General features: G+C 44.1%; 7 protein-coding genes and 1 long non-coding RNA gene across 13 annotated transcripts; 4 read left to right on the forward strand and 4 right to left on the reverse strand.

Annotated features, from left to right (window-relative positions):
* Positions 1-1747: 1747 nt before the first annotated feature.
* On the reverse strand, positions 1748-41544 carry LOC115202583 (versican core protein). Its single transcript, XM_029766693.1, has 20 exons — positions 41307-41544; positions 36387-36458; positions 35244-35621; positions 33173-33347; positions 32871-32998; positions 32470-32763; positions 23236-24225; positions 17848-18026; positions 16284-17676; positions 15941-16054; positions 15150-15740; positions 14819-14932; positions 14096-14686; positions 13765-13878; positions 13488-13601; positions 10093-10251; positions 7943-8025; positions 4429-4573; positions 4022-4204; positions 1748-3906 (listed from the first exon to the last, which is right to left on the reverse strand). The coding sequence occupies exons 1-20, from the start codon at positions 41323-41325 to the stop codon at positions 3710-3712; spliced, it is 6033 nt and encodes a 2010-aa protein (XP_029622553.1). The 5' UTR covers positions 41326-41544; the 3' UTR covers positions 1748-3709.
* A 2660-nt stretch (positions 41545-44204) lies between these two features.
* xrcc4 (X-ray repair complementing defective repair in Chinese hamster cells 4) lies at positions 44205-70361 on the reverse strand. Its single transcript, XM_029768976.1, has 8 exons — positions 70204-70361; positions 68733-68881; positions 68426-68613; positions 60223-60389; positions 59423-59554; positions 58351-58481; positions 54167-54311; positions 44205-44765 (listed from the first exon to the last, which is right to left on the reverse strand). Exons 2-8 carry the CDS (start codon positions 68872-68874, stop codon positions 44660-44662), a joined length of 1011 nt encoding a protein of 336 aa, XP_029624836.1. The 5' UTR covers positions 68875-68881; positions 70204-70361; the 3' UTR covers positions 44205-44659.
* Positions 70305-79866, forward strand: LOC115203901 (protein kish-A). Its single transcript, XM_029768977.1, has 4 exons — positions 70305-70433; positions 71018-71127; positions 79038-79072; positions 79285-79866. Exons 1-4 carry the CDS (start codon positions 70431-70433, stop codon positions 79353-79355), a joined length of 219 nt encoding a protein of 72 aa, XP_029624837.1. The 5' UTR covers positions 70305-70430; the 3' UTR covers positions 79356-79866.
* A 10924-nt stretch (positions 79867-90790) lies between these two features.
* atg10 (ATG10 autophagy related 10 homolog (S. cerevisiae)) lies at positions 90791-94793 on the reverse strand. Of its 6 annotated transcripts, none has more exons than XM_029768981.1 (6): positions 94589-94793; positions 93833-93939; positions 92843-93104; positions 92581-92678; positions 92335-92432; positions 90791-92245 (listed from the first exon to the last, which is right to left on the reverse strand). In XM_029768981.1, exons 2-6 carry the CDS (start codon positions 93935-93937, stop codon positions 92032-92034), a joined length of 777 nt encoding a protein of 258 aa, XP_029624841.1. In that variant the 5' UTR covers positions 93938-93939; positions 94589-94793; the 3' UTR covers positions 90791-92031. The 6 variants fall into 6 exon arrangements, with proteins under 6 accessions (XP_029624841.1, XP_029624840.1, XP_029624842.1 ...); XM_029768980.1 differs by lacking the exon at positions 94589-94793 and adding an exon at positions 94479-94567; XM_029768982.1 differs by lacking the exon at positions 94589-94793 and adding an exon at positions 94408-94447.
* A 3664-nt stretch (positions 94794-98457) lies between these two features.
* Positions 98458-102305, forward strand: LOC115202584 (acetyl-coenzyme A thioesterase). The gene is given in 15 exon segments (XM_075074296.1): positions 98458-98797; positions 98971-99001; positions 99003-99032; positions 99118-99178; positions 99301-99544; positions 99897-100064; positions 100208-100214; positions 100266-100355; positions 100453-100468; positions 100470-100580; positions 100582-100638; positions 100640-100726; positions 101611-101690; positions 101805-101932; positions 102104-102305. Coding segments are annotated over 14 exon segments (1380 nt in total). The 3' UTR covers positions 101863-101932; positions 102104-102305.
* A 1165-nt stretch (positions 102306-103470) lies between these two features.
* Positions 103471-107434, reverse strand: zcchc9 (zinc finger, CCHC domain containing 9). The gene is made up of 6 exons (XM_029768984.1): positions 107347-107434; positions 106570-107006; positions 106274-106424; positions 104909-105001; positions 104751-104819; positions 103471-104113 (listed from the first exon to the last, which is right to left on the reverse strand). Exons 2-6 carry the CDS (start codon positions 106993-106995, stop codon positions 104001-104003), a joined length of 852 nt encoding a protein of 283 aa, XP_029624844.1. The 5' UTR covers positions 106996-107006; positions 107347-107434; the 3' UTR covers positions 103471-104000.
* Positions 107435-110469: 3035 nt separating this feature from the next.
* On the forward strand, positions 110470-111760 carry LOC115202736 (uncharacterized). The gene is made up of 4 exons (XR_003880036.1): positions 110470-110630; positions 110832-110914; positions 111220-111341; positions 111449-111760. It is a non-coding gene; the product is annotated as an uncharacterized LOC115202736 (long non-coding RNA).
* Positions 111761-138263: 26503 nt separating this feature from the next.
* LOC115203905 (alpha-2B adrenergic receptor) lies at positions 138264-141693 on the forward strand. Its single transcript, XM_029768985.1, has one exon. The coding sequence runs from the start codon at positions 139775-139777 to the stop codon at positions 141416-141418; it is 1644 nt and encodes a 547-aa protein (XP_029624845.1). The 5' UTR covers positions 138264-139774; the 3' UTR covers positions 141419-141693.
* The last annotated feature ends 2486 nt before the right edge of the window (positions 141694-144179 follow it).

Consider the following 144179-nt stretch of genomic DNA (forward strand, 5'->3'; position numbering starts at 1 on the left):
CATTCCATTAAGAATCAGCCGTTTCCAGCTACAATAGTCATTTACAACATGAACAATGTCTACACTGTATTTCTGATCAATTTGATGTTATTTTAATGGACAAAACATTTGCTTTTCTTTCAAAAACAAGGACATTTCTAAGTGACCCCAAACTTTTGAACGGTAGAGCATCTTACTTGTTTCCCCGGTCAGCAAAGCACAGTGATTAACACTTTTTAAACAGGAATCATGAGCCACAACAATGATTATGACAAACACAAGAAAGCTTCTGCCAGAGAACGTTACAAATCTGTCAGAAAGCATCACCAATGCTTTTCTTCAACTGTAGTAACATGCTCATTGTGAACCTTTACTAACAAAACCTTTTTGGCTGGTTCAAGAACTGCTACTTATTCTAAGAATGAACTATGTCATGTATCAATTCATTCAAAAGGTTAAGAAAAAACTACAACCAGGTGTAACGGGTGTCATATAGAGGAGACCAAGGTGCAGCGTGTTGAGTGCTCATCGTTATTTTTTAATGAAAACGAACACTAGACAAAATAAACAAAAATGACAGCCAACAGTTCTGTCAGGTTAAACAAACTAAACAGAAAGCAACGACCCACGAAAACCAATGGGGAAAAAAAGGCTGCCTAAGTATGGCTTCCAATCAGAGACAACGATAGACAGCTGCCTCTGATTGGAAACCATACCCGGCCAAAACATAGAAAACAAAACATAGAATGCCCACCCACCTATCACACCCTGACCTAACTAAACAGAGAAAACACAGCTCTCCTAGGTCAGAGTGTGACACCAGGCAATCATTTTTATCCCTACACTGTTTTGTGTACGTACAACATTACTCAGTTGCAGTACTGTGTAACTATGTTAGGAACTTTTTGGACCCAAAGTCAAGAGGAAAATAAAACAATTCAAATAAATACTCCTGACTTTGTTTCTTATTGTTCCCATGGAAACAACCAAAATACCTGGACTTGCAGCTTTGTGTGTATATCACTGCTGAGTGATGTAGGAATACGGGCTATAGTAAGAGTCATGGTACAGTATCTATTGGTAGAGGATAGGGGCTGGTTTGGGACTGAAGCACACTGTGACTGCCAGGTGTGAAGACATAGGCCTTCAGTAATTCATGCACACACACACACTCAGTAATGTACGTGTTTCCAAAGGGTGGGGACGTTTGCGTAAGGGTTTTCCTGCCAGTTTGGGGGGAATGACAGAAGTACACAGAGGCCTTTTCATGGTATGCCTGTTCTGTTCGTTGATCTTGTAACTGAAAAATGTCTGTCAAAGCAGCAGATTGTTTTAGGAGCTGGATGACAGCATGAGGTTGAGACGTTGGTTTGCTGGTAGTGGTTCATATATTCATGCTGGTTTCCAGAGGACAGCACTATTTTAGGATCCCCCCACCTAGCCTGCAAGCAGCTGTTGCCTGGAACCACAGCAGGGCCGCACTGACTGACAGACAGGAAAGATAGACTCATTTATTCAGTTCAATCCTTTCATTCATTCCTCCATCCATTCGTTTATTCACTGGGGGGAGAGTATGCGTCACCAGTCGTCACTCACACCGTTAAACTTTTGACTGCGTCACGACTCTCTAAGCTCCCTCTGTTGGCAGTCAGTACTTATGACAGGTAAAGAAACTGCTAGACTTTTTCAATAAACTCAAGTGGATTTATTGAATAATCTTCTGCACTGAGATACGAAGTGTGAGAATATTGATGCACACTGGATAAAATCCGTTTTCATATTTATTTTTTATTGCACAGTCAGCGGAAGGTGAGATGGAGCACAGGATGGTACAGTATTAGTGAGTTTTTGGTGACATACACAACAGATACAAGAACATAAAAACAGACAAAGTATTCACGTTCCCTCTGCCCCCCCCCCCCCCCGATACAGCATACCCCACGCTCTCTGGGGTAGAAACACACTTCATTTGGATGATAAAACACTATGATAGAACACATACATGGAGCGCAAACAGAAGGGATGAAAGCAGAAAACCAAGCAGACACATGTACCAGAATCCTAACTGAAGAACAGAGACACTAGGCTCCCAACTTTCAATGCTGTTTCTTCACCCAGTCAATTTTGTCCTCAGGGGAGAATCATTATGTGTAGCATTTCTGAATAAATGGTCATAGTTCAAGTGCCTCTGAATGCTTCTGAAAGTCGGTTCTTGTTGAGAGGCAGTTTGTGGTGACTCGCAGGTACAAGTCATCCCCCTGAACAGCGCCGTCACAGCTCAGATATCTGGATTGTAGAACTTTACTAAACAGAATATGTGAAGGCAACATAATGTAAGACAAGGTACTTTCTATGCAAGGCAGATTTCTGGAAACGGACAAATAAGTCACCCTTATAATAGCCACTTCAGTTCTAATGACCTTGAACAGTATCACAGGCCATGTATAGGTGTAACATATGCAATAAATTAAACGGCTACAGCTTCTTATATAACTTTTCCCACCTACAGGCCTGACATTCGTTACACTCTCTCTTCCCCCATGTATCATTGCATACATAACAATAACAAAACTGGTTAAGCGTAAGAAGCCCATTCCCTTTAAAAACCATTGCCTTGAAGAAGAAGACATCGCTGATGCGTTTGTATATGCTGGAGAGCCACTGAAGGAGGTGACCTATCACAGACACCGTCTGATACGGACCTCTCCTCATGTCCTCTCCTATAAGGAACTGATTGAGCTCTTTCCTGATTTGAGTTCTACTGTATGCACCGCATGGTAACAGTCAATAATAAGACAGATTTCACTTTATAGTGACTTCTGAATAAAGTGATTGACCGAAGATTGTGATAAACGAGTGACCCTTCGTCTCACATTCTGTGAGAAAGAAGGAAAAAAAACATTGCAAATATTGGAAACAATGTAATAATTCACGTTCATTTAAGTTAATGGGTTCTTTCATGGGAATAATGCAAACTTGTCACCAACAAACAACTGGGGTGGTAAGCCAAATATGTCTGTTATTTTTAGTGGATTTTTTCTATGGCGTAAAGAAACAGGGTAAAGGGGAGATGTTCAGAAGGCGCTGGATTGAGATGTGTCCATCTCTAGAGCAGGAGCGGTCAAGTTCTCCAGTTCTAGAGATGGACATTGGACACTGGACACTGTGTTAACCATTAAGGCACTGTGTGTCACGGTTTTAGGAAGAATCCGACGTGATCTGGGGTGGATTTCACTAAGCAAGATCAAAATCGAGTTAGCCGGCTCACTTCAATAAATATTCTGAAACTTAAATTTGTCCTTGTCGAATTTGAAATGGACTCAATCCTCTATGTAACCATGTTCATAACACCTGTTTATAATCTAGAAAATTGTTTTATCAGAGTTTATCAGAGTTAGCTTGCTGATTATGACTAAACCTTGTGAAATACCCCCATGCCCCTATTCAGATAAATTGACATACAAATGTACATACATACATACATATATATATACACACACATACATATACATATATATATATATATATGTGTGTGTGTGTGTGTGTGTGTGTGTGTGTGTGTGTGTGTGTATATCTATGGGTTCTAGCTAGTTGCTCTGGGATTAGGGATGCAGAATAACTGTACATTTTCTCAGAAATTCCCACATTTTCCAGAAATCCAGAAATTTGGGGAAAGTTCCTGGAATTTTGCAACCGTATCTGCGCTTTTAAGGACTGACCAGAGATCAGATTAGTGTTGATGTCTCCTCTCGCTCTGCTGTTTTTGCTTTTGGTTGTAGGTCTTCCGTTGGTCTTGATTGTTTTGGTTGTTGTATCGTTGGTTTTGATCGTTGAACTGGTTGTGATTATTGTGATTGTACTGATTCTGGTTATGATTGTGATTGTCGGTGTGTTTCCTAGAAGCGAAAGACCTCTGGTAGGTAGCGGCTGAAAAAAAAACAAAAAGAGAGATCGTTAATGTCGCTGGATCTAGGCCCTGATTAGTTGGATGGGGGGTAGTCAGTTCTGGTAGTCAGAGACAGAAGAAGTGGGCAGTACTCACGGCTCATGCAGGTGATCTTGGGGCTGTCCCATTGGCCGTTGTCACGGCAGCGGATGGTGGGGGGGTATCTCTGTATGAAGCCGTTTTTACAGTGGTAACGAATCAGAGTGTTGATCTCATAACGAGGCTTCATAGAACCAAACACACGAGCATCCTTCACTACTGGGGGCTGGCTGCAAGAGACTGGAGGGAGGAGAGAGGACAGGGGTTATGTATGTATGTATGTATGTATGTATGTATGTATGTATGTATGTATGTATGTATGTATGTGTGTGTGTGTGTGTGTGTGTGTGTGTGTGTGTGTGTGTGTGTGTGTGTGTGTGTGTGTGTGTGTGTGTGTGTGTGTGTGTGTGTGTGTGTGTGTGTGCGTGCGTGCATGCGTGTGTGTGTGTGCCTGCGTGCGTTACCTGTGCCCTTCTTGCAGGTGAAGGTGAGGTGGTAGTTGCAGGGTACGTCATTCCACTGTCCTCCCTCGTGCCAGATCATCACCACACAGTCCTCTCCAGACTGGAAGAAACTGTCTGGCTGGTTGGGACGCCAGTGCTCATATTGCTGCAAATACAATCACACACTGTCATCATCACCAAGGTTTAGGCCTTTTTACTTGCAGCCACATTCATTAGCACCTTTCCTGCATCCCAGTTACTCTGATAGCCCCCACAGCCCTCATACAGTATAGGATCCTCAGACTACACCTGACCTATAAGCTAGTCACCGCATAACACGGGAGGAATCTTAATGTAACTTCTTCGCAAATCTCATTAATCACTAGCTACTATAGGGACCAGATGACAATACCTTTTAACAAGTTTATTGGGACATTACACAGTTCCTTTTTGAACCCTGCTATTCATGTTTCACTATTATTATTTCATGACATTCACTGAGGAGGATGGATCTCTCCTTCCGCTGAGGAGGTGCCTCCACTGATGGAGACTCCTACTGCACTGGTTCCTTTTCTATTACTGTGCCACTAACTGAATTTTACTCTGCCCGGAGTACTCCTGAAGTGCCCCCTAATGTGCATTTTACCAGTAGGCTATGGTCTCATGAGTCTTCTTAAGTACCCGCTGTGGGTATGCCAAGTACACCCAGGGGTGCTAGTGATTGGGCCCTATAGATCCTCAAAAAGATCTACAGCTGCACCATTGAGAGCATCTTGACTGGCTGCATCACCGCTTGGTATGGCAGCTGCATGGCATCCGACCGCAAGGCGCAACAGAGGGTACGGCGTAGGGCCAAGTACATCACTGGGGCCAAGTTCCCTGCCATCCAGGACCTCTATACCAGGCGGTGTCAGAAGAAGGCCCCAAAAAATGGTCAAAGACCTTAGCCTTCCAAGTCAGAGACTGTTCTCTCTGCTACCGCATGGCAAGCAGTAACGATACACCAAGTCTGGAACCTACAGGACCCTGAACAGCTTCTACTCCCAAGCCATAAGACTGCTAAAAAGTGAGTTAAATGGTTAACCAAATAGTTACCGGGACTATCTGTATTAACCCTTTTTGAGCAAACTTTTTTTACTCAAAACATATGCTGTTGTTACTTACTACCTGTCACTTTATTCCAAGTTATATGTACAGTCCATTTGGAAAGTATTCAGACCCCTTGACTTTTTCCTTATTTTGTTACGTTACAGCCTTATTCTAAAATGTATTAAATCGTTTTTTCCACCTCATCAATCTACACACAATACCCCATAATGGCAAAGCAAAAACAGGTTTTTTGATTTTTTTGCAAATGTATTTAAAAAAAAAACGGAAATATCACATTTAAGTAAGACCCTTTACTCAGTACTTGTTCTGAAGCCACTACTGAGTTGTCTTTACTAAGTGCTTAGGTTCGTTGTCCTGTTGGAAGGTGAACCTGAGCACTTTGGAGCAGGTTTGGAGCACTTTGGAGCAGGTTTCCATCAAGGATCTCTCTGTACTTTGCTCTGTTCATGTTTTCTTCGATCCTGACTAGTCTCCCAGTCCCTGCTGCTGAAAAACATCCCGACAGCATGATGCTGCCGCCACCACCATGCTTCACCGCAGGGATGATACCAGGTTTCATCCAGACGTGACACTTGGCATTCAGGCCAAAGAGTTCAATCTTGGTTTCATCAGACCAGAGAATCTTGTTTCTCATGGTCTGAGAGTCCTTAAGGTGACTTTTCTCATGTGTTTTTTACTGAGGAGTGGCTTCCGTCTGGCCACTCTACCATAAAGGCCTGATTGGTGGAGTGCTGCAGAGATGGTTGTCCTTGTGGAAGGTTCTCTCATCTCCACAGAGGACCTCTGGAGGTCTGTCAGAGTGACCATCGGGTTCTTGGTCACCTCCCTGCTCCCCCGATTGCTCAGTTTGGTCCAGTGGCCAGCTCTAGGAAGAGTCTTGGTGGTTCTAAACTTCTTCCATTTAAGAATGATGGAGGCCATTGTATTCCTGAGGACCTTCAATGCTGCAGAAATGTTTTGGTAACCTTCCCCAAATCTGTGCCTTGAAACAATCCTGTCTCGGAGCTCTACGGAAAATTCCCTAGCGGCTTGGTTTTTGCTCTGACATGGCCGGTCAACTGTGGGACCTTATATAGACAGGTGTGTGCCTTTCTAGATCATGTCCAATCAATTGAATTTACCACAGGTGGACTCCAATCAAGTTGTAGAAACATCTGAAGGATGATTAATGGAAACAGGATGCACCTGAGCTCAATTTCGAGTCTCATAGAAAAGGGTCTGAATACTTATGTAAATAAGGTATTTTTGTTTTTTATTTTACTAAATTAGCAACATTTTCTAAAAACCTCTTTTCGCTCTGTCATTACGGGGTATTGTGTGTAGATTGATTAGCAAAAAATACAATTTAATCCATTTTAGAATAAGGCAGTAATGTAACAAAATGTGGAAAAAGCGAAGGAGTCTGAATACTTTCTGAATGCACTGTATCTACCTCAATTACCTCATACCCCTGCACATCGGCTCGGCAATGGTACCCCTTGTATATAGCCAAGTTATTGTTATTCATTGTGTATCTATTATTACTACATGTTCAAATGTTCTATTATTTCTCCATTATTCTCTTTCTCTCTGCATTGTTGGGAAGGGCCCGTAAGAAAGCATTTCACTGTTAGTCTACACCTGTTGTTTACCAAGCATGTGACAAATGAAATTGGATTGGATTTGAATCGTGCTAAGGTGGAGTAAAGGTGTCAGCATGCTTCAGTTCGGCTGGTCAAACGAGGGTTCTCGCAAACTCCCTGAAAATACAAAAAAGTGGCAATAGAACTGTTTGTCCATTTTGGGACGCCGTAGCCAGTATGCACTTCCTCAAAATAGTCAGAATTCATCTAAGATAATTTAAGAAATCTGTCATTCATTTTGATGTTTTTGCTGAATAGATCTTAGTCAGTGGCTGTAATATACAGAGAAGCCATAAGGGGGCGCTCCAGCTAAGTGAGCCAGCCGCATAATCTCTATCTGTAGCTGACCCAAACGTTTAGCCAATTTCCCCCACCACCACCAACAGGCAGATGGACATGGAGACAGTGAGAGTTCTCCCAATCTCTACCCGCCGATCACCTCTCTCTTCCCTGGGCTCTTTTTGTCACAGTGTCCCTGGTCCAAACGTCTTCAACAATGCAGTGATACATGTTAACTTGAACACACACCCAAATGCACCCTGGTACACCTAGAACTGAACAAGGGCATGTCTCGCAGTACTGAGAGATAACTCCACTAAAACAACATTGCTTCAACATTATCATCTGTGTCTCTCTCCTGTGGGCTGTGCGTGGACAGAAACACACACACACAAACACACAAACACACTGTCCTTCCTCCATATCTCAGTCCAGACGTCATACAGAGGTCATAAGAGATCAGACGTCATAAGTAACACCCATATCATATAATATCTTATCAGGGTGAATTTCTCCTGTCTTACCATGATGCTGCCGTCAGTCCAGCGGAAGTCTCTCTCAAACATCTTGTCGTTTAGACCGATCCACTGGTAGTCATGGCCCAGACCTGGGGGTTAGAAACAGCAGTTAGACCTGGTTCTCTTTAGCTCTACAACAGGAAACAACAAAGGCGTTTAAGACGTGTTAATAACGAGCTTCGTGTTCCCAAAGACTGCCTTCGTAGCCCAGAAACACTGCCATCCTCTCCCTCTTTCCCACTTTCCAGAACTCTGTACCTCCTTTCTCCCCTCCCTCTCTTCCCATCTTCCTCTGTCTAACCCAATAACGCTGGCATGTTTACAGAACAGATTACAGATTGCAGTGTGTGTGTGTGTGTGTGTGTGTGTGTGTGTGTGTGTGTGTGTGTGTGTCTTTTACAGTTTATTTTCTGAGTTTGTGTACAGACTCATAAAAACAGTTTCATATGGACAATAGAGTGCTACATGCGGCACACATTATCTCCATACCCCATACTCTCTACCCTCTTACCTCTCACCCTAACCTGGGCCTGTAACCTGTGAGTTATGAGAACCTACAGTGAGGGGAAAAAGTATTTGATCCCCTGCTGATTTTGTACGTTTGCCCACTGACAAAGAAATGATCAGTTTATAATTTTAATGGTAGGTTAATTTGAACAGTGAGAGACAGAATAACAAAAAAATCCAGAAAAATGCATGTCAAAAATATTATAAAATGATTTGCATTTTAATGAGGGAAATAAGTATTTGACCCCTCTGCAAAACATGACTTAGTACTTGGTGGCAAAACCCTTGTTGGCAATCACAGAGGTCAGACGTTTCTTGTAGTTGGCCACCAGGTTTGCACACATCTCAGGAGGGATTTTGTCCCACTCCTCTTTGCAGATCTTCTCGAAGTCATTAAGGTTTCGAGGCTGACATTTGGCAACTCGAACCTTGAGCTCCCTCCACAGATTTTCTATGGGATTAAGGCCTGGAGACTGGCTAGGCCCCTCCAGGACCTTAATGTGCTTCTTCTTGAGCCACTCCTTTGTTGCCTTGGCCGTGTGTTTTGGGTCATTGTCATGCTGGAATATCCATCCACGACCCATTTTCAATGCCCTGGCTGAGGGAAGGAGGTTCTCACCCAAGATTTGACGGTACATGGCCCCGTCCATTGTCCCTTTGATACGGTGAAGTTGTCCTGTCCCCTTAGCAGAAAAACACCCCCAAAGTATAATGTTTCCACCTCCATGTTTGATGGTGGGGATGGTGTTCTTGGGGTCATAGGCAGCATTCCTCCTCCTCCAAACACGGCGAATTGAGTTGATGCCAAAGAGCTCCATTTTGGTCTCATCTGACCACAACACTTTCACCCACTTGTCCTCTGAATCATTCAGATGTTCATTGGCAAGCTTCAGACGGGCATGTGTATGTGCTTTCTTGAGCAGGGGGACCTTGCGGGCGCTGCAGGATTTCAGTCCTTCACGACGTAGTGTGTTACCAATTGTTTTCTTGGTGACTATGGTCCCAGCTGCCTTGAGATCATTGACAAGATCCTCCCGTGTAGTTCTGGGCTGATTCCTCACCGTTCTCATGATCATTGCAACTCCACGAGGTGAGATCTTTCATGGAGCCCCAGGCCGAGGGAGATTGACAGTTTTTTGTGTTTCTTCCATTTGCGAATAATCGCACCAACTGTTGTCACCTTCTCACCAAGCTGCTTGGCGATGGTCTTGTAGCCCATTCCAGCCTTGTGTAGGTCTACAATCTTGTCCCTGACATCCTTGGAGAGCTCTTTGGTCTTGGCCATGGTGGAGAGTTTGGAATCTGATTGATTGATTGCTTCTGTGGACAGGTGTCTTTTATACAGGTAACAAGCTGAGATTAGGAGCACTCCCTTTAAGAGTGTGCTCCTAATGTCAGCTCGTTACCTGTATAAAAGACACCTGGGAGCCAGAAATCTTTCTGATTGAGAGGGGGTCAAATACTTATTTCCCTCATTAAAATGCAAATCAATTTATAACATTTTTGACATGCGTTTTTCTGTCTCTCACTGTTCAAATAAACCTACCATTAAAATTATAGACTGATCATTTCTTTGTCAGTGGGCAAACGTACAAAATCAGCAGGGGATTAAATGCTTTTCCCCCTCACTGTAAAGGAGGCGGACTTACCGTTGACATACAGCTGCTCCTCCTGTGACAGGACACTGACGAGGTGGGCTCCGTGGAGGCGACACTCCCTCTCGGCAGCGTCCCAGGTGCGACGGTGGGTGATGTGCTTATAACACTGGCTCTGGAACTTCTGCCAGCCATACTCACACACCTCCGTGTCTGCGGGGGGGGGGGGGGGGCGAGAGGAACCAATGACTAACAATATCTACAGAGATGACACAAATTTCACGAACTTGGAGGTGAAGAGAGAGAGAAAAACAGAGAGCGAAAGAGAGTAGTACAGAGTGAGAGAGTGAAAGGGAGAGAAACTAAAACAAAGGGTGGATTGTAAGAGCGAGAGAGAGAGAGAGAGAGAGCTCCAGCTGGCTGAATGAGCTCACAGACTCTTAGGCTCACAGTTGAAACTCATTAGCCTGTTTCGAAACACTCACAAGTACCTATTCTCTAGGCCAAACACGCAAGCTTACCTCGCTGTCATGGACGTACGCACATTGAACCCGCCTGTGTAAGGCCAGTCAATAGATGAGTACAGAAGGGAATGCTACTGCACAAAGGGACTGTAGTGCCATAGTGAACCGTCTTTGTTAATGTTGGACTTGGTTAGATTTGGTCATGGAATGCATGCCAGTGTGCCCACAATGCTACACTATATGGCCAAAAGTATGTGGACATCCCTTCAAATGAGTGGATTTGGCTATTTTAGTCACACCCGTTGCTGACAGGTGTATAAAATCGAGCACACATGCAATCTTCATAGACAAACACTGGCAGTAGAATGACCCATACTGAAGAGCTCAGTGACTTTCAACGTGGCACTGTCAATAGGATGCCACCTTTCCAACAAGTCAGTTCGTCAAATGTCTAAACTGCTAGAGCTGACCCTGGTCAACTGTAAGTGCTGTTATTGTGAAGTGGAAATGTCAAGGCCACACAAGCTCACAGAACGGGACCGACCGAGTGCTGAAGCGAGTAGCACGTAAAAGTTGTCTGTCCTCGGTTGCAACACTCACTACTGAGTTCCAAACTGCCTTTGGAAGCAATGTCAGCACAAGAACTGTTCGTTGGGAGCTTCATGAAATGGGTTTCCATGGCAGAGCAGCTGCACACAAGCCAAAGATCACCATGCACTATACCAAGCATCGGCTGGAGTGATGTAAAGCTCACAGCCATTGGATTCTGGAGCGTTCTCTGGAGTGATTTATCACGCTGGTATTCCGACGTCGATCTGGGTTTGGCGGATGCCAGGAGAATGGTACCTGCCCCAATGCATAGTGCCAACAATAAAGTTTGGTGGAGGAGGAATAATGGTCTGGGGCTGTTTTTCATGGTTCAGGCTAGGCCCCTTAGTTCCAGTGAAGGGAAATCTTAACGCTACATCATATAAAGACATTCTAGACAATTCTGGGCTTCCAACTTCGTGGCAACGGTTTGGGGAAGGCCCTTTCCTGTTTCCGCCTGACAATACCCCCGTGCACAAAGCTAGGTCCATACAGAAATGGTTAGTGGAGCTCGGTGTGGAAGAACTTGACTGGCCTGCACAGAGCCCTGACCTCAACCCAATCGAACACCTTTGGGATTAATTGGAACGGCGACTGCGAGCCAGGCCTAATCACCCAACATCAGTGCCCGACCTCACTAATGCTCTTGTGGCTCCATGGAAGCAAGTCCCTGCAGCAATGTTCCAACATCTAATGGAAAGCCTTCCCAGAAGAGTGGAGGCTGTTATAGCAGCAAAGGCGGGGACCAACTCCATATTAACGGCCATGATTTTGGAATGAGATGTTCGACGAGCAGGTGTCCACAAACTTTTGGCCATGTAGTGTATGTCAGAACAACATGATCCGGCGCACTGCTGGCTTGGATGAGGTGACCATTCACAACATGAATCCCTGGTGAGCTGTTCTTGTAGAACAAGAATTCTGAATAGTTGTTTGGAGTAGTTCCGTCATTCTAGAAGTTTCTTCTGTGTGTTCTACTCTGGAATGTTGAACGTTGAAGTTCAATAGGTTACGAATAATGTATAGATGAGACAATTGATACGGCGAATGCCAATCTGTTAAAAAACTATTTTCATTTCTCGAGTATGTTATGCTTGTTTCCCACAAGAATTGATGTTATATTCAGCGCTAGGGAATGACCAGACCCATTCATACCATACAGGCTGAATAAGCAGGTCTTTGTGATGTCATTGATTATAATAGGTTGGAATGACTAGAGAAACATACAACCCATATATTGTATTTAACCTTATAAATGGCTGAACCAAGACTGGTAGACAGAGAGAGACAGAGCGAGAGAGAGAGAGAGAGAGAGGGAGACAGAGACAGAAAGAGAGACAGAGAGAGAGAGAGAGACAGAGACAGAAAGAGAGACAGAGAGAGAGAGAGAGAGAGACAGAGAGAGACAGAGAGAGACAGAGAGCGAGAGAGAGAGAGAGAGAGAGAGAGAGACAGAGAGAGACGGAGAGAGAGAGAGACAGAGAGAGAGTCTGTCTGTCTGTCTGTCTGTCTGTCTGTCTGTCTGTCTGTCTGTCTGTCTGTCTGTCTGTCTGTCTGTCTGTCTGTCTGTCTGTCTGTCTGTCTGTCTGTCTGTCTGTCTGTCTGTCTGTCTGTCTGTCTGTGTGTGTGTGTGTGTGTGTCTGTCTGTGTGTGTGTCTGTCTGTCTGTGAATGTGTGTGTTAGGTGGGGGGTTATGAACTCTACCCAGGACCTCAGGCTGTCTATCAGCAGCAAACTTCAGATCAACTTTATTAACTTATCATACACTCTTCCCTCGCTAAGCCGACACACACACACACATTTTGTTTTGCATGACATTTGTGTATATGCACTGTGCAGACAGTAAGAGTGTGAATGTGCACAATGCATGTACAGTAAGTGTGTGTGCACGTGAGCCAATGTGTGTGTAGGTTAGCTGTTGAATAATAGTAGCAATACTGGCAGTGGACCTGGAACTAATCAAGTGTGGACTGTGGATCTAACGCCTAGTTTCAGGGGACATGCAGGGAGCAGAGACATGACTCACTGTGTGTGTGTGTGTGTGTGTGTGTGTGTGTGTGTGTGTGTGTGTGTGTGTGTGTGTGTGTGTGTGTGTGTGTTCCCATCAGACACAGCTGTAGTCACATTGGTTTCCCAGCCTGAACCAGAGAATGTATTCTGTCTACTGACTAAATATGACCAAGAACTGGCAGTTCCACTATTCAACAGAATTGCTTACCACATTTGGACAGAGTTGGCATGAAAGGCTGTCTCTTTTTTTGTAAAAGCCTTGATTAGGGTTTTAAAGCAGCTGTACAGGTGTGTGTGTGTGTGTGTGTGTGTGTGTGTGTGTGTGTGTGTGTGTGTGTGTGTGTGTGTGTGTGTGTGTGTGTGTGTGTGTGTGTGTGTGTGTGTTACCTTGTTCACAGAGCAGTCCTGTGTAGCTGGGTAGACACAAACAGGTGAAGGAGTTGACTCCGTCCATACAGGTGGCTCCATTATGACATGGGTTGGACTGGCACTCATCAACATCTACACAAATAACAGAGACAATATGATATCTGTGTGTGTGTGTGTGTGTGTGTGTCTGTGTCTGTGTCTGTGTCTGTGTGTGTGTGTGTGTGTGTGTGTGTGTGTGTGTGTGTGTGTGTGTGTGTGTGTGTGTGTGTGTGTGTGTGTGTGTGTGTGTGTGTACCTGTCTCGCAGTGCTGTCCAGTGTATCCAGGTGGACACACACAGATGCTGGCTCTGCCTCTCTGGTAGCAGGACGCTTTGTTCAAACACACATTCACTGTGCACTGCTGCAGTCCTGAGACACACACACATATCATCATCATCATCATCATAGCAAAGCTATCAACACCATGATCAACATCATCATCATCAACAACATCAGCATCATCATCATCAACAACATCAGCATCATCATCATCAACAACAACCATGAGAGCAGAGAAGACAGCGGCTGTGATGACATCACCAACCCATTGTTAAACCACTGAACAGACTCTGAGATTTACACCTACCTCTGACATCGACAGTCTGGTCCACGATGTAGTAGTCAGTTCCTGTTTCAGGCTGGTATGTGGACTGAGGTTCTTTAGGAGCATGGGGGCCGGCCTCCAGCAGAGGAGGACCAATCGCACGGTCATAATCCACAAACTCCTCCCCCTCTGGCAGGGGGGTCTGGGAGGTCAGGGTCCAGTCGGGGATGGGGCGGGAGGGAGGTGGAGTGGAGGGGTGTGCAGGGGGTGTGTGTGTTTGGTTCAGGTGCTGTGGGGTCTTCTGATCTGTGGTAGAGTGACTGGATTGGTCCTTAGTGTGGGTGGGGGGGAATCTAGGGGGAGAGGGTTGTTTGGTTTGGTCCTTAGTGTGGGTGGAGGGATCTCTATGGTATGTGGTTTGGTTCTTGGTGGGATCCCTATCGTGTGTTGGACGCTGGGTGGTTTGTGTAGGGAGGTACTTGGATTGCTCCTTAGTGTCTGTGGAGAGATTTTTGTCCTGTGTGGCAGGTTGGCGGGAGTGGTCTCTGTGCTGTGTAGAAGAGTCTGTGTGATGTCCAGTGTGGTCTTCTACAGTCACTCCTGCCTGGGTTGGCATGGTTCCTGGTCTTGTTCCTGGTTTGGGTGTAACAGTCAGGTTTGAAAGGCTGTCTCTTTTTTGTAAAAGTCTTGATTAGGGTTTAAAGCAGCTGCACAGGTGTGTGTGTGTGTGTGTGTGTGTGTGTGTGTGTGCGTGTGTGTGTGTACCTGTCTCACAGTGCTGTCCAGTGTATCCAGGTGGACACACACAGATGCTGGCTCTGCCTCTCTGGTAGCAGGACGCTTTGTTCAAACACACATTCACTGTGCACTGCTGCAGTCCTGAGACACACACACATATCATCATCATCATCATCATAGCAAAGCTATCAACACCATGATCAACATCATCATCATCAACAACATCAGCATCATCATCATCAACAACATCAGCATCATCATCATCAACAACAACCATGAGAGCAGAGAAGACAGCGGCTGTGATGACATCACCAACCCATTGTTAAACCACTGAACAGACTCTGAGATTTACACCTACCTCTGACATCGACAGTCTGGTCCACGATGTAGTAGTCAGTTCCTGTTTCAGGCTGGTATGTGGACTGAGGTTCTTTAGGAGCATGGGGGCCGGCCTCCAGCAGAGGAGGACCAATCGCACGGTCATAATCCACAAACTCCTCCCCCTCTGGCAGGGGGGTCTGGGAGGTCAGGGTCCAGTCGGGGATGGGGCGGGAGGGAGGTGGAGTGGAGGGGTGTGCAGGGGGTGTGTGTGTTTGGTTCAGGTGCTGTGGGGTCTTCTGATCTGTGGTAGAGTGACTGGATTGGTCCTTAGTGTGGGTGGGGGGGAATCTAGGGGGAGAGGGTTGTTTGGTTTGGTCCTTAGTGTGGGTGGAGGGATCTCTATGGTATGTGGTTTGGTTCTTGGTGGGATCCCTATCGTGTGTTGGACGCTGGGTGGTTTGTGTAGGGAGGTACTTGAATTGCTCCTTAGTGTCTGTGGAGAGATTTTTGTCCTGTGTGGCAGGTTGGCGGGAGTGGTCTCTGTGCTGTGTAGAAGAGTCTGTGTGATGTCCAGCGTGGTCTTCTACAGTCACTCCTGCCTGGGTTGGCATGGTTCCTGGTCTTGTTCCTGGTTTGGGTGTAACAGTCAGGTTTGAAAGGCTGTCTCTTTTTTGTAAAAGTCTTGATTAGGGTTTAAAGCAGCTGCACAGGTGTGTGTGTGTGTGTGTGTGTGTGTGTGTGTGTGTGTGTGTGTGTGTGTGTGTGTGTGTGTGTGTGTGTGTGTGTGTGTGTGTGTGTGTGTGTGTGTGTGTGTGTGTGTGTGTGTACCTGTCTCACAGTGCTGTCCAGTGTATCCAGGTGGACACACACAGATGCTGGCTCTGCCTCTCTGGTAGCAGGACGCTTTGTTCAAACACACATTCACTGTGCACTGCTGCAGTCCTGAGACACACACATATATCATCATCATCATCATCATCATCATCATAGCAAAGCTATCAACACCATGATCAACATCATCATCATCAACAACATCCGCATCATCATCATCAACAACATCAGCATCATCATCATCATCAACAACAACCATGAGAGCAGAGAAGACAGCGGCTGTGATGACATCACCAACCCATTGTTAAACCACTGAACAGACTCTGAGATTTACACCTACCTCTGACATCGACAGTCTGGTCCACGATGTAATAGTCAGTTCCTGTTTCAGGCTGGTATGTGGACTGAGGTTCTTTAGGAGCATGGGGGCCGGCCTCCAGCAGAGGAGGACCAATCGCACGGTCATAATCCACAAACTCCTCCCCCTCAGGCAGGGGGGTCTGGGAGGTCAGGGTCCAGTCGGGGATGGGGCGGGAGGGAGGTGGAGTGGAGGGGTGTGCAGGGGGTGTGTGTGTTTGGTTCAGGTGCTGTGGGGTCTTCTGATCTGTGGTAGAGTGACTGGTTTGGTCCTTAGTGTGGGTGGGGGGGAATCTAGGGTGAGAGGGTTGTTTGGTTTGGTCCTTAGTGTGGGTGGAGGGATCTCTATGGTATGTGGTTTGGTTCTTGGTGGGATCCCTATCGTGTGTTGGACGCTGGGTGGTTTGTGTAGGGAGGTACTTGGATTGATCCTTAGTGTCTGTGGAGAGATTTTTGTCCTGTGTGGCAGGTTGGCGGGAGTGGTCTCTGTGCTGTGTAGAAGAGTCTGTGTGATGTCCAGCGTGGTCTTCTACAGTCACTCCTGCCTGGGTTGGCATGGTTCCTGGTTTGGCTTCTGGTCTGGTTCCTGGTCTGGGTGTAACAGTCACCTGTCCCTCCACCCCAGGTCCCACCGGGGGAGCCTCGATGGCTCCAGGACTGCCGGGGCTAGTGTATCTGGGGTCTTCAGGCGGGTACACCTCCTGTGCCGAGCCTTCCTCTTCTGCCGATGAAGACCCCTCGAAGTCTCCTGCCTCTGTCTGTGATGTAGTGTGTGTGTTCTTGGTGTAAGTGTCAATAGTGTTTGTGTCCTTAGTGTGAGTAGAGTGTGCGTGTGATGAAGTGTGCCTGTCCTTGGTGTAAGTATCAATAGTGTTTGTGTCCTTAGTGTGAGCAGAGTGTGTGTGAGACGGGGCGTGTGAGACACTCTCCGCCCCTCCAATCTCCGTCTCGTCTGTGACCACGCCTGATTGGCTGTCTGAGGCGGGGGTGGGTCGGGTGTCTTCTGCTGAGCCCTCCTGGGTACGGCCGCCCGACCCCTCCGTGTCCTCATCAGGGGAGATGCCATCTGGGGAAGTATGGGGGGAACTAGGGGACGAGGCTGAGACTGGGGATGTGTGTTGGGAATTCGGGGTTGTTCCTTCGGAGCTCTCCGTCTTCCCTGTCCTGTCTCTGCCTGTGCCTCTGTCCGTGTCTTTAGCTGTGTGTCTGTTTGTATCTCTGTCTGTGTCTGTAGCAGTGGACTCGCTGGTCTCTCCAGTATGGATGGAGTCATAGTCAAAGGGAGTGGGGCTCTTCTCCTCCCCTTGCTCCATCTCTCCTCCCAGTTCACCATAGACTGGTGTGGCCATCTCAAACTGGTCTCCTCTAGCCTCCTGCTGAATGAATGGATGAATGAATGAATTAGTAAATTAATGAATTAATGAATATTTATTGTTGTGTCGTATCACTTTATGCAACACATCTCAATTATGATTTTCTACTTCCATTGTTCTTGAAAGAGAGGCAAAATATCTCTCACACATCCAGACAGGCACAGTAAATCTGACCTGGTGTTTCCCGTTGATGAAGCTGAGCGTTGGGGGAAAAGGGATGGGATGCATGCCGTCAGAGTCCTTACTGCCGTGAATGGCCTCGTTCTGGGTAACTGGGAAGGCTGGGATGAGAGGGGACTGGAAATCGCCATTACCCCCTAAAGGTTGTCCCAGAATCTGCAGGATGTGGTCCACTGGAAACACAGGAACAACCCAGGGAGAGTAGGGGGGTCAGAGAAAGAGTCAGGGTGTGCGTCTGTCTGTATGTGTGTCTGTGTGTGTGTGTGTGGACATGTTTAACTACTCTTGTGGGGACCAGAAGTACCCACAAGAATAGTAAACGGAAAAAAACTGGGGACATTATTTCCAGGGTGTTTGTGGTTAAGATTAGAATTTGTATTAGGGTTAGAATTACGTTTAAGGTTAGGGTTAGGAGTTAGGGTTAGTTTTAGGGTTAGGAGCTAGGGTTAAGTTTAGGGTTAGAGTTAAGGTTAGGTTTAAGGTTAGGGATTTTGAACGGGACTGAATTGTGTGTCCCCACAAGGTTAGCTGTACAAGACTGTGTGTGTGAACATTATGACCTGCAAATCCTACAGATTCAGGTCTACCAGAAACATACCACAGTGAAACCCTAATGCACATTGTTGATAAATGATAATTGTTTCAGCATTGCAATATGCCAATATGCTGTTATACTATCCACAAAGACTTAATAGTGTATGCTGTGTGTTGGCTCTGACTGGTTCAATGAGAGCCAGAAGTATTATTTGAACAATGCAGGTTTGTGTCTTCATTAGGTCTTTATGGTACACATGGAACCTATATCACGGGAACGGGTGCAAGGGGAAGCACATTTGGATGGGGTAGCACTAAACCTGAGGTTAGTTATGTCTCTGGGGACAAATAAAACCATGTGAGATGGTAGAAATAAAGACTTTTAATCTGCTGTTGAATGAGTGTGTGTGTGTGTGTGTGTGTGTGTGTGTGTGTGTGTGTGTGTGTGTGTGTGTGTGTGTGTGTGTGTGTGTGTGCGTGCATTCGTCATACTTAACCATGTTAATAAAACCCACTCCCAACCTAAAGAGGTGTCCGTCCCTTTGTGACCCTGAATCAGATACATCTACTATATGCAAAACAGGAAGATTTAACTATACAGATGTAGGATCTTAATTTGAGCTAGTTTGCTACAGCAGAAAAATAATCCTGCTGCAACAGGAAATGTGAATTATTATGTGATTTATAATTAATGGGCATTTTAGTAGGGGTTGATACATTTTTCGTTAGGGCAAATCAAGTCTGAAATGTCAAAGTCAAAATTACAACCTTTAGAAGACTTTAAAACTCCAATACACTACAAGTTCGCATTTCCTGCTGTGCAGGAAAATTCTCAGCAACAAAAGGGGGATGAAATTAAGATCCATCTTTAACACTCAATATTTCAACGTGTCAATTCCCTTTAGTTGTGTAGAAATTGTGGAACTATAACCCACTGAGGAACTGAACTCTTATTGAGTTACTGGTTGAAATATGACCTAATACAATATACAATATGTCCCTTTAATAATAAACAATAGCCATTCATAAACATTAAAAGAGAAAGGGGGAGAGGCATGGGGTGGGGTGTATGTTGGGAAGGAATGAAGGGAGAGATGGGAATGTTAGGGGCGGATGAAGGGAGCAGATTGAGGGAGTAATTAGTTGAGAGTGATTACAACGCTGATTGATCTGAAAGAGGCTCTGCCATTTGACCTCAGGGTCATGTGTGCCTCTCTTTCTCCCTCCCGCTCTCTCCGAAAAGTAACTGCCAAGCTAAAAACGAAAAAGGAGTTCATGTGTTTCCACATCTGTTTGTGCAGAATCTGCGGACGTGCTTACATGTAAACTGGTTGCAAATGGACAGAGATGATAACGATACAACTTCTCTATTAAACCAAGACAACAAACAGCTGGAAAGCATCCAGAGGTGATCCTCGTCAAGACATCACTGGAAGCACGCAAGCAGGCACACGTGCACACACACACCAGACCCGGAGGCAGATATAATCAGTTGGATGGGCCTTTTGATTTCCACGTCTTTTCACGGGACCTTATATGCTTTTTTTAATGGCTGTAATAGTAAAGACCATAGGCAGCTCGTGGGTTTCAAGTTTGGGGAAGCTCACAATTTATCCTAACATTTCTACCCATCTGCGTGCCAGTTAGGATTATTTTGACATGTGCATTTTATTGGAACAGTTGAATTTCAATAATAACGTTTTCGTTTCTCAAAATCATTGTCACGTGGTTAATCCTAAAAATCTGAAGTAAAATTCAACTTTGCCCAGAGCACTAGACTCTATCACATGGACCATTGATACACTGTGATCCATTGGCGGCTAAATAAATGAGAGCATATAACTCAGAGATGCAGCAGTAGGCATATAACTTCCATCGTCAATTAAGTAAAATACATAGGCCTAAAGCCGACAAATAAAAGCAGTAGAAAATATCCTGATGAAAATTCCGGTTCTTTAAATCACAATCTATCTACTGCGCCTGTCTGCATTCCTTTCAATCTTCTTTTTATTTTTTATTCCTTTCTATCTGTCTTAACTTGAGCTATTCCTAGTGACGTGGTACATTGTATGAAATCATCACTTGGTCTGGCTGGACGCTGTCCCTAGCACTAGAGGTTCTGGGGGGGCAGTGCCCCTGTGACAACAATTTTGGACCCCCTTGTGGCCCCCCTAAATGTGGAGTATGAAATAATTTTTACATAACAAATTTTTGCTATCATTCTTTGTTTTACATCCGTTATTAGACAGTGGCAACGATGATGATTATGAACATGGTCTTTCGCCTGCTAATGCCTGCAATGCAGTGAAGAAAACGATATGACAACAATAACGTCTAATGTAACTGGCCCCTCTAACAGTACAACTGGCCCCAGCTTGGCCCCCCCAGCTGAAATGGTGTAGAACCGCCACTGGTTCCTAGCGAACTTGCAACATTGTATCAACTAGCCTATTCCGGGCCAGTGGCTCCATACAAGAAATATGTTTTTTATGACGTTTCCACTGGATATGACATCATCACATCATGATACTGTATTTTGCCCTTTCGGTTTGGTGATTATCGAGGCCGGGAGTGTAGGAAAGATTTTTCAAATACTGAGGAAATATCATTCGCAATAGAAGTTTTAAAAAAACATGATTTGTGTGTGGCGAAGAAAAAAATGAGTGGTGAGTTTTAAGACGGTTAAGTCAATCAGAAATCAGACATTGCCAAATGGGCACTTTCCTACATATGCATGCATTATGAAGAGAGACGCACCATATCCCACCCCACCTCTAATTTTAAATTATATTCAAAACACATTATTTTCACACATATTTTGGACGCTTTTCACTGACAGCCACAACTCAATCAGCTAGACCTATTGCCACGCGCACTACCCAAATTGCGGGCTTCCCAAACACGCTCGTCATTTGAAACAATCCACAGCAATGGCGAAACATACATGTACTTTAGGGCAATCCAGCATCCTAACAATTTTCCTTTGGCTGAAACCAGAGATCCTGTATATAATGACGAGATGCTCATGTCTCCGCCCTAACAATGGGAGTCTTTGGTTCCAAAAAGCGGGAAGACAGGCGACAAGCTTAGGTCTGCATATTATTCCCATAGAAACGCATTCGGCTTTTACTGGACAGAATTTGGTGAAAGTGAGCCCTCTTGCTTCACCTCTTCCTCTCTGTTGAAACTAAGCATATCACTGGAGAAAGCATCCAAACAAGCGAAACAGCGCCCTTCTAATATGTAGCCCATGTATCTGATGCTGTCTGGCCAGAAATAGTATGACATGCCATACTGTTTTGGTGCAGACATTATCAGATACATGGTCTACACATACTGGGACAGAGGGGCGCTGTTTCACTCGCTCGCTCAGATGCTTTAATGAGATTGATGCATCTTTCTGTTGGCCGTGTGTTGGTCAAATAAGTTATAAATATATCAATATTTTATTTGGATGGGCAAGGAGGTATGCCGGCCCTCACACACACACACACACACACACACACACACACACACACACACACACACACACACACACACACACACACACAGCTAAATAAGATCATCCCTAAATCTAAAATGTTCCCACAGATCCTGAACTCCTACAGCAGCCAAGGCTGGAAATCTCTTTTAACGGAGATATGAATATATTATGGAGATGCGTCAGGTCAGTTTGAGGACACAGTTGTCCAGCAGTAGCCTAGTTAAAGAGTGGTCACTGTCTCCTTCCTGTCCATGCCACACCCACACTCTTGGTACTGTATACTCTCTTTCCATGCTACTATCTCTCTCTGACTGACCATTCTGTCTGCCTACACTGGACATCTGTCTAGATCCAACAGAGCGTCAATACAAGCAGCTCCCTCTGAAGCACAGAGAGTACAGAGTCCTTCAGCACACGCAGTCACCCACAGAGACTCATAATGTTAGAGTGTACTTAAGCAACAAGGCCCGAGGAGGTGTGGTATATGGCCAATATACCACAACTAAGGGCTGTTTTTATCCACGACGCAACGCGGAGTGCCTGGACACAGCCCTTAGCTGTGTTATATTGGCCATATATCACAAACCCCCGAGGTGCCTTATTGCTATTATAAACTGGTTACCAATGTAATTAGAGCAGTAAATATAAATGTTTTGTCATTCCCATGGTATATGGTCTGATATACCATGGCTGTCAGCCAATCAGTATTCAGGGCTCGAACCACCCAGTTTATAAAACAGGACTTACTACAGTCACTTCACAAGGTGGCTGAGACAGTTCATAGTTTCAAATCAAATCAAAGTTTATTTGTCACGTGCGCTGAATACAACAGGTGTAGACCTTACAGTGAAATGCTTACTTACAGGCTCTAACCGATAGTGCAAAAAAGGGTATTAGGTGAACAATAGGTAGGTAAAGAAATAAAAACAACAGTAAAAAGACAGGCTATATACAGTAGCGAGGCTATAAAAGTAGCGAGGCTACATACAGACACCGGTTAGTCAGGCTGATTGAGGTAGTATGTACATGTAGATATGGTTAAAATGACTATGCATATATGATGAACAGAGAGTAGCAATAGCGTAAGAGGGGTCGGCGGGTGGTGGGTGGGACACAATGCAGATAGCCCGGTTAGCCAGTGTGCGGGAGCACTGGTTGGTCGGCCCAATTGAGGTAGTATGTACATGAATGTATAGTTAAAGTGACTATGCATAGTTTGGTGATACAATCATGAGAACATACCTCGAAACAGAGGTGTTATGTCCACATACACAGAGTTATCAGTGTTGAGATACGAGTTTGTTTGGTTGTGTATTATTAAATGGAACATTACCTTGTCATCAGAGTCGACAGTAAACTCTCACCTGATTGGTTCTGGTCGTGCACGTTGACGAGGATGAGGTGGATTGGTGGTTTGGTGGGCGTGGCCTCCGTATGGATAGCCACCGATTTGTCCATGCTGTATGATTCCGTGGCTCCTGGTTGGCTGTGGGTTGTTGTTCTAGAGCTCTTGCCCTCCTCCTCCTTGTAGACCACAGCAGGCTGCTGTCCTGTCACTTTGTCCCCATCTGAGTGGCCATGCTCTGGGGTGACCGACCCTGGATACCCCCTTGGATGTCCTGGGTACCCTGGTTGTCCTGGGCGTGAGGGGTCTGACCCCAGTCCTGTGTCTGCCGTGAAGCCCTGTGTGAGAGTCATCACTCCCTGGTCCTCCCCCTCACTCTCCCCATCACTACTGCTCCCCTCCCCACTCCCACTGCTCTCCCCCCTGCCTGAGCCTGTCTGAACCTCCCCCTCTTCCTTGTCTCCCCCCTGGTTGATGTCTAGTTGGGGGCGGGTGGGCTGGGAGCGGATGGTGGGGAGAGGGGGCAGCTGCAGGGGGAGCAGGGGATCACCCATGGAGGGCAATGACTCTACCTTGGTTAGGTCTGGGACAAAGTCATCCCCATCGTACTCAGGGAACTGAGTGGTACCAACAGAGAAGTCTGTCTTTTTGTCTGTCGTTCTGTCTCCTATCTGGGCAGTTCGGTCTTTGTCTGTCGTCTTGTGGTCAGTGGTGGGATACTCGTCTTTGGCGGCGTGTGTTCCGTCAGAAGTAGTGTGAAGTCGGACTGTGCCTGTATAAGCTGTATCATGTGGTCCACCTGTATGCTGACTTCTGTCTTGGCCAGTTGTTTGGTGTGGTCTGTCTGCGTGGTGAGGTTTGTCTACAGCTGTGCGGTCAGTTCTGTCTGCGGGAGTTGTGCCTGTAAGGTATGTGTGGTAGGTAGTGTGAGGTACGTCTGTAGCCGTGTCTGTCCTGCGAGCATCCGTGGTCGTCACAGGTCCAGGAGGGGGGATCTCCGGTTCCTTACCTGCAGAGACAGAGAGGAGGGGTTTAGCTCTGGTGACATCCCAAAACGGTTCACGTTGCCGCTATGAGGTGGTCCCTCAGATTATATCACCTGAGATCACAGTCAAGGTACTTCAAGGCAAATAGAAAGACTAATGAGCATGCTGTGCCACAGTAGATAAAAGACAAACGAGAAACAGGATGCTGTCGGAGAACGCTCAACATGGTGTTGTCAGACTCAGAACGGTGTCAGCTCACAGCTGCAGGCTGTAAAAGGATATCAAACCCAGAGAGTTACATTTTTAAAGAGCGACGTCAGCCGTTAAGAATCAAAAAGGGTCGTCAGTGCCAGCGGGGGGGGGGGGTGGGGGGGGTGGGGGGGTCAGTCTGTCAGAATGTCTCTCTTTCTCTCTCTGCCAGGAGGTCTGTATTTTTAGACTGCGTGGCGTGTGAACTGTGTTAAGAATTGTTGTTTTAGGCCAACTGTAAACCTCCGACCTCCCTTTTCCCCTGGCATAAGCGTGTATGCATACACACAACCGCAAACACACACCTAGATGTATCGCTGAAGCATTTCTTTTGGCTACGCCCAACCTGCTATGTTCCAACACTGGCGCACATCTTTAGGCAACATGTCTCTTATTTTCCTCCTGTAGAAAATAGCAACATGTCTCTTATTTTCCTCCTGTAGAAAATAGCAACATGTCTCTTATTTTCCTCCTGTAGAAAATAGCAGCATGTCTCTCTTTTCCTCCTGTAGAAAATAGCAACATGTCTCTCTTTTCCTCCTGTAGAAAATAGCAACATGTCTCTCTTTTCCTCCTGTAGAAAATAGCAACATGTCTCTATTGTCCTCCTGTAGAAAATAGCAACATGTCTCTTTTTTCCTCCTGTAGAAAATAGCAACATGTCTCTTTTTTCCTCTAGTAACTCTTTACCATCAGAGGAAAATGGAAGGCCTACATACATGCAAAGTCATAACATCCCTCTCTGTGTTGCACACATCCACAATGCACCTGTGTAACGTGCCCGCTGCTTGTCTCATGGACAGCTGACGCATGCACGTTAACCTTACCGACATACTGTCATGTCATAATTATGTTTTAATGTATATATTCCATTTTAGCCCCCCTCTGAAAATGTTGGATGCATGTATAGAAGGAGGAGCTGGACCCCCCCCCACCCCTTCCGCTCTCCCACACTCCCTCTCTCTCTTTTCCTCCCTTTCTTTGGCCACTTCTCTTTCCCCCTCTCTCTCTCTGCTTCTCGTTCTCTCGCTCTCTCTTTCACTCCCACTCGCCACCTCTCACTCCATCCCCCTCTCTCTCTCTCTGTGTATTGGAGGTGTGTATTGCTGGCAGGACTCTGAGCAAGGACACTCAGGGAGAGTTCGCCTGCTCACACAAACTGTGAGGGGACGTGGACAGTCCAGCATCCAGCCCAGCCAAGCTAGCTCCATCTCCAGCCCAGGTCTGATGACACGTGTTTGGCTGGGCCAGGCCATCTGGCTGGCCTGCAGTCTGTCCCAAGTCCCTAAAGCCATGTCACTTCCACTATGCATTAGCTCGCATGCCCTGTAGGCTAAATGCAGGACCCAGCTAACATATACTTTCTGAGCTGTATGAATCAACTACACGCAGTCGGAGACGTTACCGTTTCATGTGCATTATGTTATGGATTTCATCAAATGGTCTTTTAGAAACCACTAGATTGCAACAGAATATTTAGTGTCTGCAAAAAGAGGGTTGCCAGTGTGTAAATCGATACTGATAATCTGATAATGATGAGCATGATGATAATGATACTCTTGGGCAAGTAAGACTTGCCCTCCCTCTTTCTCTCATGTTCCCCTCTCTCTCTGGGAAGGGGCCCGCTGTAATGCATTAGGGACCTGTCCTGTTTCTCTCTGTGCTTCTCGCCGTGTAGATAGCATGAGTTGGGTTTTCCCCTAATAAAAAAAAAAACACACACACACACACAGGCTCATAAATGGAAGGAACAGAAGAGAGAGGAGCGAGCGGGCGGGAGGCTATTCTTCAGCACGGTAGAGTTAAACAGAGCGCTGGTTCTCTGCAGAACTCATTCTCATTCCCCTTTGCAACCCCACACTATAAACTGCTTTGGGTTCCTAACTGTCACTGGGTCTCTGCTGTGACCCCCCCTAGAGATATCGTTGTCTAATGACCCACCAAATCAGAGCCATGTTTCGAGCCGGGATCCAGTCCTAAGCCCTGACCCTGAAAGAACGGGCCAACCATGACCCTGAAAGAATGGGCCAACCATGTGGAAGACATTGGGTTATGTCAGTCGTGAAGTTGGAAACCGGAAGGTTGAGAGAGGATAAAGAGGACGGAGAAGTTGCAGACTGCAGTAAGGTAGAGGGAGGAAGGAGAGGTTGCAGACTGCAGTAAGGTAGAGAGTAATGAGAGGTTGCAGACTGCAGTAAGGTCGAGGGAGGAAGGAGAGGTTGCAGACTGCAGTAAGGTCGAGGGAGGAAGGAGAGGTTGCAGACTGCAGTAAGGTAGAGGGAGGAAGGAGAGGTTGCAGACTGCAGTAAGGTAGAGGGAGGAAGGAGAGGTTGCAGACTGCAGTAAGGTAGAGGGAGGAAGGAGAGGTTGCAGACTGCAGTAAGGTAGAGGGAGGAAGGAGAGGTTGCAGACTGCAGTAAGGTAGAGGGAGGAAGGAGAGGTTGCAGACTGCAGTAAGGTAGAGGGAGGAAGGAGAGGTTGCAGACTGCAGTAAGGTAGAGGGAGGAAGGAGAGGTTGCAGACTGCAGTAAGGTCGAGGGAGGAAGGAGAGGTTGCAGACTGCAGTAAGGTAGAGGGAGGAAGGAGAGGTTGCAGACTGCAGTAAGGTAGAGAGTAATGAGAGGTTGCAGACTGCAGTAAGGTAGAGAGTAATGAGAGGTTGCAGACTGCAGTAAGGTAGAGGGAGGAAGGAGAGGTTGCAGATTGCAGTAAGTTAGAGGGAGGAAGGAGAGGTTGCAGACTGCAGTAAGGTAGAGGGAGGAAGGAGAGGTTGCAGACTGCAGTAAGGTAGAGGGAGGAAGGAGAGGTTGCAGATTGCAGTAAGGTCGAGGGAGGAAGGAGAGGTTGCAGACTGCAGTAAGGTCGAGGGAGGAAGGAGAGGTTGCAGACTGCAGTAAGGTCGAGGGACGAAGGAGAGGTTGCAGACTGCAGTAAGGTCGAGGGAGGAAGGAGAGGTTGCAGACTGCAGTAAGGTCGAGGGAGGAAGGAGAGGTTGCAGACTGCAGTAAGGTCGAGGGAGGAAGGAGAGGTTGCAGACTGCAGTAAGGTAGAGGGAGGAAGGAGAGGTTGCAGATTGCAGTAAGGTAGAGGGAGGAAGGAGAGGTTGCAGACTGCAGTAAGGTAGAGAGTAATGAGAGGTTGCAGATTGCAGTAAGGTAGAGGGAGGAAGGAGAGGTTGCAGACTGCAGTAAGGTAGAGGGAGGAAGGAGAGGTTGCAGACTGCAGTAAGGTCGAGGGAGGAAGGAGAGGTTGCAGACTGCAGTAAGGTAGAGGGAGGAAGGAGAGGTTGCAGACTGCAGTAAGGTAGAGAGTAATGAGAGGTTGCAGATTGCAGTAAGGTAGAGGGAGGAAGGAGAGGTTGCAGACTGCAGTAAGGTAGAGGGAGGAAGGAGAGGTTGCAGACTGCAGTAAGGTCGAGGGAGGAAGGAGAGGTTGCAGACTGCAGTAAGGTAGAGGGAGGAAGGAGAGGTTGCAGACTGCAGTAAGGTAGAGAGTAATGAGAGGTTGCAGACTGCAGTAAGGTAGAGAGTAATGAGAGGTTGCAGACTGCAGTAAGGTAGAGGGAGGAAGGAGAGGTTGCAGATTGCAGTAAGTTAGAGGGAGGAAGGAGAGGTTGCAGACTGCAGTAAGGTAGAGGGAGGAAGGAGAGGTTGCAGACTGCAGTAAGGTCGAGGGAGGAAGGAGAGGTTGCAGACTGCAGTAAGGTAGAGGGAGGAAGGAGAGGTTGCAGACTGCAGTAAGGTAGAGGGAGGAAGGAGAGGTTGCAGACTGCAGTAAGGTAGAGAGTAATGAGAGGTTGCAGACTGCAGTAAGGTATAGGGAGGAAGGAGAGGTTGCAGATTGCAGGAAGTTAGAGGGAGGAAGGAGAGGTTGCAGACTGCAGTAAGGTAGAGGGAGGAAGGAGAGGTTGCAGACTGCAGTAAGGTTAGAGGGAGGAAGGAGAGGTTGCAGATTGCAGTAAGGTCGAGGGAGGAAGGAGAGGTTGCAGACTGCAGTAAGGTCGAGGGAGGAAGGAGAGGTTGCAGACTGCAGTAAGGTCGAGGGAGGAAGGAGAGGTTGCAGACTGCAGTAAGGTCGAGGGAGGAAGGAGAGGTTGCAGACTGCAGTAAGGTCGAGGGAGGAAGGAGAGGTTGCAGACTGCAGTAAGGTCGAGGGAGGAAGGAGAGGTTGCAGACTGCAGTAAGGTAGAGGGAGGAAGGAGAGGTTGCAGATTGCAGTAAGGTAGAGGGAGGAAGGAGAGGTTGCAGACTGCAGTAAGGTAGAGGGAGGAAGGAGAGGTTGCAGACTGCAGTAAGGTAGAGAGTAATGAGAGGTTGCAGATTGCAGTAAGGTCGAGGGAGGAAGGAGAGGTTGCAGACTGCAGTAAGGTAGAGGGAGGAAGGAGAGGTTGCAGACTGCAGTAATGTAGAGGGAGGAAGGAGAGGTTGCAGATTGCAGTAAGGTAGAGGGAGGAATGAGAGGTTGCAGACTGCAGTAAGGTAGAGGGAGGAAGGAGAGGTTGCAGACTGCAGTAAGGTAGAGGGAGGAAGGAGAGGTTGCAGACTGCAGTAAGGTCGAGGGAGGAAGGAGAGGTTGCAGATTGCAGTAAGGTAGAGAGTAATGAGAGGTTGCAGATTGCAGTTAGGTAGAGGGAGGAAGGAGAGGTTGCAGACTGCAGTAAGGTAGAGAGTAATGAGAGGTTGCAGATTGCAGTTAGGTAGAGGGAGGAAGGAGAGGTTGCAGATTGCAGTAAGGTAGAGAGTAATGAGAGGTTGCAGATTGCAGTAAGGTAGAGGGAGGAAGGAGAGGTTGCAGACTGCAGTAAGGTAGAGGGAGGAAGGAGAGGTTGCAGACTGCAGTAAGGTCGAGGGAGGAAGGAGAGGTTGCAGACTGCAGTAAGGTAGAGAGTAATGAGAGGTTGCAGACTGCAGTAAGGTAGAGGGAGGAAGGAGAGGTTGCAGACTGCAGTAAGGTAGAGAGAGGAAGGAGAGATTGCAGACTGCAGTAAGGTAGAGAGAGGAAGGAGAGGTTGCAGACTGCAGTAAGGTCGAGGGAGGAAGGAGAGATTGCAGACTGCAGTAAGGTAGAGAATATTGAGAGGTTGCAGACTGCAGTAAGGTAGAGGGAGGAAGGAGAGGTTGCAGACTGCAGTAATGTAGAGGGAGGAAGGAGAGGTTGCAGATTGCAGTAAGGTAGAGGGAGGAAGGAGAGGTTGCAGACTGCAGTAAGGTAGAGGGAGGAAGGAGAGGTTGCAGACTGCAGTAAGGTAGAGGGAGGAAGGAGAGGTTGCAGACTGCAGTAAGGTCGAGGGAGGAAGGAGAGGTTGCAGATTGCAGTAAGGTAGAGAGTAATGAGAGGTTGCAGATTGCAGTTAGGTAGAGGGAGGAAGGAGAGGTTGCAGACTGCAGTAAGGTAGAGAGTAATGAGAGGTTGCAGATTGCAGTTAGGTAGAGGGAGGAAGGAGAGGTTGCAGATTGCAGTAAGGTAGAGAGTAATGAGAGGTTGCAGATTGCAGTAAGGTAGAGGGAGGAAGGAGAGGTTGCAGACTGCAGTAAGGTAGAGGGAGGAAGGAGAGGTTGCAGACTTTAGTAAGGTAGAGAGTAATGAGAGGTTGCAGACTGCAGTAAGGTAGAGGGAGGAAGGAGAGGTTGCAGACTGCAGTAAGGTAGAGGGAGGAAGGAGAGATTGCAGACTGCAGTAAGGTAGAGAGTAATGAGAGGTTGCAGACTGCAGTAAGGTAGAGAGTAATGAGAGGTTGCAGACTGCAGTAAGGTAGAGAGTAAGGAGAGGTTGCAGACTGCAGTAAGGTAGAGGGAGGAAGGAGAGGTTGCAGACTGCAGTAAGGTAGAGAGTAATGAGAGGTTGCAGACTGCAGTAAGGTAGAGGGAGGAAGGAGAGGTTGCAGACGTTGAGACTGCAGTAAGGTAGGGAGAAGTAAGGGGGTTGCACATTTGCAGACTGCAGTAAGGCAGGTAGAGGATGAGGAGGGAGGAGAGGTTGGAGACTGCAGTAAGGTAAAGAGGATGAAGAGGCTGGAGACTGCAGTAAGGTAGAGAGGAATGGGAGGTTGGTAGGTGGCAGACTGCAGTAAGGTAGAGAGGAATGGGAGGTTGGTAGGTGGCAGACTGCAGTAAGGTAGAGAGGAATGGTAGGTTGGAGATTGCAGTAAGGTTGAGAGGAATGGTAGGTTGGAGACTGCAGTAAGGTTGAGAGGAATGGTAGGTTGAGAGGTGGCAGACTGCAGCAAGGTTGAGAGGAATGGTAGGTGGCAGACTGCAGTAAGGTTGAGAGGAATGGTAGGTTGGAGACTGCAGTAAGGTAAAGAGGAATGGGAGGTTGGTAGGTGGCAGACTGCAGTAAGGTTGAGAGGAATGGGAGGTTTTAGACTGCAGTAAGGTTGAGAGGAATGGGAGGTTGTAGACTGCAGTAAGGCAGAGAGAGGAATGGGAGGTTGGAGACTGCAGTAAGGCAGAGAGAGGAATGGGAGGTTGTAGACTGCAGTAAGGTTGAGAGGAATGGGAGGTTGTAGACTGCAGTAAGGCCGAGAGGAAGGAAAAGTTGCAGACGTTGAGGCTGCAGTAAGGTAGGTAGAGGATGAGGAGGTAGGAGAGGTTGGAGACTGCAGTAAGATAGAGAGGATGAAGAGGCTGGAGACTGCAGTAAGATAGAGAGGATGAAGAGGCTGGAGACTGCAGTAAGATAGAGAGAGGAATGGGAGGTTGGTAGGTGGCAGACTGCAGTAAGGCAGAGAGAGGAATGGGAGGTTGGAGACTACAGTAAGGCAGAGAGAGGAATGGGAGGTTGGAGACTGCAGTAAGGCAGAGAGAGGAATGGGAGGTTGGAGACTGCAGTAAGGCAGAGAGAGGAATGGGAGGTTGGAGACTGCAGTAAGGCAGAGAGAGGAATGGGAGGTTGGAGACTGCAGTAAGGCAGAGAGAGGAATGGGAGGTTGGAGACTGCAGTAAGGCAGAGAGAGGAATGGGAGGTTGCACACTTGCAGACTGCAATAAGGCAGGTAGAGGTTGGGGATGTAGGACACTCAAAGACTGCAGTAAAGGAGAGGTGCAGGAGTTAGGGGAATGCAGTAATGCAGGGAGAGGAAGGGGACACTGCATACTGCAGTAATGTAGGGAAAGGAAGATGATGTATGGGTTAGAGATTGCAGTTAGGCATAAGGCAGGGAGTATGGGGTGATATAGTAAAGGAAGGAGCGGAAGGGAGTGGGCCATTGTCTTTCCAGATGTACAGTACATCTTTACTGTGCAAACAGATGTGTCCAACATGGTATCACAATAAAAGTCCTTTTAAAAGCTTTAAATGCTTGTTGGGCCAGAGCCTAACAAATGCCTGTAACTTGAACTACAATATAAATCATGTCAACTGAAAATGAACAGATAAAATGTAAAGTTTGTGTGTTGCTCAAGCAAGCATTCAGCCTTTTACTGTAACCTAACAGTTTCACGTTAACCAGCCTTCATCCTCTTCTCTCTATCTCTAATCCTCTCTCTCTCTCTCTAACTCCCTCCCCTCTCCCTCTTTCTGCCCCTCCACTCTATCTCTCTGCCCATCTCCCTCTCTCCATCTCCCCCTTCTCCCCTCACAACCCTTTCTGTGTCTCATAGATGTGCTCTGTCGCAACAGGCTCGGTCGTTTAAACAACCCTCAGCAGGAAGTGAAAACAAGGTGAGAGTTCATCCTCACACAGGACGGGCCATAACTCATTGAGCCTGAGAGAAACTACATAAATATCCCTGATGCTACTCCGGCCTGCCAAGTCTGAATGTCCGTCAGTACACTAGAGGAACAGCTCCTCTCTAGCCTGCTACCCGCCCCCCCTCTCTCCTTAAGAACATGTCTACTCTTTCCCCCCTTCTCACTACTTCTCAATCCCATATCTCAATGTCTGGCTCCTCCTCTCGCTCTTCTTCTTCCTCCCCATCTTCAATATCATCATTCTGATCATCATTGTCATCGCTGTCATGGTAGCAGTGACAGCAGCTTTAGCAACCGTGGTGGTAAAAGCATTGCACAAGTCTTACCCTTGAAGCAGAACGCTCCATGTCTGTCAATAGGTCTGGGGAAGCCAGTCTGGTCGGGGAATCGGTACAGAGTCCGGACCCCCAGCAGCCCTCCTCCACACTGGGGTCTGGGGATGGAGATGGGGTAGCGGGCGCTCCCGTCTGACAGCCAGCCGTAGTCACAGCGATCCAGGCCTCCCCGCCACGCGGCGAACAGGTTGCCAGGGGAGGCGAGCACCGCCCCTTGCGTCTCGCACGTACGCTTAGCCTGGCGAAGGGTCAGCTTGTAACGGATAGGAGCATAGAACACCTCACCTGCAGGGGGAGATGTATGCACACTTTACCCAATGAGACACACGCTTTAACTCACCATCAGGAAACGCCAAACACTAAAACTCACTCATGCACACACACTTACTCACCGCGTAGTTTGTCTGCGTAACAGTAGACGTCGTAGGTCTCTTTAGGGTCTCTGAGCCCATACGTCCTGATCCCTGGCCTGTGCATCATATCGCCCATGCAACCAGGACGGGGCTTCGTGATTGGGTATCTACAGGGAAGAGAGAGAGAGGGAGCATGGGAAATGTAGTTTACCATACATACTCTGTAAGGGGCCGGAGGTATCCTCGAGACGGGTACTAAACATATTTTGTTTCAGCACCTGGTCATCACCACCCACATCAGTTGAGAGCTGCGATGCTTTTTAAGTAACACGCAAACACACCTGACTGTCTGGTCGGCTATCCAGCCGGCATCACACTGGTCCAGTCCGTCCTCGAAGGCGGCAGTCAGCTGTTCGGCCGTAGCGATGGTTGCCCCGGCCGCGCGACACGCGTCAACGGCCCCAGGAAAGGAAAAGGTATAACGGCTAGAAGCAGACCTGTAGTGGAACACCACACCTGGAGAGACAGAGACAGGAGGTCAGTTTGTGTGGTGAGTGCCTGTGTTTAGTATCGAGAGGGTTACAGAAAGGACACAACCAGAGAGCCCACTTTTACAAGCAATTTAGAAAAAAAACTGTCGCCCAGATCCACTTACTGTACAATAAGTACATTCAAATAAGGAAACGGAGACAACCAAGTAACACGAGCATCATACTGCAGATAGGACAGAGAAGAAGACTGCGCTGCGATACTTTAGCTCTCTGACATCCTGGAACTACGCGAGGATGATCGTCTGGTCCAATCAGAACCCTGTTTTCCAAGTTCACAAGAGAGTTCATTGTTTCTCCCTCTAGGAAACTGGCTCCAGTTGTAGAGTTCACTGAATAGACTGACGAGCAGTAAAAAGAGTTGTTGGTCGGATAGAGCAGTCTCTGGTTGTATCCACACACAGAGACTGTACCAACAGACCGTTGCACCAACAGACCGTTGTTCATCTCTAATGCACACTATGTGATAATCTGGGCTATTCAGGGGCTTTCTCCTTATGAAAGATACCCAGCTTGAATGCCACACAGTAGTATACTGTGCATATCATTTGCAATTGTATGTTCAGTTAACCACACTACAGGCATAGAGCCAGGTCTTCCTCGGCATGCAAGCCAGAGAGACTCAAAGAGAGAGAGAGAGAGACCTGGAGACAACCGGTGGTTCTGTTTACTCCGGCACAGCTGTTGGTGACTAGACTGTCATGCTGTGACATATGGTGAAGTAACTAGCTAGTGTAGTTTCAGGTTTTATTAGTCGTGTGTACAGGATACACATGGTATACACACCATCCAGCCAAATGCTGACTTGTAGGTTTGCTGAACGGTGTATGCGTACCCTGTACATTACCCTGTGGAATCTACTGACGACTTTGTCAGATGAGGTCTACATTCCTCGGGTTCATCTCTCAGGAGTACTTCAAAAGTCTCTCCGAGTGTGCCTGGGCAGAGCGGAGGAAAGAGCAGTCCACCTCTACCTTATCCTCAGACGACACCAGCCCTGTAGGTCTGCGCCGGCTCAGCACGAGGTAGTGTGTTACAACCAGAGAAATACAGCACCTTCCAGGTAGTTATACTGAGTACTGTTTCTCCATCAGCTAGCTACATGTGCAGACCTGGTCAATAACAACAAAAAACGTTCCAGCCAGCCATCTGCTCTGCCTCACACGTCCCAGTCTCAGTCCCAGACTGAATCTCCTGCCGTCTGAGCAGGTAACGCCCCTGAAGGTAATGATATACGCGCAGGTGAGCCACTAACGTACGTCTCCAGGTCTCAAGATGTACAACACAGTCCTGCTCCTGGAGTCCTAACAACGCCACGGTCTGCCGGTTAGTGCCTCGATCTAGCGACGATGACACGGCCTGCGGCTCAGCTCTGCTCTCCAGGAAAGCGAACTGCACCGTTGCACCATTATAGCTATAAAGGTGCAGAACATAATTGCTAATCATTTGTAGAAGCCCAAACAGATCATATTTGACTAAGACACACGTAGGCATTTCAAACCTTGCTGACATTTGTGTAGGAACACGCGTCGCCCTATTACGCGTGGGAATAGTTGGAAACAGATTGAAATAACTCGCAGCTGATTTCTTAGTGGTTTTACAGTCTTTTGTGTCCAACAATGAATTTGCACAGAACATTTGGGGTGCCAGTTGGGGAATCGTGAGCTAAAGGCTCCCTATGGAATAGCATGTCTGAGTGGGAATGACACAAAACAGCTAGCATTAGAGACTTTTACATGATTTTTATTACCCAACAACTCCTGTAAGTGATGACAATAGCACATGGACCAATGGACACATTCCAATAGGCGAAATGTGTGCGTAGTGTGTGTGTGTGTCTACTACCATGTGTGTGTCCACTCACCGCTGACATTGAGATGAACAGTATCCTGGGTGTCCTCCATGTCATGCATGACCTCGCAGCGGTACAGCCCAGCATCGCTAGCCCTCAGGCGGGCAACGATCAGTGAGGCGTCGCCTAATGTTTGGGGGTGGTTGGGCACCGACACCCTGCCCTTGTACTCCTGCTCCACCTTGATCACTCCTCCCTGGGCCACCAGCACCACACGCTCCCCGTCTTCCTCCAGCTTTGTCCACTTGATCCTCAGCTGGTCCTCTGGGCCCTGTGTGCTAGGGGTGTGGGTGGTTGGGGTGATGGAGAAGTGGCATGGTAGCACCACCGTGCCAGCCAGAGAGCCACTAGCGGGGGCAGCCTTCTCTACCTTCATCCTCCATGATTGATCTAGAGAGATATAGAGGGTGTTACTATCTAGCCATATTGTAAGGACAAAAATGGCTATATTATCAAAAAGCAAGTACATGAGCTTTGGGGTCAGGGCTAGGGGTAAGGTTGAGTGAGGGTCAAGGTGAGGGGTTAATATATTCAACTACGGAGCGTGCGTGTCAAGTGAAATCAGAACAGAAGGCACAGAGGGTGGATGGGTTTAATTCAGGACACCAAATGAGAGAACAAACAGACAAACAGAGCATGGGTTTAGTTTGTGGATGGGTTTAGTGGAGGGCTGTACTGTATGTGATCCGGATAGCTTACAGTGTGATTAACTTGAACCCAGATGTAGGTAAGTGAATGTGTGTGTGTGTGTGTGTGTGTGTGTGTGTGTGTGTGTGTGTGTGTGCGCATGTCTAGAGCACGGCTTTCTCAAACTTGGTCCTGGGGCCTCCCAGGGGTGCACATTTCGTTTTTAGCCCTAGCACTACGCAGCTGACTCAAATTATTAAAGCTTGATGATGAGTTGATTATTTGAATAAGCTGTGTAGTGCTGGGGGGGAAAACAAAAGGCTCACTTATTGGAGGCCCCAGGCCCGAGTTTGAGAAACCCTTTTCCAGAGGATTGAGAGAAAATGAATGGAGCTGAGTGAATGCTTTGCTCTGTTTTCTGTGTGAAACTAATGACCTGTTTGCAGTTTGTTAGACTCTGATCCAGAGTGAAACGCACGCATACACACACACACACAAACACACACACACACACACAGCAAGACTCACCTTGTTCAGTGAAAGCACCACAGAGAAACATCAGCCAGAGCAGGTGCCTGAGATGCAACATCTCTACAAAACCTGTGGGAAAAAAAACACACTGAGTTGATCACATCCAAATGGTCATGAATTCTATACCGGTATATACAGTAATGTTACTTTAGCATGAACCATAAACGGTAGCGATTAATGGGAAGAAGCCAGAGTGAGCCCTGAACCAGCGACTCTGTGATCACAGGGACAATTTCAGCCTCAGGGAAGTGGAGGCACATTCCCTGAGAATAGAGAAAGCTCTATCTGTGCGTGTGCGCACGCACGCAAGCACACACACACACACACGAATAAAACCCTAATATGACTCCAGGAGCCTCACCTTGCATGGCCCTATTGGGGAAACTATGCAGTCAGTTTTTGCACGTATTGACCAAGTATGAGGAAGTGACATATTGTAGGCCTATGTAGTGTTGTGGAAAACTCGATCCAAAGACTAAGGCAGAGACTAATTGAATTGTAGAACAGTGAATCTTTTAATCAAGCAGCTGCAAAGTAGATCCCTCTCTGATTGCAGTCAGGGAAGGAGCTGCAAAAGTAAATGGTTCCATATCCCTTATATAGTGGGAGGTGATAATACAATCATATTGTCACACAACAGTTATTTTATACAAGCAACCGTTCCAGAACACAATGGCCTTGTGTTAGGGTGCAGACATAACAGGAGTCTATGAAAGGCCTTGACATCACAGATGAACAGAGCATAACCCTCGAGAAGTTACAACAGCTCACACCAAATTCTGCCACAACAGTAGACATGATTCTTGTTGTTTAGGCTTTCAGTGTTGAAATCCCTACATACTAAACTTGCTTCAACCTACCTCACTTCAATACGACAATGAAATGATTAAGTAAAACACAAACACAGAGCTAGGGAGCCATAGTCAGGGCAGGATCCAGGCATAAGCGACATAAGCATTTACTTCGGCCCCTGGCCGAAGTCAGAAGTTTACATACACCTTAGCCAAATACATTTAAACTCAGTTTTTCGCAATTCCTGACATTTAATCCTAGTAAAAATGCCCTGTCTTAAGATCACCAATTTATTTTAAGAATGTGAAATGTCAGAATAATAGTAGAGAGAATGGTTTATTTAATCTGTTATTTCTTTCATCACATTCCCAGTGGGTCAGAAGTTTACATACACTCAATTAGTATTTGGTAGCATTGCCTTTAAATTGTTTAACTTGGGTCAAACATTTCGGGTAGCCTTCCACAAGCTTCCCACAATAAGTTGGGTGAATTTTGACCCATTCCTCCTGACAGAGCTGGCGTAACCGAGTTAGGTTTGTAGGCCTCCTTGCTCACACACGCTTTTTCAGTTCTGCCCACAAATTTTCTACAGGATTGAGGTCAGGGCTTTGTGATGACCACTCCAATACCTTGACTTTGTTGTCCTTAAGCCATTTTGCCACAACTTTGGAAGTATGCTTGGGGGTCATCATAATTTTCCTTCCTCATGGTGCCATCTATTTTGTGAAGTGCACCAGTCCCTCCTGCAGCAAAGCACCCCCACAACATGATGCTGCCCCCCCCCGTCCTTCACAGTTGGGAAGGTGTTCTTCGGCTTGCAAGCCTCCCCCTTTTTCCTCCAAACATGACGATGGTCATTATGGCCAAACAGATCTATTTTTGTTTCATCAGACCAGAGGACATTTCTCCAAAAAGTACGATCTTTGTCCCCATGTGCAGTTGCAAACCGTAGTCTGACTTTTTTATGGCGGTTTTAGAGCAGTGGCTTCTTCCTTGCTGAGCGACCTTTCAGGTTATGTCAATATAGGACTAGTTTTACTGTGGATATAGATACTTTTGTACCTGTTTCCAACAGCATCTTCACAAGGTCCTTTGCTGTTGTTCTGGGATTGATTTGCACTTTTCGCACCAAAGTACATTCATCTCTAGGAGACAGAACGTGTCTCCTTCCTGAGCGTTATGACGGCTGCGTGCTCCCATGGTGTTTATACTTGCATACTATTGTCTATTCAGATGAACGTGGTACCTTCAGGCGTCTGGAAATTGCTCCCAAGGATGAACCAGACTTGTGGAGGTCTACAATAATTTTTCTGAGGTCTTGGCTGATTTCTTTTGATTTTCCCATGATGTCAAGCAAAGAAGCACTGAGTTTGAAGGTAAGCCTTGAAATACATCCACAGGTACACCTCCAATTGACTGAAATTATGTAAATTAGCATAACAGAAGCTTCTAAAGCTATGACATCATTTTCTGGAATTTTCCTAGCTGTTTAAAGGCACAGTCAACTTAGTGTTTGTAAACTTCTGACCGACTGGAATTGTGTTTCTAAGTGAAATAATCTGTCTGTAAACAATTGTTGGAAAAGGTACTTGTGTCATGCACAAAGTAGATGTCCTAACCGACTTGCCAAAACTATTGTTTGTTAACAATAAATTTCTGGAGTGGTTGAAAAACAAGTTGTAATGACTCCAACCTAAGTGTATGTAAACTTCTGACTTCAACTGTACATAATTTTTTTAAGGAACTCAGTCGGGATCTCAACTCACTGAGTTAGAATAGTAGAATACACATGGTGTAAGTTAAACATGTGGTTGTGCATCAGCAGTCTTTCTCTTGTGTTGTCAGTCACTGAGTTACTCAATTAGCCACGTCAGCTAACATTTTTTTCCTTGGTAAGTCAGTCTAGGCAGTTACTTAAACGTGTATTAATCATGGCCAAATATGGACTATGCAGGGCATGTGCCCAGGGGCCCTGACCTCCAGGGGGCCCCCATTGATTTTGTTAGTCACTCTCACTCAAATAACATTAACATGGCATAGGTCATGTGTAGAATTGCAGTTAAATAACTTTAAAACGGTAACAACAAAAAATGTCCATCCCATGGCAAAATGGGTAAAATTGCAGGAAATTTGCTTTATAAACGGCATCTGTGCCCTATGGCAAAATGTGTAGAATTCCATGAAATATGTTATAAAGAAAAAATGGTGGGGCGTCTTTGATTAAGAGAGTATTATTGGAACAATCAATGAAATGACACACTGTGACAACCGCTTCGACAAGCAGGGACAACATCAGTCCAGCAGCTCCGTGGACACGGGATTAAGACACACCTGGCTGAAACTGGGGACAACTTTACTACGGACTTTCCCGCGCGCAATTGGACAGCGTCCTGTGACGCGCGCGCCACTCGGAGGCGTCCCGGAAGTTGAACAGATAAACTCGCTCGTCTCGCGCTCAGCCTCAACAGCTGTGCTGACAGAAGACAGCTGATCACAGATAACCTTATCAGTGTGAGAACATAATTCAACCTGACCACCATAACACTGACATCTCCCTGGTGATAAATCACAGCAAGCAAAGCGTCCAACATGTCAATGAGCAGATATCGATGTGAAACTGCAAATCGACTCGTAGCCCTCTCTGATTGCAGTCAGGGAAGGAGCTGCAAAAGTAAATGGTTCCATATCCCTTATATAGTGGGAGGTGATAACACAATCATATTGTCACACAATAGTCATTTTATACAAGCAACCGTTCCAGAACACAATGGCCTCGTGTTAGGGTGCAGACATAACAGGAGTCTATGAAAGGCCTTGACATCACAGATGAACAGAGCATAACCCTCGAGAAGTTACAACAGCTCACACCAAATTCTGCCACAACAGTAGACATGATTCTTGTTGTTTAGGCTTTCAGTGTTGAAATCCCTACATGCTAAGCTTGCTTCAACCTACCTCACTTCAATAGACAATGAAATGATTAAGTAAAACACAAACACAGAGCTAGGGAGCCATAGTCAGGGCAGGTTCCAGGCATAAGCATTTGCTTCGGCCCCTGGCCGCGAGGGGGCCCCGACCCAAAACAAAATATATATATTCTTTTTTTAAGGAACTCAGTCGGGATCTCAACTCACTGTTGAGTTAGAATAGTAGAATACACAAGGTGTAAGTTAAACATGTGGTTGTGCATCAGCAGTCTTTCTCTTGTGTTGTCAGTCACTGAGTTACTCAATTAGCCACGTCAGCTAACATTTTTTTCCCTTGGTAAGTTAGTCTAGGCAGTTACTTAAACGTGTATTAATCATGGCCAAATATGGACTATGCAGGGCATGTGCCCAGGGGCCCTGACCTCCAGGGGGCCCCCATTGATTTTGTTAGTCACTCTCACTCAAATATCATTAACATGGCATAAATCATGTGTAGAATTGCAGGCAATTAACTTTAGAACTGTACAAATCTATCTCCACCTCATGGCAAAATGGGTATAATTGCAGGAAAATACCTTTTAACAGCATATCTGCCCTATGGCAAAATGAGTTAAAATTCCATGAAATATGTTATAAAGAAAAAATGACGGTGCGCGTCTTTGATTAAGAGAGTATTATTGGAACAATCAATGAAATGACACACTGTGACAACCGCTTCGACAAGCAGGGACAACATCAGTCCAGCAGCTCCGTGGACATGGGATTAAGACACCTGGATGAAACTAGGCACAACTTTACTACGGACGTTCCCGCGCGCAATTGGACAGCTGCCTGTGACGCGCGCCCCGAAATTGAACAGATAAACTCGCTCGCCTTGCGCTCAGCCTCAGCAGCTGTGCTGTTAAGGTTATTTGTGATCAGCTCATCTGTGATCAGCTGTCCTCTATCAGTGTGAGAACATCAATCAACCTGACCACCATAACACTGACATCTCCCTGGTGATAAATCACAGCAAGCAAAGCGTCAAACATGTCAATGAGCAGATATCGATGTGAAACTGCAAATCGTCTTGTAGGCTAAGCGACGGAGTAAAACCGCAGTTTGTTTGAAAGTTATAATAAGACAAACCTTAGTATACGATAAAATACAATATGCCTACATAAAAAAAGCAATTCAATTAACATTTATAATATCATACCTTGGGTCCTGATATCCATCAAGTAAGTATTCGATCTAGTTTCCAAAGAGCCCGGGTTCTAGTCCCAGAACCAGGTCCAGAAGAGTAGATTAGCGCACAGATGTTTTGGTCCCAGCTGTTACAGCGCTCTCTTTTCCTCTCTCTTCAGAGCGCAGTCTGCTCGGACATCAGCTAGGAGTCTCCTCCGCTCTGCCTCGGTTGCAAGTTCAAATCCTTCTCACACCCGCTACTATTATCTGTCACCAGCAAGAGGAGGGGCACACGACCTACACCCCAATGTTGATACCGCCCCGTATCAGAAAACACACACAGAGAGAGAGAGAGGTGGAAACTGAGCTGCACTTCCTAACCTCCTTCCAAACGTATGACCATATTCGAGTAAGCCATTTCCCTCAGATTACACAGACCCACAAAGAATTCGAAAACAAACGCAATATCGATAAACTCCCATATCTATTCGGTGAAATCCCAGTGTTCCATCACAGAAGCAAGATGTGTGATCTGTTGCCACAAGAAAAGGGCAACCAGTTAAGAACAAACACCACTGTAAATACAATCCATATTTATGTTTATTTATCTTCCCTTTTGTACTTTAACTATTTGCACGTATGGCATTTGAAAAGTCTTTATTCTTTTGGAACTTTTGTGAGTGTAATGTTTACAATACATTTTTATTGTTTATTTCTCTTCTGTTTATTATCTACTTCACTTGCTTTGGCAATGTAAACATATGTTTCCCATGACAATAAAGCCCTTCAATTGAATTGAGAGAGCGAGGAGAGGGAGAGAGCGAGAGACGCCCCAATATATGCTCTACAACTTTCAATGACTCAGTAGGTCGCTGGCGGAATCCCAAGCTCCGGGAATAATTTCACAATGTTTTCAATGTCTTCCGGGATGAGATATAAGACATGTGTAGCTTTAACATACACTTTCTGTGCGTAGAATAGCCAGAACCGATCATTACCGAACCACAGTTAACATACTAAAGACCACAACAACGTTTGTTATACTTCCTGTTGTTAACCTACATTTTATTACACTTTATTCGTGTTTCATACACATAAAGAAACAACACTTCTCTTCATCCTACTAAAAACAGCACAAAGACTGAGCTTTACACAGTTAATGTTTGTCCATATTGAGTACAAAAATACCCCCTTGTTACAGTATTACAAATTATTATAAATGGTGCACAAACAAAAAAAACATGTCTAATTCCCTTCTCTCTATATAACAGTCTCCTTGACATCCTCTGTATAGTAGTGTCAGTGATAGGGAAGGATACCGGACTGAGTGGCGGAGGACTAATAGCAAGATAGAGGCTAGAGCAGAGCGGGAAGTAATAGTGGTAGAGGAAGGGTGGCTGTGCAGAGGTGTAGAGCTAGGTATTCAGGCTTTTGTTCCAGCCTTGCTATAACCAGATGCGACATGTCAAGGTCCTGGTGGTCCTTAGGTTAGGTAGAGGAAGGGGTAGGACGCGAGCCAGGACCTTGACATGCTCAGTCAGGTTCTAGCAAGGCTGATTAGTAGAACCAGGTGTTGGCCACCCCTGTGTAGAGTGATAGAGAGACAGAAGCAACCCACTGGGAACACAGGTCGGGCACCTGCTCGTCAAACATCTCATTCCAAAATTATGGGCATTAATATGGATTAAGTCCCCCCTTTGCTGCTATAACAGCCTCTACTCTTCTGGGAAGGCTTTCCACTAGATGTTGGAACATTGCTGCGGGGACTTGCTTCCATTCAGCCACAAGAGCATTAGTGAGGTCGGGCACTGATGTTGGGCGATTAGGCCTATTAGACTCTAGGAGAATATCAGCGAGCTTTACACCACTCCAGCATACGCTTGGCATTGCGCATGGTGATCTTAGGCTTGTGTGTGGCTGCTCGGCCATGGAAACCCAGACGATTTTTATGCGCTACGCGGTTCAGCACTCGCCAGTCCTGTTCTGCGAGCTTGTGTGGCCTACCACTTCTCAGCTGAGCCGTTGTTGCTCCTAGACGTTTCCACTTCACAATAACAGCACATACAGTTGACCGGGGCAGCTCTAGCAGGGCCAAAATTTGACGAACTGACTTGTTGGAAAGGTGGCACTCTATGATTGAGCTCTTCAGTAAGGCATTCTATTGCCAATGTTTGTCTATGGAGATTACATGGCTGTGTGCTAATTTTATACACCAGTCAGCAACGGGTGTGGCTGAAATAGCCAAATCCACAAATTTGAAGGGGTGTCCATATTCTTTTGTGTATATAGTGTATATTGAAATAAAATGTGAAGCCAGTCCAACAATTCCTGCCTGAACAGCGACTCCTACTGGTATATGAGGGGTAATGCACTTCAGTGAGAATGAGTCTATCATCTAGATGCCTACCTCCATGTATTCTACTTAGCTTTGGAAACAAGCTTGTTTATGCTGAGCTGTCATGTCAACACATTTAGACATCGATCAACTTTCATACTCATCTACTAAAAGAAATAATAATAAAAAATCTCTTGATTAAACGTACAATTGTAAGGCAACCAGCTGCAACAGGATTGTGAGCTTGCCAAAACATTTTTCAAATACATTTTCTGTGTTTGCTAAAAAAAAAAATGCTTTGTTGAGCAAACTGTGCTTTCAACTACATACTCTTGAAGAGTTGTCTCCATCGTTTCCTTGGAGCTGGCGTGCTCGTGCCCTCCTGAAAAAGCTTCTCCAATTCAGCGTCACATTGCAGTTCATCAACGCACCTATACGTACTGCGGACAAGTTTGACACCGGTGTGTAGATCAGTACTTTCTGACTAAAGTAACTTGTTAAGAGGGTCGAAGAGTTCCCCCACCCATGAATTTAAAATGTCCCCTCAGTCATGTCCTCCTCGAGCCGGGCCTGGATGGTTACCTTACAATTGTACGCTGAATATATATATTTATTTATTTATTTTACAGTGTATGTGAAAATAAATTCCGACTCACATTAGATTTATGTAGGCTACATTGACATCTGATTTGACCAAAGAACACCATTTCAGAGTGAAACTAGGTATACTAGCCATAGTTGATTGGATCTTTGTAATTTTAGAATGAGTTACCATTATCCCCATAAATAGGATGCCAAATTCATGACATTAATAATACAGTTTTACATTTTGATCTGTAAGGTGGAAGGAATAGGATGGAAGCTCCAACACCATACTGTTTATACTTATCCTGATCTTTCAGATTTCCAAACATCGAAGGGGTTAATTAGGGGAAGGGGTTCTAAGAGAGTTGGGACCAGCTGATAGAGTGACAGACGAAAGTGATGGAGGGAGAGAGAGATGAAAGCGGTGGAGGATGGAAAGAATTTGATTGAGGAGTGGTTAGAACTCAGATGTCCTCAAACAGGTCCTCAGCATCAGGAATGGCATCAGTAGAATGCTGGGGAGCCTGGTCCTTATTGGCTGCTGCTCTGGATGATGGCAGGGGGTCCCTCCTGCCAATAAAACACACAAAAATATCAGTCTAATCTAAGCAGGAAAGCAATGACTGTTGCTGACTGTACTGATTATTAAATGTATTGCGTCGGGCGTGTGCAGGGCTTTCTTTTCTAACCAATGGCTGTCTACCTGTAGGGAAAACCATATTGAATGCACACCCGACATTCAAACCTAGGGCTGTCTGCACTTTGACACACAAGCTCACACACACCACACAGACAGAGGAGAGAAGAGCCCTATACTACGAATCAGGTTTGAGGAGTTAGCGAGGTAACTTTGGTCAAGTCTGAGTTCAACTCGGGATAACCGGTGCCATGAAAGTGGCTCACTTTTTAGCCAGTTAGAACGAATTCTTCAGAACTTACCTTCTCCGGGGGGTCGCTAACTCCATTTATCCCGAATGAAGTGTCTGAGCTGCGGGTTGAGGACCAATGAAATCAGATACCCTCCCTCTCGCAAAGATATTTAATCAAATGTTTTTGTGTGTATCATTATTTTTAATGTCTATAACAATACACATTTAGTAATGACAGCACTTGCTTTCCAAACTGTACGTTTTTCGTGCGTATTTTGAAATTTGCGACAGGCAAATTGACAGCCGCAACCAACCATAGACATACAGAGCATTCGGAAAGTATTCAGACCCATGAACTTTTTCCACATTGTTACATTACAACCTTACTCTAAAATGGATAGAATAGTTTTTTCCCCTCATCAATCTACACACAATACCCCATAATGACAAAGCAAAAACAGGTTTTTAGAATTTTTTCATTCTCAAACACTCCTCATATCAACCCTGGAAGTAGGGTTGCAAAGGGAGGGTATATTACTGGTAACTTTTTCAAAAGTTTACCAGTAAACTTTAAGCATTTTGGTAACTTTTAAGTAATTTTGTGGCCTTTTGGAGAATTTCAGATTATTACAGCTGTCTCATTATCTCTGGCCGTATCACACGTAAAATATATAAAATAATCATAGTAGACAATATTAAAATAAAAAATAGATTGGCAAAGCTGTAAAACATGATGCTAAATATAAACCAACTTAGTGAATAACATTGGTGTTTAATATGAGGTTTTCAACATGAAATATCCTTTATATATTTATTTTTACACACTTATTTATTTTACTATGTCAATATGTTTTAATTGTATGTTTCGGTGTCAAACTGGTGGCAGTTGTGAAAATAATCTATAGTTGGAAGAGTTGCAGAGTTAAATAAAAATAATCCATTGTTGATTAGATACATTTATCAATAATTTTTTCTCTTGAACCATATGGTCTTTCTACTAGAAACTCATGGAAAATATGGACAGATAAAACATTTATACTGTATATTAATACGTTTTTCTAAAGTTAAGTATAAATTACCATAGTTACCATAGATTGCCTGTTACTACCAAAAGTTCCAGTAACTTTGGTAAATTATCAGTAGTTTTGCAAGTTGCCTGGAGGCAACACACACAGGGAGATATTGATTCCATTATAGAGCGCATGCAGTCAGGCGCACACCTCACCACACCCGCACACACAACCCCTTACCATTCTTATCCCGAATGTTCAAACACCTGTAAACCATTTACACACTCCGAGCTCTCTCCTTTGTGGAAACAGTTTGTCAATAGTTGGGAGCAGGTTTGCAGTGCTGTGTGTGCGCTCGCGCATCTTTGAGCTGAGTCACTTCACTGTAACACACTACAGTAACTGCTAATGAGTAAACAGGTTTGATACACACCACTTTAACAGAGCTATTAGTCATATGCCGAACTGACAGCAGACACTTGTAACACATTAAAGGGATACATCTACTTCCCCAGATTCAGATGAACTTGTGCGTACCATTTTTATGTCTCTGTGTCCAGTATGAAGTTAGAGGTAGTTTCGCGAGCCAATGCTAACTAGCGTTAGCGCAATGACTGGAAGTCTATGGGAATCCGCTACCATGCTGGATGTCTATGGGAATCTGCTAGCAGATAAGCATAGACTTCCAGTCATTGCGCTTACGCTAGTTAGCAAATTGTCCTAGCGCTAGTTAGAAAACTCCTTCAAAACTGCACACGCAGACATAAAAAATGGTATCTACGAGTTCATCTGACTCTGGCTACGTAGATAAAGGGCCTCATTGCCAAAATCCTGAAGTATCCCTTTAACACAATTAACTCATGTCCTTCCACCCTCCAGCTGTCCACTCATTAAACACAGCCGCAATATTAATGAGGGCTAACAATGCAGACAGAACTGGCACTGTCATAATTGAGTGTGTGTGTGTGTGTGTAGATGAAATCAGCAGTCTTGATTTCTTCCCTACTGAAAGTATAGAAGGATGGAGCGAAATATAACCATGGCTACAGTGTAGTCGGCGCTTCACTACGCAGAAGGAAAACTGAAGTCCCAAATTCTCCAGTAAAACAGAGGGAGAGAGAAAGTTGAGAAATGGAGAGGGAGAGAAAGAATAAAGTAGGTGGCTGGTGAGTTCTCTTTCCTAGAGGTGTATTCACTTTGAGGAGCTCCATTTGACCTTACCCAATTGCTCCTAGTAAATAATCTCATTAACAAAGGCTCACCTCTGACTTTTAGCCTCTGACTGACAGGCCACCTGTGTGTGTGTGTGTGTGTGTGTGTGTGTGTGTGTGTGTGTGTGTGTGTGTGTGTATGCAGAAAGAAAAGCCATCCAACTTGTTTTCAATCATTATCACCAATATGAGAAAACAGTTACACCCATGGAAAAATACACACACACACACACACACACACACGGTCCTGTGACATAGCAGTAACCTTACCCCCATCCCCAAGGTTAATGTTTCTCTATGAAACAGAAGGTAGAGCTGACTGATGTAAACACAGATTCCTGTCTCTGAACCTCAGATGGAGAAGGTTAGTGTGTGTGTGCGTCAGTCTTTAATAGTTTGTGCCAAGTATTGTTTACAAACCCACGCAAACCAGCACCATGCAGCCACGCACGCACACACGCACAGCGCTGTGTCAATACCTTGTCTTGTAGTGATTATCGGTGCTGATGGTTTACAGGGCTTGTACGCGTTTGTTTGTTTTTGTGTTTGTGTTTGTGTTTGTGTGTGTGTGTGTGTGTGTGTGTGTGTGTGTGTGTGTGTGTGTGTGTGTGTGTGTGTGTTTGGGAACTGCAGTATAATCTAGACCAGAGAGGGTTAGTTTGTCATGGGAAAAAAATCAGCCGATGCACAGCAGAACAGTAAACGGACAGATCCACATTCTCTACAACTCAAGTCCCAGTGAGTATAACATACTTTACACCAAGAAATGACAACTGGGAATACAGATATGCATCTGTTGGCCACAGATACCTTAAAAAAAGGTTGGGGCGTGGATAAGAAAACCAGTCAGTATGTGGTGGACACCATTTGACTCATGCAGCGCAACACATCTCCTTCCCAAAGAGTTGATCAGGCTGTTGACTGTGGCCTGTGGAATGTTGTCCCTCTCCTCTTAAAATAGCTGTGCGAAGTTGCTGGATATTGGTGAGAACTGGAAAACACTGTCGTACACGTCGATCCAGAGCACCCCAAACATGCTCAATAGGTGACATGTCTGGTGAGTACGCAGGCCATGGAAGAACTGGGACATTTTCAGCTTCCGGGAATTGTGTACAGATCCTTGCGACGTGGGGCCGTGCATTACCATGCTGAAACATGAGGTGATGACGGCGGATGAATGGCACGGCAATGGACCTCAGGATCTCGTCACGGTATCTCTGTGCATTCCAATTGCCATCGATAAAACACAATTGTGTTTCGTTGTCCGTAGCTTATTCCTGCCCATACCATAACGCCACCGACACCATAGTGCACTTTTTCCACAATGTTGACCTCAGCAAACTGCTCACCCACACTCGTCTCAGACCATCCCGCAGGTGAAGAAGCTGAATGTGGTGGTCCTGGGCTGGCGTGGTTACACGTGGTCTGCGGTTGCGAGGCCGGTTGGACATACTTACAAATTCTCTAAAACGACGCTGTCCGTAGCTTATTAACATTCAATTCTCTGGCAACAGCTCTGGTGGACATTCCAGCAGTCAGCATGCTAATTACATGATCCCTCAAAACTTGAGACATCTGTGGGATTGTGTTGTGGGACAAAACTGCACATTTTAGAGTGGCCTTTTATTGTCCCCAGCACAAGGTGCGCCTGTGTAATAATTATAATGTTAAATTAGATTATTGATATGCAACACCTGTCAGGTGGATGGGTTATCTTGGCAAAGGAGAAATGCTCACTAACAGGGATATAAACCAATTTGTGCAAAACATTTGAGAGAAATACACTTTTTGTGCGTATGGAACATTTCTGTGATCTTCTATTTTTGCTCATATTGCATTTATATTTTTGCCCAGTATAAGACTTTCTCAAATCAGAGCCCCTACTGGACTGTCAGTCTGTGCCTGATCTCCTTAGCTTTACCCAGAATCTTCGCTTAATTTCCAATGTCTTCACAATACTTTATTAAAATCAACAGACATATGATCTGATATTGAGACCACCCTGTGCTTTCATATCAACATCCAACAAGAACGCTGAGAAATAAACAACAGCTTTCAGAACAAAGAGCAGCAGTTAAAACATGGCTTCAGGTCTTATTGTGTCAAGAGTTAGTTCTCCTGCAGCTGACGTTTAGTACAGTACTAATCTTCCCATGACCAGCTGGAACGCCTAAAGCTAGCTGGTGTGATTCTTGATTGACATTGTACTGCATAGTAGAGAAGAGTTTGCAAGTAAGCATTTCACTTTACCGAGTGCACGTGACCAATGCACTGATTTGATTTGTGTGTGTGTGTGTGTGTGTGTGTGCCGCCTGAAGCTACCTGTTGTGTGTGTGTGTGTGTGTGTGTGTGTGTGCGTTTTAGTCTAAAACACAATTAGCAGTACCATAAAGCCAGAGAGCCTGCAGGAGAGCAGTGGCATTTTAACACTAATAAAGTGAGCTGCAGTGTAGATGTGATAGGGCCGGAGGGTGGCCAGCTGTGGTGTTTTCCACAGGTTGTCCTCAAGCACGCTGCAGGAGTGGAAAGTGTGAGGTCAGCTGGTTGGGTAAGTTCAGGAACGGCCGAGTGGGCAGCTACAACATGGAGAGACTATGGGCCAACAAATATACCGTTTCATTCTGTTGAATCTCCTCTCTTTCGCCTCTCTTGTCCTCTCCGGTTCGTTCCATAACATTTCAGCAAGCCATGACACCCATGTGTTTTTCCCCATTCACAGACATTTGTAATTTAAGCTGTTGGGTTTATATCCCATCCTGCATCCTGATATTACCAGGTTGACCACTAGATGGTGCTGTTCCTGCTATTTGGTGATCATTGTTAATGGGATAGTTCGCCCAAATTACAAAAGTAAATACTGTTTTTTTTACCCTGTAAGCAGGCTATGGACAAGGTATGACAGCAACCCATGCTTTGGTTTTGTTTAGCTGGCCACTGTTTCAAATGTAAACGTTTTGACAATTTCTTTGGATTCCTCATGTCTAACTCAATAGCTAGGTTTTCATCCAATTGGCTACAGATTTTCATGTGAATATTCTCAAATCTGCATTAAAAAAAGTGAATCTTCCCACCAGAGATGTGTTATCCATCACATTTACTTGTTGCAGTTAAAAAGGCTGTGAGTGATGACAGTGTACATAAAATACCTTGTACGGTTAAACTCCCATGTACCAAATTAAAAAAATCCAAGTTAAATGGGTTTCCGTTGCTTTTTTTAAACTCTACTGATGGTTTTCTCACAAAAATATATAGCGTGTGCAAACTCTGGCATGTGCTCTGTTGCTTAGAGCACACATATAGCATACATGATGAGATTATTGTTATGGACAAAAGAGTGAGATTATACAAAAACTTTACTCACATAAGAAGGTTGGACGGAAACCCTGGTTACTATTAGAAAAAAGTATGGTACAAAACAAACATCAGGTACTATAACCCTAACCCTATAAATAAAAAAATGGCTCTTTTCAGTGCCATCAATTAGCATAATTGCTCAGAGATCAAATTACACTACCGTTCAAAAGTTTGGGCTCACTTCGAAATGTCCTTGTTTTTGAAAGAAAAGCAAATTTTTTGTCCATTAAAATAACATCAAATTGATCAGAAATAAAGTGTAGACATTGTTAATGTTGTAAATGACTATTGTAGCTGGAAACAGCAGATTTTTTTAATGGAATATCTACATAGGTGTACAGAGGCCCATTATCAGAAACCATCACCTCTGTGTTCCAATGGCTTGTACGACACTGTGTACTACTCCCTTCACAGAACAGCGCAAACTGGCTCTAACCAGAATAGAAAGAGGAGTGGGAGGCCCCGGTGCACAACTGAGCAAGAGGACAAGTACATCAGAGTGTCTAGTTTGAGAAACAGATGCCTCACAAGTCCTCAACTGGCAGCTTCATTAATTAGTACCCGCAAAACACCAGTCTCAACGTCAACAGTGAAGAGGCGACTCTGGGATGCTGGCCTTCTAGGCAGAGTCGCAAAGATAAAGCCATATCTCAGACTGGCCAATAAAAATAAAAAGATTAAGATGGGCAAAAGAACACAGACACTGGACAGAGGAACTCTGCCTAGAAGGCCAGCATCCCGGAGTCACCTCTTCGCTGTTGACGTTGAGATTGGTGTTTAATGCAGGTACTATTTCATGAAGCTGCCCGTTGAGGACTTGTGAGGCATCCGTTTCTCAAACTAGACACTAATGTACTTGTCCTCTTGCTCAGTTGTGCACCGGGGCCTCCCACTCTTTCTATTCTGGTTAGAGCCAGTTTGTGCTGTTCTGTGAAGGGAGTAGTACACAGCGTTGTACGAGATCTTTAGTTTCTTGGCAATTTCTCGCATGGAATAGCCTTCATTTCTCAGAACAAGAATAGACTGACAAGTTCCAGAAGAAAGTTATTTGTTTCTGGCCATTTTGAGCCTTAATCAAAACCACTAATGCTGATGCTCCAGATACTCAACTAGTCTAAAGGCCCGTTTAATTGCTTCTTTAATCAGAACAACAGTTTTCAGCTGTGCTAACATAATTGCAAAAGGGTTTTCTAATGATCAATTAGCCTTTTAAAATGATAAACTTGGATTAGCTAACACAACGTGCCATTGGAACACAGGAGTGATGGTTGCTGATAATGGGCCTCTGTACGCCTATGTAGATATTCCATTTTAAAAAATCTGCCGTTTCCAGCTACAACATTAACAATGTCTACACTGTATTTCGGATCAATTTGATGAGCTTTTCTTTCAAAAAGAAGGACATTTCTTAGTGACCCCAAACTTTTCAACGGTAGTGTATATTTCAACAAAATAATGTTGCGGGAATGCTAATCTTATCTGTTTCTAACAGAAATGATTTCAGAACAGTCAGATGGTGGATGTCGAAATCCTCTTCTGCTTTTTGAGGTGGAACAACCCGTTTCCTCTCCTCACTCCTTTCCTCTCTTCGGGACTAGGAGGTAGTGTTATTATGTCTTTATCGTCTGTCACTGCATGGCAGCAACAAGCAGATCCATGACACCATGAAGCAATGTCACACAGCTAAGTGTGTGGTGACAGAATGATGAGTAGGGGATCCTTGTCCCCTTCTCCTGCTCTCCTGTCTCCTGCTTTCCTCTCCTGTCTCCTGCTCTCCTGTTTTCCTCTCATTTCCTTTCCTGTCTCCTCCTCACATCTCCTCCTTTCCTCCCCTCTTGAAACCAACAGTGATGTGTTAATAGCCGACAGACAACCAGTAGCATTGTGTATTCATCTAACGTTGCATCATCCACCATGTTTGTTTAACTATGCCAAGCTACTGTCTGTAGATTGAATGGTCTTTTTATTCATCGTTTTTTTTCTTCCTAAGGTACTTCTTGTGCTTTTAAAAGCTCTCTTCCAACTCTCTCTGGTGGGTCCATGAGTGACTTAACTCCAGTCAGTCAGCCAACAGTTTGAGCCTGCAGGAGAGCAGTGGCATTTTAACACCAAAAGTGAGCTGCAGCGTAGACGCGATAGAGCCGTAGGGTGGCCAGCCGTGGTACGGGTTGTCCACTAGCACACTGCAGGGGTGGGAAATGTGAGGCCAGCTGATGGGGTAAGTTCAGGGACGTCCGAGCAGCCTCAACTAGAACATGGAGAGCCTATGGGTCAACAAATACACTGTTTTTTTAATCTCCTCTCCTCTTGTTTCCTCTTTTTCTTCTCCTCTCTTCAGGACTAGGAGGTAGTGGCATTATGTCCTCATCATCTGTCACCGCATGGCAGCCACAAGCAGATCCATGACACCGGGAACGATGTCACACAGTTAAGTGTGTGGTGACAGAATGATGAATAGATCCTTACGAACTAACCTCATGATCCTCTCTTTGTCCCCATCTCCTCCTCTCCACTCATGTCGTCTCCTCTCCTTCTTCCCGCTGACCAACAGTGATGAGTTAATAGCGAAAGACAACCAGTAGCATTGTGGATTCATCTAATGTTGCATTATACACCATGTTTAACTACACTAAGCTACAGTCTGTATTATATTGTATTTTATTTATAGGGATTATTTAAGGGAATTTAAAAGCCCAGGTATTCCAACCCTCTCTGGCCGGTCCGCTGTTGGCCTGGTGATGAAATGTTTTTCCTTCCTGTCATGTGTGACTCCTGGACAAGAGCAGGTTTATACACGCAGTCGCACATACGCGCAAGTGCGCACATACACACGCATGCACTGAGAGATGGGTGCCATGCGTTAACAGACATGTTGTCACTATTGTGAGGTGGCCAGAGTGGACCCAGTTTACGACAGCTACCATGTAAATCACACAATTACATTCGGAATTTGGCTAAAACAGTTTGGTTTTCAAAGCTACGGTAGTTCCCTATGTTGTGATCCAGTCTTGTTTGAGAGCTTGCCTGCTGCTAGGTGTGTAAAGCTACATAACATGCAGTTATTTTCCCATTCATGAACACAGACAGAGACAGAATATAAGTGGAAAAGCAAGTGCCTTTTACATATCTATGACAAAGTCTCAGATGCCGAGAGAGTGGCTGGGGTGAGAGAGAGACCGAGGAAGAAAGAGAGAGAAAAGTAGGGAGAGGGAGGTGGGGAGGAAGAGAGAGTGAAAGGGAGACAGGGAGAGAGAGGGAGAAAGAGAGAGCAAGAAACAGAGAGAGGTGGGGGGGGGCAGAACAAAGTGACATTCCCATTTCAGAGAAGAGAAATACAGAGAAAGACCAAAGCCCAGCGGGGGGGTGTTTGGCAGACAGAAACCAGCACTCGGATTCAGAACAGATCTACCACACAGATCTACCCAGGAGACCATGTTGGGAAACTCATCGTCACGTCATAGCCCTGTGTTTCTCAGCCACCCTTCCTACTATTTGTGTGTGTGTGTGTGTGTGTGTTGTATCCGTACCTCGGTTTCTGCGCTCGCTCCGAGGTCGGTCTCTTAGCAACGGTGTCAGGAGGTTGCAGGTGGCGGAAGCGGCGTTTACGGGAGGGCGCCACGTCTGTGATGTCATTCAGACTGTCGTCCAATGGGCTGCGGCTACGCGACGTCCCTGAGGAGAGAACACACACACACACACGTCAAAATACAATGCCTTCAGAAAGTAAACAGCACAAAGCAACACTGGAATGGCTTCAGAACAATAATGTGAAAGTCCAGACTTGAATCCCATTGAAAATCTGTGGAAAGACTTGAAGATTGCTGTTCACTGCCGCTCCCCATCTAAATTAACAGAGCTTGAGAAAATCTTCAAGGAACAAAGGGAGAAAAATCACAAAATACAGATGTGCAAAGCTGATACAGACGTCTCAAAGTGTGAATACTTACATAAATGAGGTATTTCTGTATTTCCTTTTCAATACATTTGCAAACGTTTCTAAAATCATGTTTTCACTTTGTCATTATGGGGTATTGTGTGAAAATATATATTTAAATCCATTTTGAATTTAGGCTGTAACACAAGTCAAGGGGTATGAATACTTTCTGAATGCACAGTATATAAATGTAACCTTTGAGCTACTGAGTCAATACGGAGTCCAATTGTAAGACTGGGTCGTAAACTGAAATGACTTCCAGACGTCTACAACAGAATGTTTGACTCTACTATGTAAGATGTTTAAAAAAAAACTACTACATTGCTCGCTACATGTTTCTCAACTTCTTAAACACACAGTGAACACAAGCAGAGTTTGGTTCTGCAGCCACCAACATCTGGTCTGTTCAGGAAGGGAGTTTGTGTGCTTCTCCCTCCCTCCCTTCCACAGGTGACCCCTTCCTTCCACAGATCAGCACGTTTGACTGATGAGAGAATAGGGAAACGTGCCCAAAGTAGACAAGTGGAGAGAGGAGGAGAGGAGGAAATAGACACATGGATGGATGGGGGGGGGGTGTAGGAGAAGAAGAAATCCATCAGCATCACTAGCATCAAAACGGCTGCTTGCTTATTAGTCCATTTAGCCAAGTACAGGGGAGGTCATATTCCTGCTTTAGAATTATTACTCATAGACTAATAGAGTTCTATTCAGTGTTCAACTGTAACATGAGTCTCTGGTCACTCAGGCTGGCAGTCTGTAAAAACACTGTGTTAAACTGAATAGCCTCATTCATCACATTCGGCAGGCAGGCAACATACAATAAAAAGCTAACAACTGGAGTGGGTGAGACATTGGGTAAATGGGAGGTCAATCCATGGTGCCTGTAGCCATAATGTGACACCTGGGTCATTATAAACCAGAGTCACACACAGTTAACGACCCACAGCTACACACACACACACACACACACACACACACACACACACACACACACACACACACAACGACATATAGGCTACAAGCCATACAGCTTGGTATGGGGCTAGCCAAGACAAAACCAGACTAGAAGAAAAATAATAAACTTGTCAAGTGTGTTATAACACACACACAGTTTATCTCAATCTCATTACTGAAAACATAACCACTTTGCCCTTCCCCATTTTCTCTGCCCTTCCTGGCAACACACTTATAAACGGACTCATTGTCATGGCAACCAAAGCAACACATGAACCCGTGTCTGTTTCCCCATCAGTTATCGAATACAGCTGTTAGAGGGACACAACCAGTACCTACCTACCAAATACCTCTGCTATAACCCTAATCCACCATCTCAATCACATCGCACAGCTGGGAGAGACAAAGAGACTTCTCGGGATCTTACCCACCTCCCATATAAGTAAAGTAAATAAAACTTGGTCTGAGCCAGAATGGCCCATTTATACCTACCATTCAGCCCAACAATAACCCTTATTTACCACCTTAATCACAACACACAGCTGGGAGAAACAAGGGGGCTTGGGGCCCTATACCCACCACCCCAAAGGGCCCCCTTCCCACTATACCAGCCCAGTCTACTCTAGAAGTGGTGCCTGACCCCGGTAGGTGCTCCAGCAGTAGAAGTAGAGATGTGGTTAGCGGTGTTCCAGACGGCAGGTCAGAGAGGCCCGCTACACTTCTCACTCACAGAGGGTTACGCAATCATCACTCACTGATGTCATCACTGGTGCCTGGCTGGGCAAGAATAACACCAGTCATACAGACAGAATCGGACAGATTCCGTACACACACAGGCACGAGTGCAAACTCACCACACAGCTATACCATGACTGCCCGTCGTGCCATATGTAACGTACATTACATGATTCTCGGACTACCACTGGTTTTCCTTCTGAGCACACACTTCAAATCAAATCTAATTTTATTTGTCACATGGACCAAATACAACAGGTGTACTGTAGAGCGTACCGTAAAATGCTTACTTACAAGCCCTTAACCAACAATGCAGTTCAGAAAATATTCACTAAATAAACTAAAGTTTAAAAAAAAATAAGTTTAACAATAAAAATATTGAGGCTATATACAGGGGGTACCGGTACCAAGTCAATGTGCAGGGGTACAGGGTAGTCGAGGTAATTGAGGTAATATGTACATGTAGGTAGTGGTGTAAAGTATCTATACTTTACTATTTATATTTTTGGCAACTTTTACTTCACTATATTCCTAAAGAAAATAATGTACTTTCTACTCCATACATTTTCCCTGACACCCAAAAGTACTATTTTAGGTATTGACAGGAAAATGGTCCAATTCCCACACTTATCAAGAGAACATCCCTGGTCATCCCTACTGACTCTGATCTGGCCGACTCACTAAACACACATGCTTCGTTTGTAAATGATGAGTGTTGGAGTGTGCCCCTGGCTATCAGTAAATAAAAGAAGAAAAAAAAATAAAAACAATTGTGCCATCTGGTTAATATAAGGAAGTAGAAATGATTTATACTTTTACTTTTGATACTGAAGTATATTTTAGCAATTCCACTTACTTTTGATACTCAATAAGTATATTTAAAACCAAATACTTTTAGACTTTTACTCAAGTAGTATTTTACTGGGTGACTTTTCACTTGAGTCATTTTCTATTAAGGCATCTTCACTTTTACTCAAGTATGAAAATTGAGTATTTTTTCCACCACTGCATGTAGGTGGGGTAAATTGACTATGCATAGATAATAAACAGCTTAACCATAAGGTCATAAGGTCAACTTTTAGACATAGACAGAGTGTAGTGGGTTAATGTAGGGTATATGATGAGTCATACCAGTGGTATACGGTCTGATATACCACGGCTGTCAGACAATCAGCATTCAGGGCTCAAACCACCCAGTTTATAATTTAGGGTTAATGAGTCTGTACAGGATAAACACTTTCATACACTGGACTGGACAAAAACGGGGGGGGGGGGGGGGTCTTCTGAGCTCCATGATGGTACTTGAGGGGGCTATCATAATTGTTTGGGAGCTTCATCTCACATTTTGAATTTAGATAGACAAAACTGCAGTAGGTTAAGTTCACATTTATAGGGTTAGGGTTAATGGTGAGACTGTACATGATAAATGCTTTCATACACTGGACACAAAAAAAAGGGGGGGGGGATCTTCTGAGCTCCATGATGGCAGTGTAGTGAGGTCTATTATCATTCCTAGTCAACCACCCCTTTCACCCTCCAGCTCTTCCCTCAGGGCCACCTCCTCTGAGACAGTGCTTAGAGACTACAATCAGGGGGACCACACACAACTATCGCTTACACACACACACACACACACACACACACACACACACACACACACACACACACACATACACACACACACACACACACACACAGCTCTAATGTAACTCAGAGTAACATCTGACTGACTGACTGTAAATCTGCTCTAAACACTCTCTCCAGGAGGGAGATCACACATGCTCTGATGTCATCACTACAAGACCACTAAGCAAACACACTGCCAGTGACAGGTTTACTTTTAACAAGCTTTTAGGACACTTGAACATTTGTTTCTTCTTTACACAAGTTAATATTTGTAGAATTCCCTTTGGGTTAACTTGAGGGGGCACCTGAGGGGTCGACCCCAACTCATTCACACACACTCCATCTCCTTCAGATCTTTCTCAGTGTTTTCCCTTCCATCCATTACCTACAGATAAAACCCACTCAGCTGCTCCATATAACTGCAAGTGTGTGTGTGTGTGTGTGGAGGGGGTTATACCCTACCCTGGGTGGGTTCTATAGAGGCAGGCTGTAACTGCTCTTCATCAGTGCTCGCTTCATATTCATCCTCCTCTCTGGTCTGTCCTGTCGTCTTTTTCGTTCCCTTCCCTGGACTGCTGCTCTCTCCCTCTTCCCTGTTAGAGACGAGAGATATACAGACGCACATGCAGGTGTTAAAGATCACAACTTGGTAAGGTTGTGTATACTGTGAGTACAGGTAACTGGCAAAATAATGTTAACACTTGACTAAATGAGGGATACAGAGTATATTGAAAGCGGGTGCTTCCACACAGGCGTGGTTCCTGAGTTAATTAAGCAATTAATACCCCATTATGCTAATGTTCATGTATGCATAAAAATGCCATTATTTTGGACATTATTCTGGCTACCATGGTTATGCCCCCATCCACAGGGCACAAGTGGTCACAATGGTTTGATGAGCATGAAAACGATGTAAAGCATATGCCATGGCCGTCCCGGTCACCGGATCTCAACCCAATTTAACACTTGTGGAATATTCTAGAGCGGCGCCCGAGTTAGCGTTTCCCACCACCATTGACAAAACACCAAAATTATACAATTTCTCATGGAAGAATGGTGTCACATCCCTCCAATAGAGTTCCAGACACTTGCAGAACCTATGCCAAGGCGCACTGAAACTGTTGTGGTGGCCCAACGCCCTATTAAGACACTTTATGTCGGCAGCTACCTGTACATTTGTCTGGTAATCAGTTTATATTGAACAGTATGGGATTAAATGTGGTACTGATAGGTTGTATATTTTCTCATCACCTAAATAACACCTTTCATCACTTACATACTGGCATGTTCAACCAGATGGCCAAATCACCAACACCAAACCATCAGAAGGGGTTATCACATAGATTAATATATCAAAAGGAAGCTACCTTGATAAATCAAACCCTCTTGGTCATATCCCTTTATTACAGAGGGGGGTGGAACAATTATGAGTGATATCCTGTGACCTTGAGGGGTTCCTCACGGTCAGACCCCCCCCTCCCGTGGGGTAACGTTAGCTTAGGTCATAGATGGGGGACGTGTGTGTACTATGTACCTGGTCTCCTGCAGGTGTGTGAGGTTCTTCTGTAGACTGCGTATCTTGGCTTTCTTCTCATTCAGCACCAGGGTGAAGCGAGAGTACAGCTCTGACTCGAGTGTCTCCTTCCCACTGACAAACAGCTGCAACCTACACACACGCACGCACACACACACAGGTCGTGTTAGAGCTTATAGAGAGCAGGGTTAGAGTGAGTTACAAGGGGATGGAAGAAAATGCATTTACAGCAACAATCCCTGGCTTGGTATGGATAGAAATGTGACTGTGCCATTTATAGGACATTTATGTCATAACATAACCTAAGGGGACATAATCGAATTCTCCAGCCCTGATGCAGCCAACAGCCACTCTTTCCCTCTGAATCCAGTCAGGGTTAAGATTTGTTGCGTCTGGTGTTGACTGCCAGGGAACCTCGCCACATTTTTCCTCCCCCTCTGCAACCCAACACCGCTATATTCTATTTCAGAATCAGAGAAACTACAACAGTGAGATGATCAGAAACACATGGACTCAACCTAGGTGATGGAAACTGCCCTCAACACTCACTTGCGAGGGTTTCCCTCATCCTTTGTGTGTGTGTTGATCTTGACCTCTGTGTTGAGCTCTCAGGTCTGTGCGTCATTAAGGCCCACTTTCAGAGCTATTTTCCATCCTCAGCAGCCACACACACTCATAAAATCGGTTCCTAGACAATGTAACATACAGTGGCGGTCCTACCCTGTAGAGAGTTTTGGGGATTGGGTAATGACTCTTAGAGAAGAGGGAAGTGAGCTCTCCTTGTGGGTGTGTGGTCTTACTCTGCATTGATGTGTTGTAGCTCCTGTTTGAGTCTGTGGTTCTCCTCCTTTAGTAAGTGGTTGTGGTTCTGCAGTGCGGTTCCACGTTCTAGACCATGAGTGAGTAACGCTCTAACCTCCTCCACTGGCTCTGGAATCTTACCCAGCAACACAGAGCCCAGGCAGAACTGGAAGGGGAGAGGGATGGGAGAGACAGGGGTGGGTTTGAGGAAGGGAGAGAGTTAATATATGCACCTGTAACATACACATATACTTGTGCCCACCTTAACGAGACGGACAGTTACTTGATTGGCCGGTAAAGACATGGGCAGTAAAACGATTGGTCAATAATGATTTGGCCCCAAACACTATTGGCTGGTATTATGACGGACCAAGTTGGCTCTGGAATGTTGACTCGAGCAGAGCTTCCATTAAATGTCGTAGAAAAACTACTGTTTCATAATCTCTCTGTATCGGCCTCTCTCTCTCTCTCTCTAACTCAGACTCAGTGACTAACTACTGAAGAGAATAAGAACATATTCGGGTAGAGACTGTCGCTACTACATCCCTGTGGTGTCTGGGTGGCTCCTAAAGTAACCACAACCGCTGCTGCTTCTGCTGTGAGGGATTCAGTGGTAGTGTACTGGTGGTGAGCTCACTGGCCAGCAGATAATGGTGTTGTCGTGAACCTTGGTTTGTGCCCCAGGTTGTCATTACAGGGACTCTCTTTACACTGGTCCATCTACTGGTGATGAAAACCATTAACCTCCACACATTTAAACACACATAGACAAGCCACACACACACACACACATTCAGACACAGTCCTGGTGTAAATCAAATCAAATTTAATTTGTCACATGCGGCGAATACAACAGGGGTAGACCTTAGAGTGAAATGCTTACTTACAAGCCCTTAACGAACAATGTCTTCAAATAAGTGTTTATTTAAATAGAAAATAAAAGTAACACATAATTAAACAGCAGCAGTAAAATAACAAGCGAGGCTATATACAGGGGGTACCGGTACAGCGTCAATGTGCGGGGGCACTGGTTAGTTGAAGTAATATGTACATGTAGGTAGAGTTAAAGTAACTATGCATAGATTATAAACAGAGAGTAGCAGCAGCGGAAAAGAGGGGTCTTGGTAGCTCTTTGATTAGCTGTTCAGGAGTCTTATGGCTTGGGGGTAGAAGCTGTTAAGAAGCCTTTTGGACCTTGACTTGGCGCTCCGGTACCGCTTGCCGTGCGGTAGCAGAGAGAACAGTCTATGACTAGGGTGGTAGAGTCTTTGACAATTTTTAGGGCCTTCCTCTGACACCGCCTGGTATAGAGGTCCTGGATGGCGGGAAGCTTGGCCCCAGTGACATACTGGGCCGTACGCACTAACCTCTGTAGTGCCTTGCGGTCGGAGGCAGAGCAGTTGCCATACCAGGCAGTTGCCATACCAGGCAGTGATGCAACCAGTCAGGATGCTCTCGATGGTGCAGCTGTAGAACCTTTTGAGGATCTGAGGACCCATGCCAAATCTTTTCAGTCTCCTGAGGGGGAATAGGTATTGTTGTGCCCTCTTCACAACTGTCTTGGTGTGCTTGGACCATGTTAGTTTGTTGGTGAAGTGGACACCAAGGAACTTGAAGCTCTAAACCTGCTCCACTACAGCCCTGTCGATGAGAATGGGGGCGTGCTCCGTCCTCCTTTTCCTGTAGTCATTCTCAACAGATCCACAGATGTTCAGGTGGTAAAGGGCAGTGTGGAGTGCAATAGAGATTGCATCACCTGTGGATCTGTTGGGGCGGTATGTGAATTGGAGTGGCTCTAGGGTTTCTGGGATAATGGTGTTGATGTGAGCCATGACCAGCCTTTCAAAGCACTTCATGGCTACAGATGTGAGTGCTACGGGTCGGTAGTCATTTAGGCAGGTTACCTAAGTGTTCTTGGGCACAGAGAATATGGTGGTCTGCTTGAAACATGTTGGTATTACAGACTCGGTCAGGGACAGGTTGAAAATGTCAGTGAAGACACTTGCCAGCTGGTCAGCGCATGCTCGGAGTACACGTCATGGTAATCTGTCTGGCCCTGCGGCCTTGTGAAATGGATCCACATGCTGGTTCTGGAGTTGGTTTTCAAAGCAGGTCTCAGAGGGAATGATCAGTGGGTTCAGGGGGTAGTTTAGACCTGTGATTCCACATCCTCACATACACACAAAGCTACTCTCAACAAGATCTCAGAGACAGACTGCATAAAATCAACACCATGAAAGAGGATAAAGAAGAGACGACAGAGGAAAACGGAAAGGATGAGAAGTCAACAACATTCAGTTATTCACATTCCATAAAAATGCTTGAATGGTTCTCCCAAATGAAAATCAAATGTATAGTTGCACAATATCATTGATCTGAGGAAACCTACTGACTAGTGGAAAATGGCTGCCCCATGGGCCATAATATGACTGTTTATTGTCAAATACATGTTGCTGTTTGAGGTTACACTGATCACTGCTGGTATGGTAATGGTGATAATACCCTCGCAGCGATGTGGGAGCCTTCCTGGGGCTGTTGCTATGGGCCAGTGACGTGCAGTAAAAAGAGGATCACATTCCCATCTTTACATCTATCAAACAACAACCACCCCGATGTTCCTAATTCTCCTTATCCGGGACTGTTTTACAGGGTTCTATATGGTTCTACAAGGGTATTGTAAGGTTCTCCCTTTTCTTACAGCTGGTGTCAATAAACGCTCACTCTCTGCAGAAATTACACAACAGGCACGCACACATGCGCACACACACACACTGCTGTTGCAAGACCAGCCATTAGACTCTGATCATTTGATAATGAGTCATATCTCTATGATGAATGAATTCATATTTTTATAACTGTTGAGCAACAGAAAACAGTTGGGACTTTTTCATCTGGGATGATGCATCACAGAAACTTCTGTAAACGTCCTGGTCCAAAACTCTCGTTTCTGAAGCAGTCAATCCTATTCATTTCCCTTTTCTACTGAAACACATGCACTAGAATTTCCATTCTGTTATTACCCTATTACTATGGCAACAAAGCACAAAGTGTATATGTGTGTGTGTGACCTCTGAGCACACCGACTGTCACTAAGTTGGCTATTTGTGTGTTTTACCTCCATAGTGATTAGAGGTTAACCAATTATGATTTTTCAACGCCGAAGCCGATACCGATTATTGGAGGACCAAAAAAAGACAATACCGATTAATCGGACGATTTGTACAATTAATTTATTTGTAATAATGACAATTACAACAATACTGAATGAACACTTATTTTAACTTAATATAATACATCAATAAAATCTATTTAGCCTCAAATAAATAATGAAACATGTTCAATTTGGTTTAAATAATGCAAAAACAAAGTGTTGGAGAAGAAAGTAAAAGTGCAATATGTGCCATGTAAAAAAGCTAACGTTTAATTTCCTTGCTCAGAACATGAGAACATATGAAAGCTGGTGGTTCCTTTTAACATGAGTCTTCAATATTCCCAGGTAAGAAGTTTTAGGTTGTAGTTATTATAGGAATTATAGGACTATTTCTCTCTATACAATTTGTATTTCATATACCTTTGACTATTGGATGTTCTTATAGGCACTTTAGTATTGCCAGTGTAACAGTACAGCTTCCGTCCCTCTCCTCGCTCCTACCTGGGCTTGAACCAGGAACACATCGACAACAGCCACCCTCGAAGCAGCGTTACCCATGCAGAGCAAGGGGAACAACCACTCCAAGTCTCAGAGCGAGTGACGTTTGAAACGCTATTAGCGCGCACCCGGCTAACTAGCTAGCCATTTCACATCGGTTACACCAGCCTCATCTTGGGAGTTGATAGGCTTGAAGTCAAACAGCGCAATGCATTGCGAAGGGCTGCTGGCAAAACGCATGAAAGTGCTGTTTTGAATGAATGCTTACGAGCCTGCTGCTGCCTACCATCGCTCAGTCAGACTGCTCTATCAAATCATAGACTTAATTATAACATAATAACACACAGAAATACGAGCCTTAGGTAATTAATATGGTCGAATCCGGAAACTATCATCTCGAAAACAAAACATTTTTCCTGTCAGTGAAATATGGAACCGTTCCGTATTTTATCTAACGGGTGGCATCCCTAAGTCTAAATATTCCTGTTACATTGCCCAACCTTCAATGCTATGTCATAATTACGTAAAATTCTGGCAAATTAGTTCTCAACGAGCCAGGCGGCCCAAACTGTTGCATATATCCTGACTCTGCGTGCAATGAACGCTAGAGATGTGACACAATGTCATGTTGCAGGTTTAAAAATATATACTTGTTTATTGATTTTAAAGAAAGGCATTGATGTTTATGGTTAGGTACATTGGTGCAACGACAGTGCTTTTTTCGCAAATGCGCTTGTTAAATCAACACCCGTTTGGCGAAGTAGGCTATGATTCAATGATAAATTAACAAGCACTGCATCGATTATATGCAACGCAGGACATGTTAGATAAACTAGTAATATCATCAACCATGTGTAGTTAACTAGTAATTATGTTAAGATTGATAGTTTTTTATAAGATAAGTTTAATGCTAGCTAGCAACTTACCTTGGCTTCTTGCTGCCCTCACGTAACAGGTAGTCAGCCTGTCATGCAGGCTCCTCGTGGAGTGCAATGTAAGGCAGGTGGTTAGAGCGTTGGACTAGTAACCGGAAGGTTGCAAAAACGAATCCCCCCTGAACAAGGCAGTTAACCCCCGTTCCTAGGCCGTCATTGAAAATAAGAATGTGTTCTTAATCTGACTTGCCTAGTTAAATAAAGGTGTAAAAAAATAAAAATAAAAAAATAAACAAATATATAAACAAATACAATAAAAATATTATAATAAAAAAATACAAATAAATGTTTTTAAAAATAAAATAAAAAATGTAATACATTTTTGAAAAAATACTAAAATCGGCTAATCGGTGGCCAAAAATACCGATTGTTATGAAAACTTGAAATCGGCCCCAATTAATCGGCCATTCCGATTAATCGGTCGACCTCTAATAGTGATAGTATTCTACAGTACAATTTTCCTGTCAAAGCAGGGAGTCGGAGGAAGACAATATCTTAGGATGACGTCATCACTGGTCAACAACACACTCCTGAACGATCCAATACAACCCTGCTGTTGATATGACTGCCTGACTGACTTGTGTGTTTTAATAAACTGTGAAGCTGAGAGATGAATATCCCACTGTTGGAATAATAATAACTACCTGTACTTCATCACACCACTGGCCTCCATTTTGTTTGTTTTTACATATGACACTAATCCTATAGGAGGGCTTAACCTCTTATGGCTAGGGGGCAGTATTTTCACGGCTGGATAAAAAACGTACCCGATTTAATCTGATTATTAGTCCTGCCCAGAAACTAGAATATGCATATAATTATTAGCTTTGGAGAGAAAACACTCCACAGTTTCTGAAACTGTTTGAATGGTGTCTGTGAGTATAACAGAACTCCTATGGCAGGCAAAAACCTGAGATAAATTGCATAAAAATTGGTTTTAAACAGCGATTGACATGCTTCGAAGTACGGTAATGGAATATTTAGAATTTTTTTGTCAAATTCTGCGTCATGCTCGTGGCCGAGATTTAGCGTTGGGATAGTGTCTAGAACGCACGAACAAAACGTCTTGATGGAACATAACGATGGATTATTTGGGACCAAACCTACATTTGTTATTGAAGTAGAAGTCCTGGCAGTGTATTCTGACGAAGAACAAGCAAGGTAAGAACATTTTTCTTATAGGAAATGTGATTTTGGTGAAGGCTAAACTGTTTGGGTGTCTAAATAGCTAGCCCTGTGATGCCGGGCTATGTACTTAGATTATTGCAAAATGTGCTTCATCCGAAAAGCTATTTTAAAATCGGACATATCGAGTGCATAGAGGAGTTCTGTATCTATAATTCTTAAAATAATTGTTATGCTTTTTGTGAACGTTTATCGTGAGTAATTTAGTAAAATCACCGGAAGTGTTCGGTGGGAATGCTAGTTCTGAACGTCACATGCTAATGTAAAAAGCTGGTTTTTGATATAAATATGAACTTGATTGAACAGACATGCATGTATTGTATAACATCATGTCCTAGGTGTGTCATCTGATGAAGATCATAAAAGGTTAGTGCTGCATTTAGCTATGGTTTGGGTTTATGTGACATGATATGCTAGCTTGAAAAATGGGTGTCTGATTATTTCTGGCTGGGTACTCTGCTGACATAATCTAATGTTTTGCTTTCGCTGTAAAGCCTTTTTGAAATCGGACAGTGTGGTTAGATAAAGGAGAGTCTTGTCTTTAAATAGCTGTAAAATAGTCATATGTTTGAAAAATGGAAGTTTTCGGATTTTAGAGGAGTTTGTATTTCGCGCCCCGCCCATCATTGGATATTGGAGCAGACGTTCCGCTAGCGGAACGTGTAGATGTAATAGGTTTTAATACCACTAGCCTATAACAGCTATGGGAAGGGAAGACTACAGTTACTAACAATAAAAACAACACTTCTACGGCATGATAACCTCCTACAGCGGCGCTTCACTACATTAATGTCTTCCTGGGTTCATTAGCTCAATTAGTGGAAGTTAGAGGGTCCTGAGAGGAAATGGGGACATGAAATATGATACGAGATACGACATGAGGTTATGGGAGACACAGTTCCCTCTCACTTCCATGAAGAACTCTTAGGATGAGATCATATACAAACATCATCAGTGTTAATTCTAGTGACGACATCACATGAACCTCAAAGTGCATGCGACACTGTACACAGATCAGATATCACATGATGGATGGCTAACTTGCTCAAATAAATACTACAAGTAATACATTTGATAGGGTTAAGGGCTATGGTAAAGGTTAAGGTTCAGGATAGTAGTTAACTTCTTTGGGATAGGGGGCAGTATTTTCATGGCCGGATAAAAAACGTACCCGATTTAATGTGGTTACTACTCCTGCCCAGAAACTAGAATATGCATATAATTAGTAGATTTGGATAGAAAACACTCTAAGGTTTCTAAAACTGTTTGAATGGTGTCTGTGAGTATAACAGAACTCATATGGCAGGCCAAAACCTGAGAAGATTCCATACAGTAAGTGCCCTGTCTGACAATTTGTTGTCCTTCTGTTGCATCTCTATCAACATTACAGCATCTGTGCTGTAACATGACACTTTCTAAGGCTTCCATTGGCTCTCTAAAGCCGCCAGAAAGTGGAATGGGGTGTCTGCTGTCTTTGGGCAAAGTACAGCAGCAGAGTTTGTAAGTGGTCAGCCTGGCGACAGTGAGACTGGAGATATGCATTCACGAGACTTCTCAATTTTTTTCTTTCAGCCTTTGAATGAATACAACGTTGCCCGGTCGGAATATTATCGCTATTTTACGAGAAAAATAGCATAAAAATTGATTTTAAACAGCGTTTGACATGCTTCTAAGTACGGTAATGGAATATTTTGATTTTTTTTGTCACGAAACGAGCGCGTTACCCTTCGGATAGTGACCTGAACGCACGAACAAAACGGAGGTATTTGGATATAACTATGGATTATTTGGAACCAAACAACATTTGTTGTTGAAGTAGAAGTCCTGGGAGTGCATTCTGACGAAGAACAGCAAAGATAATCCAATTTTTCTAATAGTAATTCTGAGTTTAGGTGAACCCGAAGTTGGCGGATGTCAAAATAGCTAGCCGTGATGCTAGCTATTTTGTTCTGAACATCACATGCTAATGTAAAAAGCTGGTTTTTGATATAAATATGAACTTGATTGAACAAAACATGCATGTATTGTATAACATAATGTCCTAGGAGTGTCATCTGATGAAGATCATCAAAGGTTAGTGCTGCATTTAGCTGTGGTTTTGGTTTATGTGACATATATGCTTGCTTGGAAAATGGCTGTGTGATTATTTGTGTCTATGTACTCTCCTAACATAATCTAATGTTTTGCTTTCGCTGTAAAGCCTTTTTGAAATTGGACAATGTGGTTAGATTAACGAGAGTCTTATCTTTAAAATGGTGTAAAATAGTTGATTGTTTGAGAAAATTGAATTGTGGTATTTTAGTTGGTTTTGTATTTCGCGCCGTGCAATGCCATTGGCTGTTGGCTAGCCGCTAGCGGAACGTCTGTCCTCAACAGGTTAAACTTGTTGGGGCCAAAAAAACACACCCTGTTATGATTCGTCACGCCACTCACCGAGATGTCCCTCTGCACCTTCTCGTAGGCCAGGGTCATGTTGGCCATTGGGCCAGGGTTATAGGTCAAGGTGAAGCTGTAGTCAGTAGAGGCTCCAGTCCCAGTCAGGGCCTGCTGGAGGTCCTGGATGTAACGATCTGTCTGCATCTCCAACTCCTCAGCCTCCTCCCTCACCGCATCCTCTGATACTACAGACAGGGAGGGAGTGAGGGATGGAGTGAGGGAAAGGAAGGAAGATTCAGGTGAGTGTTTAGACAGGTGTGTGGTCATGTTTGTGCGTGCGTGTTTGTCAGGTGTGTGTGTTTACCCTCTCCTCTCCATGCGTTCTGTCCATCAGTGAGCAGTAACAGGAAGCCAGAGCCTAAGTCCCGACCCCTCCACTCCACTCGCAGGAAGTAGGAAGTCTCTGAATCCGAGGAGATACGGACCTCACGCACAGTCACATGCATCTCACACCTGCAGAAAAACAGCACAGGCACGTGAGGTCATTCCGTCTGTAATTCTGTTTGTACCTAAACAAAGTATTGGAAATGAAACAAAGTTGGGATATTTGTGACACCTGTGATCATTGTTTACCTTTACATTTAGCAGACGCTCTTATCCAGAGCGACATACAGGAGCAATTAGGGTCAAGCGCCTTGCTCAAGGGCATATCGACATATATTTTTTCATTCACCTAGTCAGCTTGAGATTTGAACTAGTGACCTTTCGGTTAATGGCCCAATGCTCTTAACCGCTAGGCTACCTGCCGCCAGTGGGTGGATGTGAAAATGACAGTGCAGTCCTGCTAATTAGCTCATGGACATGATTTCATCATTCTCTTGGCAGGCAGGTAGCACAGGCTGCGTTAGATACCAGCCAAACAGTAAAACGCTCTGCCTCCCCTCACCTTGGACCAGTCATTATATGCACACATTAGAGCTCAGTGACCGTGATGCGAGTTCAGATGTGCAGCACTGTAAATAAGGAGAACCATGGAGTTTAACCCACCCATCTGACACCCTGTTCGACAGTCATTCATTAATCCCTAGTAACACCTGTACCTACACACCAGCCAGCAATGGCACATATTTCTGTCACTCCCCTTTCCTGTTCACACCTGTGCTGAAACGTCGGTCTCAGAATTTCCTCAATTCCTATCTTCTTACTTCTGGATTCAGTCACTTAAACGTCACCATTAAAGTAGAGATAGAGAATGTAGATGCACCGATCTTGGCTTTGGGAATTATCTTCCCTATTAGGTTCTATTTTGTTTTGACAGACAGGCAATTGGCACCAGCATGTAGCCTACAGTAAGTGTCTGGGGTGGGGTAAGGGTAGACTACACTAGAGTGGGGTCTAAGGGTTGATTTGGGACTGAGCCATGTTACATAGTGCGAGCAGAATGCATGAAAGCTCCACTAACATGAGATCATCGTAACCTACTTCATTGGCCAAAACAGAACTAGACAATCATTTGTGCCAGGTGTGATATCCCTCCTAAATAGCTCGGGCTAATGTTCCTATCGACCCAAGTAACGCCAGCAGGCTCTTTTTATTGGTATGTAACTGTTATGAAAGTTGTATTGTCAATTTGTTTTGTATTTAAACGCCACTTTAAACGTGTACATGACACTGCAACAACATTTCCCAATGGGGACAATAAAGTCAGTAAAGTTGATTGTTCGAGTTTTGTGTTTACATGCATCAGACTTGTTAATAAACAAAGCTCGAGCAATGTAGCACAGCACACGTGTGGCCATTTCAACATGTATCAAGTACGTCAGTGTCACACCTACCTCACACTGCACCAGCCTTCGTTAGATAGTTGGTTGTGTCTTTAAATATCCGATGGTCGACCTCTGATATTTAAACCTACAACCGGTGTTAAATCTAGTTTAAATCGCCAGACACTGCGGTTTCAGTTCGTCTCTTCCTGGTTCCGTACAACGTCATCTGTCTACGACGCTACGGAAGTGTGAGGTGGCACCGTAGCAGCTAGTTAGCTAGCATACCTAGCTCCGACATGGTAAGTTGTTTAATTCAATTCTTAAATATAACATTTGATTAAATAACTTGGTGGCGGTGATGTAACATGTATTGGATGTCAACCGCTATTAAACCTTATCGAAGAAGAAGTAGATTAACTAACGTCACCCTCCAAATAAATACATGTTTTGTGTCTAATATGGAAGTGGTAACGTTATCCCTGTTTTACAAGACGTCTCTATTGCAAGCTACTGTAGATAGCTAGTAGGAGCCAGCATAGCTAGCTTCATCCATCCAGAATAGTGTATTCTGTTGTCTTTTACAGTTATAAAACGAGATTTCCCTCATTCAGTCAGGAACATGTCCAACTGAAAGAGAGCGAGAGCCTAATGTTTTAACATAATAAACCTGGAAACGTGTGTTGACAACCTAAAAAGCCTTCAACTAACAGTCCTGAAGTAGCCTTTTTGTATTTAGCAGTGATTGAAAGGTATTTGATGACTTTGCAATAGGAATTAAGTTACATAGAGTATGATTTAGCTACCCTGGTTATGTGGAGTCATAGATACATCCTAGAGTGACGATGGATGTTGAACCAGTAATAACCTCTCATTCCCTCTCCAGTCTGCCATATTTAACTTCCAGAGCCTGTTAACAGTGATCCTACTGCTCATCTGTACCTGTGCCTACCTTAGAGCCATGGCCCCTAGTCTCCTGGACAAGAACAAGACTGGGTACGTACCGACAGTGTTATTGCACTGAACTAAAGCTCTAGGTCATACCTCAGAACCATAGCTGGCCCCTAGCCTGCCAGAGAAGAATAAGACTGACAGTATTATCCCGCTGAGTTAATGTCCTAGTTGGTAGCTAACCTTCCACAGCCCAGAGGGGTATACTGCGAAGGAAGCTAGATCTACTCAGGCTGTTCTAAAGCTTCAGTTTGCTTCACACTGCAGCTCAGGCTTCATCTGTACTACGGCGGTGCATATTGCTCATCCGCCAGCCGCTAACTCTAGCAGGCTTGTAACTGCACGTGCATGTCGCACATGGCTAGTCGAAAGCTTTGCCTTCATTCAGACAATGCTGAAACATCAATCCATGAGCAAGTCAGTGCCACATTTCCATTTCCAAGTCATACAAACCTTTTACTGTGCATGAAGTTTCAAATGCATTGTCATTACTACATTTGTAATGTGACTGGTATTTAAAATGACTATTTTTAACACACAAAAACGTTGCTTAATAAAATATTTAATCAGTCGTCTTCCTCAAATTAAGGGGACGATGAGCAATCTTTGCGAAAGGGAGGGAATCTGATTTCATTGGTCCTCAACTCGCAGCTCAGACACTTCATTCAGGATAAATGGGAGTTAGCCCCAAGTTAGCCTGCCCCGGAGCAGGTTAGTTCTGAAGGATTCGTTGCCATAGAAATGTACCTGGCTCAAAGGTGAGCCACTTTCGCGGTTACGGTTATCACGAGTTGACCGAAGTTACCTCTAACTCATCAAACCTGAATTGCAGTATAGGGCTCTGGACTCTTAGCCTGCTAGAGAAGAAGAATACTGAGTACACTAGCTCTATCACCCACCAAAACCCCCTACACAGACAGTGTTGTTCATCCACTGAGCTGATGCCTAGATTTGTTAGCTCTGAAAGACAACATTCAAGGAAAACGATGTTACCCCAACTGACAACTTCAACCCCAGCAGCAATCCAACTCTGATACACTATCATTGCTCAACCCATCATGCCTGTCCAAGCACTCTCTCTATTCTCTGAACCCATAACCAAATCTCACACTGGGTAGCCAGCTAACTACCTCAAAAGACTACTCTTCAGATCTGTAGCTCTCTACTCAGATCCTCTGGCTTTGTTGACCGTATTCCACTTCATCCATGTAATGCTCTGGGAAGGAGAATGGAACTTTGTGTGTTTATGTTTTCCATTGAATTGTTTGTGGCTACCAGCTGTAATGAACACGACTATCACTGTCACCAACTAGATAAGTGACTGTTTCTAAATCCTCTCAGCGGTGAGTGAATAAGAGCTGTGTGGTGTTTGGGACCACAGCGTATACACATCGGTTTAATGCTGTTCTTGGTGGGGGGAAGCTAAGGGCTGATGATTAAAAAAACAGTTCAGTTTTTCTTAATTTTCTCAACTCTTTCTCTGTTTTCCCAACTCTGAGTGGGTAAGGGAGGCTAATGCACAAGCTGTGTGCCACATGTTGGGTTAGGGGGAAATTAGGGAATTATTGTGAGCCAGTCATCTGAGGTCGGGGCACACACACACACACACACACACACACACACACACACTCCAAGACAAATTAGACTGACACACTGCCTGGGCATTACAGTGCTGGTGTTAACATGCCACACACTCATTCAATGCCCAGAAAAATGTAGGCCTGTCTGTTGTTGTTGGGGGTGTGTGTGTCGGGGGGGACCCAGAATGGGGCCTTGAGGGAAATTGGAGCCCAAACCCTCCAATCTCTGACTGATGACTGACTGCTTAGTGTTTATAAACCAATGGCAGATTGGCTCAGCTGGATGACAGGCCACAGACTATTTACGCTAGTACTTAGGAGTCCCATTTCCCATTGGTCTCATTTCTCATGTTGGGAAATTGGATGTTATACATTTGTGGTGGATGGAATGCCCCCACGGAATGTAAGTACTTTGAAACCTAGGGAAAAGCACCATGATATGCTATCTGTCATTATGTGAAAGACAAAAGGCCAATCTGTCCCACTTTCTAAATGTGTTCTACTAACCCAAACATTGGATATGTATTTTATTATTTTTATGAATCTCTATTTCTATGGGGACTGGTATCAGCAGTGATCTGGTGCTGAGTGTGTGTTTAGACAAGCCACTGATCCTCTGTTGGCTAAAGAAAGAGAAGAGAAGGAAGGATCGGGGGTGTGTGTATGAGTGCTGGCTGAACCATTGTGACGCTCTGTCTGCGGTAGCTGTTCTGGGGGGGCTAAACCCTTTCGACAGGCAGATAGACAACGATGAGGAATAGAGAGCTGGATAGTGTGTTCTGTTGTGGGTTTAAGCCTCTCCAGTGGAGACCGACTCCATGAGGAGCGCTTACATGCCGTCTACACTCTGACCTCTAACACAGGGTTTCCCAAACTCGGTCCTGGGAAGTCCCCGCGTGCACGTTTTGGTTTTTGGCCTAACTCTGCACAGCTGACTCAAATGATCAAAGCTTGATGATTAGTTGGTTATTTGAATCAGCTGTGTAGTGCTAGGCCCCCCCCAAAAAATTGCACGGGGGAGGGGTCCTGTACAGTGCCCTCAGAACAGCCTCAATTCGTCTGGACGTGGACTCTACAAGGTGTCGAAAGCGTTCCACAGGGATGCTGGCCCATGTTGACTCCTGTGCTTCCCACAGTTGTGTCAAGTTGGCTGGATGTCCTTTGGATGGTGGACCATTCTTGATACACACGGGAAACTGTTGAGTGTAAAAAACACAAACAAGCAGCGTTGCAGTTCTTGACACAAACCGGTCCGCCTGGCACCTACTACCATACCCCGTTCAAAGACACAAATCTTTTGACTTGCCCATTCACTCTATGAATGGCACACACACACAATCTATGTCTCAATTGTAAAAAGGCTTATAAATCCACCCAAAACCACTCATTCCTTTTAATTTACAGTGTTAAATAACACTAATATGTGACAACAATATTTTTTTGTGAGGGGGGAGGGAATTGTAATTAAAATGTTTTTCAATTTGGTGTTAAGGTTGGTAGCATCATGGAAAATCCGCAGTGCTCTCTCTGGGCTGGCTGGCTAGCTAGTAAACGTAGCATCACACAGTTAGGGCTCTGCGATATGGCCTAAAAATATTTTTTCAAACTTGTGTGATTCACGATATACAGTGCATTCGGAACTGGCCCCATTTGGATTCTGGCCCCTTGACTTTCCCACATTTTGTTACGTTACATCCTTATTTTAAAATCGGTTAAATAATCCCCCCCCCTCATCAATCTACACACAATACCCTGTAATAATAAAGTGAAAACAGGTTTTTAGAAATTTTGGCCAATGTATTACAAAAAAGATATCTTATTTACATACAGTACCAGTCAAAAGCTTGGACACACCTACCCATTCAAGGTTTATTTTTTTTTTTTTACTATTTTCAACATTGTAGAATAACATTTAGACCCTTCGCTATGAGACTTGAAATTGAGCTCGGGTGCATCCTGTTTCCATTGATCATCCTGGAATATCGCGCAACAACATATTCGAATTAATCAAATTAATTTGATATATCGCCCAGCCCTAACGGAAGTCTATTGGGCACTAGCTTAATCTTACATCTAGACGTTCCGCTAGCGGAACACCTGCTCCAATAGCCAATGATGGGCGTGGCGCGAATGACAAATTCCTCAAAAATATAAAAACTTCAATTTTTCAAACATATTACTATTTTACACCATTTTAAAGACAAGACTCTCCTTTATCTAACCACACTGTCCGATTTCAAAAAGGCTTTCCAACGAAAGCAAAACATTAGATTATGTCAGCAGAGTACCCAGCCAGATATAATCAGACACCCATTTTTCAAGCTAGCATATAATGTCACATAAATCCAAACCACAGCTAAATGCAGCACTAACCTTTGATCTTCATCAGATGACACCCCTAGGACATTATGTTATACAATACATGCATGTTTTGTTCAATCAAGTTCATATTTATATCAAAAACCAGCTTTTTACATTAGCATGTGACGTTCAGAACTAGCATACCCCCCGCAAACTTCCGGTGAATTTACTAAATTACTCACGATAAACGTTCACAAAAAACATAACAATTATTTTAAGAATTATAGATACAGAACTCCTCTATGCACTCGCTATGTCTGATTTTTAAAATAGCTTTTCGGTGAAAGCACATTTTGCAATATTCTAAGTAGATAGCCCGGCATCACAGGGCTAGCTATTTAGACACCCACCAAGTTTAGCCCTCACCAAAGTCAGATTTACTATAAGAAAAATGTTATTACCTTTGCTCTTCTTCGTCAGAATGCACTCCCAGGACTTCTACTTCAATAACAAATGTTGGTTTGGTCCCAAATAATCCATAGTTATATCCAAATAGCGGCGTTTTGTTCGTGCGTTCAAGACACTATCCGAAAGGGTAAATAAGGGTTACGAGCACGGCGCATTTCGTGACAAAAAAATTCTAAATATTCCATTACCGTACTTCGAAGCATGTCAACTGCTGTTTAAAATCAATTTTTATGCAATTTTTCTCGTAAAAAAGCGATAATATTCCGACCGGGAAAGCGTGTTTACGTTCAAAGAGAGAGAAAGTAAAAGCATGGGATCCCCTCGTGCACGAGCCTCAGTCTGATGGCCCTCTGATCGACCACCATCCAAACGCGCTAAAGTTTTTCAGCCATTCAGCTTTTTCCCGGGTTCTGAGAGCCTATGGGAGCCGTAGGAAGTGTCACGTTACAGCAAAGATCCTACATTTTCTTTAAACAGAGCCAAGAAGCCCAAGGAATGGTCAGAGAGGGTACTTCCTGTTTGGAATCTTCTCAGGTTTTTGCCTGCCATATGAGTTCTGTTATACTCACAGACACCATTCAAACAGTTTTAGAAACTTTAGGGGGTTTTCTATCCAAAGCCAATAATTATATGCATATTCTAGTTTCTGGGAAGGAGTAATAATCAGATTAAATCGGGTATGTTTTTTTATCCGGCCGTGAAAATACTGCCCCCTAGCCATAACAGGTTAAACCCAATATTAGCACAAATTTCGTCAACAAGAAGTACAACATTACAAATCTTTTCTGAGTGTGAGACAATTCACTTGCTATCAGTAGCATCGTATAGCTTTGGAATTTTGACATTACTTACTTTAGAAGAAAATAAGCTTGTTTCGACATATACACTGACTTTGTCTAAATAAAGGCTAATAAATCCATGTAATATAGCGTACACCTTCACAATGAATCCATTATTTATTTTAGACAGATCTAAAGAAACATGATATGAAGAAAATGTTGTCTATTTCAGAAGAACATAATAGAATACTCTGACTTAACCTTGTGTTAGTTACTGATCTGACTATGCCAAGTGGCTGTGGGCAACACTAGTTCATTTAGCAGACAAGGTTTTCTTAGAATTCCATGGCATTATTTTATAGTATGAAGAATACAATTGAATAAAATGTATATCTTCTCCAAACGATGTGAGGGAGTGCGCAAATGCGGCTAGTCCGTGTTGAGTGGTTAAACAAAGAAACAGGTACTCCTATATGCGTAATTTAGAGTTATTAATTTAACTTTAGTTGTGATAAATGTCAGGCTATATGTTTAGATTTCTAATACATTCTAAGGCTGCATGACGTGACTCTAATGATTTGAAAAAAGTAGCATGAAAGGCGTGAGCTCTGCTTTGTTTTTGTACAGGCTGTACACACTTCATCAGTCTCTCATTCACAATTTGACAAGCACTTAAATGCCTCGAATTTCCATGCGGCATCCCCTTTGTGTGGCCGTAATGCCCCCTAAAAAAATATTTTTTTGCGCCTTTTGCGGTGGCTGTTGTCCCCTTGGGCTGAATATAATAATTATAATTCCCTTCTCTCTGCTTGCTCCGAAGCACCTCTCACTCACATGGCTCTCCGTCACGTGATCGGGTCTTTCTCATAGGTTACAAGTGAAGACAGAAACATCAAGGACGCAACTCGAGTGTCCTTATCCAATTCCGAGGCGTATGTTGAAGATATTGGAAGAACTGTCCACATTTACTTTTCGGCAGCCAACAAGATGAGTATGCCTAATGAACAGCAAAAGCACTAGCCTTTGTCAATCTACTATCCCCCATAGTACAAAAGTTGACCTATTCTGTGTGAGAAATAAATACTGGGACAGTTGTGGGATGAGAAGGATCCCAAATGAATACAACCATATGCAGCAGATCAGAATGTTTAGCTTAATATTGATAAACTATTAGGCTATTTCTTCACATTTTGAGCACAGCAATGCGCACACGGTAGTAGGCTATAAGCGTGAATGTTCCATTAGCGAGCGGGAAAACACCATTATCAAAAGTGACTTCAAATACGATTATGCATTTAATGCTTTTTATTATAAAAGGTGCATTTTCTTCAAACTCATGTGCTGTGTATGTATGCCAGTTACACTCTACACCCGTTATGTTAATGTAATTAATTTTAAGTTATTTGGCCACTTTAGTTGTGATACAAACATTATCAAAACATACAGTGCCTTCAAAGTATTCAGACCCCTTGAATTTTTCCACATTTTGTTACGTTAAAGCCTTATTCTAAAACTGATTAAATAGTTTTTTTCCCCTCATCAATTAGCACAATACCCCATAAAGACAAAGCAAAACATTTTTTTTTAGAATTTTTGCAAATGTATAAAAAAAACAAGCAAACGGATAACATTTATGAATACATAGGTATTCAGACCCTTTTAAGTACGTTGAAGCACCTTTGGCAGCGATTACATCCTCGAGTCTTATTGGGTATGACGCTACAAGCATGGCACCTGTATTTGGGGAGTTTCTCCCATTCTTCTCTGCAGATCCTCTCAAGCTCTGTCAGGTTATATGGGGAGCATTGCTGCACAGCTATTGTCGGGTCTCTCCAGAGATGTTAGAAGGCTAATGTAACAAAATGTATATAAAGTCAATGAGTCTGAATACTTTTCGAATGCACTGTATATGCCTATGGGCTAGGCTACATGAGGTGTGCAGCTATGATTTGAAAAAGTCGCAAAAAATAGGGTATGCATTGTTTCTTGCCTTATGCTGGGCATCATTCACAAGTGATAGGCTAATATTGTCACCCATCAGACTATTCTTGATTTAATCTAGTCTTTACATATACTAAATAAAACATGTGTGTTTTGATTTAGAATGGACCATTATCATGCACCTGTCTCGAAACGGGCAGGGGGAAAAATACATGTCATCTATGCACTTAAATAGCGAATGGAGAACACTTTTCCTGTTGTTCATTTTCATGCCAGCCAGGTAGGCTATACTCCTGTTGTAAAGAGAAACAATGTGCTTAATATTAGGAAAGTTGAGAAATAAATAGTAGGAAAAGCCTATAGAAAGCTGATGAGATCCTCCTCTTTTTAATAGAGGCCATCACACTGTTTTGTCACGCAATTGCATAGCCTATAGAAATGTTGTGCAACTTGAGCTCATGGGCTCTCAGGAAGTGTTTGACTAGATTTTCAATACATTTGCATTTATGTCAGTGATTAGAGGGACAATAGAGTGCTGAGTACCAGGCAGTTAGCAAGTTTGGTAGGCTACTAATGACCATCAGAGCTTGGAGATGCCTAAATACCGTGACTAAACGGTCATGTGGAATTTGACTGCCTTCATGACCACCGGTGTGGCGGTAATATGGTCACCATAACAGCCTTAGAGGTATGGTTGCAAGGACTGACTGTCTATGAATTTGAGTGGTTACATTTCTCCAGGCCCATTCCTCAGCTTTTTACCGAAACGAGCGGGTAGAATGCTTTATTGTTTAAACTGCTGATTGCCGCTTTAAAACATTGGTGGTTATGTAAAAACAGTTAAAACAGTATGTAGCTAATTATCATATCTTTCCCCTCTTTTCAGGCTCTTGGGTATCTTTTGGAAATGTTCCAGAATAGGTATGCTGTTTTGTTATAAAATCAATAGTTTTATCATCTAGAACACAGCTCTAGAAGACTTGTGATGGCCATGTATACGTTGCTTGCACTTTTTATTAGTCAGTCTTGGTTTAGTGTTGTCGTAGGGTTATTCAAAACACCTTGAAAGTATTGAGTATTTCCATGTTAACTTCTGAAGTCTCTCCCATTATCCCCTCTGACCCCCCCCCCAGGTGAGAGGAAGAGTCCGTACGTGGCGGTTTGTTGTGTCATCATGGCCCTCTCCATCCTCTTCTCCGATTAACAGCTCGCCCTTCCCCGCACGCTAAGCACTGTGGGATTCCGAGTGGAAGACTGAAGAAGATGGCAGCAGTATGAGACCGCGATCACAGAGGAGGCCTGCATGGGACACAGCTGTTTTTCCCCCAGTTTCTTTTGGGTGGGGTGCGGATAATGGACTGTAGTAACACATAAGGACCCTCTCTGGAGAACAACACAAGCCTCCGTCTTCCATCCCTCCTACCTTCTCTTCTCCTGGTGGCCATTTCACAATTCAGTTGTTAAAATGGCCTCCTGGACCTCTCTGTAAACAGACAGTTGTTGTTTATTGATTTTTGTTGTTTTCCTTGTCCACTGTGTTGTTATCCCGTAGGGATCGCCCCCATGTCTTTCCCTCCACTCTGATCTGTAATGAGGGCCATGTGGTAGATGGCCAGAGGTTGGAGAGCAGTGTTTGATAGTTGACAGTGTTTTTTTGTGTTTTTCTGTACATTAAAGACCCGGTGGATGAGACTACTCGACCACTGTTGACGGTCCAACTTGTGCCTTTCTATAACACGGGAGTCTTTAAAAAAAATGTTTTAATCATTGATCATGGGGTGTATGTATGTTACCAAGCAGGGTCAATGGGTTTGCCTAGCCAGTTCACTTTCCAAAATATTCTTGACGTATTAACTCTGTATTCAACTTATGTTCTCTTTCCCATTCAGAAAATAAGTATTTGATTAGTGTTACCTAATCGATCCTGCTTGGTGAAACACAAGCCTGTGGTTGCAGTCTTTATTGCAGTCGTGGTCCAATCAAATGTTATTTTGTGACATGCGCCGAATACAACAGGTGTAGGTAGATCTTACAGTGAAATGCTTACTTACAAGCCCTTAACCAACAATGCAGTTAAGAATAAAAAATAAAAAAAAGTTACAAATAATTAAAGAGCAGCAGTAAAATAACAATAGTGAGGCTAAATACAGGGGGTACCGGTACAGAGTCAATGTGCGGGGGCACCGGTTAGTTGAGGTAATATGTACATGTAGAGTTAAGTGACTATGCATAGATAATAAGAGTAGCAGCAGCGTAAAGGGGGTGGGGTGGGGGGGGGGGGGCAATGCAGATAGTCTGGGGTAGCCATTTTACTAGATGTTCAGGAGTCTTATGGTTTGGGGATAGAAGCTGTTTAGAAGCCTCTTGGACCTTGACTTGCCGCTTACGGTGCGGTAGCAGAGAGAACAGTCTATGACTAGGGTGGCTGGAGTCTTTGACAATTTTTAGGGCCTTCCTCTTACACCGCCTAGTATAGAGATCCTGGATGGCAGGAAGCTTGGCCCCGGTGATGTACTGGTCCGTACACACTAACCTCTGTAGTGCCTTGCGGTCGGAGGCCGAACAGTTGCCATACCAGGCAGTGATGCAACCCGTCAGGATGCTCTCGGTGGTGCAGCTGTGATCTAAGAGATCTGATGATCTGTGCAATCAGTACGACCTTGAACGTGCCCATTATCTCTAACGACACCACTACAGCCAAAATGTCATTAAATCTGAAGTAAAAACTGTTCTCATCTCCTGAGGGATTCTCTTTTTGACTTGTTGGCTGTACGAACAGCAGTAAGGAAATCTCCCAACACACATGAAAAGTTTGAACAACAGGCCAAATCCCCATTTACTACTTAATGGCCACACACTGGAGCCCCAACCTTATCCAATGCCCAGTAGCCTAGAATTATGGTTGTATTTACAGATCTTGTTTTCTACATGGGGAAGGCTGAAGGGTGATTGGCATTCAGGGGACTGGTGTATGAGGAATTGTTATCAGGGGGACAGGCGTGGAGGGATTGACACTAGACTGTTGCGTTGGAGTAGGTCAACAAATGATCTCTCTCCAGCCAAGGTCTGGATCATTTATTGAAATTGGCAGGTTAGAGGTTGGACTCCCATTGATGCCTGGTCCAACAGCAGAGAGGGCGGGAGAGACGGGGAGATGAACAGGTAAAATAACTTCAAGAAGGACATTTCCTCCTTGCACTTCCTCTCTCCCCCATTCAAGTTGGTCGTTTGACTTACGGTAAATGTCAGTGTCACTGCTAACACAACCTACTGCTGATTTTGTTGAGTTCATAAGTTCTGCAAATGTCGTGGTTGCTTGTGCACATGATCGGTTGCAGTTAGTTGACACGAATGGAACCCTTTTGAATCCTGGGTTGAGTGTGTGTGTCAGTGTACTGTAGAGGTCCTGCTGTGTTCTGTAATGTTAGTGTACTGTAGAGGTCCTGCAGTGTCCTGTAATGTTAGTGTACTGTAGAGGTCCTGCTGTGTCCTGTAATGTTAGTGTACTGTAGAGGTCCTGCTGTGTCCTGTAATGTTAGTGTACTGTAGGGGTCCTGCTGTGTTAGTGTGTGCCAGTGTACTGTAGGGGTCCTGCTGTATCCTGTAATGTTAGTGTACTGTAGGGGTCCTGCTGTGTTCTGTAATGTTAGTGTGTGTCAGTGTACTGTAGGGGTCCTGCTGTATCCTGTAATGTTAGTGTGTGTCAGTGTACTGTAGGGGTCCTGCTGTATCCTGTAATGTTAGTGTGTGTCAGTGTACTGTAGGGGTCCTGCTGTATCCTGTAATGTTAGTGTGTGTCAGTGTACTGTAGGGGTCCTGCTGTGTCCTGTAATGTTAGTGTGTGTCAGTGTACTGTAGGGGTCCTGCTGTATCCTGTAATGTCAGTGTGTGTCAGTGTGGCCTACAGTGCTATGACCCACCTAACCAAAAGCATGCTTACCACTGTCCTACACCTGAAGGACAAGGATAGGCTCGTTAACAGATATACATACACACACGTTGTTTCTGGTCTTTCACATCTCCTCGACTCTGAACTCCCCACTTTCATCTGTCCTCTTCCTCCTCTCCACCTGTCCTCTCCTTGGTTGCAAACGGGAATACTTCACTTTCATGTCTCCTCTCCTTCCGTCTCTTTATCATCACTCTACTCACAGGCCCTAAACTCCCCTTCTGCACTGGATGGCTTCTCACACACACACACACACACACACGCGCGCATCATAAACTCCAATAGCCTCAGTAGTTTCAGATGCAGATCCACCTCACTAAGTTACCCAGGACCTAAACCCCGACTGATCCTAATGGCTTCCAGGTCGAGCTGGAGGTAATAAGGACTCCTTGTCATCTGCCCCAGGCAACGGGTCCCTCCTGTCGTTTTCACTATCACCATCTGGAATGGACAGTCACTATCTATCAGAGCTGATAAACACGTGTGGTAAGACCTATCTGTTCTCAATTGAATTGCATCAGTGGTAAGAAGCTGCAGCAGCGATAATTCCGTTCAGTGCCGTATGGCCTCCTTTTGGTGCATCGCCGACCCTGTTATTAGAACTGACTCACTGGTTCTGGTCCACCTGGTAGCACACTGGTCCTTTTATTCCTTTGACTCAGAGGAAACGCACACTTCCATGGCTATTTACGTTGATGGTGATGAGGACTGACTAATGTGCTTTTCCACGTTGTTAATTCCAGGGGCCAGGGCTAATGTTTCTTGTTTTGGCTATACTGGTTGAAGTGGAAGAGTTCCCTGTGGTGATACAGGACCGTGGCGGAGCTGGAGAGTTAGAATAACAGCTACTTGTTACTGTGATCAGAACCAACAGGGCAGAACTAGTGGGCCAGAACACGACACACCACCTTGGCTACCATCACGCTGTGATAGTTTCGGCTGCCATTTAAGGGCCTTGTTTGTCCAGTGTCGTTAGCCCTACTGTGCTGTGTGGGGTGGGGGATAGAGTGATGGGCACAGATAGCACTAGAGTCAGCTCTGTGTGTGTGTGCGTGTTCCTACTGTTTAGGGTTAGAGGGACGGTCTCTTACGGTGACAGAACTGGAGTCTGACTGAGCCCCTCAGACACCGCAGAGAGGGATCTGTAAAAAGAGAGGGGTTCTGTCCCAAATAGCATCCTATTCCCTATGTAGTACACTACTTTTGACCAGGCCCATAGGACTCTAGTCAAAATGATACAACGGGTGGATGCTGATTGGTTAAAACCGCATTCCAGCCGGTGTCTATTCCACAGGTTACCACCGGGCTAAATCTATGATGTTAAAATGCCTATTTACTCTGTTCCATCTGACTGTGCCCTTGGTGACACAGATGTGGAGTGTGGAATCTTGCGTAAGCTCTGTAACCCAGATAGAAACTCTAGGGTCTGACAGTGTCTCTTTCCAGGGTCTGTTGTGTGTTTGCCTGTGTTTTATTAATATGTGACCTAAAAGGGAGGGTAATGCCGAGGGAGCCAGCCCAGGCAGGATTTTCAGCAGCTAGCTACCCAGCTAGGAGGAATGAAGATGACCTAGCACCTCCGGCTGTCCCCCCTCCGGCTGTCCCCCCTCCGGCTGTCCCCCCTCTAGTCTCTAGCAGACTCTGCAACTTACAGGTTTCACAGAGACTCTATGGGACTTCATAAAAACCATTCCTTCAGGAGAAGCCAGTCACTGTGTTTTATCTGCCCAGTTCGTTTCTCTAAGCAGCTCTGTGTCCACGTCCTTATTAAACCTGCTTTAACGCAGAGACAGGCCTGGGACGGAGCCCCAGATGCCTTCTCTATCCCACTGGTCTCTGCTGGCTAACGCACACGCGCGTGCGCACGGTAGAGGATGGCAGCGCTGAGGAGGTTGCGCGTCTCGCCTGTTCCTGCTCGACTTTGCTTTTTTTATGGCTATTTTTGCGTTAATTGTTACTTTGTTTGCTCAGAATGTTCGCGCAATAATTTCCTACTGTATGACAAATAAGTTGCTCTGGATAAGAGCGTCTGCTAAATGACAAATGTAAAACACTTATCGGTCATGAATCGGAAGCTACTGTAGCTCTCATTTTCCCAGATCTAGAACACTACATCTACACTTCTGTTCCCCGCACAGCGGGTTTACCTATTGCTGCTGACCAAGATAACCAGAAGGTAACGCCGCCTACGAAGAACAGGAAGGAAAGGGGGACTCCAAACTAGGCTGAAAAGACGGGCTACACAGCCTCCTCTTTCTAGTATCCATGTCCAATCCCTGGAAAATAAACTTTGAACTCTGAGTAAGGCTTTTATCGCAGAGGGACCTCAGGGTATGCTGTCTCTTTTTGTTTTTACAGATACATGGTTTACGGACGTTACGCTCAACTGTAGTGTTTAACCAGACTGCTTTTCCATTTTCCGTATGGATTATTGTCCATGCGATTATGTCATAATTATAACCAATTTTCCACATAGACAAACGTTGCATTTGTACCTTGAAAACAACGTTAGACCTTCAACGTTACATCCACTATCATGAAAACAAATGGCTACTGGACAGTTTACAACTATTGATTTGGTGTCCCATCCAGGGTTTTAACCAAGCCCAGCCATGCTTGACTTTTATATTTGTCACTGACTATTACCAATGTGCTATCGTGAGAATGATTATTGAGAGAACTCTTAATAACCAAATATATTCACTGTTGCAATCCAAGTCATTCCAAAGGATAGATCTACCACAGCAAATGAAATGTAACCATACTTAAGTCATATCATCAATGATACTATTTAGGGCGATAGAGCAGTTGCAAAGTAATCATTGTAATATTGTTCAAGCCAGGGTTCAACTAAAAATAGACACTATATATTGGCATAGGGTTTCTAGCTTTGGTTGATTTAAAATTGTATCTTCACGTTAATCATTAATACTGTATGTTGGTTTCACGTCTAAATCTCAACCAAGAATCAAAGTTAAAGAATATGATTAAATGAAAATGTATTTAAAGTTTGATTAGATTTCAGCCTATTCTTTAACTTAGATTTTTGGTTGAGATGGAGACGTGAATGCAATATATAAATTATTAATTTGTAGACCAACTGAATTGTGTTTGGTTGTCAACGCAACCAAATATCAACATTTTGAAGGAGAACTTCTGCTTGGATAGTTCTATATGTGCCACTGACTTAGTCTGGCTTCATTGTGTTGATGATGATGTACCCACAATAACAATCCGGACATACCCCAACCAAAAACCCTGGATAAATAGAGATATCTACCATGCTGAAAGCCCGTACTGCATCATTCAATGTCCGCAGAACAAACCCCGATGACTCAGTGGCATGTGACGCGTACAAGGCAAGCAGGTTCGACAACTCAGACGCGCGACACGTGTCAAAGACTACAGACTAGCATGGACTACAAAGGAAAATCCAGCTGTGTGGTGCCCACCGAAGCCTCCCTCCCAGACGAGCCTAACACATTCTATGCTCGCTTCGAGGTAGACGATACCGAGCCATCCAGGAAGACTGTCTGTTCCGGACGACCGGGGGCTTTCGCTTTCCTAGGCTGACATGAGGAAAACTCAAAGTGAATACCCACAAACCTGCTGGCCTAGATGGCATCCCTGGCCGCATCCTCCGAGTGTGTGCTGACCAGCTGATGGGCAACTTCTCTGACATCTTCAACATGTCCCAAGCTGAAGTCCCCCCCCCTACTTTAAGGAGACCACCATCCTAACAGTGCCCAAGAAGAACAAGGTGACATGCCCAAATGACAATTGCCCAGGCACACTGGACCCACTCCAATTTGTCTACTGCTCCACAGATCCACTTAAGATTCCATTTCCATCGCTATTCACACGGCCGTAACACATCTGGACAAGAGGAACATCTATGTGTGAATGCTGTTAATTGACTACAGTTCAGCATTCAACACTATTGTTCCCTCCAAGCTCGACACCATGGTCAGAGCCCTGGGTCTGGACACCTCTCTCTGCAACTGGATCCTGAACTTCCTGCCGGGCAGACTACAGGCTGTGAGTATTGGCAACACCTGTACACTGACCTTTAAAACAGGGACCCCCCAGGGGTGTGTACTCAGCCCTCTGCTGTACTCCCCTATTCACCCACGACTGCGCAGCTTTACATGACACCATCGTTGTGGGCCTGATAACCAACAATAACGAGTCAGCCTATAGGGATGAGGTAGGTTAACTGGCATTGTGGTGACAGGACAACAACCTCTCCCTCAAAGTCAGTTGACTTCAGGAAGCAGAGGAGGGAACATGCCCCTATCCACATCAACAGGACTGCTTTAGAGCAAGTCGGCAGTTTTAAGTTACTCTGCGTCCACATCACTGAGGACTCGACATGGGCCAACAACACCACCACCACTCTTGTCAAGAGGGTGCAACAGCATCTCTACTTCCTAAGGCGGCTGAAGAAATTTGGCATGCCACCCCGGGTCCTCTCCAAATACTACTGCTGCACCATCGAGAGCATCCTGACCGGTTGCATCATGGCCTGGACAGAGCAATTCATGTACCACGAACCCAAGGCCCTCCAGCGGGTGGTGAAGGCGGCCTAGTACATCACTGGGACTGTGCTCTCACCCAACCAGGACAGAAACGGTGCCTGAGGAAGGTCCGTATCATCATCATCATCAAAGACCCCACACACCACAGCCACGAGCTCTTCACACCCGTACCGTCGGGCTCAAAGACACACATCACAACTGTGCCGTTCTACATTATACTAATGCTAAAATGTTTATTCTATTCTATTGAGCCATTTACTTTTATGGTCGTATTCTTAACATTTTTTTCTTATTGTTGTTGCATTGTCGAGAAGGAACCTGCAAGTAAGCATTTCGTTGGATGGTGTATACCACTCAAACTCAACTCTGGACCTCGAAGCCAGTTCCACTGCACCCCCCCCCCCCCCTAATCAGGGACTGATTTAGACCTGGGACACCAGGTGAGTATAATTAATTATCAGGTAGAACAGAAAACTAGCAGGCTCTGGACCTCATAGGTTAAGAGTTGAATACCCCTGTTGTATCCCATACATACAACTAATAAAACTTGAAACACACAAACACTTACACAATGCTAGCTAATGCTCCCCTAACACTTCCCTAACGTCCGCTAATGTTATAGCAGTCTGGGTCAACAGTCTGCATGTTCTTCACAAAGAGGGCAACTGATGCTACTGAGCCAGATTTCTTTGTGTCAGGTGAGAAGCTTCAGGTGGTATCCCATTTTAAGTACATTGGCATCATACTTAGTTCCAACCTCTCTTTTAAAAAGCAGGTGAAAAAGGTAACTCAAATTAACCAAATTCAACCTAGCTAATTTCCGATTCATACGAAATTGTTTTGACTACGGAGGTAGCAAAACTGTACTTCAACATACTGCTTGAGTAGTTGGGCCCGAGCTTGCTGTACAACATTAAAACCCATTCAGTTTGGCTACAAACAGGCTCTCAAAGTGCTTGATAGGAAGCCCAATAGCCACCATCACGGTAACATCCTCAGAAACATGAGCTACAGAGTTGGGAAAATCTTGTGCAATACACTGAAGCATGTCTTGTATTCCAGATCCTAAATGGCCTGGCTCCCTCTCCACTTAGTACTTTGGTTAAACAGAAAACCCAAAACCATTACAGCAGATTCACAAGGTCTGCCATGAGAGGTGACTGTATAGTTCCCTTAAGGAAAAGCACCTTTAGTCAATCTGCTTTCTCTGTGAGAGCTTCCCATGTTTGGAACACACTGCCATCAGACACACACATCTGCACTATCTATCGCACCTTCACAAAACACATGAAGACATGGCTAAAGGCCAATCAGACTTGTGAACATCACCAGTACATCACTGGGGCCAAGCTTCCTGACAACCAGGACCTATATACTAGGCGGTGTCAGAGGAAGCCCCAAAATGGTAAAGGACTCCAGTCACCCAAGTCATAGACTGTTCTCTCTGCTACCGCACGACAAGCGGTACCGGAGGACCAAGTCAGGACCAAAAGGCTCCTTAACAGCTTCTAACCCCAAGCCATAAGACTGCTGAACAACTAATCAAATGGCCACCTGGACCATTTACATTGACACTGCTGCTACTCACTGTATTATCTATGCATAGTCACTTTACAAATTACCTCGACTAACCTGTACCCCCGCACATTGACTTGGTAACGGTACCCCTTGTATATAGCTTCATTATTATGAACATTTTCTTGTGTTTTTTGTTTTGTTGATTGATTTTGATTCATTTTTTTCCCCTTTAGTTTATTTAGTAAATACTTTCAAAATTATATTTCTTGAACTGCATTGTTGGTTAAGGGCTTGTAAGTAAGCATTTCGCGGTAAGGTCTACAACTGTTGTATTCGGAGCATGTGACAAATACGATTTGGTTTGTATTGCCGCTTTCCATGTCTGTAGCTTGTGAGGTGTGGAAACACTTGCTTATATATTTTTTGTTTTGTTACTGTGTGTGTGTTATGTTGCTCTGTCTGCGTGCTACATGCTGCTTGCTCTGTTTCCCTGCATGTGCTCACTGTCTGTTTTGTTATTGTAATTGTTTTTAATAACCTGCCCAGGGACTGCGGTTGAAAATTAGCCGGCTTGCTAAAACGGCACTTTTACTGAAACGTTGATTAATGTGCACTATCCCTGTAAAAATCAACTCAAACTCAAGGTGACTAAGCTGTGAAGTTTGGCCTTTTGGCAGATGATCATCTCCATCAAACTCGCCAGTCTTCTCTCGACCTCTCTCTCTTCCTCTCAGGGGGAAACTAGTTAAACCAGAGTCTATAAACTGAAGCGCTGGAGTTTAAGACCGGCGTCGTTTCTAGAAATAAAAAAGCATGTATGTTTTCCCCGTGATAAAGAGAAATCAGAGAGATGGAGGGGGAAGAAAGCGAGATGGAGGGAAAGACAATGGCTTTGGGGAGACATCTGGGGGTACTGCAGCTTCTCTTAAATTGGAACCAGGAGACCTGACATGGCCTCTTCCTCAGTGAATGGACCCTCTGTGCTTTTGTTATGAGCCCCCCACCCCCCAATCTCCTCACCCCCTCTGGACCCTCCCCATCACCCCCTGGATAAAACATTTGGGTGAGTTGCGAAATCAACATCAGAGATTTGAGCTGGCAGGGACCTCTGGCTTGGCTCCAGGCCTAATGAAACCATACAGTGTGGTACATTTTGAGAGTGCACTCCAGGACTCCATCTTGACTCTGAACCAATAGTTTGTTTGATGATGGGGACAATGGCCGCCAGAGAGGGAGAGAGATGGCAATGGAAAAGAGCTTTAAACTGTCGCTTGTGTTCTAACAACAAAGAAACACACAAATGAAACTGAGGGGTCTGAAGAATTCTCAGGTCACTGGGCCTTTGATTTCACCAATCGCTTTTCCCTACAAAGGGTGATTCTGCCAGCTACTGGGGGAAGTAAGATGTGTCATTTGGCCAACACTGAACAGCTCACACCTCTACTGCTTATTAAAGTCACCTGAAGCCATTATAAGAGTTGAGGGTCAATTCAGTTTTCATTTGTAATACCCACTCGGTCACTCACGCACTGACTGTCCTACATTGGACCTTTTGAAATGTTGCCTGGAAGCAGAGCTGCATGAATGGCTACATCAGGTAAATCATTCTGCCTTGACATTCACATAAACTGAGAGAACATCTGTCTCTCTCTGACATCCAGCCTGCTCACCGGGCATAAACGAGTGCAGTCTGGCATGATATCTGTTTGTGTGTTGTGTTTGTAGTCAATCAGTCTTCGAGAACAAAGCCATTGGTGTTTCTGAGAGATTCCGGGAAAGAGAAACACAAATGGAGAGATGATATGGCCATGAGGAATGAAGTGAAGGAGCAAAATGAAGAAGTGCCACAAACTTGTGAAAGTACCATCCATGGATAAGGTGGTCAGTGCCAGCCAGCAGTGTGTGTGTCAGTAACTTTCTCCAGATGGGTCTCTTCCGTGTGCTAGGATCTAGATCAGAGGAAGGCATGTTAACATGACCAGCGTGACTCCCAACCTCCTGTAAACCACTGTGTGCATATGTTGTGACCAAGAAAGACAAAGAAATAGGGGGATCGAGAGAGAAACGGGGAACGAAAGAGAGGGGGAGAGAAAGAGAGGGAGAGTGTTCCACTGGCAGAGTGTCCTGTATAAAAGCTCTGACATAATCAGTTACGTGGGACTATTTTACGGCTCTCCAGGGGAGCAACGCACACTGATCTCACTGTGTAGTCTGTGTCTCGGCGTGCGAGCAGCAGAAGCAGTGTTATCATCCCCAGTAGTTTGTTTCCCACAGTACAGGTTGGAGTGGAACCAGGAAACTGAGGAGTATGATTCTGTACTAGTTCCTGAAGGTCCACTGGGGGGAGACGACCTCTCGCTACGTTCATACTCGTATGTGTGTGTCTTTGTGTGTGCCAGACACAGCCATGTGTTTCCAATTGTTGTTTATCCAGGGCTGGCATTGAGGAACTTGAGCGAACACAATGCTTTCTTTTAAAACAGGGATAACTGATTACACACACACACTTTAAAAGCTGACATTGTCAGAGCTCCCTTGGGACATTTATCAGCATTTCTGTTCGGGTTGCTCGTGCAAACAGATTGTGCATATGGTCCCCATCGTCATTACCATAAGAGTGGCTGATGTATACAGTTTGTATTTAACAGATTTTTTTTTTTTATTCTGCTCCTTCTTAGAAATCATACAATAGAATTGCGTTTCTCCCATAACCATCTTTACATTAGGTATAATGGCCATACTGTATGTGTTCATTGGCATGTAGGTTCAATATAGATACGATACAGTCATATGCATGCGTTGTATCAGGACTGTGGTGGAAGAGTTGCCATTATTAAAAGCCAACATTGGCGTTACAACCTACGATACATTCAGCGTGCAACCGTTTCTAATTCAAAAGCAAATCGACCGTGTTAAATCCTATGAGGAGGAGGTATGAAACTCTCCCCACGCTCTCAGTCAACGGAGACAGGATGTTAGACAAATTAGGGTGAAAGTTAATCTATTCTACGGCAAGAATACACACACAAACTTTTCTCCCAGTTGACCAATAAATTAATTCCTGAGTCTTCTGCCAACAGACAAGGGTCTGGCAAAGTACAAACTATCCTGGATCACGATGCCACTCACACAGTTAGAAGACGCCCCTTCAGATACGACCAGTCTGTCAGAGACAAACAGGAATCTTACAAAACCTGACGCTGAAAAACATACGGCGTTTCTGTTTTAAAACATCTTCACAATGTAGGCCAAGAACGGTGAGTTTGTCATCAACTTTACTGCAAAGAAATCAAAAAGTTACAACATTATTGTTGGACATGTTCGGTGATGAGAGGAAAAGATAAAGGTTTGAGGTCATAGGAACATTAAGTTCCATCTCACTTCATCTTCAGTCCCCCATCCAGGCACAAAATAGACTTTCATTTGTCTTATTCCAAAACAACGTTGACAAGGATAGAGGAGCTCCCATAGAAATTAATAGACATCTCGTTCGTTTCTCCATGGTTGTCTAGCCTGCTAAGACCAGGTCTGCTCTGACAAAAGGAGAAGTGTCTGTTTTACCTTTTCACAAGACCCTGTCCCAGATCTATAAGTCATCCCACTCCCACTTCTCAGATCCATCACCTCGGCTGATTCAACCTAGTAGTTCTGACAGGCCTGTAGAGTTGCAGTAATGTTTCTCTCACCACTAGGTGCCAGCAGTGCTTCATGTAACGGTTCTCTCTGCAGACTTATTGTGCAAAGCAGCTGCCCTCTCTTCCATCTCATGCCCACTGGACAGACCTCATCAACACGTCTCAAGCTGATGTCAAATCTGGCTCCAATGGAAATTCGCTTTGGCATTACGTGTTGTCCACGCTAGATGGGAGAACCATTCAGCCTGGCTTTGTCCCTAGGGCTGGGGGCTGTGGAGAGCTGGAGGGGGGCTGTGGAGAGCTGGAGGGGGGCTGTGGAGAGCTGGAGGGGGGCTGTGGAGAGCTGGAGGGGGTGTGCGGGGGTTCAGGTGCCTGTGTACAGTAGCTCAGAGGAACTTCCAGTCCCACAACAGGACCCACCACACTGAGCCAGGTCACAATGTAGTTCACCTGTCTGGACGGCGGTCAGAGGGCAAAGGTCACACAGGAGAACACACACAGGTGTAATACTTTGATAGAATACACGTTGAGTCTCAAACTCACCGGTGTTCTTCCAGGGCAGCTTTTAGAACAGGCTTCATGAACTCTTCTGTCCTGCAGGGGTGGAGCACAAAGAACGACTGGCCTAGCAACGGGTGTTCCTAGAGAGAGAAAGATGGACAGAAGATTGAGTGTGGTGTCGAGTGGAAGTGGGAGATTTATGGAGGAAAAAGAGATTAAGAGAGGGATACAATCTTACCGGGAAAAGAGAGAGCGAGAAAGTGACAGAGGGATGAGAGAGGTACCAACCTGTTGTGTGATGGTGTCCCAGGGTCTGTGCTGTAGTCTCTGTCTGTAGTTAGGATGAACACTGTCCCATACCTCCTCGAGACACAGACTCCTACCCTCTGACAGAGAGAGAGTGAGAGAGAGAACGAGACAGAGAGAGAGCGAGACAGAGCGAGAGACCAGTAAGTGTGTAAAGAAGTGGACGGCTGAAGACAATGCAAGTCCTGTATTTGCAATGTATTACATCAAAAAACCATTCAGCCAGTACTGTCTGGCAACATACCCAGGGTTGAGGCTCTGAAGTAGAGGACAGGAGTTTGGTAGCTGCAGGAGTAGAGGATATGGTATTCATACTGAACGACACTGCTACTACTGCTCTCCTCCTGTATACAACACACTGCGCCATCATCTTCATCATCATTATGGAAAGAGAGGGAGAAGGTCCTCTCCTGGTGCTGGTCTGAACTGGTTCCTTGCTGGTCCTGGTTACATCTGGTTCTGGCGGTCCCCAGTGCAGTCTTCCTCAGGTAGCCCTCCTCAGAACCCTTGTATGGAAACATTATCAATCAATCGCATTTTATAAAGACCTTTTCACATTAGCAGTCAAAGTGCTTTACAGTTACCTGGCCTCGACCCCAAAGAGCAAGCAAAGCAGAAGTGAAAGCACAGTGGCCAGGAAAAACACAGAAGGAAGAAACCCAAGAAGAAACCTAGAGAGGAAGCCAGTTTAGTGGTGGCCCCAATCTTTTTTTTTTGCCCCCCCAAAGATTTTGGGATTTTCGTTTTTGGTGACTACAATTACCAGGAATTCAGCTAAAATCTGTTCCCAAGTATTCCCACAAATAATTAAAAAAAATAATACAAATAAATAAGTGCTTGTATCAATATAATAAATGTATGAAATTATTGTTATGTTCAAATACAATCTCTTTTGGACTTAGTTGTGGTCAATTCACATCCACTCTGACAAAAATCATCCTGTGCCTTAATCTAGTTGCATACCCCTGCTCTACAGATTCACATACATCCGATTCCATTCAGACAGCCAAACATTCTGCACTCAGCTTCTTCAGGTGACTGGGGTAGGTAGTCAAGCAGCCTTAAAAAAAGGACCTTTCTAACTTTTCCTTAACCCTAATTCTGTGTAACCCAAACTAGCCCAACTCTACTCTTCTCAATGCTGACTAACCTTTCCTTTCCTTAAATAGGCCTACCCCAAGTTAAACTCTACCCTTCTCTATCCTAAAAACCCTCTCCCTCCTCCACCCCATACCTTCACTTGTTCCCAGCTCCAGCCGTCACAGAGGGAGTGGGAGTGTTGGAGGAAAAGCTGGCAGCACTGACAGAACGTCTCCTCATCCAGAAAACAGCTACTCATCTCTGGAGGAGATATGAAGGAAATGGGGAACAGGCAGAGATGAGGAAGTGGACAAGAGAGCATCACATGTTAAGCCAGATGCATGGAAATAAGTCTGTCTAAAACTAGCTAACACACGTCTGCGTATTCAGGTCGCAATGTTGTAGTTATACAGTGTTGTTGATAAATAGCTGGTTTTAAACAGTGAGAAGGCGATATTTGTACATGAAAGCTGTAACGTAATAGCATTGTTTGACACGGTAACAACACGAGATCAAGTATTTTTGGGGGTTGCAAGTTTGGTTTATCACGCAGATTTTGGTTGAAAGCAGGACAAAAAATTAACACCGAAATCAGCTTTAGGGTGCGGTGTGGCCAATGCTTGCAATTCACATCAGATGTGCGGGTGATTTGAGTGCCTATTGATGCATTAAACGAGAGATCAGCGGCCGAAAATCTGGTGGCCATCGATGAATGCAATAGGCCCATACTGTTCAAGGTTTTCCGTGTTTAATGTTCCCGAGGAAATGTATAACACGTTAAAAGCAAACACGTTTCTTACCGGGGCAACTTCCGGGATCTCGTGATGGAGAATGAGGAAAGAGCCAATCAGATTTGGCGGTTATAAACCGCCCCTTCTGCTAAAACTGACTGAATTCCACCATCCCTTACCGTTGAAGTTACTGTATGTTCCTCACAGGTGGTTTCGAGTGAATTCATTGAATTCTTCATTGTATTTATTTGTCTAGATAGTTTCATGTATATTAATATTGATGATTATTATGTCACAAGTAGTTTGCTGTGATTCCAGCACAACTGTTTCGTTGTTGTTGTTCTTCTTCTCCTCCATCTCTTTCGATATTATGGCGGTTCACAAACAAATGTTATAGGTGCATGTCGCCACCTACTGTATGGGCTGTGTATCAGCCTACTATTCTTATTCTGTAGTATGGACTCATTTCACTTTGGGAAAAAATGTCCCTACCAACTAACCCTGCTCCCAAAACCTCCCCACTTTCCCACTACTTTGGTCCTATCATTGAAAACATCTTGTAACTCTTCTGCAGTAAAATCTCATACACCCAAGTATGTCTCTGCAGCTGCCACAACAGCATCTATCCTCTGTGATTTACGTTCTATTCCTGTGGTACAATTGACAACCATGGCCATGGACGCAAAAAAAAGAAGTACTTTACCGAAGCATGTTATTCCTATAACTCTCTATTGGTCTCGGCTTATTCACAGGGATCCTCTTAGGATCCTTCACCCTGGACCCATCTTCCTCTACTACTCTCTTCACTGCCTCAGCATACTACACCTTCTGCTCTACTCTGATCCTGGCAACCTCAACCTGCCTTTCTCTCACTGGACACCTCTGATCTCCAGCACCATGGTACCGCTACAGCAGTGGAGGCTGCTGAAGGGAGGACGACTCATATAATGGCTGGAACGGAGCAAATGGAATGGCATCACACCATGTGTTTGATGTATTTGATACCATTCTGCTTATTCTACTCCAGCCATTACCACAAACATGTCCTCCCCAATTAAGGTGCCACCAACCTCATGTGCCCTACAGTTTACATACACAATCTTTTCCACCGGTACTACACATTCCTTTGTCTAATGTCCTCCTGCACACTTTTCACATCTAGGAATCTCTCGCCTACACACTGCTGCCACATGACCATAAGCGTGACATCTGAAACACTGAAATTAATTCGGGACAAAATCTCTCACGGCATAACTGACACATCCTAATTTGACTTTGTCTGGTAAAGACGCCGCATCAAAACTCAGTAGTACAGACAGTGTCTTCTCTGTTTCACCACACTTTCTACCCGGTCTGCGTCCAAATGGCAAACGGCGGGCGTCAAAGACACCGGGAATATTCAACTTAAGTTGATCCTCTTCAACACTTAATGCCCACTCCAATTATCACTCCTTTCGACGGCACCCTGCTCCGGAGAGGAAAGCAAGTCACAGTTCTTATCCCCAGTCACGTTGTGAGCAGTGCACGCTCCCTCCCTCTGGACGGCAGAAATGAAAAAAATCTACACGATTCCACTATGAGTCAATTTCACCAACCCAATATTCCCCAACCTCCTCTACACCCAACCTGACACCCCCATATGGATCAGCCAGAAGGCAAGGATCATTCTCTCCAATAATCTCTCCCACTGAGCCAAAATCATCTTTATCACCGTCGGGATGTGGCTCAAACTTGGCTGTCTTCACCGCGCCTGCCACCGCAGTAAATTTATCCTCATTCTTGTCATGTTCAGTTTTCTACTGCAACAATCCCTATTCACTTTCAATATGTTCCACTTTCTTCATTTTTTTCCTGCCCGCCTTCTTTACCAACATCTGTGGGTTCCTCTGACTCCATCTCCAAATCCGACAACCATTCGGGCGCAGGCCTACCCGCCATCTTCTCCACGACCCTGACTCTCGGTTGCTGTTCTTTCGGCTTCATCGGGCCAGGGTTCCAGTCTGGAAGCACGCTTTTGACTGCACCTACAGTATTGCTTCGGTACTGCAGTTGAACTGATTCATGGCTGAGAAAGACAATTATTTTTGATGGCCCCCCCCATAGAAAAGTCAAATTTGAAAATTCCTAATAAGACACTTTAGTTATCACCTTTGTCCACAAAACATCCATTGAATTATTCAAATTATTGTCGCAGAGCCCATTTTGTGTTTTTTCATCACTCACAGCCGAAGATATACCATTTTTATATTCACGCTCTGAGGTCATGACCCCAGCTAGCTAGGGGAAGTGCCTGTTGGCTTGTTAAGCTGTCCACGTGCTCTGACAGAGTTCCCGGAGCATGTTCACATGATATGGCTGTGTCCAGTGCGCATTGAGCGCTAGTGTGCATCCGGAGTATGCGCAGTAAGAAATGGCGCATGCGGACGTGAGTAGATTAAGTTAAAAACAAAGATTGGCCATCTTGGAGCCAGTCTCTAGTTAAGCAATAAGGCCCGAGGGAGTGTGGTATATGGCAAATATACCACGGCTAAAGGCTGTTCTTATTTTTTGATTTCATCTTTATTTAACCAGGTAGGCCAGTTGAGAGCAAGTTCTCATTTACAACTGCGACCTGGCCAAGATAGAGCAAAGCAGTGCGACACAAACAGCAACACAGAGTTACACATGGAATAAACAAACGTACAGTCAATAATACAATAGAAAACAATGTATATACAGTGTGTGCAAATGAGGTAAGAAAAAGGAGGCAAGGCAATAAATATGCCGTAGAGGCGAAGTAATTACAATTTAGCAATTAACACTGGAGTGATATACCATGGCTTTCAGCCAATCAGCATCCAGGAGCCAAACTACCCAGTTTATAACTAAGCACCAAGGAGGTGAGGTATATAGTATGAGGGCTGTTCTTAGGCACGACGCGAAGACACATTCAGGGCTCAAAACATTATTAGTACACCTCAGTGGTTATACAGAGGGTTTGTCGAGGATGATGGTTTGACCAGTTGTGGCTACCGGAACATGTCCACCTAGTTGTCGCATTGGGGATAACAGTTGACAACTGTAGGATTTTAGCTAAGCATAACCCTAACCCTGGATCCTAACCTTAACCCTCCTGCAGTGTTCTGGTCGAATTGGACCGATTTACAAGTTTTCTCTAGGCACATGCCCATTCATCAGATGGACACACTTCCTCTCCCAGACCCCCACATGCATGTGTGTTTGAGCACACGCACACACACACACACACACACACAATTAATTAACATGAAACAAACACAACAGGAGGGTTAACCTCATTCTCCTAACCTGCTGTGTTAGTTCTCCTCACTTCCATCTGTAGCTGGGTTTTTGATGTGTATGAATGCAGAAAAACACCACTCATAAACCAGATAGCAAAACCCTCAAGGATATTTGTTTGCTAGCTAGCTTTCAAAGTTGTATGTAAATGAAAACATGTTTGTGAAGCTGTTTGGTATTTTATGATTAAAATGTTTATCTATCGCTCCTAAAACACTTTGATACTGTTTTAATAATCTCTTGTAGTTACTTCAGTCTCCAGATAGATATTATTGGTCTATTCTGGGGTCGCGAGTACTATCATCACACTGGCCAGTAAGAGTCCACCTGCAGTGTGTGTGTGTCTATGTGTACGTGTACCAGCCAAGTCTCAGGAATGTAGAGGATTGTATGTCCTATCATATGACTGAGTTTGCTGTTGTTTGGTGGCAGTGTCCTGTCCAGTTTTTCCATCCCCTTTGCCAGATCCCCCCCACAATGCCGGGGTGTGTGTGTATGCGCGCCACACTTGGGTGTGTCATCAAACAGACAGAGGTTGTTATTGGAACTCATTGCCACACTGTGAACCAGTGTTTGTGTTACTTCATTATAGGGCTCTAAGCCACAGATAAGGTTTACCGATAGAGAGGAGGAGGGAGGGACAAGGCTGGGTTACTTTTACCTAAAGGTCACACTTAGGGACTGAATGAGGCTTGTACATGGGCTACTCATTTTCTCTACACTCTCTGTACACGGAAGCAATAGGGTAATGATGACCCAAAGCCTCCAGAATGGCTTCAGTCTGGAGAACCGCTACCAGGATCTGAAGGGGCCTCTGTCTGTCCCTCCGCCTGCCCAGGGTGCTCAGATCCTGGGTGTACGCCACGGGTCAGGCCCTGTGGAGCCTCATAAGGACCAAGAGATTCAGAGGCATCGGTCTGGCACCGTAACCGGTCAGGGTGCTTCTCTTCTGGGCTCAGGTCTTGGGCAGACCCCTGCTCCTATAGATGTCCAGATGTGCCAGTCTATCCAGCCATGCCATGCAGATCACCAAGGAGACATGAGTGCTGGGCAGCTACTCAAATGGATGGACACCATTGCATGCCTCGCTGGTCAGTGTGTGTGTGCGCGCGCGCACAATAACACATAATAAGAGATTTGTGTTATCCCCCATGAGGATGTGAATGATTGTAATGTCACTGTAATCGTAGTACTGCCCCAGTTGAAAAGATTAAATATAGATAAATATATAGATGAACAGTGTGTGTATGTGTTTGTCCCTTAGCTGAACATCATGCTGGGATGGCGTGTGTGACACTCCATGGACGACATCCAGTTTGAGGAGAGGTACGCACCAATCATTCAATACATCAATACATCAATCAATCAAATGCATATATAATGTTTTCAATATTTCGAACGTTGTTTGCAGGGTTGGCCAGGTGATCACTATCAAGTCCAAAGTCAGTAGAACGTTCACCACAAGCATGGAGGTAAGACTACGCACACACACAAACACACACACATGTATTTACACATGCATGCACGCATGCCTGTACACAATGTTTGTTCACGTTTTTAATATAACAATATGTGTGTGTGTGTGTGTATGTAGGTGGGAATCCGTGTGCCGGTGCAGGATGTGAGGGAACGTGTGGAGAGGTTGGTATGTGTGGCCTACTCCACCTTTGTTGGAAAGCCAGCGGGACCAAAAAAGGTTGTGTTGCAGCCGGTGGAAAACCTGGGTTCTGCAGAGGAGCAGCTGCAGCATTCTCTGGCCTCAGAGAGACGAAGACTTCGCCTCTACAACGAACAGACGTTCAGTACCCTGCTACAAGACTACCGCACACTAGCCAACGGTCAGTCTGTCTCTCTCTCTGTCTCATCTTTCGTGTGTGTGTGTGTCAGCCTGGGATTATGTGTCCTAATCTGTATCTTTACTTGATTTATCTTGCTCTGAATGGAACGTTGTCATATTGACACTCATGTTCAAGGGGAAATTCGAATCAAATAAATACCTTTTTGTAGCTGAGATGGAGAGAGTCTGTTTGGTACAGTTCTCTGGCGTGTAAATGCTCTTTGTCAGATGCACATGATGAGGCTATCTACATCTCTGTCTGTCCGTCTATGGCTGAGTTGGTGGTTAGATGTATTAGATGGGTAATTGCCTCTCTTTTTACTAAACCCATGTCTGTACCTGTTCCTCTCCAGGTGGGTGTAGCAGGAGAGACCCGCTGTCTGCCGTGTCCACAGAGTTCACCCGTGTGGAGAGCGTCGAGCTGGTCCTGCCTCCACACGCTAATCGCCACGGCAACACCTGCAGGCACTGCAGGATTTTTGTTCCAACTAGGCACAACACCTTATCGAGACAATTGATCAGTTGAGTGGTTGCCTAAATTCAACACACCCGGTCTCCCAGGTTGGTTAAATCAAAAAACACTGCGGCACTCCAGGACCAGGGTTGCCTACCCCTGTCCTGTGGGGACAGCCGAAGAACCCTTTTAGAACCCTTTTTTTCTAAGAGTGTAGGTACACGCGCACACCCAACTAGCCCTCTCTCTCTCTCTCTCTCTCTCTGAGGTCTGTAGACATGTTCCGCTTCAGAGGTCCTTCCTCTGTAGGAGACAGACTGGTCTTTAAGGCTGTGGTCAACAACACATTTAACAACAGGTAACATGTCTAGTCATATGAATTCCCGTTCAGATAATGGGATCCTATGGATATGTAATTGGCACAGTATTTAAAATGTGTGTGCCTGTGTGTGTAGTATTGAGGTAGGTGTCCCGAGTGGAGGCCTATAACTGTGAGGAGTGGACAGCGAACAAAGCGCATCACATCAACAGCGCCTTCCTATCTACCAGCTGGCTAACACACCTGGAGGCGTACCTACCTTTCCCCCCAAGTCACATACACCACCGAGGACGGGGAGAGGAGATACCAGTCTGCCATCGTAAAGGAAGAGAATACGGATGGCTAGAAAGCACATCCTGTCCTGTAAGGAGGAGGCTCCTCTCTCTGTCCCCTGGGATGAAAGGAACCGGGTACTACAACCATGTAATGAGCATGACACTAGCAGCACCCATCGTTCTAGCTAAGCTAGCCTTGCACCTGACTGTTTTTGCATTCAACCACATCGCTGCCTTGCCAGATGACAAGTTGACTGAAGCTGAGATACGCTTTTAGTTCAGCCTCATTATTTCCCCGCTGACTGTCTGTTAGTGATGCACGGGTAAGCTGTTTGTTCACCCGTAGCCACTCGCAATTGCTAATAACCCATCTGCAACCACCGGCTTGTGTTAAAGTGAACGTCTGAGGCCCACACCTGACCCTAACCAGCAAATGTAGAAAATGCGCTGTACAGTTCCCTTTTTATGACGTGACGGTGTCGTGGTCCCTGTCTCCTGACTTGACGAATTTGTAATGCGCCTCACAGTCATCGCACAGCTTTCATCCTCTTTTACCAGTTGACCACATCTTTCTGAAATGTTGCTTCTCTGGCCCTCGTTTATCTTTCTTTTCAACTCTCCATTTTGGAGCTCTTGTCTTATTGAATTAAACTCTGACCTTGTCCTTTTTGCCTCAGTGAATCGATGTTAACGTTTTCCGGCCAAGTTCCCAAAAACATTTGGAGATTGGTGTGTAGACCTATTTGGCACGCAGAAAAGTAGGCCCTAAAGCTTAGACTTGTGCGCCAATGCCAGATAAAAAAAGAATGAAAGAACTCATGTAGCCATAAAGATATGAATTACACAAGAACTATGGATTTTATTATTAATTGTTTTCTCTTTACTCGACCCACCCGCCCTTCATCCACACAATATTTCATGGCCCTAAACCCATCCACCCCATGGATATATCCACGGGGACTGAAGGTTATGAGTCAACCCGCACATCACTACTGTCTGTCTCCTATCATCCCCTGCAGGTGTATCTGGGCTATAACAATAGCAGCTCTGACTACTGGCTGGGAAACAAGACTGGGAAGCCAGCAGCATCAATGACAGGGTGAGAAACACACACCAATACATGAATGGAGACACTATATGGCAATTTTGTAAAGGGGATTCTTTGTCCTTTTTTGCTTTTAGTTTCCTTACAATGTTGTGTGTATGTTCCCAGATCGGTGTGTATGTCCATGAGGAGGAGCTGGTTTGTGTCCAAGTTCAGATGGTCATGACCTCTGCCCTCCATGCCTTCACCCTATTGGCTGACCTCACACTGTGACCTCTTCGGGACACACACCATCTGTAAGTCACCTATAAATTTGTTACCATTCCATTTATTCCATTCAAGCCATTACTGAGCCCCGTCCTCCCAAGTTATGGTGCCACCAGCCACATTTTGCTGTAAGTATGAGCGACACAGAGCTTTATGTTCATTAAACTAACTTAACCTCTCACACCCCCTTCTCCCTGTAGGAGCTGTGAGGAGGTAGAGGGGGCCAATGAGGAGACGGTGTACCACATTAAATCCCCCCCCCCCCCCCATCAACGGAGGCAAGAGCCGAGACTTCATGTTCCTATTGTCAAAGACAGTCCTGCAATGACGGGTAAAGGTTTCCTTTAGAACACGTGTCAAACTCATTCCACCGAGGGCAAAGTGTCTGCGGGTTTTCGCTCCACCCTTGTACTTGATGAATTCACGTCACTAATTAGTAAGGAACTCCCCTCACCTCTGGTTTTCTAGGTCTTAACTGAAAGGAAAAACAAAAAGACCCGCAGAGATTCGGCCCTCCGTGGAATACGTTTGGCACCCCTGCTTTAGAAGAACGTGTGCGTTCCTGTCTTCTTGAGCGGAGATGGTTATGTGATCGTTCTGATTTCTGTTAGCCATGTGCGTTTTGTCTTCTGCAGGGACCCCTATGTGGTAGCCCGGAGGTCTGTAACCGTGAAAACAGTTCCCCCTGTGGAGGGCTTCCTCCGTAGCGAGGTCAAGTGTGCCGGGGTCCTCATCCACAGCCCGGAACTCAACAGCTGCAGGGTGAGGCTTACACACAGACACTGCAGAGGCCATTAATACACACAGTAGCACCTGTTAGCTTTCATTGTCTTCATTGAATCACATTTTATTGGTCAAACACACGTGTTTAGCACACATCTAAAGTATTAAGAATATATGGAATAGAAATATTTTGACGCGCAATGTCAGACCAGCATAGACTAAGATACAGTAGAATACAATATATACTTATGAGACGAGTAATGCAAAATATGTAAACGTTATTAAAGTGACTAGTGTTCTATTAAGGCCAGTGATTAAGTCTATGTATATAGGGCTGCAGCCTCTGTGTTAGTGATGGCTATTTAACAGTCTGATGGCCTTGAGATAGAAGCTGTTTTTCAGTTTCTCGGTCCCAGCTTTGATGCACCTGTACTGACCTCGCCTTCTGGATGATAGCGGGGTGAACAGGCAGTGGCTCGGGTGGTTGTTGTCCTTGACGATCGTTAGCCCTCACAATTCAGATACAATGTGTTAAAACCAGGTGTCCCAGGTGTGTTGCCACAACCAGGTGACTTCAGTCGTGTTGCCGCATGTAGCATGTAACCTGGCAAGCTGGTCTAAGTCTATGGAGGAGACGGCTAGCGCATGTACCACCTTCCTGGAGAGAGACACACCACACACGCTAAACCTGAGTCTGATGGTTGAATTGATACCATGTGGAGACTCCTGATTCTAACGAGACCAAAGCACGTCTCTAGTCGAGCGGCTGCTAACACAGGTGTTCCATTTACAACGGCGTTTCACGAATAACCCAAAATGTCTTGGTCACAGCAAATGTAGGTCATGTATGTAATATAGGTGTTATTTATTGAATTTTGCAATAAATATTTCAGATGTTGATGTGAGTGAACGTGCAGTAATAATGATACTCGACGACAAAACTAAATTCTGTGAATAGCAAATAGAACCTATATATTTTTTAAACCTTTTTGTTTCTCAGACACCTGAGGATGGATGAGAGAACACACCACCAAACATGAGACACACGGGATAGATGGCTACCGAGACATAAAAACACGTCTTTAGATACAGGAGAAACCCTGCTAGCTAGTATACAGTACAGGCTCCAGTCTAGTCCCATCCATACAAATCATTTCCAGTCCTATACACAGAGTCCAGGGTGTGAGACCACAGAGGGCGCTTTCCAAAATGGCAGTCAAGAGCAGCTCTCCATTTTCCCTGACTACGGATGTTGTTTTTCAAAGCTCCGAGAGAGAACGGTGACAGAATGAACGCCCTTCGTGGATTTAAGTCTTGGGATGTGTCGCTGTCAGTCCTGTCCAAGCTGGTGAGTCCTCTGCGTGGATCGGCAGGTCAGAAGACCACTACCTTGGCCCGTTTGGGCGGGGCTTTCTTCACAGGCACATGCACTTCCTCGTGGTCGGCACTCATGTTATTGGACAGCCAGCCCAAGGTCACTTGGTTAGCTACAGGGGGATTGGACAAACGCACGTCAGTCACATAATATCTTGGAACGTATAAAAGGACAAACGGTACAGAGCGTTCAGATAGATGAAATAAAACATATACAAAAAGGACGTTCAGATAGATATATTGAATGGAAATGACAAAGGGAACGTTCATAGAGAAATGTAGTGTATAGACCCATTTTTGGTTTACAAACAGGCGTCACATTCGAGTGATGCTGGCCAAAGAGCTCCGTAGCAGGATAGCTAACGCTAAAGTCAGGGCCATGACAAACTTAACAGTGAGTGAATGACGACAATGGGAACAGGCAAAACTGATGGCTACAGCTAATGATACGTTTAGAATTCTTCTGGCTTCATCTAGCTCTATTTGTGATATTTTACCATGCCTCGCTGGCTTGCTAACGTCAGTTAGTCAATCCTCTGATGACATTGCGATGCTGTAAACGATAACCGTCTTGATTACTTATTTGTCAGCTTGCAAGAGCTGCATTTGAAGTGGCATGCGATCGAATCCACTTTCGGGTAAAGCTTTATTCTGAATCTGTCATGCGAGCACATTTCGTGACGCGGCAGGGGGAAATGGGTCTGTCAAACAGACAATCCTGATGGAGAGAGATGGAGCCTGGTTACTCACATGCAGCCTGGTGCTCAGGACAATCCTTCTGGAAGTGCTCCACTGAACCACACACACGGCAACAACCTCCTACAGACAGAAAGGGAGGAGACAATGTTATGGATTCACAGTTTGATTTATTAGCCGAGTTTAGTATTGTGAGAGTGCATGCGTTGTACCTGCGGCGTACAGTCCTTTGGGGTTGTCTGGGCAGGACCTGGACAGGTGGCCAGTCTTACTACAGATGAAACACTTGGCATATGGGTATTCCCCTGAGAGAGAGAGAGAGAGACAGAGAAAGAGAGAAACACACATTAAATCAAATCCATTGATCATCCTTGAGATGTTTCTACAACTAGGAGTCCAGCTATGCTAAATGCAATTGATTGGACATGGTTTGGAAAGGCACACAACTGTCTATATAAGGTCCCACAGTGGACAGTGCATATCAGATCAAAAACCAAGCCATGAGGTCGAAGGACTGTCCGTAGGGCTCCGAGACAGGATTGTGTCAAGGTACAGATCTGGGGAAGGGTACCAAAAAATGGCTGCATCATTGAAGGTCCCCAAGATCACAGTGGCCTCCATCATTCTTAAATGGAAGAAGTTTGGAACCACCAAGAGTCTTCCTAGAGCTGGCCTCCCAGCCAAACTGAGCAATCAGGGGAGAAGGGCCTTGGTCAATGAGGTGACCAAGAACCGGATGGTCACCCTGACAGAGCTCCAGAGTTCCTCTGTGGAGATGGGAGAACCTTCCAGAAGGACAACCGTCTCTGCAGCACTCCACCAATCAGGCCTTTATGGTAGAGTGGCCAGACGGAAGCCACTCCTCTGTAAAAGGCACAAGACCGCCCGCTTAGAGTTTGCCAAAAGGCACCTAAAGACTCTCAGACCATGAGAAACAAGATTCTCTGGTCTGATGAAACCAAGCTTGAACTCTTTGGCCTGAATGCCAAGCGTCACGTCTGGAGGAAACCTGGCACCATCCCTACAGTGAAGCATGGTGGCAGCATCATGCTGTGGGGATGTTTTTCAGCGGCAGGGACTGGGAGTCTAGTCAGGATCGAAGGTAAGATTAATGGAACAAAGTACAGAGATCCTTGATGAAAATCTGCTCCAGAGAGCTCAGGACCTCAGACTGGGGCAAATGTTCCCCTTCCAACAGGACAACGACCCTAGGCACACAGCCAAGACAACGTAGGAGTGGTTTCGGGACAAGTCTCTGAATGTCTGAGTGGCCCAGCCAGAGCCCGCACTGAACCCGATCGAACATCTCCGGAGAGACCTGTAAATAGCTGTGCAGCGACCCTCCCCATCCAACCTGACAGAGTTTGAGAGGATCTGAAGAGAAAAATGGGAGAAACTCCATAGATTAGAGCCTCATGAATTAATTTCAATTGACTGGTTTCCTTATATGAATTGAAACTGAAAGTTCTTCCATGTTGCGTTTATATTTTTGTTCAGCATAGAAAGAATAACAATCGGAACAAATCTAAATTGAATTATAGAACACAAGCAGGAGTCAGGACAACACACACACACACCTAGAGCAGGATCTATTTTAGCGCGGCAGCGTTGGATCTCATGTTCTGTGGATCCACAGCGGTAGCAGATGTCCCTTCCCATCTCCTCGTCTCGGTCCGCCTCCGGACAGTCAGCCAACCCGTGGCCAGGCTTCCTACAGTTAAAACACACCTGGAGAGGGGGAGACAGGGAGAGAGAACGAGGAAAGAAGGAAGAGATAAGAGAGTAAGACAACATCACAAGGTTGAGTGTCACTATTATTAGCAACATTGGAAACTTAGTCACTCTACGCTTGATCTCTGCCCATCTTACTCACCATGTTGCTCTTCTTGTCATCCTGTCTCTTTATCCTCCTGTCCTCTCTCCTCCTGTCTTTCTTCAGGGCTGTCTCTACCTCTTCCCTGAGTCCCTCCATCCCAGCCCCTCCACCTCCCCTGGACGTCCCAGCCCCGCCACTCTGAAGGTATTCCATGAAGCCGTTCACATCCTCATTGTCGTAGTCTTTCTTCTTCCGACAGGGCTTCTTAATCCCAGCATCGCCGAGCTGCGTTCGCCTCAGAGGGTCTCCCCCTCCTCTTCCCCAACCCCCAGGCCCATGGCTAGAGCTAGCACCTCCTGAACCTCCAAAAGGGCCTGGACGACCCCTCCCTACTCCTCCCCCTCTGGTTCTAAGCTGGCTCCAGGGTGTTGCCTCAGCAGGTTTGTGTTTGTGGACGTTGTTGGCTCTGGCCCATCGCGTCATTGCTGGAACACCTGGGGTACACATATAGAGAGATATGAGGGAGACAGATGAGAGAGAGAGATGGAAAAAACGAAAGAACCATTAGGGACTCGGGAGTATGGTGAATTTTCCCCTAGACTGATCTAGGCTATAAAAACAACGGACAGGATTGAGGCTACAAATATACTTGCTAGCTAGATAACGTGAATAGTTGCTAGCACGGCTAGTTTACAGTGGCTAGCATTACTCTAAGAGTCCTTTTCAGCAGAGTTTTGAACAAAATCTGGAGCGAAATATATTCGCAGAAATTCAGAAACTGATGAATTCGGTTAAATAATGTGATCAGAATATATTTATCTGTTATAAACTCACCTAAAGTGTACCACTAACGCTGCCACATGTGTTTACTGTTTAGCCGGAAGCCACATTCTTCTTCTTCCTTGGGTGGAAATGACAGGAAAATGACTCGATAGACTATTACCGCCATCTGTTGTTAAGGTTGAGAATTTATAATAACAAGTGATCACACATGCACTTTTCTTTCGTGATTGCTGCACGACTGCTCTTTGACTGGAAGTAGAGCGAGTGCACGAATGTGTTTGTGCATTTGCTTTGGTTCTTTTCTCCCAAATCCTGGTGTGCAATCGTCGTTGCACCATGCGTTGGTGTCTGATCTGGATTGTCCAAAGTAGGACCAGATTTATTGGTTGCGTCCTCTCTTTTGACTGTTTTCGAATTAATATATGCCAGCCCTGCAAACGCCCACTGGTTCACCATGTTATTGTGCAGTCCCTTTTTATGTAACGCTTCCCCTTCTGTATTGCAGTGGGCGGTGTTCCCATCTACAATTCCACTAATACATTCCCTGTAGGTCTGCTTTGGGGGCCAGTCATTTCGTTCTGTGATAGCTAGGCCCATTATCAGTTTTCCATTTTATGTAGCCAACCTCACTGTAAAACCAAATTATTGTACTGTACATTTCTTTATTTCAGTGGACAGTTCTACAAACACTACTCTCTGCCACAATATTGCCTAGTCAGAGATTACTCTGTTCCAGCTGGCTGATGGGTGTTATTAGATAAGTAACGTTACTGTTTGACATACTACAGAGAATCTTTGACCAACCTGAACCTGTCAATACTTCCTCAATTCCTGGCTTGGAAGACAACCAATGTCTTCTAAACTTCAATGTCTAGTTGCAGGGGGTTTGTTTGAATTTATAAAATGCGTGGTTATTAAATTAAATGTGTTTTGCTCCATAAAGTTTTCCAACAATGTGTATGCTGCCATCTTGTCTATTTCAAGCCTTCTCTCATTGATGAGACAGGTGGGTGTCCACCCCAAAGTGTCTCGTCATGATAACACATACACTCACCTGTCTGTGGTGTCACCTGAGTCCCGACATCCATAGGCGGGTGAGTTTCACGTTTGGGGAAGCACATTGTTTTTTTTACCCTCAATTTCACATTTACAATAAAGGATTGCATGCATAGCTTTATCTGAACTGACGCCACTGAATATAAGTAATATGCAGACTTTTTTTTTTAATCAAGGTACCTTTATTAGTGTAATTTATGCAAATCTGTTTTTCTGACCGTATAGAAGTATTACCACAACTTGTCCATTAGATGGCAAGGTGGAGGCCTGTTCAATACACCGAAACTGGAATATGTGATCTTGATATTGTGGTATCTGGATCAGAATGATCCTACCTGATTATTTTCTGGAAAAAAACTGCTCAAAAACAGCAAGATTGATCTGATCCTGGATTACAGAATCCGGCTCATTCGGATCCAGATAACAAGTTTTGAAAAACCCGGCTGTCTTATTCGCTAAACAAAATGTAACATAACTTGCCCAGTAAATGGCAATATAGTGACCTACCCAAAGCACAAATCTGGATTCTGTAATCTTGACATTGTGTGTCTAGATCAGAATGATTCTGATTTATTTTCCGAAAATCCATCTCAATCAGCCAGATCGATCTGATCCTGGATAGCAAAAGAGGATTACAGAATCTGGATCATTCTGATCCCCAAAAGATTAGAAAAATCAACCCCTGCACATTGTAGTGTCTGTGGTTATAGACCTACTCTTCCTGTTAGAGGACTTTTGACCATGCTGGCCAGAAGGTTACCTAATAGATCAGACTGATACCAATTATTGGTATACAGTCTCAAACAAAGCACTGCAAAATCGTAGACATTTTTCTTACAAGCCAGAATGTTGAATAAAATGACATATGAACTTACTCTACCGGTTGTCTGTGCAGTTTATCCTTCTGCTGCTTGAAATTTGAGAAAAAAAACATCCACAGGAAAGTATTGTTGACCCAACTTTTTAGAGCCTGAACTGAAGTTAAAATGTATCACCTGGCACATGCACTTAACCATGTTAAACACCTGTTAGTATGCATGCATGTACTACCATCTTGTGCATGCATGTTCTTTCGGTCATGAGCAAACATCTTGATTGCCACGCACACAGACCTGCATTTTGAAGTCCGTTTAATACTTTCCTGTGGATATTTTCTCAAATTTCAATCAGCTGAAAGACCAACAGCACAGACAATCGGCAAAGTTCAAATATTGTTTTATTCAACATTCGTGACAGATGAGGGACGTTTATTTATTTTTCTATGTAATTGATGGTATCGCCACGTTTTTGAGACTATCCGGGAGGGAGATGTTCTGATTTTGGTGAGTCTATGATCCCTGCTGTCTAGGTCCTGTGCAACTGCTTCGTTGTTTTTAAAAACCATAGAATTTGTTGCCTCGGCTCTCTGCTGCCTAGCTATTTGGCCAAGTTAAATGTATAAATTGCCATTCATTTAAGTGGTCTCTCCTGCTATCTCTTGCCATACTGCATCTTTTGATCTCACCTCTGGCTGCACGATGAGAATAGCTGAGAAGGACTATCATAGAATGAAATCGGAAGAGTAGAACAACAATTTAATTTGTGTGAGGCCTACACTATAGGGACAGCTGGATTTAAGACGAGATGTTGATTTGTCCTACAGGAAGAGAGATTAGCTGTGCAGTCGTACTGGCCGAAGATGGATGGCGTCATCTTTGTCCCATACGAGATCTGCCACAGTCTGGGTGAGTGTCTACTACAGTAGGAGAGATGAATGACATATTTTATAACACAGTGGGAAAAGATATGCACCGTTTAATGGTAGATTGTCTGTGAGCCACACAGTAGGCAGAAAGAAAACTATCCTGGCGGCATTCAAGATGATCTCAGACCGGACGTGTATCTGCTTCTATAAATACATCAACGAGATGAAAAACATATAGATCCTCTTTGGGAGAGGGTGAGTCCAGATGACTGATACAAAGTGGGATCATTAACAAATTCTCTACGTTCCAGCAGTTTACAATTAACTCACAACTTCCCCCTATCTTTCCTCCTACGTTCATCCTTTCCTTTTTCACTCTTCCTGTTCTATCCCCTCTCCTTCCCTCTTTCTTCACTTACCCCTCTAGCTATGCGTCGTATGTAGGTTTTCAGGGCGGGGCCCAGCCTGTGTACTTCGGTAGTACCTGTATGGCGAGGAACCTGTGCCATGAGCTGCTGCGCACCCTGGGCCTGCACCATGAACACACACGGTTGGACCGTGACCGCTACCATACAGTGGGAGATCGTGGTTCCAGGTGAGGCGCACACCAATCCACCTCATGGGCATTGCATGTGGATCGGGGGCTGGTCAATTTGGCCCATGGAGCGTTGCAGTGTGTGGGCTTTTGTACCAGCCCGAATCAAACACACCCTATTCAGCTTTTTGCGGTCCAGATTGAAGACTGTGTAGGAGACTATTGAGATCTGCCTCCTGTAACTCTTGCTCTGTCTTCCAGGAAAAGAGAAGAACTTCCAAGGTGAAGAAAGGAGACCCTCAGAACCTGCCCTATGACTACAATTCCATCATGCAACATGGACCGTCAGTCACACTCCTATATTACTCTCCTCCTTCTTCCCACTAAAGTCCTCATTTTACTCACCTTATTGTTATAAACAGCTAGTAATGATTACTGTTCCTGGGCCTGTGTACAGTATGCAGTTCCAGTAACATTCCCAGTTGTGTCCTAAATGGCTCCCTATTTAGTGCACTTACTTTGACCAGGGCAAATGGGGCTCTGGTCAAACTTGGTGAGCTATATTGGGAATAGGGTGCCATTTGGGACGCAGGCTGTGTGTTAAAGGAGCAAGTCCTCTAACCCTCCCTTGTTGGGTTTCTCCTGGCAGGTATTTCTTCTCAGCAGACTGGAACCCCACCATTGTCCCCAAGAAGAGTGGAGTCCATATGGGACAGAGAACTGACCTGCGGTCCCTGAACATAACACGCCTAAACGAACTCTACCACTGTGGTAAATACACACACACACAGGCAAAATATCAGAATTGGGCTGCCTGTGTAAACGCAGCCATTATATCACACTGTATTCTCACCATGTTCCTGTCCTGTCTTTCCCAGAAGAAACAACGCCCTGATGACACCAACGGTGACGATTCCAGGTTGAACAACACTGACGTCAACTGAAGTTTCCCACCCAAATAGCATCGGCATCTCACTTCTCTTCACAATGAATGAGTTTGACAACAAATTCCTCAAATCTTTCAGAGTATTATTATGTACTCTGTCGACCTGTCTGTCTGGCTGCAGGCAGTAGCAGTTGCTGCCTTCCATTAGGCCTATACCACTGCACTTGTTATGGACTGAAATAAATCTTTTCACTGTGATGTCGATTCCAACAAAGATCTGAACAATAAAGTTCACCAATAAATACCTTGTTTGTATTTGACCATGTTTTCTACCTTATCTGAATGACTAAGTTGGGTGGGAGGAATAGAGTAATGAAAAAACGTGACGTTTTGGTATTATCCAGACTATTGAAGTTACAGTGGCTGCAGTTCCAACTTTTTTGGACACCTGTTCCCGACAGCTTCTGCGGGATTCTCTACATTAAGCACAGTCTCTGCTCTGCTAGACAACAGGCTACTCTAGTGAATGGTCCTTGATTAATAAAGTTAGATAAAAGCTGAATCATTGTCTGCAAGATCACATGAGCAATATTTCCATGAACTTGTCCAGTGATTTGTCGACATTTAGAAAGTTCAATCGAAGTATCTTGTCGATAAAAAACTTTCACAAAAACCTAGTGTTGAATAAAAATTAAGTGGTTGAAGTGTTTCCATTACCCATTTGGGAAAATAGCACATTAACTAATTGGCAACAGCCTGTATTCCGTCCCACCTATCTGTCTCCAGTAGCTCGCGAAAGCCAGCATGGATAGAATGCAATTTAATCAAATAATTTGCCATATTCTAATAATGCTTATGTGCCAATGTATTGCCACTGTCCATGCCATGGTGAAACTTGCACTCCTGTAGATCTGAAATAATTGGATGGTGAAACTTGCCAGCCAACCAGAAAAGCAAGGCGGAGAAATTCAGGCATTCTTGAAAGTAAGGACAATCCTTGTCCTGCAAAGAAACAGTTTTTATAGTAATTTTTTATTTATTTTGGAACCAGTATGTATTTAGAATTAGCCTAAATGTGGAGTGGAGCTTTATAGTTACGTGATGACATCCAGGCCACCAGGAAGTCCAGTAGCCGGCAGTGGAAGGACAAAGATGTTCTACTAAGATAGACCACATCCTGTCATTTCCAATGGGAGGCAAGTGAGCCGAGTAGGTGGGATCAGGTGTTGAGATGGGTTTTTCAAAGTTGCGTTCATTGGTCTATCAGATGTCAGTCAGATGGTTTAGTGACGTCAATAAAATACGTCATCATAATAAAATTAAGTTCAAAATGAGATGCAGCGGTTGGACTGCACTTGAGTTGATGTAGCTAACTTTAAGTATCTATTCATTGTTGAGACTGTTATAATGCCACCAAGATAGAAAAGTAAGTTACAAATATGTAGTTTAATTGTCACGTTCGTCGTAAGGATGGGACCAAAACGCAGCGGGAATGTGTATACTCATCTTCTTTAATTCGAAGAAAACCAAAACAAACACTTAATCAAAAACAACAATGAAAAAACAGTCTTGTGAGGCACACAGCTACACACGGAACAACTACCCACCAATCCCATAGAAGAACACCTCTATTAAATAGGACCTTCAATTAGAGACAACGAAGAATAGCTGCCTCCAATTGAAGGTCAACCCAATAAACTAAGCAAAGAAATAGAATAACTAGACAGACATAGAAATAGACTAACATAGAACATTGCCCCAAAAAACCCAAAACACACTACCCCTGCCACGTCCTGACCAAACTACAATAACAAATAACCCCTTTACTGGTCAGGACGTGACATTAATGTTATACATGTCATATAAATTAGATATTAAAACGTTTTGTAGTGGGCGTTAACTGCTTGGCTATTTTCCATGAAAACATGCTGAGGAACAGTAACGGTAACATTAAGTTAGTTAACAGTTAACATTAGCTAAATCAATAACGTTAAATTAGCTGGGCTCCGCACATGCAAGAAACTAGATGACGACTAGTTAACAGTTATTTTGCGAATCAATACTGGGACTATTGGTAAAATATAATTGAGTGAGGTTATTAATAGCTAACCCGTTACTCTTCTCATAATGCATGTTATCATTTCTCATGGGCAAGAAGAGAGAAATTGTAGCTATCTCGATATATACACTATTATATATATTTCTCATCTAACGTTAACTGTAGCGCAATACATCCGATTTTGATAGCAGAGTAATTAGCATCTGAGAGAACAGGACGTAAGTTATTTGTTTACTCGAAGAGCTAGAAAATGGATGAGCACGGATGAACAGCATTTGTATGAATTCATGTACTCTCTACAGTACTACATTGTTACACCTCAAAAGAGCTAGAACCAGGTGTTGGAACCATAATTATTTTACAATCGTTTTCAACAGAACCATTACCAGGCGGACATTGGAATTTGTTTCTGAGTGACATTGAGGACAAAGCAATGGTCCCCCAACTCGCGGGCCGAATTTGGCACATGGGTGGTTTTATTTGGCCCCCAAAGTTTTCTGAGGCAATTTAAAATATATATTTTTTATTGTTGTACATAAAAGACTGGAAAAACACCAGGAAATCAGTTCCAAGTGATTTTTATTTAAGAATCTATTAATGTACTCCCATGGATAATAGACACCTGATTGCATACAAATGTAAACAAGGGTCAAATTATTATTTTACTCAAACATATTTGTTCTGGCTTCTTCCAGTCAATTTGCAGTCTACAAATTATTTGTAATTACATTCCGGCCCCCCAACCATCCACACAAGAAAAAATTGGCACACGGCTGAATCTAGTTGATGATCCCTGGGATAAAGGGAATGGTACTTTTCTTTTGGTGCCTGGACTTCCCCTTTTCTCTGTATGTTTTTGGGGGGAGTCCAGGCACCAAAAGAAAAGTACTATCCGGTGAAACACCAATTTTCCCTGTGCTATGGTTTTTGGTTCGTTAATTAACTTCACCATTTATTTTTCTAAACTGTGCTCGCATTCTATACATAGTGCATTTCTTTATCATTTTTTCTATGAGGGATAAGGGAATCTCGACATGGCCTTCCAGGATGCAATCAAAGGCACTAGATCTAAGTAAGAGGACTCGTAGTCCTTACACAATGCCAGTTTTTGCCCAGAGACTGCTATGTTTTTTGTCAATGATATCAATGATGTCAATTATGTCCGCCGGAAGAAATGGCAGCAGTTTTACAGGCGCCTAATCAATTAGGGGTGGCAGGTAGCCTAGTGGTTGGAGTGTTGGGCTAGTAACCGAAAGGTTGCAAGTTCAAATCCCCGAGCTGAACAAGGTACAAATCTGTTGTTCTGCCCCTGAACAAGGCAGTTAACCCACTGTTCCTAGGCCATCATTGAAAATAAGAATTTGTTCTTAACTTACATCTAGATGTGCTGCTAGCGGAACGCCTCGCCAATATCCAATGATAGAGCGTGGCGCGAATTACAAACTCCTCAAAAATCCAAAAACTTCAATTTTTCAAACATATGACTATTTTACACCATTTTAAAGACAAGACTCTCCTTTATCTAACCACATTGTCCGATTTCAAAAAGGCTTTACAACGAAAGCAAAACATTAGATTATGTCAGCAGAGTACCCAGCCAGAAATAATCACACACCCATTTTTCAAGCTAGCATATAATGTCACAAAACCCAAAACCACAGCTAAATGCAGCACTAACCTTTGATGATCTTCAGATGACACTCCTAGGACATTATGTTATACAATACATGCATGTTTTGTTCAATCAAGTTCATATTTATATAAAAAAACAGCTTATTACAGTAGCATGTGATGTTCAGAACTAGCATACCCACCGAAAACTTCCGGTGAATTTACTAAATTACTCACGATAAACGTTCACAAAAAAACATAACAATTATTTTAAGAATTATAGATACAGAACTCCTTTATGCAATCGCTATGTCAGATTTTAAAATAGCTTTTCGGTGAAAGCACATTTTGCAATATTCTGAGTAGATAGCCCAGCCATCATGGCTAGCTATTTTGACACCCACCAAGTTTGGCTCTCACCAAATTCAGATTTACTATAAGAAAAATTTGATTACCTTTGCTGTTCTTCATCAGAATGCACTCCCAGGACTTCTACTTCAACACCCAATGTTGTTTTGGTTCCAAATAATCCATAGTTATATCCAAATAGCTGCGTTTTGTTCTTGCGTTCAAGACACTATCCGAAGGGTGACGCGCAGGCGCATATCGCGACAAAATTTCAAAATATTCCATTACCGTACTTCGAAGCATGTGAAACGCTGTTTAAAATCAATTTTTATGCAATTTTTCTCTTAAAATAGCGATAATATTCCGACCGGGAGACCTTGTTTTCGTTCAAACACTGAAAATAGAAAATGGAGTCTTCACATGCACACCCGTGTCATTTTTCTCAGAACGACCACTTTCCAAAAGCCCTACTGTTTTTCGCCCAGGGACTTCAGAGTCATCATTCCCCGTTCTGGCACCTTCTGAGAGCCTATGGGAGCCTTAGAAAATGTCACGTTACAGCAGAGATCCTCTGTTTTCGATAAAGAGGCTATAGAAGTCCAAGAAATGGTCAGAGAGGGAACTTCCTGTATGGAATCTTCTCAGGTTTTGGCCTGCCATATGAGTTCTGTTATACTCACAGACACCATTCAAACAGTTTTAGAAACTTTAGGGTGTTTTCTATCCAAATAAAACAATTATATGCATATTCTAATTTCTGGGCAGGCGTAATAACCAGATTAAATCAGGTACGTTTTTTATCTGGCCGTGAAAATACTGCCCCCTATCCTAAACAGGTTAACTGACTTGCCTAGTTAAATAAAGGTAAAAATAGAGCTATTATGTGTTTTCACGTTATTTGTAACTTATTTTGTACATAATGTTTTTGCCACCGTATCGTATGGCAAAAAAAAGAGCTTCTGGATATCAGGACAGCGATCACTCACCTCGGATTAGACAAATACTTTTTCTTCAACATGCTGGATGCACAGGATGTACTTCGAACACCCGACAAGGCCAACATCCCCGTTATTGGCAAGAGAAAGAAATGCAGGTACAGAGGACACAGAGCGGGGTGCCTCGTAAGGATCTGCGGAAGGCGAGTGGGAAAGCTGCCATTACCATCAATATTACTCGCCAAACGTACAATCACTGGACAATAAATTAGGCGAGGTACGATCACAAATATCCTACCAACGGGACATCAAAGACTGTAACATCTTATGTTTCATGGAATCGTGGCTGAATGATGACAGTCGTGAAGAGGTTATGCCAAAACCTATTCCCCCTCAGGAGACTGAAAATATTTGGCATGGGTCCTCAGATCCTCAAAAGGTTCTACAGCTGTACCATCGAGAGCATCCTGACTGGTTGCATCACTGCCTGGTATGGCAACTGCGCGGCCGCCGACCACAAGGCACTGCAGAGGGTAGTGCGTACGGACGTACGCTTCCTTCCATCCAGGACCTCTATATCAGGCGGTGTCAGAGGAAGACTCCAGCCACTCTAGTCATAGACTGTTCTCTCTACTACCGCACGGCAAGCAGTACCGGAGCGCCAAGTCTAGGTCCAAGAGACTTCTATACAGCTTCTACCCCCAAGCCATAAGACTCCTGAACAGCTAATCAAGTGGAAACGCCTTATTAATATATATATATATTGATATAATAACCATGATATCTGTCACGGTCGTCGTAATAGATGGACCAAGGCGCAGCGTGTACATGAATGCTCATTTTCATTAATCCAAAAACAAACACGATAAAGGGACGACAAAACAGTCTTGTAGGCAACACACAGCAATACAAGAAACAATCTCCCACAAACCCCAAAACAAACATACTCCTAATTATAGGACCTTCAATCAGAGGCAACGATAGACAGCTGCCTCCAACTGAAGGCCCCAACACCAATTAGCAACACATAGAAATACAAACGACTAGACAGAACATAGTTTATTTCTAACATAGAACAATAACCAAAAACCCCGGAATACATAAATCTAACACCCCTCTACATACACAACCACCCCGAACCATATAAAACAAATACCCCCTGCCACGTCCTGACCAAACTCAAATAACAAATAACCCCTTTACTGGTCAGGACATGACAATATCGAAGTAAACTTGGAGTCACGCAATGATATGATGTGTGGTCCTCCCACTACAACTCGGGAAACCATGCAATTTATTTGGCTACATAATGATATAACTTGTGAACTTTACAGGATGGTGAAAGTGCAAGGTGATGAGCTTGATACTACTTTCCAATAAATATGGAGGGTCTTATTCTGGTAACAGGATGATCGATACTTGACTGCTGTTTGACAAATACATTATCGCTCTTATCCATAAAAATGTCATCATGTAGAGTAGCCTACCTGCACAACCTACCCGCAGTGTATGTGTGAGCTGTTGGCTAGACCGCAGGTGCCAAGACCAGAGTAGGCACATCTGCTATGTAACGCAGGTGGAGTGGAATGCGATAAAAACACATTGAACTTTATATTTGTATTCGGTACTTAACCGAAATGTATATTTTTGTGTGCTCCACGTCATCACGCACTGATTTTTACCCACACCAAGTCCGTTTGGTGGAAACACACCACTAGGGGGAAAATGTGCATATTTTATTTGGCTTATTTTTGAATATTTGCATGAAAATCTGTAAGATGGAAACCTAGCTGGTGACTGACATAAGAAACACATTTCGAACTTGCACCTTGTGTATTCTACTAACTGTCAACAGTAAGTTGAGACACCAACTGAGTTCCTAAAAAAATCTCTTTTTCACTGTATATACAAAAGTATGTGGACATCCCTTAGTGTATTCCGCTATTTCAGCCTCTTCCGTTGCTGACAGGTGTATAAAATCGAGCTCACAGCAATGCAATCTCCATAAAAAACATTGGCAGTATAATGGCCTTACTTAAGAGTTCAATGACTTTCAATGTGGCACCATCATAGGATGCCACCTTTCCACAAGTCAGATTGTCGAATTTCGGCTCTACTGGAGCTGCCCCGGTCAACTGTAAGTGCTGCTATTGTGAAGTGGAAACGCCTAGGAGCAGCAAGGCTCAGCTGAGAAGTGGTAGACCACACAAGCTCACAGAATGAGACCTCCGAGTGCTGAAGCACGTAGCGCGTCAAAATCGTCTGTCCTCGGTTGCAACACTCACTACTGAGTTCCAAACTGCCTCTGGAAGCAACATCAGCACGGGAGCTTCATGAAATGGGTTTCCATGGCCAAGCAGCCACACACCAGCCTAAGATCACCATGCGCAATGCCAAGTGTCGGCTGGAGTGTTGTAAAGCTCACCGCCATTGGACTCTGGAGCAGTGTAAACACGTTCTCTGGAGTGATGAATCACGCTTCACCATCTGGCAGTCCGATGGATGAATCTGGGTTTAGTGGATGCCAGGAGAATGCTACTTGCCCAAATGCATAGTGCCAACTGGAAGGTTTGGTGGAGGAAAAATGGTCTGGGGCTATTTTTTATGATTTGGCCTAGGCCTCAGTTCCAGTGAAGGGAAATCTTAACACTACAGAATACAATGACATTCTAGACCATTCTGTGCCCTGACCTCAACCCTATTGAACATCTTTGGTATGAATTGGAATGCCGACTGCGAGCCTGGCCTAATCGCCCAACATCAGTGCCCAACCTCACTAATGCTCGTGGCTGAAGGAAAGCAAGTCCCTGCAGCAATGTTCCAACATATAGTGGAAAGCCTTCCCAGAGGAGTGGAGGCTGTTATAGCAGCAAAGCGGAGACCAACTCCATATTAATGCCCATGATTTTGAAATTAGATGTTCGACAAGCAGGTGTCCACATACTTTTGTTCATCTAGCGGCACCCAATCAAACCGCTTATGCCTGGAGCAGGCCCTGATGGCAGGACTAATCAAGTCTCGGGCCCTGGGAAATAACATTTTAAAGGCCCCTCTTGGCATCGGAAAGTATATGTTGTAGTTTTAAAGCGAATTTCCTGCAACTCTACACATCTTCCCAAAGGGCAGAGAGACAATAAAAATGACCGTGCATTTGTTCAAAACCAAAGTTTTAGGGAACACAACTGAGTTGCAAACTGGATCATTGATGGAGTACTGTGGATCTCTGTGAGCCACCCAGGCCCTGTTGTGCATCTAAGGGTATGTAAATCAGCGCTCTCCAACCCTGTTCCTGGAGTGCTACTCTCCTGTAGGTTTTCGCTCCAACCCCAATTGTAACTAACCTGATTCAGCTTATCAACCAGCTGATAATTAAATCAGGTGTGCTATATTTGGGTTGAAATGAACAGGACGGTAGCTATCCAGGAACAGGGTTGGAGACCCCTGTTGTAAATTAATATTACATTTTACCCCCTAAATGTCTTCCTTAGACCCCTTGGCCAAATTACCGACGGGATACACAGGGCACGTACCCAGCGGCCCTGACCTCCAGGGGGCCCCCACTGATTTTGTTAGTCACATTCACTCAGATATTATATGAAAATGGCATAAGTCATGGCAAAATGTGTAGAATTGCAGGAAATAAGCTGTAAAACTGCAACAACAAAAAAGGTCTGTAAAGCAAACGGATTTGTTTACTTTTTCATTATTCAAATACTTTTTCTGCTAACAGATCCCTCAACCAACTCTCCTGATTCTAATTATCAGCTAATCAGCAGAATTAGGTTAGTTACGCCTGGGGTTGGAGCGAAAACCTACAGGACGGTAGAGCTCCAGGAACAAGGTTGGAGAGCCCTGACCAAAAGCATGTTGTGTTAGAAGAAAATGTTCATGCTGGTGAGTGAGACTAGCTCTAAGTCAAGGGAGGTGTAGCTCTGCGAATCTTAAATCGCACAAAGCCTATTTGGCAGGGAATGCTATTTGTAGATCAGTGATTATACTCTTCACATTGCTGATCCTCCAAAGGACTCGGAAGTTGTAACTAAAAATGGGTCAATACGGCTACGTTTACACAGGCAGCCTGATTCTGATATTTTTCCACTAGTAGTTATTTGGACCAAACAGATTACCTCTTTTGCCAATAATTGGCCAAAAGATCAGAATTGGACTGCCTGTGTAAATGTCATTTTAGGGACAGTTAAAGCGCAACTGATCTGAATTTTTTTTGTCAGAATTAGACTGCTTGTCTAGTCAGTCTGTGGCGTCGCTATGAATCGGAAACATTTATTCTAGTGTCAAAATTGACTACAATGTTTTAATGGGATAATTTTGGCCATAATCTCAGTATCATCCAAAACTGAGATTTGCGAGATGTAAGTAATCTACTGTACATAGTATGTAACTGCTTACCTTGGATTGGGTTTCCGTCAACCCTGCCCACATGCCCACAGCTGACAGCTCCCAAGTAATCATCAATTCGGAGTGCAGCTGCATGCGGCCCGATTGTAATGCCCACTAAACACGTGGGTGAGGAACACACACTGAGCGTGATAAATTTGGTTTCTCTTGGATATCACTATGGGGCTATTTGGGGACCATCAGTAAATTACACCAGGTACATGGGACAATATTAACCTCTCTGGGGTATGTGGGACGCTAGCGTCCCTCCCGCGGGACACACTATTCAACAGCCAGTGAAATAGCAGGGCGCCAAATTCAAAACAACAAAAATCTCATAATTCAAATTTGTCAAACATACAACTATTATATCCCATTTTAAAGATATACTTCTCGTTAATCCAACCACATTGTCCGATTTCAAAAAGGCTTTACGGCGAAAGCATAACATTAGATTATGTTAGGACAGCGCCGAGACAAGAAAAACCACACAGCCATTTTCCAAGCAAGGAGAGGCGTCACAAAAACAAGAAATACATCTAAAATTAATCATTAACCTTTGATGATCTTCATCAGATGGCACTCATAGGACTTCATGTTACACAACACATGTATGTTTTGCTCAATAAAGTTCATATTTATATCCAAAACTCCCATTTTACATTGGCATGTAATGTTCAGAAATGTTTTGCCTCCCAAAACGGTGAATGAGCACATCAATTTACAGAAATACTCATCATAAACGTTGATAAAATATTCAACTCTTATTCAAAGAATTATAGATACACTTCTCCTTAATGCAACCGCTGTGTCAGATTTCAAAAAAGATTTACAGCAAAAGCACACTTTGAAATAATCTGAGTACGGCGCTCAGTCACAAAACCAAACATGCCATTTTGTGGAGTCAACAAAACTCAGAAATAGCATTATAAATATTCACTTACCTTTGATGATCTTCATCGGAATGCACTCCCAGGGATCCCAGTTCCACAATAAATGTTCATTTGTTTCCATAAAGTCCATCCTTTATGTCCAAAAACCTCCTTTTTGTTCGCGCGTTCAGTCGAGTAATCCAAATCCACTGTGCTCGCACAGTTAGTTCAGACGAATAGTCAAAAAAGTTATATTACAGTTCATAGAAACATGTCAAACGATGTATAGAATCAACCTTTAGGATGTTTTTATCATAAATCTTCCATAATATTCCAACCGGACGATTCCTTTGTCTTCAAAAAAGAAAAGGAACACAGCTATCTCTCACGTGAGTTCTCAGTCATCTGACTCCATATGCTCTTATCCTTTCCCCATTCACAGTAGAAGCATGAAACAACGTTCTAAAGACTGTTGACATCTAGTGGAAGCATTAGGAAGTGCACAATGACCCCATTGACACTGTATACTGGATAGGGAATCACTTGAAAAACTACAAACCTCAGATTTCCAAACTTCCTGGTTGGATTTTTTCTCAGGTTTTTGCCTGCCATTTGAGTTCTGTTATACTCACAGACATCATTCAAACAGGTTTAGAAACTTCAGAGTGTTTTCTATCCAAATCTACTAATAATATGCATATCTTAGCTTCTGGGACTGAGTAGCAGGCAGTTTACTCTGGGCACCTTCTTCATCCGGACGTCAAAATACTGTCCCCTACCCCGATGAAGTTAAACCATTTCAATGACTTAACCTAAACTACAGTATAATTTGTAGAAATTCATATACAAGTTTTGAAAGCATTTAATGAGAACTTAAAGGTGTGCAACATGAAATATTGTCCTATTTACATTGCATAATTTAATGACGGTCCCTAACTATCCCCATAGAGATGGGCTATCCAAAGTGAAACCAATAATGCCATGGTCGCACACAGTCCGCAGAAGCTAATTGGCAAAAGATATTGGCTAGATTTCTAGGCTACTTCTAGACAAAAGGCCTGGTTAGACTGTTTCAAGTTATGTAGAAGGGTGAGTGACTGAAACTGTACTGTTTTGTCAGAGTGAATATACAAATGCTTTGCACGTGCGAACACATGAGACACCCACATCAAAGCACGCCTCCAAGACCCAAATCTCGTTCTCAGTCTCATTTCCTAATGAGGATAAATCAGTCAGTTCAGCCCCCCCTCCCCCTCCTAAAGGGGAGAGTCAATGAAACCAACCACTGTAGAGAATTCGGGGGGTAACCTCGACCGGCCCTTAAACCCTGATCCAGCGACTGTCAAGCCAAAACCTTAACCATGTACCAATAGGTTTGTACCTCAGTTAAGGTGTTGGCCAAGAGGTTTGGACCTCTTGGCAAGGTTTGACTGTCACTGGACCCGGGTTTGTGTCCCAGTCAGGGCTATCTCCTAATTTGTTACAATATACATCCATTGTTTGTTTCATTGACTCTACCCTGTAACTGCCTGTAATTTACACATTTTTTACTACAACTTCCGAGTCCTGTTTGAGAGGATCAGCTTTACCTACAAGTGAGGTGTAGAATGACTGATCTACAAATAGTATTCCCTGCCAAATAGGCTTTGTGCTATTCATATTTACAGAGCTATGCCTCCCCTGGCTTAGGCAATCCCCCCACCAACACACGCACAACCCTAACTTTAACCCCTAGCCTATCAAATGCTAGCGCTAGCCATCTAGCTAACGTTAGCCACAATAAATTGTAATTCGGAACATATCATACAAATAGTAATTCTTAACATATCATACGAAATGGATGATGGACCTCCACAAATGAATACATACCATACGAAACATATACTAATTGGAGTGTCCCGGATTTACATTTATTATGTTACGTCTCTACCCGTAGGTTAAATATACAACTGTCCTGTAACTTGTAACCTGTAACTACCTGAACCTGGATGACATGAGCCGTCCTCACTCTCTCCCAGCTTGAATAGAAAGTTGTGGTGCATAAAACTATTAATGCCAAATTCAGTCAGTCCAACCTCAAAACACTAGCTTACTAGGGATTGTTTCAATATGCAGTGTAGCTTGCCATCTATAGCTACAGTATATACAGTATTAAGCTGCTATTTATAAACTTTTTATAAACAATTACACATCAAATAGCCTAACATTTCTCCTGAAGTCTTCCTTGTCTCTGTGTCTTTCATTTTCCTTCTTGGAAAAAAGTTTCTGTATTTGCGCTTGTCTCTTTTTTTCTACTTAAAGGGCTATAGTAGCTACAGCATGCGACCGCGTCGCCTTGCATTTTTGTGTGTACATTTTTTTACCACGGCCTGTAGGCCTATGTTGCGGTCCCGACTGTTTTCTATACTAAGTGTTTACAACCCAGAGAGTCTTTCCTGAGACATTGTAGACAAAACATTTAATATATTGACTTGCACCCCCTTTTGCCCTCAACAGCCTCAATTTGTCGAGGCATGGACTCTACAATCAATCAAATTAACTTACAGCAGATGTCACAAAGTGCTATACAGAAACCCAGCCTAAAATCCCAAACAGCAAGCAATGCAGATGTAGAAGCACGACGGCTAGGAAAAACTCCCTAGAAAGGCAGAACCTAGGAAGAAACCTAGAGAGGAACTAGGCTCTAATGGGTGGCCAGTCCTCTTCTGGCTGTGCCAGGTGGAGATTATATGAGTAAATTGCCATTAAGGACAGATTGTTCTTCAAAATGTTCAAAAGTTCATTGATGATCAGCAGGGTCAAATAATAATCACAGTGGTTGTAGCGGGTGCAACAGGTCAATACAAGGTGTTGTACGTGCCACAGGGATGCTGGCCCATGTTGACTCCAATGCTTCCCACAATTGTGTCAAAGTGGGCTGGATGTCCTTTCGGTGGTGATACACACAGGAAAATGTTGAGCGTGAAAAACACAGGAGCTTTGCAGTTCTTGACACACAAACTGTGCGTCTGGCATCTACTACCATACCCCGTTCAAGGGCACTTCAGTCTTTTGTCTTGCCCATTCACCCTCTGAATGGCACAAAAACAAAATCAATGTCTGAATTGTCTCAAGGCTTAAAAATCCTTCTTTAACCTGTCTCCTCCCCTTCATCTACACTGATTGAAGTGTATTTAACAAGTGACATAAATAACGGGTCATAGCTTTCACCTGGATTCACCTGGTCAGTCTATGTCATGGAAGGAGCAGTTGTTCCTAATGTTTTGTACACTCAGTGTATGTCCATTGCGCTGCACACATCTTAAATGTAGTCTTGAATGAAAGATGCAAAAATATGCCAGAGACTGGGTTGGGTAGGTTCCTTTCTAAATGTAATCCGTTAGTTTCTAGTTACCTGTCAAATTGTAATGAGTAATGTAACTTTTACCCAAACTCAGTAATGTAATCTGATTACTTTCAGTTACTTTTAGGTTACGTTCCCCTTAAGAGGCATTAGAAGACACAAATGTATGTTACTAATTGAACGACATCTTTTAATTTTTTTATTTATAGGGGACAATGCACATTAATCAACATCATTATTACAATAATGCAACATCCATGTAAATGTGCCGGGGTTAGCCAAAAGCTAATTTGCACCCGTAGTCCCAGGGCAGCTAACACAACCACAATACAACTACTCACTAAAACAATACAGAATACAAATACATTACATCCAAAATATAGCATTCTAACAACAACACTATCATCAACTGTCGTCTTACATATGAGGAACTAGAGATAACTCATGTGTACAGGTTTGGATAGATTTTAGCTATGTTTTCAATTCAACTTTAAATGTACAATAATCAGTGCAACTTCTCAAGTCCATGGGCATTGCATTTCAGTATATTGTAGCTCTAATAGAGAAGGCCGATTGCCCGATTTTACTCTGTCGAAAAGGGACAATGCAATCCCCTCTAGTTACTGCCCTTGTTATCCTGGAGGTGCTTTCCTTGAGGATGATATGCCAGCATAGGGGTGGTGGGGCAAGACCATGCAGGATCTTAAAGACAAGGCTTGCATCTACATACTGCTTAAAGCTATCCAGACTATATGAATTGTGTTTGTATATGATATGACAATGGTGGTAACTGTTTGGTTTGTTATCAAAAATCTTAACTGTTTGTAGAGTGATTCAATTGTTTTCAGAATAGTAGCTCCAGCTTGTGACCAGCATGTGAGGCAATATCTCAGATGTGAGAAGATCATAGCATGCATATATAGTTTGGTGGCATCCAGAGGAAGGAAAGGTCTTAAAAACCTGAAGTTGGATAATCCAAATTTGACCGTGTTAACCACCTTCTTCACATGTTTCATAATTGTCAAGTTGGAGTCCAAAATGACACCAAGATACATGAAGTTAGACACAACTTTCAGATTCTCCGCATGAATAAGAACAACTCATTGGGAAGAATCAATGGATTTCTTAGAGAAGTACATACAAACAGTCTTGTCGATTATTTAAATGCAGGCAAGAATTAGTCATCCATTTAGAAACATGTACCATCGCTTCAGTTAACTCTTTAACAACTAGTTGTCTATTTTTTTTGTGTACATACAGAACTGTTTCCTCTGCATACATCTGCATGTTAACTTGTGGGCAAGCAAGTGGGAGATCATTTCTATAGATCGTAAACAGAACGGGACTTAATATTGACCCTTGTGGGACCCCAATGTTATAGTAAAGAGTCCGACTGAGTTTCCCCCAAACGAACCCTTTGACTTCTGTTTGTCAGATAGGAATATATCCAACTAATGACTTCAGTGGACACATTAAGGGAGGATAGTTTGAATAGGGGGACCTCATGATTCACAGTAAAGGCCTTTTTAAGAAACAAAAACACTTTGCCGTCTTCACCAACTATGTCCAATTTAGATTCACTCCAGAAAATAGCAATTGGCTTTTTCGGTAGAATGGTTAGTTCTGAATCCATATTACATTTAATGTATGGCGTTGCCCTGAATGAGGTGATCAGTCAGATAATCAGCCACCCAACTTTCAGCTACTTTTGATAGCACTGGAAGAATGCTTATAGGTCGGTAGTTTTCCACCAGTGTTGGGTCACCAGATTTAAAACAGGTATCACTGCAGCAGACTTCCAAGCATTGGGGAAGAACCCATATTTGATGGACTGATTAACTAGATGTACAATAGGGGCAATCAGAGAATATTTGTGTCTCTTCAGGAATACAGTGTCTAGACCAAATACATATTATTCTAGAGCTCCTGAAGAAGCTAATAATACTGTCCACTGCTGTCACTGAGATTTCAGGAATTCTGAATATTTGTTTATTATTATTACTATTATTATTATTATTTATGGGAGTGAGAACTGTGTTCTTGGTTGAAAATCTTTGAGCCAGTTCCCTGACAGAGTCAACAAAAAAATAGTTAAAAGTTGTGTATATGAAATTGCATTCTTGAATTAGAATCCCATTAACCTTTAATTCAGGATGTTTTTGGCCTTTTCAGCTTCTCTCCCAGTTAGTTTGTTGAGATTTTCCAAAATCACTTTGCCTTTTTCTTGATTGATCATTCTAAGAAAGACCTCTGCTTTTGCTTTTTTTTATATTCCTAACCACTTTATCTCTCATTGATGCAAATATACATCTGTTATCATTCTTACCAGACTTCAGTGCTTTTTTCAAGGAAAAATCCCATTCTCTCATCTGCCTCCAGAGGTCCTCGTTGAGCCATGGTAGAGAGGTTTTCCGTCTTGGCTTACGTTGAAATTTCCTAGCAAAATATAAGTATCCACTTTGTCAATAGCTGTCAAATGTTCTGTATCCAGACTCTGGGTGTTCATTGCTTACCAGATCAGACCAGTCAATTTGACTTATAGCTGCATCGTAGTTACTCTGCTTACTTTTCTGGATTTTCTTATTGTACTGTTGCACATTAATATGGTTCTTAAATCTCTTTTTATTGAGCTTTCTAACCACCAATGTAACATTGTGGTCAGATATGCCAGTTGGTAAGTTAATGGACTTAATTATCCGATCAGTTCTGTTAGGAAACACCAGATCAATTTGAGTCTTGGATGACTGTGTTAATCTGGAAGGACCTTGTATTATTTGAGTCAGGTTGAAATAATCTGTGATCTGAGTTTTTTCCTGTAAATTTTGTTTTACCAGATTATATTGAAATCGCCCATGAAGATGATCTCCTTCTTATGATCACATTCTTTAAACATGGCATTTAGATGGTCATAGAACAATATATCCGATGTTGGTGGTCGATATAATCCAAAAATAGTGAGAGACATATGAGGGGGGAGGAAGACATTCAGCCCCATACATTCAACGTCATTGGCATGTTTCCATATTATACGATTGCATTTAAAGTTATCTTTCATGTACATAAGCAATCCACCCCCTCTACCCTCTCCCCCGTCCCTATTGAATATGGAATATCCAGGGACATTAGAGGCAGAAATAGGAGAAGATTTTTTCAGCCATGTCTCAGAGAAACAGAAAAGATGTAGCTTAGAGTCGTTCAATAAATGTTCTACCTGTTCACTCTTAGAAATAACGCTATGAATATTCAGATGACCTCCAATATTCCTCTAGGCTTAGAACGAGGGTCCCAGAGCATTTTAGCCTGATTAACGGTTTGAAAAAGTTTCATGGTACAATGTTTTCTAATACCTGGGTTAAGGGAACTGAGACAATGACTCAAAGGCGGGTTTTGTTTGGGACATGTATCAAGAGTTGGCATTAAAATGTAATTATCAGCAGATTGCTCATTCTCTTGAATCAAATCAAATCAAATCAAATTTATTTATATAGCCCTTCGTACATCAGCTGAAATATCAAAGTGCTGTACAGAAACCCAGCCTAAAACCCCAAACAGCAAGCAATGCATGTGAAAGAAGCACGGTGGCTGGGAAAAACTCCCTAGGAAAAACTCCTGAGAAAGGCCAAAAACCTAGGAAGAAACCTAGAGAGGAACCAGGCTATGAGGGGTGGCCAGTCCTCTTCTGGCTGTGCCGGGTGGATATTATAACAGAACATGGTCAAGATGTTAAAATGTTCGTAAATGACCAGCATGGTCAAATAATAATAATCATAGTAGTTGTCGAGGGTGCAACAAGCACGTCCGGTGAACAGGTCAGGGTTCCGTAGCCGCAGGCAGAACAGTTGAAATTGGAGCAGCAGCATGGCCAGGTGGACTGGGGACAGCAAGGAGTCATCATGCCAGGTAGTCCTGAGGCATGGTCCTAGGGCTCAGGTCCTCCGAGAGAAAGAAAGAAAGAGAGAAAGAGATAATTAGAGAGAGCATATTTACATTCACACAGGACACCGGATAAGACAAGAGAATACTCCAGATGTAACAGACTGACCCTAGCCCCCCGACACATAAACTACTGCAGCATAAATACTGGAGGCTGAGACAGGAGGGATCAGAAGACACTGTGGCCCCATCCGATGATACCCCCGGACAGGGCCAAACAGGCAGGATATAACCCCACCCACTTTGCCAAAGCACAGCCCCCACACCACTAGAGGGATATCTACAACCACCAACTTACCGTCCGAAGACAAGGCCGAGTATAGCCCACAAAGATCTCCGCCACGGCACAACCCAAGGGGGGGGCGCCAACCCAGACAGGAAGACCACGTCAGTGGCTCAACCTACTCAAGTGACGCACCCCTCCCATGGACGGCATGGAAGAACACCAGTAAGTCAGTGACTCAGCCCCTGTAAAAGGGTTAGAGGCAGAGAATCCCAGTGGGAAGAGGGGAACCGACAAGGCAGAGACAGCAAGGGCAGTTCGTTGCTCCAGCCTTTCCGTTCACCTTCACACTCCTGGGCCAGACTATACTTAATCATAGGACCTACTGAAGAGATAAGTCTTCAGTAAAGACTTAAGGTTGAGACTGAGTCTGCGTCTCTCACATGGGTAGGCAGACCATTCCATAAAAATGGAGCTCTATAGGAGAAAGCCCTACCTCCAGCCGTTTGCTTAGAAATTCTAGGGACAATTAGGAGGCCTGCGTCTTGTGACCGTAGCGTACGTGTAGGTATGTACGGCAGGACCAAATCGGAAAGATAGGTAGGAGCAAGCCCATGTAATGCTTTGTAGGTTAGCAGTAAAACCTTGAAATCAGCCCTTGCCTTAACAGGAAGCCAGTGTAGGGAGGCTAGCACTGGAGTAATATGATCAAATTTTTTGGTTCTAGTCAGGATTCTAGCAGCCGTATTTAGCACTAACTGAAGTTTGTTTAGTGCTTTATCCGGGTAGCCGGAAAGTAGAGCATTGCAGTAGTCGAGCCTAGAAGTAACAAAAGCATGGATTAATTTTTCTGCGTCATTTTTGGACAGAAAGTTTCTGATTTTTGCAATGTTACGTAGATGGAAAAAAGCTGTCCTTGAAGCAGTCTTGATATGTTCTTCAAAAGAGAGATCAGGGTCCAGAGTAACGCCGAGGTCCTTCACAGTTTTATTTGAGACGACTGTACAACCATCCAGATTAATTGTCAGATTCAACAGAAGATCTCTTTGTTTCTTGGGACCTAGGACAAGCATCTCTGTTTTGTCCGAGTTTAAAAGTAGAAAATTTGCAGCCATCCACTTCCTTATGTCTGAAACACAGGCTTCTAGCGAGGGCAATTTTGGGGCTTCACCATGTTTCATTGAAATGTACAGCTGTGTGTCGTCCGCATAGCAGTGAAATTTAACATTATGTTTTCGAATGACATCCCCAAGAGGTAAAATATATAGTGAAAACAATAGTGGTCCTAGAACGGAACCTTGAGGAACACCGAAATTTACAATTGATTTGTCAGAGGACGAACCATTCACAGAGACAAACTGATATCTTTCCGACAGATAAGATCTAAACCAGGCCAGAACTTGTCCATGTAGACCAATTTGGGTTTCCAATCTCTCCAAAAGAATGTGGTGATCGATGATATCAAAAGCGGCACTAAGATCTAGGAGCATGAGGACAGATGCAGAGCCTCGGTCTGACGTCATTAAAAGGTCATTTACCACCTTCACAAGTGCAGTCTCAGTGCTATGATGGGGTCTAAAACCAGACTGAAGCGTTTCGTATACATTGTTTGTCTTCAGGAAGGCAGTGAGTTGCTGCGCAACAACTTTTTCAAATTTTTTTGAGAGGAATGGAAGATTCGATATAGGCCGATAGTTTTTTATAATTTCTGGGTCAAGATTCGGCTTTTTCAAGAGAGGCTTTATTACTGCCACTTTTAGTGAGCTTGGTACACATCCGGTGGATAGAGAGCCGTTTATTATGTTCAACATAGGAGGGCCAAGCACAGGAAGCAGCTCTTTCAGTAGTTTAGTTGGAATAGGGTCCAGTATGCAGCTTGAAAAGCCATGTTAGCAACAGAAGTTATGCCCACATACACAGAATGTCCTTCTCTGAACCCAATAATATAGGTTAATCAAATATAGATTTTTTCAGTCCTTCATCAATGATTTTGGTCTTTTGATCTATTGCAGGATAAATCAATGTTCAAGTTTACATAGCTGGCCATATATGGATGTTACATTTTACTTTACGTGTTGGTTATGTAGGCTTCTTTTAACCCATTGCTTTCTCCTTCATATAATAATAATAAATTATGAAATTATATCTTTATATTAAAAACCGAAGTCTATCAGAATTCCAGTCATTCCAATAAATGTTATACCCCTTGATCTTCAAGAATAGGATTTGGAAATATGGAAGTATAGATTAGCCAAATTGTTTTACCTGATCATAACCCCAAAACTAAGGACTTATTAGCCAGCACTACTCTGTTGTTTATGAATTTGTTGTCATGGAGGACTGATTGGGCTCATTGATTTGAGTTGAAAAATAAATGCTGCGCTCATGGAATGGCATGCTTTGAGCACTACTGAAAAGTTATATTTACATGTGAAAAATGAATGCCATATGCTGCATTTGCTATAGGCCTATTGTTTACCTTTTTGTTGGTGACACTTTGATATCTTGATAATATGCAGCCGTTTAAAGGGCAAATCCACAGATGAAACAAAAACAAAATGGTGTGCACTCCTCTGTCTTGGTTAAAAACTGAGGGATGGGCCTGGAGAAATTATTAATAGACAGAGCTATGGATGCAAGGACCGACCATCCATGATATCAAAAGTATTGTTTTAACCATGTATTGAGGCAATACAGTGTTTGTTTACATTTACAATGTTTACAAACATTGGAGAAAAACAAGCTTATATTTTGGGTTCTCATGGAGTGTGAAAGTTGAACTAAGCTCATGAGGCATTTATAAGTTATATTCTTCCAGAATCAATGGATATAGACAGTACCAGTCAAAAGTTTGGACACACCTAGTCATTCCGGGGTTTGTCTTTATTTTGACTATTTTCTACATTGTAGAATAATAGTGAAGACATCAAAACTATGAAATAACACGTATGGAATCATGTAGGAACCAAAAAAGTGTTAAACAAATCAAAATGTATTTTATATTTGAGATTCTTCAAAGTAGCCAACCTGTGCCTTGATAACAGCTTTGCACACTCTTTGCATTCTCTCAACCAGCTTCATAGGTAGTCACTTGGAATGCATTTACATTAACAGGTGTGCCTTCTTAAAAGTTAATTTGTGGAATTTCTTTCCTTATTAATGCATTTGAGCCAATCGGTTGTGTTATGACAAGGTAGGGGTGGTATACAGAAGATAGCCCTATTTGGTAAAATACTAAGTCCATATTATGGCAAGAAAAGCTCAAATAAGCAAGGAGAAATGACAGTCCATCATTACTTCAAGACATGAAGGTCAATCAATGCGGAACAGTTCAAGAACTTTGAAAGTTTCTTCAAGTGCAGTCACAAAAACCATTAAGCGCTATGATGAAACTGGCTCTCACAAGGACCGCCACATGAAAGGAAGACCAAGAGTTACCTCTGCTGCAGGGGATAGGTTCATTAGAATTACCAGCCACAGAAATTGCAGCCCATATAAATGCTTTCAAGAGTTCAAGTAACAGACACATCTCAACATCAACTGTTCAGAGGTGACTGCATGAATCAGGCGTTCAAGGTCGAATTGCTGCAAAGAAACAACTACTAAAGTATACCAATAAGAAGAGACTTGCTTGGCCCAAGAAACACGAGCAATGTGACCGTTGGTCTGATGAGTCCAAATTTGAGATATTTGGTTCCAACTGCCGTGTCTTTGTGAGACGCAGAGTAGGTGAACCGATGACCTCTGCATGTGTAGTTCCTACCGTGAAGCATGGAGGAGGAGGTGTGATTGTGCTTTGCTAGTGTCACTGTCAGTGATTTATTTAGAATTCAAGGCAGACTTAACCAGCATTGCTACCACAGCATTCTGCAGCGATCTGCCCTCCCATCTGGTTTGCGCATAGTGGGACTATCAATTGTTTTTCAACAGGACAATGATCCAACACACCTCCAGGCTGTGTAAAGGCTATTTGACCAAGAAGGAGAGTGATGGAGTGCTGCATCACCTGACCTCAAGCCAGTTCAGATGGTTTGGGATGAGTTGGACCTCAGAGTGAAGAAAAAGTAGCCAACAAGTGCTCAGCAAATGTGGGAACTCCTTCAAGACTGTTGGAAAAGCAAAGCTGTCATCAAGGCAAAGGGTGGCTACTTATATTTTGATTTGTTTAACACTTTTTTTGGTTATTTCATGATTCCATATGTGTTATTTCATTGTTTTGATGTCTTCACTATAATTGTACAATGTAGAAAAATACTAGAATGGGTAGGTGCCCAAACTTTTACTGTTACTAAAATACTATACTAATATATATGCAGTTGAAGTCGGAAGTTTACATTTACATTACATTTACGTCATTTAGCAGACGCTCTTATCCAGTTTACATACACTTAGGTTGGAGTCATTACAACTCATTTTTCAACCACTTCACACATTTTTTGTTAACAAACTATAGTTTTGGCAAGTCGGTTAGGACATCTACTTTGTGCATGACACAAGTCATTTTCCAACAATTTTTTACAGACAGATTATTTCACTTAAAATTCACTATATAAACAATTCCAGTGGGTCAGAAGTTTACATATACTAAGTTGACTGTGCCTTTAAACAGCTTGGAAAATTCCAGAAACGATGTCATGGCTTTAGAAGCTTCTGACAGGCTAATTGACATCATTTGAGTCAATTGGAGGTCGACCTGTGGATGTATTTCACGGCCTACCTTCAAACTCAGTGCCTCTTTGCTTGATATCATGGGAAAATCTAAAGAAATCAGCCAAGACCTCAGAAAAATAATTGTAGACCTCCACAAGTCTGGTTCATTCTTGGGAGCAATTTCCAAATGCCTGAAGGTACCACGTTCATCTTTACAAACAATAGTACATAAGTATAAACACCATGGGACCACGCAGCATTCATACCGCTCAGGAAGGAGAAGTGTTCTGTCTCTTAGAGATGAACGTACTTTGGTGAGAAAAGTGCAAATCAATCCCAGAACAACAGCAAAGGAGCTTGTGAAGATGCTGGAGGAAAAAGTTACAAAAGTATCTATATCCACATTAAAACTAGTCCTATATGACATAACCTGAAAGGCAGCTCAGCAAGGAAGAAGCCACTGCTCCAAAACTGCCATAGAAAAGCCAGACTATGGTTTGCAACTGCACATGGGGACAAAGATCATACTTTTTGGAGAAATGTCCTCTGGTCTGATGAAACAAAAATAGAACTGTTTGGCCATAATGACCATCGTTATGTTTGGAGGAAAAAGGGGGAGGTTTGCAAGCCGAAGAACACCATCCCAATCGTGAAGCACGGGGGTGGCAGCATCATGTTGTGGAGGTGCTTTGCTGCAGGAGGGACTGGTGCACTTCACAAAATAGATGGCATCATGAGGAGGAAACTTATGTGGATATATTGAAGCAACATCTCAAGACATAAGTCAGGAAGTTAAAGCTTGGTCACAAATGGGTCTTCCAAATGCACAATGACCCCAAGCATACTTCCAAAGTTGTGGCAAAATGGCTTAAGGACAATAAAGTCAAGGTACTGGAGTGGCCATTACAAAGCCCTGACCTAAATCCTATAGAAAATGTGTGGGCAGAACTGAAAAAGTGTGTGCGTGCAAGGAGGCCTACAAACCTGACTCAGTTACACCAGCTCTGTCAGGAAGAATGGGTCAAAATTCACCCAATTTATTGTGGGATGCTTGTGGAAGGCTACCCGAAACTTTTGACCCAAGTTTAACAATTTAAAGGCAATGCTACCAAATACTAATTGAGTGTATGTAAAGTTCTGACCCACTGGGAATGTGATGAAAGAAATAAAAGCTGAAATAAATAATTCTCTCTACTATTATTCTGACATTTCACATTCTTAAAATAAAGTGGTGATCCTAACTGACCCAAGACAGGGCGTTTTTTTTTTAGGATTAAATGTCAGGAATTGTGAAAAACTGAGTATAAATGTATTTGGCTAAGGTGTATGTAAACTTCCTACTTCAACTGTATCTGTTGGTCACAGATACCTTGTCTTTTCACTATCTGGTGTGACCACCATTTGCCTCATGCACCGCAACACATCTCCATTGCATAGAGTTGATCAGACTGTTGATTGTGGCCTGTGTAATGTTGTTCCACTCCTCTTCAATGGCTGTGCGAAGTTGATGATTGTACTGTATGTAAATGTGATATTTCAGTTGTTTGTTTTTAATACATTTGCAAAATTTTCTAAAAACCTGTTTTTGCTTTGTCGTTTCGGGGTGATTCTGTGTAGATTGATGAGAGAAAAAAACTATTTAATCAATTTTAGAATAAGGCAAAAATGTGTATGAAGTGAAGGGGTCTGAATACTTTCCGAATGCATAAAGCATTTACACATGCAGCCCAATTTTGATCTTTTGCCCAATATTTGGCAGAAGATCTGATCTGCCTGTGTAAACCAGACATAAATGAGTTGGCTCGAGTTTTAGATTATCTTCAAACAAACTCAATTGTGCATGATTCTGGAGATTGGAGTTGCAGTTGCTTGTGAAGAGTGCAGCCATCCTATACACAAAGTCAGTATGTGGCCCCATGACCACCTGTCCTTCAATGGACAACATCCAGGCTGTGGCTTACCTTAAATAGTGATCATGGATCATCTTTTCAATATATACATTTTTCCAGCAACCCCCCCCCCCCTCATAGGACCCCCCCCCCCAAAAAAATGTTTAGTGCCCAACACAACACATGCTCAATCCTAGTACCTGAAATCTTATGAATAGCAAACATTAAGGACTGTAACAACTGATAAAAACCCACAAAATTAGTGGATGTCTCTACAGTACCTTGTACAATCAACCACTTTCTGGCACATTGCTTGAAGAAAGTGTGCTTGTTCTCAAAGTCCAAAGTTAAATAAGTGGACCAAAGTGGGCAATGAGCTATGGATAGTGACATGGGTAGTGATGTTTCGGTTTCAGGGCATGGTTCTGTTCACTACCAGAAGAGAAGTCTGCAGGTATGTTGTTGGCATTGCTTCCCTGATATTAACATTTATTTTGGCATCGGTTGTGTTGTAAATAAGTTAAATGTTTCCCCTGAACTAACCGAGCAATAAACAAAGCAAAATCATAGGAAACAATGCCTAGGAACAGGTCATGCCCTAGACATGGTGTCAGGGCAGGCTGGCAAACGTGGAAGTAGGTTAGCTGATAGAACACACCAGACTGAATTAGACATTGAGAAAGTCTGACTTCTCTGTAACTGTGGTGAGCGGTGTGTCTCTCTCTCGCTCTCTCACTCTCTCTCTCTCGATTGGTCTGTCTCTCTCCATCGGTATGTCTCTGTTACTAGGACAGACACACTACCGACAGCCAGCAGTCTGTATTGTATTCCCCGCCCTTGGCTCAGTCCCAACCCTCCCTCTGCTTCTATCTTCCCATCAGATGCCAAAGAGGAGAAGAAAAATGTCACAGGAGGCAAACAGGAAACTGTGAATGGCGACACCCCATGGAAAATAACTACCACAGGATATTACATGCCTCACAACAACCCGATGGCCAAATAGGTATCCTGCGTTGCCACTTCTGTCATTACACAGCGCAGGGAAAATCCTCTTAAAGCTAGAATCCTTAATTGAAACAATAACTGGTCACTAAAACGTCGTTTTAGAGAATTTGGCAGTACGTCAAACTGGCCTCACAACTGCAGAACACGTGTAACCACGCCAGCCCAGGACCTCCACATCCGGCTACTTCACCTGCGGGATCTTCTGAGACCAGCCACCTGGACAGCTGATGAAACTGAGGAGTATTTCTGTCTGTAATAAAGCCCTTTTGTGTGGAAAAACTAATTCTGATTGGCTGGGCCTGGCTACACAGTGTGTGGGCCTGACTCCCAAGTGGGTGGGCCCATCCCCACCCATGGCTGCGCTCCTGCTCTGTCATGTGAAATCCACAGATTAGGGCCTAGTTTATTTATTTCAAGTGATGGCTTTCCTTAACTGTAACTCAGTATAATACTTGAAAGTGTTGCATTTTGCATTTTTGTTCAGTATAGTTTTAACCATGTTTTGAGGCTATACAGTGTTTGTTTACATTACTGACAAACATTGGAGTAAAACAAATGTATATCTTGGGCTCTGATGGGGTACGACAGTTGAACTAATCTCATGAGGCATTTACACGTTTTTATTGCTTAAGAATCTATGGGCATACTGTTAATAATTAACTTCTAAGTCTAAAAATGTATGTAGCAACTAAGGAATTTAGCTTTAAAGTCCATGGGAATCCCACGTCTTCCACCCTGTCTCTCAGGCTGCAGGAGCCTGCTGTCACCACTAGGAGACAGAGGAGCACCAGCCTGAAAATGGACTGAAGGAAAGCTGAACAGCTGATTTGGGGACCTTGTAGAAGGTTCAGATGGACTGTATTTAGCATAATATCCTATATTATTCTCAGCCATTGGGAAATTTGAGGAGAGGATAGACCGGATGTAGAACTTGGGACAACAAAATTATTTTTACATTGTTAGCCATTATAATTTTGTCCCTTTGGTGAAATGTAGCATGGCCATGTCTTCATGCTTCATAATTAAGAAGTTGCTCGGCACTACACTGTATCATTGAATATAATCCATCCTTACCTGAGACCTTGTGTGTGAGTTTTCTGTCAGTTGCTCATTTCCTGGTCCAGTAAAGACGCTCGGTGGTTTTGGGTGTTTGCTGGGTTTGACGAATGGTTCTGTCTGCCCTCTACTCTCTGCCCATCACACGCACACACACACACGCACTCTTCTCTGTCTCAGAGAGAAATGAGGAAGACAGGAGAGGCAATGTTTTTTCTCAAGCCCTCTGCCCTCCAGTGGAGGCTGCTGAGGGGAGGACGGCTCATAATAATGGCTGGAACGGAATCAAACACATGTTTGATACTATTCCATTTACTCCATTCCATCCATTATTATGAGCCTTCCTCCTCTCAGCAGCCTCCACTGCTGCCATCCCATCTAAAACCACTCTACCAGCCAGATCAACACAGCTATCACACCTCTACACCTCAACAGGCTGTGTCGCACTGGTTGCATTGGCATCGTAGGCGTGTGTGTGTATAGCGTGTGTTTGTGTAGAGTGTATGTCTCGGTGATGGTCACAGGGTCCACTGCCTGACGCTGCGTGACATCATTCCTGTTAGACGGGCGGAGATCGAGGCGCGGTTATTAACCCGGCTCGGGCAGTTAACGGGGCTCAGTTGGACGGGGCACGAAACCGGTGCGTCTTTGTGAAAGAAAAAGTAACATCAAACTGGATACGCAAGAGATGCTCATTATTCAACCACTATTGAAGGAACAATGAAGTTGATTGAGAAATAAGTGCGTCTTTATTGTTATCGGTGCGTCATTGATAGAAAGTGTTGGTCGAGTTGCGCATAATCAAAGACCGGGAAAAAAGAGAGGAATAATTCAGTATAATGGGGATAAATATGATTACATTATCATCATGTAATCAGTAAGGTGTTGTCATGACACTTTTTATTCCAGTCTTTCACAGCGCTCAGAGGAACTATAAAGCATAGCCCTATACCCTATATCAAACAATCGAAAGATCAAGGAATATGTTTTTTTCTCTCTCCCTACAATTGAATTAACTGATCTAATGTTTGTGGCTGAGGTCTTCTCGGACCCATCCCTTATCTTTTGACGATGACGGCTCAGTGCGGGTCTCGTTTCGGCACCTAGTCCTTTTGGACAGATGGAAGCTGAGGAGCGCAGATTGTTGGGTGACTTTTTACATCTTCAAACTGTCTCTAATGCGTGATATGGTTACACTACGAATGTGAATGAATAGCAACTTTTTAAAAGGCATTTCATCAGCCCAAGTATCATTCCATGCGTCTCTGCGTCCTGGTGCGCTTCATTGCGCTGGTGAGATTCGGGGAGTGTTCCGATTTCATGGTAGGCTATAATTAAGGACGTTTTACTTCAGTGAATTTAATTTAAATAGAACACGGTCTATGGATTGCCTGAAGGACTTTTACTGCTTCAAGCACTACGTTTGGATGACACATTTTTTCTAGCGCTTGTTCAAGCAATTTAATAATTTTCCCCAGAAGAATAACTATCCAAGCAACAGCGGTGTGTGTGTGTTAGTTAATAGATACTTAGTCATTTCATTGACTGATTGAATGAGATTAATGAAGTAATTATTTATTTGAATATCCAATAAAGATTTAGTGGATACATTCGCACCTGGATGTTGAAAGAGACATGAAAGAGAAAGTGCGTGACTGGAGGAGCAAAATTATATTTTCACACTGGCAAAGTTGTTAGTCTCGGTGATGCCCTAGGCAAAGCGGTACAATCTTTTTTCTCTCTCTCATTTTAATTCAATCATCTAGTGCGTAAAGTTCTAAGTGGACGCCTCTTGAGCCCAACAGCCATGTCTCTGTTTCTGCGTCAGAGCCCCTCCATTTGCTGCACTCTCACTGGACAACAAGTCTTCCTCAAGGGATTAAGCTAGCAGATAACAGAAACCTATCTGTTCTTTCGCCTTCACTCACTCTAAACAGAATTCACTGTCCCTGTGAGTTTCTGAGTTTTCTCCAAAATTCTAGCTTCAGCTGGCATCGCCATGGCCATGACCCCAGATATTACATGCCTGTCAGGGCCAGGGGTGAACCTGAACATCAGCTTCACCTCCGGCCCCACCCCCTGCAACCAGACAGTACTGCGAACCCCACCCTATTCCCCAGAGGCCACTGCGTTGTTTGCCACCGCGATCACCCTCATGATGATCCTCACCATCGTGGGCAACATCCTGGTCATCATCGCCGTACTGACCTCGCGCTCGCTCCGCGGCCCACAGAACCTCTTCCTGGTCTCGCTGGCCGCAGCCGACATCCTGGTGGCTACCCTCATCATCCCCTTCTCGCTGGCCAATGAGCTTCAGGGATACTGGGCGTTCCGTTCACTGTGGTGTGAGATCTACCTGGCGTTGGACGTCCTCTTCTGCACGTCCTCCATCGCTCACCTCTGTGCCATCTCTTTGGACCGCTACCTGTCCATCTCCCGGCCCGTGTCCTATGGCGCCCAACGGACCCCCGCACGCATCAAGGCAGCCATCGTGGTGGTCTGGCTTCTCTCGGCCGCCATCTCCTTCCCTCCCCTCCTCTCCCTGGATAAGAGTGAGGGAGGGGTGGAGGTGTGTGAGCTGAACAACGAGCGTTGGTATATTCTCTACTCCACAATCGGCTCATTCTTCGCCCCGTGTCTCATCATGATCGGGGTTTACATCAGGATCTACCAGATCGCCAAGCAACACACAAGATGTCCGCCAGGGGAAAAACCCAACCCTAACAAAACACCCGACAACGCGTCTAGCAACACAACAGCCCACGCACCTGGACCTGTCATTACCCCCCAGCCCAAGCCTCTCAGCCAACTACAGCACAACAGAGGGGACGGAGGGAAAGCAGACGGACAATCCAAGGATGCCGTACCTTTGAAGAGTCTCCCTGTCTCCTCCCCCTCGTCTCCTCCTCACCAGAGCGAGACCCAGGCCAAGACCCCTACCGGTCCACAGATTGAACCACAACTCCAGACCCAGCCTTCTTCACCAACCCCTCTCCCCACCTCACCCCAGCCTCCCTCACCCACCATAGCTCTCTCCCCCACACTGCCCCTTGCAGACAGCCAACCTGAGGAGACCCACAGACAGGGTGAGAGACAGGAGGAGAGACAGCGAAACACCACCAATGATGACAGCTTCAGTTCTGGCTCCGAGGCTGAGGCAGAGATGAGTGGAAAAGGAAAGGGAGGGGGAGGGAACGGGACAGTTAAGAATAATGGAGGGTCAAAGCATGGAGGTGCAGGGTTAAAAATTCAACCTCTCTCTTCTCTGACCTCTCACAAGTTCAAAAAGACCGTTGCCACACCCATCAGCACAGAGCTGGCCTCTGACAGGCCAGGCAAGGCCCAGGCCACGCCAATGTCTCGGCGCAAGGCCATGGTGAACCGCGAGAAGCGCTTCACGTTTGTCCTGGCTGTGGTAATCGGGGTGTTTGTCATCTGTTGGTTCCCTTTCTTCTTCTCCTACTCGCTGAAGGCCATCTGTCCTAAGACCTGCTCTCTCCCTGATCCCCTCTTCAAGTTCTTCTTCTGGATTGGCTACTGCAACTCCTGTCTGAACCCTGTCATATACACCATCTTCAACCAGGACTTCAGGAAGGCCTTCAAGAAGATCCTCTGTAGGGACACCAAGGGGACAAACGTCTAGAGTGGATACTGTGTAGGGACACCTTCTTTTAGAGTATATACTGTGTAAGGACACTAAGGACAATGACTTCTAGAGTGGATATACTGTAAGGATAGCTTTTTGCTTTCTTGTGTAAGAAACCACAGACAATCTGCTGAGTCCGTCCTTTGCTGAACATTCTGTTAGATCAGATAACAAAAGGCTGAATTATGGAATGCTGGAGTAGATCAAGATGCTCTGATGTTCCCATTGGGGGCAGTGGGAGAGGAGGGACGCAATATACCTGAAAAAAATAACTCTGCTACAGCTTGTTTAGTGATCGGAACAAAACAGGGCCATCAGCCATGAGGACATGTTGCTCAAATTACATTGTAAACTGGGTGGTTCGAACCCTGAATGCTGATTGGCTGACAGCCGTGGTATATCACGAGTATGACAAAACATTTATTTGTACTGCTGTACGTTGGTAACCAGTTTATAATAGCAATAAGGCACCTTAGGGGTTTGTGATATATCGCCAATATACCACGGCTAAGGGCTGTATCCAGGCACTCCGCGTTGCGTCTTGCATAAGAACAGCCTTTAGCCATGGCATATCGGCCATATACCGAACCTCCTCGTGCCTTATTGCTTAAGTATATCACTGCTTGCATCGTTCCTGTCTATAAGCAAACCAAGGCTGCTCTCTGCTGAATAATTTGGCTGTCTGTATAACTGGATTCCCACAGCCATTACCTCTAGCCTTGTGACTGGCCACGATGAACTACAAGGACGCAGTATCAGGAGAGTGTTCTTAGACATTACCAGGTACTGTCCACTGCAAGGACACAGATTGGGCAGGAGAATGTTTGGTAGAACGTGTGCAGTAGAATGTGTTCCTGGGGTTCTCTGTGTTCAAGAATTTGTAGTGTGTGAACGGAGGACAGACAGACAAAGAACATTACATCCTTTACACCAGGGTTTCCCAAACTCGGTCCTCGGGACCTCAAGGGGTGCAGGTTTAGTTTTTTTGCCCTATCACTACACAGCTGATTCAAGTCATCAACTAATCATCAAGCTTTGATAATTTGAATCAGCTGTGTAGTGTTAGGGCAAAAACCAAAATGTGCACCGCTTGGGGTCCCGAGGACCGAGTTTGGGAAACGTTGCTTTACACCTTGGATGACGACTGGCCTCTGTCGTAAACTCATACACTGTGACAGACATGTTTTATAGGGGACAACCCAGCTGTATTTGTGTCTTGTTTTCAGTATCAGAAATGCACCTTTATGTTTTAATATAAGTATGAAATTAATGTAAACACATGAAAAGTGAAATATGGGTTTTTGATATGACCAAGGCCTCAGTAATGTAATATGTTGGGTTTAGAGCGGGTCTGCAGTAGTAGTTATTAAATACTGTGTGTGTGTGTGTGTTTGTTGTGTGATGGCCTACGGGTTTTACTGGAACAGAGGAAATCACTAATGGTGTTTTTTTATATCTGAGATAAAGATGAGAGCATGAGGAACTCACAAGACCACACACACACACACACAAACACGCACTCTCTCTCCATCTCCCTCTCGGTCTCTCTAGCCTGGGGTGTGTGTTCTGTGTTGTGATGTATGGAGATTCCTCTCCTCTCAATATTCCCTGTGGAGTTAACCACCACCCAGAGCAATGAGGAGGAGAGTATCCTCTGCTGTGATCCCAGGAACATTCTACCTCCTGGGAAAAGCATGGTAGCGCTGTGCACACCTCGGGCTACAACGAGAAAACTGGAACGGGAATACTACAGCAGGATAAAATGTAAAAGCTATTCTGTGAAATGAATGAAAGACGCAAAACAGACTCTATTGCCCAGGCACTACCTGGAGACAAGACAATGCTGAGTCCTCTCTCTCTCTCTCTCTCTGTGTGTGTGTTTTTGTGTGTGTGGTTGCATGTTTTACAGAATGCATGCCTATGAATGCATATTCTCAAATTCCGTGTGAACCAACAAACCCATAATAATATCTTTATTTATGTGCTTTTCATAATGTCCTTGACTGAACAGGCTGGTGTATTGCACAAAATTCAATAAATAAAATATCTACGGTATTTACAGTGCATTTGGAAAGTATTCAGACCCCTTGACTTTTTCCACATTGTTACATTACAGCCTTATTCTGAAATGGATAAAAAAAACATGTTTTCCCTCATCAATCCAAACACAATACCTCATAATGACAAAGCAAAAAAAAAAAATCTCACATTTTTGCAAACATATTAAAGATAAAACACTTAAATATCACATTATTCAGACCATTTAGTCAGTACTTTGCTGAAGCACCTTTGGCAGGGATTACAGCCTCAAATCTTCTTGGGTATGATGCTACAAGCTTTGCACACCTGTATTTGGGGAGTTTCTCCCATTCTTCTCTGCAGATCCTCTCAAGCTCTGTCAGGTTGGATGGGGAGCATCGCTGCACAGCTATTTTCAGTTCTCTCCAGAGATATTAGATCGGGTTCAAGTCCGGGCTCTGGCTGGGCCACTCAACGACATTCAGAGATTTGTCCCGAAGCCACTCCTGCGTTGTCTTGGCTGTGTGCTTAGGGTCGTTGTCCTGTTGGAAGGTGAACTTCGCCCTATTCTGAGGTCCTGAGTGTTCTGGAGCAAGTTTTCATGAAGGATCTCTCTGTACTTTGCCCCGTTAATCTTTCCCTCGATCCTGACTTGTCCTCTGTCGTGACTTTACATTCATTAATCTTATGACTGTTATTTATCTAATCAACTAACTGTTTAACCTGTTATATATAGGGG

The sequence above is a fragment of the Salmo trutta genome, chromosome 12 (genome assembly GCF_901001165.1).
Source record: "Salmo trutta chromosome 12, fSalTru1.1, whole genome shotgun sequence".
In the NCBI taxonomy this organism is placed as follows: Eukaryota; Metazoa; Chordata; class Actinopteri; order Salmoniformes; family Salmonidae; genus Salmo; species Salmo trutta.

Excerpts from the sequence above, each read along its gene's own strand:
- LOC115202583 (XM_029766693.1), bottom strand. Across the intron at positions 35,622-36,386 it reads TGGTGCTTTCACTGAACAAG|ATCAATCATGGAGGATGAAG; the intron begins GTGAGTCTTGCT and ends ATATCTCTCTAG. Across the intron at positions 3,907-4,021 it reads CAAGATCACCTGCATGAGCC|CCGCTACCTACCAGAGGTCT; the intron begins GTGAGTACTGCC and ends TTTTTTTTTCAG.
- xrcc4 (XM_029768976.1), bottom strand. The coding sequence starts at position 68,874 with ATGCATGTGACTGTGCGTGAGGTCCGTATCTCCTCGGATTCAGAGACT. Across the intron at positions 59,555-60,222 it reads CTACAACACATCAATGCAGA|GTTGCAGCTGTTTGTCAGTG; the intron begins GTAAGACCACAC and ends GCGTGTGTGTAG. Across the intron at positions 44,766-54,166 it reads GAGCGAGCGCAGAAACCGAG|GAGGGACCCCCTGCCATCAT; the intron begins GTACGGATACAA and ends TTTTATTGGCAG.
- LOC115203901 (XM_029768977.1), top strand. Across the intron at positions 71,128-79,037 it reads CTGGACAAGAACAAGACTGG|GCTCTTGGGTATCTTTTGGA; the intron begins GTACGTACCGAC and ends CCCTCTTTTCAG. Across the intron at positions 79,073-79,284 it reads TTGGAAATGTTCCAGAATAG|GTGAGAGGAAGAGTCCGTAC; the intron begins GTATGCTGTTTT and ends CCCCCCCCCCAG.
- atg10 (XM_029768978.1), bottom strand. The coding sequence starts at position 94,000 with ATGCTCTCTTGTCCACTTCCTCATCTCTGCCTGTTCCCCATTTCCTTC. Across the intron at positions 92,679-92,842 it reads CTTCAGAGCCTCAACCCTGG|AGGGTAGGAGTCTGTGTCTC; the intron begins GTATGTTGCCAG and ends TCTCTCTGTCAG. Across the intron at positions 92,433-92,580 it reads GGGACACCATCACACAACAG|GAACACCCGTTGCTAGGCCA; the intron begins GTTGGTACCTCT and ends TTCTCTCTCTAG.
- zcchc9 (XM_029768984.1), bottom strand. The coding sequence starts at position 106,995 with ATGACGCGATGGGCCAGAGCCAACAACGTCCACAAACACAAACCTGCT. Across the intron at positions 106,425-106,569 it reads ATGACAAGAAGAGCAACATG|GTGTGTTTTAACTGTAGGAA; the intron begins GTGAGTAAGATG and ends CCCCCTCTCCAG. Across the intron at positions 105,002-106,273 it reads TAAAATAGATCCTGCTCTAG|GGGAATACCCATATGCCAAG; the intron begins GTGTGTGTGTGT and ends TCTCTCTCTCAG.
- LOC115203905 (XM_029768985.1), top strand. The coding sequence starts at position 139,775 with ATGGCCATGACCCCAGATATTACATGCCTGTCAGGGCCAGGGGTGAAC.